At 52.6% G+C, this 134628-nt stretch overlaps 6 protein-coding genes and 1 pseudogene across 11 annotated transcripts; 4 read left to right on the plus strand and 3 right to left on the minus strand.

Annotated features, from left to right (window-relative positions):
- Nucleotides 1-13971: 13971 nt before the first annotated feature.
- On the plus strand, nucleotides 13972-19979 carry SP6 (Sp6 transcription factor). Its single transcript, XM_044248806.1, has 2 exons — nucleotides 13972-14140; nucleotides 16326-19979. Exon 2 carries the CDS (start codon nucleotides 16384-16386, stop codon nucleotides 17512-17514), a length of 1131 nt encoding a protein of 376 aa, XP_044104741.1. The 5' UTR covers nucleotides 13972-14140; nucleotides 16326-16383; the 3' UTR covers nucleotides 17515-19979.
- A 3902-nt stretch (nucleotides 19980-23881) lies between these two features.
- Nucleotides 23882-27451, plus strand: SCRN2 (secernin 2). 4 transcript variants are annotated; one of them, XM_044248808.1, is made up of 8 exons: nucleotides 23882-23931; nucleotides 24289-24462; nucleotides 24694-24875; nucleotides 25435-25634; nucleotides 26072-26287; nucleotides 26425-26590; nucleotides 26710-26890; nucleotides 27152-27451. In XM_044248808.1, the coding sequence occupies exons 2-8, from the start codon at nucleotides 24289-24291 to the stop codon at nucleotides 27308-27310; spliced, it is 1278 nt and encodes a 425-aa protein (XP_044104743.1). In that variant the 5' UTR covers nucleotides 23882-23931; the 3' UTR covers nucleotides 27311-27451. The 4 variants fall into 4 exon arrangements, with proteins under 4 accessions (XP_044104743.1, XP_044104744.1, XP_044104742.1 ...); XM_044248809.1 differs by having other exon boundaries at nucleotides 23901-23926; XM_044248807.1 differs by lacking the exon at nucleotides 23882-23931 and having other exon boundaries at nucleotides 24047-24462.
- Nucleotides 27452-27951: 500 nt separating this feature from the next.
- LRRC46 (leucine rich repeat containing 46) lies at nucleotides 27952-32825 on the minus strand. The gene is made up of 8 exons (XM_044248811.1): nucleotides 32526-32825; nucleotides 32322-32427; nucleotides 30893-31001; nucleotides 29857-29903; nucleotides 29463-29572; nucleotides 29206-29275; nucleotides 28723-28871; nucleotides 27952-28462 (listed from the first exon to the last, which is right to left on the minus strand). Exons 1-8 carry the CDS (start codon nucleotides 32536-32538, stop codon nucleotides 28095-28097), a joined length of 972 nt encoding a protein of 323 aa, XP_044104746.1. The 5' UTR covers nucleotides 32539-32825; the 3' UTR covers nucleotides 27952-28094.
- On the plus strand, nucleotides 31002-39123 carry MRPL10 (mitochondrial ribosomal protein L10). The gene is made up of 6 exons (XM_044248812.1): nucleotides 31002-31020; nucleotides 32988-33063; nucleotides 35382-35551; nucleotides 36395-36559; nucleotides 36810-36954; nucleotides 38181-39123. The coding sequence occupies exons 2-6, from the start codon at nucleotides 33012-33014 to the stop codon at nucleotides 38435-38437; spliced, it is 789 nt and encodes a 262-aa protein (XP_044104747.1). The 5' UTR covers nucleotides 31002-31020; nucleotides 32988-33011; the 3' UTR covers nucleotides 38438-39123.
- Nucleotides 39124-41308: 2185 nt separating this feature from the next.
- On the plus strand, nucleotides 41309-56163 carry OSBPL7 (oxysterol binding protein like 7). Of its 3 annotated transcripts, none has more exons than XM_044248813.1 (23): nucleotides 41309-41416; nucleotides 42759-42912; nucleotides 43037-43162; nucleotides 43344-43397; nucleotides 44008-44121; nucleotides 44462-44560; nucleotides 44671-44788; nucleotides 45412-45515; nucleotides 45863-45955; nucleotides 46040-46172; nucleotides 46258-46352; nucleotides 46531-46626; nucleotides 47284-47421; nucleotides 47986-48079; nucleotides 48767-49014; nucleotides 49161-49298; nucleotides 52646-52709; nucleotides 52822-52900; nucleotides 54047-54191; nucleotides 54304-54448; nucleotides 54541-54667; nucleotides 54865-54987; nucleotides 55138-56163. In XM_044248813.1, exons 2-23 carry the CDS (start codon nucleotides 42838-42840, stop codon nucleotides 55244-55246), a joined length of 2517 nt encoding a protein of 838 aa, XP_044104748.1. In that variant the 5' UTR covers nucleotides 41309-41416; nucleotides 42759-42837; the 3' UTR covers nucleotides 55247-56163. The 3 variants fall into 3 exon arrangements, 2 of the variants coding, with proteins under 2 accessions (XP_044104748.1, XP_044104749.1); XM_044248814.1 differs by having other exon boundaries at nucleotides 54556-54667; XR_006384580.1 differs by lacking the exon at nucleotides 55138-56163 and having other exon boundaries at nucleotides 54585-54667; nucleotides 54865-54953.
- Nucleotides 56164-62561: 6398 nt separating this feature from the next.
- Nucleotides 62562-62916, minus strand: LOC122907734 (annotated as a pseudogene).
- Nucleotides 62917-104777: 41861 nt separating this feature from the next.
- Nucleotides 104778-116205, minus strand: TBX21 (T-box transcription factor 21). Its single transcript, XM_044250543.1, has 6 exons — nucleotides 115715-116205; nucleotides 107920-108074; nucleotides 107453-107574; nucleotides 106727-106885; nucleotides 106528-106589; nucleotides 104778-106278 (listed from the first exon to the last, which is right to left on the minus strand). The coding sequence occupies exons 1-6, from the start codon at nucleotides 116203-116205 to the stop codon at nucleotides 105660-105662; spliced, it is 1608 nt and encodes a 535-aa protein (XP_044106478.1). The 3' UTR covers nucleotides 104778-105659.
- Between the last annotated feature and the right edge of the window lie 18423 nt (nucleotides 116206-134628).

The raw sequence follows: 134628 nt of genomic DNA on the forward strand, positions 1-134628 counted from the left end.
GAGAGAAGGTCCAACGGCTCCTCCAGTGGGTCTGACCGGAGGTTCCCTGGAAGAGTTTTCCAGAGCAAAGGCTTGCTGTGGGAGCCCGTTGTGGAGGGGAAACCCGCTCTGTCTGCCCATCGTCCCCTCTTTCTACTCGCCTAGCAGGAGGATTTGGATGCCGTGGACTGACTGGAGCAGTCCAGAGCCATCAGAAGTGCAAACAAAAGTCCCCAGGCAGCCTCCAGTCTTGGCCTGGAAGAGAACCCACTGGATTCTAATCCTGGATCTGCCATTAATTAATTTGCTGAGTGATCTCTGGCAAGTTCCTCAGCTTCTCTGGGCTTCCCCTTCCTGTCCCCGCCCCTCCACCCCGAGAACAGGTGCCTGAGGGAGGAGGCGGGGCCTCTTCCAGGCTGGCTCTGAGGCCCCAGGATGGATGGGGATGACCTCCCGGGTCCATTTCAGCCATGGTCCTGGGCCCTTTCTCTGGCCAATGGAGGACGTTGAGGAGGCGGATAGAGGGATGTTTCACTCCTGATGGGAACATTAATCTCTCCACATCTTCTTCCTACCCCTCCTCAGAGAGCCCCCCACCGAATCCCCTCCCATGCTCTGGGCCCCCTCCCCTGACACTCCCCATCTTCCTGCCCACCTGGGGGCCTTGCCTGGGAGCAGGAGCTAACTCTGGGGAGAGAGACTAGCCCAGCACTCCTGATGAGCAATAATTTGTTTTATGACAGAAAAGGAAATTGTCTTCAGTTTCACAAGAGCGAAACGAATTCGTTTGAAGTAGTTTGCCCCGCGGCAGCCCGAGAAGGTTTCTCTCCGAGCTTGCCTTCGCTCTCCTCTCCCCCTCTCTCCCTCTTCCCTTCTAATTACTGCAGCTTCCAAGCTGTTGGCCTGAGTCGATGCCAGCCTGTCAGATGCCAACTGCCCCAGGATCTCACCTCTTGGGTGTGGATGGGGGGGGATGGAGCCACAGGAACAAGGTGGGGTGGCTCTCGGTTCAGCCTCTGCCGTGCCCGAAGCCTCGCCTGGCACCATCACCGAGGGCGGGGGCGGGCTGGGGCAGAGGGCGGCTCGCCAGCACCCGGGAGAGCAGTCAGCTCCCAGGCCTTGGACGACCTCGACCTCGAGGGAGCACCTTGATTCCCCAGGGAAGGGGCCTGGTGGGCTTTCCCGCATGTGCTGCCCCTGTAATCCCACCAGCCCCCCTTCTTCATCCTTGGATTTCAGTCTAGAGGCAGAACTCCCCGACGGCATCCAAGTAAGAGAATGGATGGACCATGGCTACCTCCCAGTGTCAAGACTCAAAGATTCATGTGGGGGCAGCCAGGATGGGGGGAAAAGCATCCGTGTGCCATCAGTGCCTTCATGAAGAGTCCAGGGGACTGAAAAATCCCAGGATCCTACTGGACCCCTTCTAAGGGTTCCCTCCTGCGCACTTGCCCGTCTTTCACCTCTCCATCCTTCCTCCCATTCACCCACTCAACACACTTCCTAGAGTGTCAGGCACCCACTCAAGCCCTGGGAATGGTGGGACAGAAGCTCCCACTGCCCTGGAGCTTCCATTTGAGTTAGGGGTGTGTTAGAGACACAGGAAAAGGACTGTGCCCAGCACGTGCCTGGAACAGAGTAGGCGCTCGCAAATATTTGCTGAATGGGTGACTAAATGCCCAGGGCGAATCAGAGGTGACACTACAAAGAATTCAACTGTTGAGGAGAAAACAGAATCACTTGTCTAACCCTTCTGCCTCCACGCCCGGCCTCCCTGCTCCCACCTTCTCCAGGGAGCCCTCCCACCATGGGCCCCAGGGAGGGCTCAAAGGGGCCGTTGGCTGCACGGAGAGCAGGTAGCTGCCGGGTTCCGGGGCTGCCGACCTGGCACCGCTGCTTGGCGCGGGGTGCCTCTAAAACAACAAACTTCATGTCTCTAATTCGGCTCTTCCTGTTTGTCTTGATATTATCTCCTGTCCTTGAAGCCCACAGGCCCAATCAGAGACCGGGCAAAGGGCAGGAACTTTGGGGACTCAGAGACAGGGAGAGGCAAAGCTTCTCCCCTGTAGGTTTCTAGCCTGTGCCGTAGGGCAACTGGCCTCAGGTCTGAGGTCTCATTAATGCTCCCGGACATCAGTGGGGAGCACCCACGCTACAGGAAGTTCCTAGATCCTGGGTTCTGGCCATCACCGGTTCTTGGATCAATGACACTCTCCCTGCTCTAGGACTCTTGGCTTTCTGAACGCTTCAGTAGAGGGAGAATTCAGGGTGGAAATCATCAAGCTTCACTGCCTTCTCTTTCTCATTGACAGCGTAGCTGGAAAGTTCTTCCTCCTCCTCCTCCTCCTCCTCCTCCTCCTCCTCTTCTTCTTCTTCTTTAAGATTTTTATTTGTTGGGACACCTGGATGGCTCAGTGGTTTAAAGCCTTTGCCTTCGGCTCAGGTCATGATCTCAAGGTCCTGGGATTGAGCCCTGCATCGGGCTCTCTGCTCAGCAGGGAGCCTGCTTCCCCCCTCCCCCCACCACCCCACCTGCCTCTCTGCCTACTTGTGATCTCTGTCAAATAAATAAATAAAATCTTAAAAAAAAAAAAAGTCTCTGTCTTAGGCTCAGGTCATGATCCCAGGGTCGCATTGGGCTCTCTGCTCAGCAAGGAGCCTGCTTCCTCCTCTCTCTCTGCCTACTTGCGATCTCTGTCTAATAAATAAATAAATATTTTTTAAAAAATATTTTTATTTGTTTATTTGACACAGAGAGACAGTGAGAGAGGGAACAGAAGCAGGGGAAGTGGGCGAGGGAGAAGTAGACTCCCCGCCCAGCAGGGAGCCTGATACAGGGCTCCATCCCAGGACTCTGGGATCGAAGGCAGATGCTTAATGACTGAGCCACCCAGGTGCCCCAGGAAAGTTCTTCTTGATGTCTAACTTCAGTACCTTTCACTAGCCTTTGGGGAATAGCTCTGATTTGGAGTGAACTGTCTCAGGTTCCTGAATCAGTCCTGTAGGCGATTTACAGATGAACCTTCTTCCAGATTTTGAAGTCTCCCTGGGACCATCTGTCTCCCCAGTCAGCCCCTCACCTTGCATGTGTCCACTATGCTAGGCATCAGGATGGCTATCCTGTGGGTGGTAGGATCAGGGCAAATTCCAGACAGGCCCCCACCCCGGCCAGAGGGGCAGCCTCTGCCACCCCCAGAACTCCAGGTAATAACCTAGGGGCCACGCCAGGCTCGCCAGCACCTGAGCCACCGGCAGCAGATAATGATGGGGGAGCTGGGCGGGCAGAGCCAACCCCTCAATCAGGAAGCAAATTAAAAAGGGGAGGAATCTCCCAGACAGACCACAACAATGAGACCGGCCCCCTTTCCAGGGCACTGCCCGCCCTCCCCACTACCCGCCTGATTTTGCCTGCCAGGTCCTGATACCAAGCCCTCCCCTCAAATTCCCCTCTTATGGGATTCTGGTGGAGGTTCTCCCGGCGCCCTTGGTTGCAGGTTGGTGGCAGTGTTCAGTGGACCAGGACACAGGGTGCAGGACCTGGTAGTGCCTTGTTTGCCAGCCTGATCTTAGATTCCTAAAAGGGCATTCGGTACAATGGAGGGGAGGCAGTGAATAAGGAAGGTCAAGGCACACTTTTCGAACAGCCTCTTTTTAAAAAAATATATTTATTTATTTGAGGGAGAGAGAGTGAACGAGAGAGTGAGCAAACGAGAGAGCACAGAGGGAGAGTAAGAAGGAGAAGCAGACTCCCCACTGAGCAGGGAGCCAGATGAGCCAGGGAGCCAAGACCCTGGGATCATGACTGGATCAAGACCCTGGAATCATGAGCTGAAGGCAGACACTTAACCGACTGAGCCCCCAGGCGCCCCTCAAGCAGCATCTTGATGCCCACAAGGCAAACGATGGGTGGCTGTGACAAAGGAATTTATAGAGAAGCCACCAACTTCCTGCCTGGCAAGCCCCTTATCCTCTGCCAAGGAAGCATATCAGTCTAGCACATTTATTTACTCCGCTCCATACTGGTCCCTGTAGGAGATGCTGGGGCAGGGGTACAAGGATGACCACAGAATGACCAGAGAAAATTCCAGTCTCCCAAGGGGCTTACAGATTAACACACACACAACTACTCTATCACCCACCAATGTTAAGCCCTTTATACTTTCGGACTCTGGGAAACAGAAAACAGTAAGCTGGAATACTGCAAAAGGCTTCATAGAGGAGGGGACATACGAGCTGGGCTTCACGGCATCAGTAGGAGCTCCCAGGCAGAGAAAGGAGGAAGAGCATTTCAGACAAGGAACAGGATGTGTCGTAAAAATGTGTGGACAGGGGGACCTGCATGGCTCAGTCGATTAAGTAACCAACTCTTGATTTTGGCTCAGGTCACCATCTCGGGGTCATGAGATTGAGCCCTGGGTCGGACTCCGTACTCAACAGGGAGTCTGCCTGCAATTCTCTCTCTCCCTCTGCCCTTCCTCCCCTTCTAAAGTAAATAAATAGATCTCAAAAAAAAAAAAAAAAAGTGGACAACAAGGATAGAATAGAAGCCTCCTGTGGCCCGGACCTGGGGAGGGAGAGGGGTGAGGCTGGAAGGTGGGCTGAGATCAGATGGGGAATGAGGCTTCCATTTCAGGCTGAAGGAATGGACTTTCTCCTGTAGGTAATGGGAAGCTAGTGAATGTTTTTGAGCTAAAAAACATTCAGCTCTCACCCAAGCTCTGCAGGTCCCAGATATACTGCGGGGTCCTTCCATCACACAAGCAAGGGGCCAGGGTGTGTGCATGTGTGAGTGCGAGTGTGTGTGTGTGTGTGTGTGTCTGGGAAGCTGGGCTCACTTCCTTCATAGATCTTTGGGTTTCAAGGCCTCTGTTGTGTCTTTCCACCTATACCCCAGGCTTCCACCCTCACTGCTACCCTCCCAAACTGAGGAGCTTCAAGAAGTCTTGATTCCAGGGAAGCAATTTTCGAATTCACTGAGCCATGGCTTATCCACCTTTCTCAGAGACAGGTGCCAGGTGGTGTGCATGGCATGAGAAGGATTGCCCCTGGGGTGCCTGGGTGGCTCAGTGGGTTAAGCCTTTGCCTTCACATCTCAGGGACCTGGGATGGAGCCCCTCATCAGGCTGTCTGCTCAGCAGGGAGCCTGCTCCCCCCCACCCGCCCCGCGCTTCTCTGTTTGCTTGTGATCTCTCTCTCTCCCTGTCAAATAAATAAATAAAATCTTAAAAAAAAAAAAAAGAAAGAAAGAAAGAAAAGAAAAAGATTGCCCCTGCCCTCCAGGAGCCTACTGACCGGTGGGAAAGATAAGAAAACAACTCTGTGGAAAGGGGGCATGTGGCAATTAGCATTCGGGAAGTTCTGAGGAGCAAGCCAGGGATGTGCTAATAAGGGAAGACCTCATTAGAGAAAGCAGGCTTTGAGCCAGGAGCTGGAAGGCTGATCTGCTTTCCTGGGGCAGAGATAGGGCAGCGGGGGTGAAAAGAGTTGGAGCAAAAGTAGGAAGGCTGGACATGTTTGGTGGCTGGACATGCATGCGGTGCTGGGCTGCAGGGTTTGTACAAAGATCAATGGAAGTGGAGATTGCAAAAGGGACAGAAGCCAATGGGTGGGTGGGGGGGTGTCTTCCCAGGTAGTACTGGGAGCCACTGGAGTACTTTGAGTTGGAGAGGGCCAAGTCGGACTGGCATTTCAGCATGATTCATCTGTTACTAGTTTAAGGGACAAGTTAGGTGGCTGGGCCAGAAGTGGCAGAAATCCCATAGGAGATCTGAAAACTATTCCAGGAGAGAAGTAATTCCTGTTGCCAAGTTGACACTTCCCTGGAATTTTCACAGACAGTGCCCACTTCCAACCCCTTCCTTCTTTCCTTCCTTCCTTTCTCCCTTCCTTCTTTCCACACTTATTTATTAAGCAGTTACTAGGTATCAGAAGCCATTTTAGGCTCTTTCTTCTTTCTCCCCTCCGTCTTGCTGACTTTCTTTCTTTCTTTTTTAGATTTTATTTATTCATTTGACAGAGAGAGACCACAAGTAGGCAGAGAGGCAGGCAGAGAGGCAGGCAGAGAGAGAGGGAAGCAGGCTCCCTGCTGAGCAGAGAGCCTGATGCAGGGCTTGATCCCAGGACCCTGAGATCATGACCTGAGCCGAAGGCAGAGGCTTTAACCCACCGAGCCACTGAGGCGCCCCTCTTGCTGACTTTCTGATGAGAAGACAAAGCTAAACTGTCACTCAGGGCACCTGGGGAACCTCAGCCCAGACTCCTCATTTCTACTCAAACTAATCCGGTAGCTTTGGTCTTCAGAGCAGGTATATGGGGGGAAAATGAGAGAACCACACACGGTAAGGGTTTGTGGGTAGCGTGAGGTAGAAAAGCTTGAGGGCAGGAGGGTGAGCAGCTGGGGCAGAAAGCTGTTGGTGAATGGGAGGAGCAAAGCTGACCACGGAGTGTGGAGGAGATGGGCTGCCTGGGGGAGGGAGGCTGGGCAAGGAGGGGAAAGATGGAGGACTAGAAGGAGGCAGGCCTCTGGGTGAGGATGGGGGCCAGGAGGGAGGGAGGGAGGGACAAACCTGAGAGCTAGAGGAGGAAGTAGAGTCTTAGTCTCTTAGTCGCTGGAGGTGGGTGGAGATAGAGGTGGGTAAGGGTGGAGGTGGGGGCTGGGAGGCTAGGGCAGAGGAAATGGGCCCAGGCGCTGGAGACAAAAGTCTGGGAGTCTGAGCCTCTGCGGAGCCACCTGGAAGGTGTAGGCAGCGGCAACATCAAACTTGGGATCCAGGGTTGGCTCTGAGAATGACTGTAGTTGGGGGAGGGGGTGACAGGGGTGGGGGGGTGGCAACTGGGGAGTGGGGGGAGCCGAGAGCAGGAGAGGGGCCTGGATGGGCCATTAAGCCCCCTGGTCTTTGGACTCCTCCAGGGATCCTCCCCTTCCCTCTGAAGCCCAGAAGCGACTCCAAAGACCCCAACCCCAGCACAGAGCTCTAGGCCCCTGCTGTGCCCACCGCTGGCAGTCCTCTCCCCTCCACCCCTCATCGCTGGTGGGAAAACACTTTGTTGGGTTGTTCCAGAGGTGTGAATAGAAGGGGAAAAGGGGTCGCCTGCCAAATAGGGTCTGGGTCGCCTTCATAGCTCCTCTCTCAGCAAAGCAGTCAGGGTCTCCATACATCCTTTACTGATCCAAAGGCTGGGAGAAGGCGTGTGGGCCAGCAGGTCCAGGCCAAGGACTAAGTCTTTTCCTACCCCCCCTCCCAATCCCCCCACCCCAAGATTCTCCCATCTTTTGGACTGGACCTGCTACCTAAGCATATGGAACCGATTGAAAGAATTTGTATGCTCACCTTATAATTTATGCAAATCAACTCTGTAATTAACTATAATTTGGAGGCATCCTTTGGTATTTGAGACATTTATCCATGAGGAAATGCCCTAGTGATAATGCTCCCGTATTAACATTATTTACTCCACCTGTGTGGTCTCCCCAGCTTGTTTCCCCCCCTCACTCTGATTTTCTGGGCTGGAAGGTGGGGAGGGACAGGGAAGCCCCTCCCTGGAGCCCGCCACAGTCCTGACGCCTGGGTTCTCCCGGGGAGCTGCGTTGGCCCTGTCCTCCCAACTTGGCTTAGGATTGAAGGAAGGGGTGCCGCTCTGCCTCCGAAGTCCCCTGCCACGCTACTCTCCCCTGCCGGGTGGGTAGCTCTCTGCTGAGCTTTTGAGTGCTCTTCCGGGCTTCAGTGTTCTCATCTCTGAAATGGGGAGAGGAAGGACCTGTCAGGGCCTTTACAAGATAATTGCTGAAAAGCTAATGAAGGGACTGGGAATCCCCAGTCAGAGAGATTTCTGGGGGTGTAGGGGGAGGGGTAGGACAAGAGTTCAAGAGGAAGGCTTCCTGACTCACCCTGTGCTAGACTCGGTGGGGGAGGTGGCATGGAAGGCTTGGGTCACTGGGTTCTGGGCGGGTGCAGAGGGTGCACAGCAGCGCCCGTCCTCAGCACCAAGGGTGCTAGGCTATGGCTGAGCATGAGACGTGACCCCTGGAAAGGTCTCCAGGCCACTCTCCGATGTGGATCAGAATTGCTAGCTTCAGACAGCTGTGGGAAACCGGTCTTACTCTGTTTCATCTCCTTTCTCCTTCCTGGTCTGTTGTCCCCCTCCGCTCCAGGACATGCTCCTGTTAGCCAACACGCCTAAACTTATAACCAGCCTAAAATTAAGTTCATGTAAATAGTTGGGGATGTGGGGCCACCACCTAAATTCCCCTCCAGGCCCCATCTCCCTTCCCAGGCCATATTCCCAGCCTTGTCACTCTCCTGGAGTCCCAGGATTCCTGAACTATCTGTAAATGTCCTCGGCTGGGCTCTAACTCTGGTCTTAGGTGACCTTTTCTTGTCCAACGCAAGCTGCTCCACCCCATCCAAAGTCAGGGAGATGGTCTTCCCATTCCATTTCACAATGACAGATCCCAGATCCAAGGAGTGGATTGCCTTGGGTCCTGGGGGTTCCGAACTGGAAAATATCTGAAAAGGGAATGAAGAAAAGGAGAAGGAGAGGCTTCAGCAGAGGTGGGAGAGATGGCTTCAACAGGGACGGGGAGCTCTACAGGGAGGGATTGATCAGCTGGAAGGGTGAGTGTGTGTGTGTGTGTGTGTGTGTGTGTGTGTAAAGTCTTTAAAAGTGGTACTTCTTGGGCGCCTGGGTGGTTCAGTGGGTTAAGCCTCTATCTTTGACTCAGGTCATCATCTCAGGGACCTGGGATGAGCCCTGCATCAGGGCTCCCTGCTCAGCAGGAAGCCTGCTTCCTCCTCTCTCTCTGCCTGCTGTTCTGCCTGCTTGTGATCTCTCTCTCTGTCAAATAAATAAATAAAATCTTAAAAAAAAAAAAGTGGTACTTCTTTCTTTCCCACCAAATCCACAGAGAAAACCTCAGAAGGAGGGAGATGGAATGTGGAGAGTTCCAGCCATTGGAGATCTCTCAGCTGGATTCCGTAAGGTCCACTTTGTCCCTCTCCCACTGCCTGTCCAACCTCTGGGGAGGGAAGGAGGGAAGAAGTCCTGTTCTCCATCCCCCACCCCCAGCTGCCTCTTCTAGCTGAAATCCTCCTTTCCTGGCAGACCTCAGAGACTCAGATCTCATCCCCTACCACTCCCCCAGGAGAGCTGGGGGGCCACTGTTTCCTGGATTATCCTAAAAGCTTCCGAGAGAGGCCATGAGGACTTGGCAGCAACCCTGCCTGGGGCTCTCACCCGCCCCCCACTCTGGCTCTGGCTGTCGCCTCCCTTATAAAGCTTGGCTCTCACATCACCCCTACCTGCCCCTCACTGCTGCCGCCAGCTCTAGGCTCCATGGACCGGTAAGAGGGGATGTTCCCTGTCCAGCTCAGGGGGCAAGAGGATCTAGTCTCCTCTCTAGAGGGTCCATTGAGAAGGGTTTGAAAGGCTTGATTCTTTCTGAATCTGGGAGGAGGAAATAAGAGGGAGATCTTGGGGGGCTTTGTATGGAGACCCAAAGAGGATTCCTTTGGAGGTCTTTGCGCTGGGCCATGCTGAGACCTGGGGGAGAAATGGAGTGGTCATTAACCAGTTGCCAGGGGCTTCGTCCTGAGAAAAAAGATGGGCAGATATTAATAGACACACAGGGCACACACTCACCCCACAGAAGTTTGTGCATGCTAGGACACCTGCAGAAGTAAGGGAGAAACCTCTGTGCAAATCCCATGGGGAACTCCATGATGGAAGAGAAGGAACAGACACCCCACCTTCAAGCCCCTGGCACACACAGGCATGATGGGTACACACACACAAGTGTGGGCATACACACGTACCCCAGGATATGGATGCTCTAGACTCAGCTGGTTTCATCCTTTAGACTGAAGACAGATGTGGACACTAGTGATATTTGGCTTAAAATAGAATTAGGATCCGGTGTAGTGCCCGGTCCCAGGTAAACCCTCAGTAAGTGTTGGCTGAGTGAAAGAGAACCATTTTGGCCCCAGCTCTGGATTCTGTCCAGTTTCCTAGGAACATGGGAGGGCAGGGTGGGAAGAGGGAAGGAAAGGAGGAATGTGTTGGTGTCCAGGATCATTAATTTGCAGGTTTCCAGGTGCAGCCTGAAAGTGGGGGTGTGGAGTGGAGAAGAGTGAATAACCAGGAATTAGGAAACCAGGGTTCTTGTCCCTGCTTTGTTTCTAACTTTCCGATGACTTTGAGCTATTTGCGTCCCTGTTCTGGGGTTCAGTTTCCCTACCAATAAAAAGAGGACTTGCACTAGACCATTTTTATAGGCAGAAAAGCTTTGGTATTTTCCTAGTGCAGTTTCCACAGAAGGACAGCTGAGGTTTAGAAGGGACCACAGATAGAGCTGTGACTTGTCCCAGCAATCCAAGATGGGACCAGTGTGTCCTTTTAAAGGCACGGTCATGGATGGCTTTGATCTGGACATTAGCTGGAGAATGCTATTCCTCTCACCTTCAGCATTTAGGGGAGCTGGACTCCAGGGGCCAGCACTGCTGCCCTAGCAAGGTCGGAAGGGCAGCCAGAACTGGGCTTTGGAGCCTGACAGATCTGGACTCAGTTTCCTTCTCTGTCTCATTTAATAGCTCTGTAATCTTGGGCAGGTCATTGAATTTCTTTGATCCTTGGCAGAATTCCTCCTCTGTACAATGGGAATAATAATAACAAGTTTGCTGCATGCCCATGAGAGTTCAAGACATTTGTGGTTTGTTTTTTTTTTTTTAAAGATTTCATTTATCTATTTCAGACAGAGAGAGAGAGAGTGCATGAGCAGGGGGAGGAGCAGAGGGAAAGGGAGAAGCAGGCTCCTGGCTGAGCAGAGAGCCTGATGCAGGGCTCAATCCCAGGACCCTGGGATCGTGACCTGAGCCGAACGCAGACGCTTAATGACTGAGCCACCCAGGCGCCCCTGAAGATATTTGTGTAAAGTGCCTGGAACATAGTAGATGCTCAGTAAATACATGGTGGTCATGATGACCGTGAAGACTAACCTGGTCCAGGAGCAGAATGATTGCATGGTAGAAATGAGGTATGAGAAGAGGGGTAGCAGGATTGGACACTTGTGGCAAAATCTGTCTATCTACCCCTTTGGGGAAATGAGGGAGAAAGACCAGAAATGGCCTGAGTCTTGGGCAAAATCTATTTGTGTGGGAGATGTGGTGGGCTGCATTGTCTAATTTTGAGAAGACAAAAATAGTACTGGGCAGTGGTGATGTTGGCAGTCAAGTCGACATGAGACCAGGGGCACTGTTTAGTAGGAAGCCATCTGGCAAGGGGCTGGAGGGGACGGGAATCAGAAGAAGGCGAGTAGAGGGGGACCTGAAAGGAAGATAGGACTCTGAGTGAGAGGCAGAAAGCTAGGCAGGACAGGAAAGCAGGATGGCTGAGTTTTCTGAGATAACTGTATTAGGAGCCACAGGCAGATGGAGGATCTTTGCTCCTGGGAACCCTAGGCGGCTGTCGGTCAGGGTAGGATGGGGTTAAAGGGGGGTCTGGGAGGAAAGTGGGGTGGGAAGTCTACCATCCAGGGGCTAGACCCGTTTCCCTGTTGCTTTCCAGGGAGAGACAGAAGGAGACAGGAAGATAAAATAATCTGGTGCCTGGAAAAAAAGTGGGAGCAGGGTGGGGGGGACTCTGAGCAGATTCCTGCTCAGATCCCTTAAGAGCAGTAGCTTCTGTGGGCTGCAGGGAGGAAGGAGGCAGAGAATGCCTATGGGTCAAATCAGACTTAACACAGGAGCCTGAGTCACAGGCTCTGTTCTGGATGTGGTTGTGAGCAGAGTGAACAGAGATAAAACCACGTTGATAGAGAGCTGTCGATGTGGCAGTGGCCCCAAAGATCCTGAGCAGTTCTTGAGAATCAACATCATCACTGGCGTCTGAGTGTCCAGAAGACTACTGATCAGAAAGAATAATCCCTTGCATTCCAGCAACTTCTCCAGGCTTTCCAAGCGCCTGTCTTTTACCCTGCAGGGTAACTGCTCTAACTGCATTCTAACCCAGGGGAAACTGAGGCTCAGTGCAACCTGACCCACCAGATCAGCTTAACAAGTCCAGGGCAGGGGCGGGATTTTAGGTCCACCAAATTCCAGTCCCAAAATCTTGCGAATATTCCTCAATCCAATAAACGTTTGCTGGGAACCCACTTACTTAATAATTATAACAACATCTTCCCTTTGCTGTGAGCTTACCAGGGGAACCAGGGGCTAAGTATTTTCCGTACATCAATTCCTTTAAGCCCCAGAAGAGTCTTCCAACTTGAACTCAGGTGGCCCAGATGAGGAAATGGAATCTTAGAAAAGAGGGAGATGAACCCATGAATCAGACATTGACTCCGGATATAAGACCGTGTGTGTTTTGGGGGGGCGGGGGGAATCACGCAGGCAAAGGCTGATTTTCAAGGGGCTGTGGATTCAGTTTAGTTGTTCTGTAGTGGCACTTTGAGTATGTCCCCAACGGAAAATCGAACCGGGTCAAGCAATGGTGGTGGAACAGAGGATGTAGAGGTGAGATTGAATCATCCTAAATTCTGGTCCTGCTGTGCCTGATAGACTATCGAGACAAAAAACGAAATTTAAAAACCGATGGCAAAGCGCGTAGGGAAAACCAAACAGCGCAAAGAAAAAAAAAATATGGAAATCGATCAGAATTCCCCTGCAAGAAAAGAGTTGTTTCGGGAAGTCCGCGCAGCGGGTGGAGGAGGCACGGATAGGGAAGGGAACAGCGGACTACCCGGGTTCACAGGCCAGTGGGGCGAGGAGGAGGAGGAACGCCTCTAATCACCGGCGCTTGCTCCATATCTCGACGAAATGGGACCTGGAGAGAAGTTTTTCGGTGGGGGCCGTGAACGCCCTGAAATTTTTGCCAGAATGGTGCACTGTGTATGTGCATTTGTTTTCCTTAAAGGAAATCCCAGACTCTTTCCCAAACTTAGGACAAACTTAGGAACCTTGGGTTTAAACATTCAGGTGAGAATCGTGGCAAGGGGTCGATCAGTTCTTTCCAGAAGTGTCCCTTCCCAGGGCCATTAGGGCGCCTCCCCAACTTTCAGAGCCGGGCGCGCAGGGGGGCAAAGGTGGAGGGCACACGGAGGCTGAGCAGCTCCCGGACTGAGGGGAGTCGCGTATTTGAGAGATGGACTTAGGACGCGCCTGCGGCTGCTGCTTAAGGGGAAATGGGGAGTGAGAGCTGAGGGGGGCCTGGGAGACGAACAGGGGCAGGCAGGGGGGAATAAGGGCAAGTGGGGGAACAGGGGAATGGCAGAGGAGAGGAGGCCACCCAAAAAAGGCGAGTGGCCGGAGAGGGAGAGGAAGAAAGCCGGAGCCAAAAGGCCAGGGGTTGGTGGTGGTGGAGAGAAGCGGCGGGGGTAATGAGGTGAAGGAGGGCGGCAGCCCAAAGTTCTCACGGCCTAGGCCTGGGGTGGACCGGACACATCCTTGGCGCTCAGCCCTGTTTCCTTTTACTCTCAGTACCCCGGCCAGCGCCGCCCCGCCGGGCGAGTGGGTCGAGCGCGGAGGAAGCAAGCGGCGCCCGAGGGACGCTCCTAATCGCTCCGAGGACCCGCCCCCTTCTCCAGGCCCCCGGGGTCTGAGTCCCGCGTACCCCGCCAGACCCAGCCCGCTCCGGAGCAGTTTGGCTCCCGAGGGGCGGGTCTCAGAGCCTGGGAAACGCTCCGCCCAGGACCCCCGCGGGAGGAGCGGAGTGGCCGGGGAGGAGCCAGGGAGGGGCGGGAGGCGACCTAGTTAGCGAGCCCGCCCCCTCTCCTCCAGCCCCGCCGCGCGGGCCTCTCGTCCGGCCGAGCCCGCAAGGGTTAAAGGCGGCGGCAGGTGAGGTGGGCGGGGCCGCGGACTCGGGGAAAAAGGAGCGCGGGGCAGAGGATGAAGGCAGAGAGCGCGGGTGAGTCACGGGCGGAGCTGGGCTCGCTCGCTCGCTCGCTCGCTCCCTGGCTCCCGCCCGCCCTCCGCCCTCCCGCCGGCCCTCCGCCCCTCCTCCGCCGCCCGCTGCCGGCCGCCAGCCGCCCGCCGCCGGGTCTGGTCGCGGCCCCTGCTCGTCTTCGGCTCCTGTGCCTTGCCGTTGGAGAGCCCGCCGGCGCGCAGGGCCCATGAGCGCCCGTCCGTAGCGCGCAAGCCTGCCGTGCCCGGAGCCCGAGCGCAGCCTCGAGGTAGGAGCCAGGGTCGGGGCGGCGAGGGGTGCGCGCTCCGGGATCATCCCAGAAAGACGCGCCTCGAACTCGCCGCAGCCTCCGGTGGCCTTGGGGGAGGTGGTCCTAAAGAATCTGAGGGGCTTAGCGTGCCCGCCGAGCGACAGCTGGGCGGAAGGGCGAGACGAGGGACCGAGGAGGCTGAAAACCGGGGAAACTGGAGCGACTGGGACAACCGGAGGACTGGAACCTTGAGGACTGGGAGTGCGGAAGTCCTGACCACCTGAGCGCCGGCGATCGGGAGAGGGAGACTGCGGAGGGGGAAGAAGGGTGTTTCTACCCGGCTTCCTGCACTGGGGAGCGGGAAGCCGAGAGTGCGCGCTCTGCTGTCTCCCTTCCCGAAACTTTGCAGGCTGACCATTGCATCCCGGGGCTGGACTCCCTGGCTCTGCGTCGAGAGCGGCCACTCTGGAGCCTGGGTCGTTCACCTCCCCACCCCCTAATCCCTGGGGCAGTTCCCAGACGCCGAAAGCTATTAGGGTCCCAGGCCTCCCGGCTCCTGCCCAGCCCCTTCTGGGCTGCCCCACCTGGGCCCGAGGCTCTTTTCCTGCTGCTTCACCCTGTTCCTTTCTTGTGGTAAGGCAGCTAGAGGCTGAGTAGGCGCCCTGGTTCCCCTCTCTCCCCCTCTCCCAGACTACCAGGGCCATCTCTTTGGTCACAGAGGCCACAGGTAGCAGGGTCAGCCCTGCTGTAGGAAGAAGTCCCTGACCTAAACCACTGCACCTCCTCTCCCACCATCAGAGAAGACTGGGCGACCAAACTCCACACCTGAAGGGCTCCCAGGTGTTCGGGAGAGGTCTTGGGAGGAAGAGGACCTTCGAGTCACAGATGTGTGGTTAAGAACGGGGTGGATGTCTTTAGGTTGCCAACCCTTTAGGGAAAGGATAACAGGCGGGGAGTCCAGGCACCTGGTTCACAGAGGTACATACAGTGCATACTGGTTGATTGAACAAGTAAATGAGAGTCTGTTCAAGTCATTTCTCCAAATACTGCCTCGGTTTCCTCTTTTTTAAAATAAGGGGGCTGGCCTGAGGCAATGGTTCTCAACACTTAGCTGCATATGGGAGCCATCTGCAGAACTCCTAAAAATGACCCAGGTCTAGAATGCACCCCTCTCTATAATCTCTTGGGGTAATTCGTAATTTCTGTGATTCTGGTTTTTCTTGTTGTCCTTCGCTGTCCCCACTGTGACTCTGCATCTCTTAACGGGGTGACAGTTTTACCTCCTTGAGCTGGTTAGTCAGCTCTTCTCTCGCTGGCCCCCTTCTGGGGGAAGCTGACCCCTCCCAGCTTCACATCTGAGTCTCCCCTAGATTGGAGGAGGGCATGGATAGCAGCAGACTACTGGCTGGAGCCTGTGTGGGTCAGCACAGGAGAGGAGGAGGCTTACCTTTCTCTGGTGGGGAGATGTCCCCTGGGAACTAGCACTGTGGCTGCCCCCCCCCCCCGGGGGTGAAGTCCCTGCACGAGGGGAAGGGGTAGGGGCTAGGCATGGAAGTGAGTTTGGGGGGGGGTGGCAACCCAGGCAGGCAGAGAGCTGAGGCGAATGGTACAGAACAATGAAATGCTCTTCACCACTGAACATGCCTCAGGGATGGAATGAGGTCTCCCCCAGTATCTGAAAACCTGCGCTGGGCATGGAAAATCAGGTCACCTCAAGCTCTGAGTTTCAGAAACAGACCCCCACCGTCTCCTCATCTGTGTCCTGAGTTAGACTAGGGAAGTAGAGACGGGTCTAGGCCCTCCATTGGGGGTGGCGGCCGATCTGCAGGGGGTTAAATGCCACTAGCTCTCTGCGCTGGCCTGGGAACCCGGGGTCCGGATGGTCCTAGCATTTTACTGTAGGTGTTTCTGACTTACCAGCCTGGGACTAGCCCAGCTCTCAGAATGAGCTAGGTCCTGTAGGAGGGATCAGCATCAGCGAGGAGAAGGTTGACTTACCCCCTTGGCTGAGAACCTCATCCCCTCCAGCCTTCCTAGCTCTCCCCAATTCTGTTTACTGGTCTTTAGTCCCCTCAGAGGTGTGTCCCTCTTTTCACCTGCCAGGCAGCTACAGAGAGGAGCACTTTGCAGGGAGGGGATCTGGGTCAGGACTAAAAGTGAGTTGGTTACTTCCCTCATGTCACCTCTTCTTTGCCTCCTTTAGGTCCCACTTGAGGTACCCCTGACCGTCCCTGTTCCCCACCCCACCCCGGATCCCGGCAATGCTAACCGCTGTCTGCGGCTCTCTGGGCAGCCAGCACACGGACGCGCCTCACGCCTCCCCGCCGCGCCTCGACCTGCAGCCTCTCCAAACATACCAGGGCCACACGAGCCCGGAGGCTGGGGACTACCCCTCCCCGCTGCAGCCTGGAGAGCTGCAGAGCCTCCCGCTGGGCCCGGAGGTGGATTTCTCACAGGGCTATGAGCTGCCGGGGGCCTCCTCTCGGGTAACCTGCGAGGACCTGGAAAGCGACAGTCCCTTGGCCCCGGGACCCTTTTCCAAGCTCCTGCAGCCGGACATGTCACACCATTATGAATCATGGTTCCGGCCGACTCACCCAGGCACGGAGGATGGCTCGTGGTGGGACCTTCATCCGGGCACCAGCTGGATGGACCTCCCCCACACTCAGGGCGCGCTGACCTCGCCTGGCCACCCCGGGGCGCTTCAGGCTGGCTTGGGGGGCTACGTCGGAGACCACCAGCTTTGTGCCCCACCGCCCCACCCACACCCGCACCACCTTCTCCCGGCCGCCGGAGGGCAGCATCTCCTGGGGCCGCCCGATGGGGCTAAGGCCTTGGAAGCGGCCGCCCCGGAGTCCCAGGGTCTGGATTCCAGTCTGGACGGAGCAGCCCGGCCCAAAGGCTCCCGGCGGTCAGTGCCCCGCAGCTCGGGCCAGACCGTGTGCCGCTGCCCCAACTGCCTGGAGGCGGAGCGACTGGGGGCTCCGTGCGGGCCCGACGGGGGTAAGAAGAAGCATTTGCACAATTGCCACATCCCAGGTTGTGGGAAAGCCTACGCCAAGACGTCGCACCTGAAGGCGCACCTGCGCTGGCACAGCGGCGACCGTCCCTTCGTGTGCAACTGGCTCTTCTGCGGCAAGCGCTTCACGCGCTCTGACGAGCTGCAGCGCCACCTCCAGACCCACACGGGCACCAAGAAGTTCCCCTGTGCGGTCTGCAGCCGCGTCTTCATGCGCAGCGACCACCTGGCCAAACACATGAAAACCCACGAGGGCGCCAAAGAGGAGGCTGCCGGGGCGGCCACGGGCGAGAGCAAGGCCAGCGGAGCGGTGGAGCCCCCCGGGGGCAAAGGCAAGCGGGAGGCGGAGGGCGGCACGGCTCCCTCCAACTGAGCTGCTCTGGTACCGCCCCCCACGCTGGTCTCTCCTGGGGGCATCAGAAGAGCTTTCGGGGGGGCCCCCCTCCACTCCCCCCGCCCCGGCCTGATGCCCTTGGGGGTTGGGGGACTTGAGTCAGAGGATCAGGTGGTTATTTATTAAGGGGGAGGAAAAGTGGTGCGGGGTCAGGGGGACGGGACAGTAGGGGGTTTTTTAGTCTCTGGGGCTGGACGAGACGTGTTTGACTGGCTGGGCTGGGAGGGGCTGCGCATGCTGCTCTGTCCTCCCCTTCCCCACTACTTCGCTCCAGTGCCCGGGCTGGGGGGTTGGGGTGGGGTACCCCTACCGAGGCTGCAGGGCGGAGGGGACCTGCTGGAAGAGACGGCGCGTCCCGGGAGCAGAGAGGAGTGGGGCCGCCGCAGGCGCTGGGGGTAGCTGTCTGGACACGTCCTTAGTGCCTGGGAACCGGGACTTAAAAGCGCCTCCGGACTCGCCCTGCGGCCCAGGTCCCTTTCATCCCCCATATAGTGCTTCTGTCCCTATGTTTCCCGAGGGAGTGCTCATGTGGGGTAGGGGAGACAGGGGTACCCTCTAAGGAGGGGTCTCTATCTGGTTGGGAGTGTTGTTGCCCTAGAAATAACTCCTTTTATGTGCCTCCTGATAAACCCTTCCCAACCCATTCTGATGGAGCCCTGAAGGAAGAGGGGAAGAGGCCAGAATCTGGGACAGCTTCCCAGCCAGAGCAGTGGGGTGGAGGAGACAGCTAGACCAGGAGGGGGAGGGCAAAAAGTCCCCTTCTTAAAATGAGAGGAAGGGATTGGGTAGGGCAATGGAAGGAACTAACCCCTTATGCCTCTAACTCGGATTCAGTCCTTAACTCATGGTTTTCATGAAAAATAAAGTTCGGTGTAGTTCACATTCCCCATCCGTTACCTGATCTAGGTTTTCAAGGCCACCAGAAGCCCCAGCCCCCACCCTAGAATGATGTAGGGCCTCATCCTGGCTCCCTGTTCCCACCCCTCCCCCCATCATTTGCTTTCTCCTTAGGGATGGAAGGAAGAGGGTTGCCTGGGGAGTAGGTGGGGTGTCCCAGCAGAGGGACCTCCAGTGGTCCCCACTCAGGGTGGATGTCCAGCCATCTTCTACTCACTGGGAAGAGAAGGCCCACTCTTTCTTTTCTTTCCCATCCCCTTTCTCTGCTGCCTGCAAGCCTTAACCCCCCTCCTGTAGAGCATTAGGAGGCTCCCTTCTCCCCATCTCAATTCTGGGCAGGGGGACTTCCCTTCCATATGAAGGAGGTGTTCTCCCATTGGAAGGGGTCTGCCTTCTGAGGTGATGTCCAAGAAGCTGTCCCTGTCCCCTTCTTTAGATGCTAGAGATCCATCCTGATTGTGATCTTGGAGTGGAGCCTGGGGAAGGAGAGAGCCTGGCAGGGATGGAGCCAGGCAGAGGGAAGGAAGCTGATAGGGGGTAAGGGTCTGGAATTAGTACCCTTTCCCAAGCTAGAGGTAGAGGCCCTAAGATTCCCTCTGACCTCCCTGGACCCCTTGCCCCCTTTCTCCACCCAGAGCCCTATGCAAAGATTAGTTGTGTATTGATTTTTAAGTTATAAGCAAAAGGTATTTTATTTAATATTAGGGCATGTGTGTGTGCATGTTGTTTGTACGTGTGTGTGTGTGTGTGTGTGTTGTGTGTGTGTTTCTTTACTGAGCCTGGGGTCTCCAGCTAGAGAGACCCCACCTTGTTCACCCTGTCCAGAGCCCTAGGTCTTAGGCTTACAGCATCTCTTCCTCCCTTGGGGATGCTGAAGTCCAGTCTCAGGACTGGGAGCTAAATGGGAAATGGGTCTGGGGTCTGGATAGGAATATGCATTTGCATAGAAGGGAGCCCTTCTTAAAAGGGACAGGGTGACTCTCCCTGAGAGACTCATGGGCCTGGGGTAGTTTAAGAAGTAACGTTCTTTCTTTTTGCTCCCTCTTCCCCCTACCTCTTGCCACCCCAACCAGAGGTCCCTTTCCTCGCTGAGAGGGTTGGGGGCAGGAGAGAGCTCCCAGTGCCTGCGGGTTGCCTGGCCAGGCAGAGAAAGGGGGAGAGAGGGAGGGCACTGTGGGTGTGGGATGCCTTTCTCCTCCACCCATCGAAACCAGCCACCCCCTCCCTGTGCCACCAGGACAGCCTCCCCAGTGACCATTGTAAGGGGAACTCCCGAATGGGTGTTGGGGTGGCGGGGAAACATTGATGTTCCCCTCCGGAGGCCTTAAGTTCTAAGGGTGCTGGTGAGGGCTTCGGATGGGTTTTCTTCTGCTCCCCTCGTTTATAGATCTAGGTTGCTTGGCTGTCTACCCCCTTCTAGGCAGCCTCCTAGAGGAGAAATGTAGGATTTTTTTTTTTTCCTTTAACTGCTGTGAACCCACTTTGGGGGGGAGGAGGAGGAAGAAACAGCCTGTGTTTTTTATGCCGTAATAAAGTCATCAAGCACATCATTGCTTCATTTGTCTTCCAGCTCTGGTTTTCTTTTTGACTCAGTGTCCCTCAGCAGTGAGGACCAGGCCGGCTGCAGGGTGGGGTGGACACTTCCTTTGATCCAGCACCCCAGTCTGCAGCCTCTCCTCCCTTTGTTTGGGGCAGAGCCCAGCTGATGGAAGGGTCAGATCCTTTCCCAGGAGGTGGCTGGTGTGGGGAATGGGGAGGAGCTCCCTCAGGGTTGATAGCTGGGCTGACTGTCCCTCCGTGGGGCTGAGAAGGTTCTAGATATTTCCTTCCTCCTCCACATATAAGCCCCCTCTTTCTCCTCCCCTGCCAAGAACGCCAGTTCCCTGTCTTACCAGGGAGAGCCAGCCTCCCAGCCTGGTCACCCCGCCCCGTGGGGGTGTGATCAGTCCCTCTGGCTGTGAGCGAGGCGGGGGTGACTGACAGCGATTTCTTCACCCAGAATGATCCCTATCAGGGACAAGGCGATGAAAGGCAGCCAGGCTATCTGATGGGCTCCAGCCCAGCTGGAAAGTCAGAGGGAAGGATCCTACTGCAACTCCCAGCTAGAGGGCCCGCCACAGTTACACAAACACCACGCGCACCAATGCACCCTCACCCGACCCACTGGGCGGCCTGGGATGTGCAGAAACGCCCATCTGTACACACTCTCCTGGGCTGCCCAGTGCCTGCGATGCAGCCGGTGCCCAATTCAGGTGAAATGATTAAAAAACAAAAAACCCTCATGAGTCCAGAGGCCCAAAGCTAGGAAGGTTGACAGCTGAGAAGGTTCGGGGTCCAAAGGGGCAGGCTGGACTTTGTGTTCGTTCACCCTCCCCGCCTTCATTTTGGCCACAGTTGTCTTCCCTAGTGGGATTCCTGTTTCCCACACTCCACCCCTGACCCAGTTTCCTGGAGCCAACTCTGGTACCCACACTAGCTCATCCCATCACCTGTTTGGGAGAATCTGCAGTCACAGAGTTGAAGGTCACTTTGTGATAGGGGTTACAGATGGAAGCAGACTGGTTTTTAGGGGAGGAACTCTTTGCTTTCTCTTGCTCCTGGATTTAGAAGTCCTGGAGGAGGAGGGGCAGGCCTATGCCCCCCAACCCTTGCCGGCCCCACTCTGTGGGCACCTCTTTTGTCTTCCTGGTTCAGTGGGGGTTAGACCCCAGGACCCCGGGGAGCCCCTTCCTCCTGCAGCCCATCACTGCCCCCAGGGACAGGAGGGCAGCTGTGGGGCTGGCTGGGCCTGTCTGGGCAGGGCTGGGGCCACCCCTCCTCCCCTCACAGCTCCTCCTGCTGACCTGCATTCTTAGCGGGGGCCTTTGGTGGGGCTCTGATGTTTGCTCACTGGCCCGCATTGGCAGCAATGCTGCTCAGCTGGCCCGCCCCCTACCCCCCACCCCTGGAGCCCAAGGCCACCACTGACCCCTCAGATCTGACGCCCGCCCGCAGTGGGATGATCCTGGAGGGCCAGGGAGAAAGTAGGGAAATCAGGCCACGTGGGCTCACCCTTTGGACAACCTCTCTGAGCCGCCAACCTCCTCTCCTGGGAGGTGGGAGTACCGGCCCTGGAGGGTAGGTGAGTGAAAACAGGAATGGGAAAGTGACGGAGGAGCCGGCAGCCTGGGAACCGCAGCCTGGGGCAGCGCTGTGGCCCGCAGACACTCGCTTCTCCTCCGGCCCAATCCTGCCCCACCGCGGGCGGCTGGGGAAGTGAAGGAAGGGGCCCGCTGAGCCGCCCGCCGCTCTGGGTGCCCGCGTCTATCGGCACACAGCCTTGACTTTTGCTTCTGGAATGACCCCCGACGGCAACCTCACGACACCTCCCCGTGGACTGCACACCCTAAACAGTCTTCACTTTCCATTAATTCTGGTGAGCTCGACGGCTCAGCGTCCTATCAGTGTGGGTTTGAAAAGCATCTCAGGAACCCAACAGTCTGGCTGTCTCCACCCGGTACAGGGCGTAATAGAGACACCCAGGGAATTTCTGAAGCCATCCGGATTAACTCTCCAGCACTCCAAGTGATGTCCTTGGGGGCGTATTAGACCTGCGTTTCTCAAACTTTACACTGGGGATGTTGTTAACATGCAGCTTCTGATTCACTAGGTCTGAGGTGGGGTCCAAGATTCTGCATCTTTTTTAAAAAATTATTTATTTATTTGGAGAGGGGGCAGAAGGAGAGGGAGAGAAGCAGAGTCCTTGCTGAACTGGGAGCTCCATGAGGGACTCAATCTCAGGACAATGAGATCATGACCTGCACGGAAATCCAGAGTTCACGGTTTAAAAGACTGAGCCACCCAGGCGTCACAAGATTCTGCATTGTTAACAAGCTTCCAGGTGATGTTGATGCTGGCCGTCCACGGACAGAGGATGAAAATATTCTGTTGTACAGTGGAAGTTGTGTGGTTGAAAGCAAATTGCTCCCCTCCACTCCCCACCCGTGGTGGAGAATCACAGATCTAGTTCAATGCTGTCATTTTACTACCGGGGAAACTGAGGTCCTCAAGGAAGAAGTGACCTGCCCAAAGAGACACTCCAGGTCCACTGCAGAAGCAAGACAAGATGCCAGCATTCTGAGTTTCAGGTGATACTCTTCCCTGCTTCCTGCCCAGCTTCTAGATAATTCTTCTCTGCAAGTGGCAGTGCACCTTCTGAAAGTGAAGCCCATCTCCTTAGGGACAGCTTCCTTTTCAGAATCAGCCTTGGATACCTATAGGCAATTAAGAATTATCTCGGATTTCATATCCCCCAAACAGCCTTATCTGGTGCACCTGCCCATAGCCTGCCTCCTGGGGAAAACGTGGTCTTCATTTCCCTCCCAGGAATGACCCCAGGCTGCCACGCTGTCACCAAGGGCTCTGAGCAGCAGCCTTATTTGTTGGCAGGATGGATGTGGGAGAAGTAAAGAATCTGCAGTATCTCTCCTGTCCCCAATCCTGGAGGGCTCCACAGAGCAAAAGGAGTAGCATACATTTGCTTAAGTGCCGGTTACAGAGAGGGTTAATAGGGGAAAATGACCTGGAAAGCAGAACATTTGGGATCAGAGTCCACCCACACATCAATATGTGCCCCCTTGGCCAAGACTTCTTTGCTGGGGGCGCCTGGGTGGCTCAGTGGATTAAGCCACTGCCTTCAGCTCAGGTCATGGTCTCGGGGTCCTGAGATGGAGCCCCATGTTAGGCTCTCTGCTTGGCAGAGAGCCTGCTTCCCCCTCTCTCTCTGCCTGCCTCTCTGCCTACTTGTGATCTCTCTTTGTCAAATAAATAAATAAAATCTTAAAAAAAAAAAAAAAGACTTCTTTGCTGTTTCAGTTTCACTCTATTTAAAGGCACCAAATCTTTGGACTAGAAATTTTCAAATATCCTTTCAAAGCTATCTTTCTAGGAGTTCAAGCACTGTGGGGCAGAATCCACCTTTTGGGGTCAGGTGGGTTTTGAGAATATATGCGTTTTAAAAAATGCATTAACCCTACACCTTCAGCCCTGTGACAATCTGACAGATCTTGCGCCCTGGTGGGGACTGGGGTAGGTCGCACCTTTGTAATTCAAACCAGGACACGAGTAGCTGAGTTCTCTCCTCCAGATGCCCCAGCAATCTGCGCTCTCTAACAGATCTGGTTTTTATTTCCTCTCTTTTCACGTGGGCTTCTTTCCACCCCCAGCTCCTGCTCCCCATAGGGACCCCATTGGAAGTGCCCCCGGATTCGTCGCAGCCTTTTTCCAGCCTGAGAGCGGCGCCGGCAAGGACAGGTTGCCTAACACGGTTTCCGAGGCCGCTCCGCTCCAAGAACTAGTGCTGGCGCGCGCCCTGGTGGAAGACGGTAGAACTGCAAGCGCTTGGTTCTGGCTCCGCCTTCCGGGCCAAAGCCTTCCAGGTCACCTGGGAGCCTCCGCCCAATGACCCGAACCGGAGGCGGTGGCTGTCGGGACTAAGCTGGGGATCTTGGAGGGAGTAAGGTTAGGGGCAGACCGTATTGGGGAAGAGAGAAAGTGGGTATAGAATGGGGGCGTGGAGGGAGGGGTAGCGTGTTGAGGGAGGGGGTCCCGCGACTGCGCCGGAGAGCCGGGCTCCCGGTAGGGCAGGACCCTGGGAGCGTGCGTTCTGCGCCCGCCTGCGGAGCCGCGAGCCTGGAGCCCGGGCCGAGAGCTGGTGCCTCCGCCTGTGTACGGTGCTGAGCATCGCGAATCCAACGGCAGTGACCTCCGAGTGTCTCTTGACACGTGTTGGGATAGGGGCTCCCAGGGGTCTGAGCTCTGGCCAGGATGGTGGAGAGGTCGCCCGAAGAGGACCCATTCCTCCCCACCTCTCCCCAGATGGCTTCTTGGAACCCCGACGCCCCGCGTTCCTGCGATTGCTTTGTCTCGGTACCCCCGGCCTCGGCCATCCCCGCCGTGATCTTTGCCAAGAACTCTGACCGGCCCCGGGACGAAGTGCAGGAGGTGGTGTTTGTACCCGCAAGCACTCACCCCCCTGGAAGCCGGCTCCAGGTGGGTTAGGCCTTATGGAAGAGCTAGGAGCTGTGGCAGATCTGAGCCTCCGCCTCAGACGTGCCTCCTCCGCTCCTCAGGCCCCTGGAAAGCCACCACAGGTGCAGGAAAGAGCATGACCTTCTGGTCTACCAGCCTGGACCTAGCCTCTGACTTAGCCTGCTCCTGGGCTAGTGGGAATACTAAAACCCTTTATGAGTAGGCTCTCCCCTTCTCCCCTCTTACCTGCAGTGCACCTACATTGAGGTGGACCAGGTGTCAGAGACTCATGCGGTGATCCTGAGCCGACCTTCGTGGCTCTGGGGGGCAGAGATGGGCGCCAATGAACATGGTGTCTGCATTGGCAATGAGGCGGTGTGGACCAAGGAGCCAGTTGGCAAGGGGGAAGCCCTGCTGGGCATGGATCTGCTCAGGTGGGGACACTGCCCTCCCTTATCGTCTGGTGCTGGAAGTCTGAGAGCTGAGTGCCATTCCCCCCTCCCCTAAGCTCGGGTCACGGGGCCCCCTTCTTTTTGTCCCCCTTGCGAGCCCAGACAGGCTGCCCCCGCTCCTCCTCTCTTCTGGCCCCATCTCCAGTCTCGTAAGGAGCTCCCAAGTATGGCCCCTTCTGTGCCTCCCCTGGCCCAGAAATAGGGCAGTGGTTTCACATTTCTTTTTTCAGTAGAAGCGCTCCCCCCCCCCCGCCCCCCAATGGAGTCCCAATGTATGAAGCGAGTTAAAGCAGAGCCGCTCGGGTTGAAGAGAGGCTGGGGGGCGTGGTGTGCTTCTCTCTCCGAGACCAAGTTTCAGGCCTTTTCAGGGGACCCTCAGAGCCAAACTTGAAAACCCCTGGCCTAACTGCGCTCCACACAACCACTGTGGGCAGATTGTGTAACGCGGGCCTCCCCGGGCTGCGTCTGTCCACTGGGGCTTCTGTCACCCGCCGCCAGTACCTCACTGCCCTTCTGGTCCCGGCCCCTCTCCCCGTGCCAGGCTTGCCTTAGAACGGAGCCGCTCTGCCCTGGAGGCCTTGCACGTTATCACGGGCTTGCTGGAGCGCCATGGGCAAGGGGGCAGCTGCCGGGAGGACCCTGCCCCGTTCTGCTACCACAACACTTTCCTGCTGGCTGACCGGACTGAGGCGTGGGTGCTGGAGACGGCGGGGAGGCTGTGGGCCGCACAGAGGATCCGGGGTGAGGGCCCGGCACTGGGGCCTGCCTCCTGGAGGCGTCCCCTTCGGCCAGCCTTGGAAGGGGGTGGGATGAGGGCCGGGCAGGGCGGATCCAGGTGCAAACCTCAGGGTGGTCAGCGTACCTGGGGTGGTGGGAGATGAGCCCACTGAGGACCCTTTCCCCTTCGATTGCTTAAATCCTCTTTGTGCTCTAGCCTGCTGCTTCCTCTGGGGAGCCTTCCTGGACTCCCTGGTGGTTAGCCCCCCCGCCCCCCCACCCCCAGTATATGCAAGCAGGTGCTTCTTCCTTGCACTTGCCACAGCCTCAAGCTCACGTGTCTGTCTCCGTCTCCACGAGGGAAGGGCTGTTTTCTTCACTGCCCTGTTCTCAGCCCCTGGCACAGAGTAGGTGCTTCATGATAAAGGAGCCATTCCCTCCCCTTCCCGCCTCCTCCACAGAGGGGGCCCGCAACATCTCCAACCAGCTGAGCATTGGCACAGACATCTCCGCCGAACACTCAGAGCTGCGGACCCATGCCCTGGCCCAGGGCTGGTGGGGTGGGCAGAGCGCTTTCGACTTCGCTCAGGTCTTCTCCCTGACTCAGCAGCCTGTGCGCATGGAAGCTGCCAAAGCCCGCTTTCAGGCCGGGCGAGAGCTGCTGCAGCAGCAGCGAGGTCAGTGAGTGGACGGCAGCGGGCTGGGGGCCCGAGGGCCATGGCAGTGCCGGCCTCTCTCCCCTCCCACAGACTTTACCTGGGGCCAGAGGGTCCCCTTCTGCCCTGGGGGCCCCTCAGCCTGTCCTCCTTCGCAGGGGGCATCACGGCAGAGGTGATGATGGGCATTCTCAGGAACAAGGAGAGTGGCATCTGTATGGACTCGGGAGGCTTTCGCACCACGGCCAGCATGGTGTCCATCCTGCCCCGGGATCCCACACAGCCCTGTGTCCACTTCCTCACTGCCACACCAGACCCATCCAGGTGAGGGGAATGAGGGTGAGGAAGGCAGGGGAGAGCTTGCCAGGCGGGGTATGTGTGTGTGTGTGTGTGTGTCCGGGGGGATGTGATAGCCTTCATTCCTTCCATCTCTGTCCCATTAGGTCAGTGTTCAAACCTTTCATCTTTGGGGCGGGCGCGGCCCCGGCCCCCCAGGTGGTGTCCCCCACTTTTGGAGCACAGGATCCTGTTCGGACCCAGCCCCGATTCCAGACTCAGGTGGATCGCCGGCACAGCCTCTACCGTGGACACCAGGTGGCCCTGGGGCTGATGGAGAGTGGGCAGGTAAGCCCCGGGGATTAGGGGCTACTCTGGGGACATGACTCACTTCTCCCATGCCCAGTTGGGATTCTGGAAATATGAGTGGACCTGGGAGTGGAGGGGAGACTCCAGAGCTGCCAGGAGGAGTCTCTGCCTTCAAAGCTAGCTGCCCAGAGGAATGTCGGGGACCCTGTCCTTTCTCCTGCTTGTGGGAGATGGCAGGTATCTCCCAGTGATCTGGAGGGAAGCCTGTCCCAGGGACTCATCTCTGCCTTTCCTGGGCAGGATCGGGGACAGCAGCTCCGGCAGAAGCAGCGGGACCTGGAGCAGGAAGGCCTGGAGGCTGCACGGCGGCTGCTGGCCGGGGAGTGGGCCCCACCCCCACAGGAGCTGGGCGCCCTCTTCCAGTCCTTTGTGGAGAGGGAGAGCCAGGTATATGGCTGAGCGCCACAGCTGGTCCTGGCCTGGGGTGGGCACAGGACCTCTGGGACGGCAGGATCAGTACAAGCCCTTCACTCCCCTCAGTCTTGTTCTGGGTGGCCAGCTCAGACTTTGCCTTAATAAAGTACACTATTTCACTGTTCAGTGAACTTGATCCCGGCTCTAGTGGGGGTGGGAGAGCCGAGTGAGGGCAAAGGGCAGCCTTGGGCCTCTGGTTGTCTACTGGGCAGCACAGTCTTCTCTTGGGGGATGGGGACTCGATGGGGGAGGCTGTGGCAGGGGTCTGTGAGGAGAGGTGGTCTCCCCAGGTGTGTGTGCGGGTATGCCCAAGAGAATGTGCCTGGCACACTATGGGGCTACTGTTTAAGGAGAATGAGGACCACGGGTTTTTGGTCCTTGGCTTGAACCTTGGAGGGCACACCCCAAGGATGGCAGTGAGCTGTGCCCTCTGGAAAATGGCATCTTCCACACTGTGAGGCCTGCTCAGGGCCCAGGCAGCCAGGTGGGGACCTGAGGTGGGCCAGTCCTTTGGGTGGTTCCCAAAATGTCCAGAAACATGTTCAGTAGAGTTGGGTTCTGTATTTCTGTGACTCCTTCCCACTGCCTTGACTGCTTGATGTCCCCCAATGACATGAAAGACATACTCAGGGCTGGGTGACATTTTACTGGGGGAGCCTCCTGTCACAGGTGAGGGGTCTGAGGAGGAGGGGAGGCCCCACCCATGCCCATGCCCTTTTCTTCCCCCTTCCTTGTTCCTGTGGAATTGCTGGTAGGGACGGGCTGCCCTTCACTTCTTGATTCTTTTGGTCACAGTTTTGGTTGTGCTGGGGGCCCTTGACACAGAGGCCTTGGGGCCTGTGGCTGCTTTGGTCCCCTTCTTTGCCTGGACAGTGCTTTGCTGGCTGGAAACCAGAGGGCAGGGTTTCTTGGTGGCAGAGGTGGCTTGTGGCAAGGAGGCAGGCTTGGGGGGTGTCTCCTTCCCTTGGCTGGGGGTGACAGAGGGACTGCTGTCCTTAGCCACGGGTCCCCCAGGCAGCAGGGGGAGGTCAGTGAGGGCAGGCTTCATCTCCATCCTCTGAAGGTGCTCATTCAGGGCTGTCTGCTGTCTGCGCTCCTTGTGTCTGTCCATCTCCTGCTCCAGCTCCTGGAGGAAGCCTGGGAGGGACAAGACGGTAGGTGGTAGACGGAGCCCTGGGCGTGGCAGGAAGGCCTTTGGCAGGGAGGTCTCTGGATGACCCTTAGAGCAGACTAACCTGCTGCCATCCCTATGAGGAGGGGCCCAGGGTTGGGGTGGGGAGGACGCGTCACTTGCACCCCAGACTGACGCCTAGCCCTGGCAGGACTTAGCTGCCCCAGTGCCGCACAGGGCAGAGGAGAGTTCTAGAGAGGGTGCAAGCCTTGGAAGGCAGGACCACCTCGCTCTGTGCAGAACGGGCTGCTCAGCTCCGGGAACTCCTCCTCTTCATCGTCTGAGGCTTTCTCCTCCTCATCTGAGGCCCAGCGCTCTAACACAGGCTGCTTGTCCAGGTCCAGGAGCAACGGCAGGGCTTCTGTGACCAGCTCCCTGTAGGGCAGAAAGAGCAGAGGACCCCCCCACCCGGGGAGAGCACCCATGGGTGGGGAGCCTGGGAGGAAGTGCAGACACAAGCCACAGCAACCACACTGGGAGGGTTCGTGTTCACAGGCGGGGAGATGGGCCTGTGGTCAGTCCCGGAAAGCTAAGGGCTGGCTCCGTGTGGACCTCGGGGTGAGAGAGAAAAAGTGTCCCACTTGAGCCGGGGTGGAGGAGAAGGCGCTGTGGATAGTGACCAGTTTGCAAGCTGAGAGGGGGCCTGCGTGGAGGTAGGAGGAGGAGCTCGGCCACCCCCCATTTCTTCCTGCCCTCATGTCCTCCTCACCTGTATCCATCCTGTTTGGTGCAGCTGTTTCCGGTCAGGTTGAGGATGAGAAGGCTCTGAGGGAACTCATCTGCGTGCACCAGGGAGAAGGGAACAAGGGTGTCCTACCCCTCTCCCCGCCCAAAGCCTCTGTCTCTTTGTACAGCCTCCCCAGACCCCCAGAGGCCGTGCTGCCAACGCGAGCATGAGGAGATGGTAGCGGAGAAGGGGGTCCCACACAAGGCTTATCCCATGAGCTGGGGCCAGGGCCTTCCTACCCAGCTTCAGTGTTTCTATCAGGTTCTCAGAAAGGTCCAGAAACTGGAGATGTGGGAGGTCACGGAGGTTTTCCACCTGCTTGATTTGGTTTCCTGCCAGAGACAGGAAGCTGTTGGGGGGAAGGAAGGGGTGCAAAGACAGAGCTGCATCATGGAACCACGGGAGGAAGGAAGGAGGACACCAGGCGCCTGGGGGCCCTGGCTGAGCAGCCTGATGATGAGTGGGGACTTGTGGCCCCTTGGGTGGGGGAAGCAGAGCAGGGCTTGTTGGGTCCTCGGTGGACAAGACATTAGGCTTGGAGAAGTCTGGACCAGTTCTCTGGGGCATGGGTGGGTCTCCCCTTCTCCCCGCTCTCTCCCTCTCCCCCAGGCCTGAGCCCTATACACCACGTACCGCAAGGAGGGGACGCAGGCCAGGTTCTCAATCCGCTGGATCTTATTCTGCAGAAAGCAAACGAGTTGGGGAAACTGGGTAGAACCTGTCCCCTGTTGCCGCTGGCGAACTGGCGCTCTGGGAATGACCCCCTGCCCCCTGAACTGGTTCTCGCTACCTGGGGATGATTTGCTTTCTCTGGGTGGATGGTCAAGGGGGGATCAACTTGGGGGCTAGCTATGCTTCATTAAAGTATACGCTGCTCAGCCCACAACCACAGAGGGGCCTGGAAGTCAAGAAGGAGACCAAGGGGCCACGGGGCAGTAAGTGGAGGCCTGAGCGGTGGCTTAGGTACACACAGGGAGTAATGGGCACACGTGACTTTGATTTGTAAAGTTCCTGCGGGGAAAGACGAAAGGAGCGGGGTACAGTCAACCTGGAGGACCCTGAAACTCAGTCAGTCAACCACCACCACCACCACCACCTCCGACAACAAAACAGCCTTCAAGGTTCTGAAGGATGCAGTAGAATCTTCTGGCTCCCTCTTCCACTTCTATAAAACAGGAAATGGGCTCGAGCTATATATATATAACATGATAAGGTAGATACCAAAAAGAACTTTGAGGCCCAGAGAAGTTGTCTGACAAAAAAACCAGTGATTCAAGAGCATGCTTAGGATTTCTTCAGGGAGGATTGCTCTTCCAACTGAAGAGAATTCCTGATTCATCTGGGAACAGTTCCTTCCTTCTTTTCTTCCCCTTCCCTCTTTCCTTCCTTCCTCTTCTTCCTTCCTTCCTTTTCTTTCTTTTTTTCTTTCCTTCCTTTCTTCCAAGTAATCTCTACACCTAATGTGGGGCTTGAACTTACAATCCTGAGATCAAGAGTGCATGCTCTACAGATAAGCCAATCAGGCACCCATATAGGAACAGTTTCAATGAAGGTCTGCCTCCCTGAATGGCAGGGAATGGGCAAGGTGACCTGATTGGTTGTTTTTGGATTAAACAGACTTGGTCCACAGAGGGTGAAGGGGGAAGAAGGGCAGGAGGCAAGAAGTTACCGCTTGCAGATAAAGGCTGTGAAGGTTCTGGAGGCCCTCAAGATTCCCGATAGTGGTAATCCCCTCCCGGTCCAGGCGGACAGTCTGCAGTTCAGCCAGAGTGTGAAACCTGGAAGAACAGTCAGCAGGTATTGTAATGGAATGCCACTTCTATATTGTCTCAGCAGGGAAGATGGGAGGGGGAGGAAAGGGGTTTCAAGATAAGTGCCTTTGATGAGATGTCAGGAACTCATGAGGCGGTGTCCCCATCATGAAACCATGAAACTGGAGACCTGGATCTTGGTCAGAAGCACTGGGAAGGATCAGAGGGTGAGAGGAGTAGAAGGCCCTTGGACCAGGAAATGGGTGATAGCAGCTTATGGTTCCTGGAGAGACTCAGAGGCAAGGGAAGACTTCCTTGAACCAGCGTGGACGGTGGAAGCTGGGACCGGGGCAGAGATGAGACAACTTGGAAGGAGGATCCGTCCTTCCTTCCCTTTTGAGTGGTCCATGGAAGGACCTTTTTCCCATTCACTCATTCATTCATCCCACAATATTTACTGCATGCCCACTAGAGACAAATGAGAGTCCCTGCCCATCATTATTCGACAAGCCGGCCAAACATCTATGACAAGTGGATGACAGACACAAGTACAAGGGACCAAAGGAGTGCCTGAACTGTGCATGGACTCCTGAATTGGGGGACAGGGAATGCTTCCTGGAGGAGGTGATGTAAGTGGGAGTTGGCTGGGAAGGTGAGAAGGGGATGAGGAGAAGGCATGTCAAACAGAAGGAACAGTGTGTGCTAATCCAGGCTTTCTCCAACATTAAAGTTGGGGTCCATGAGTCCCTTGGAATTTTTGTTCAAATGCAGTTTCTGGTTAAGTAGGTCTGGGGTGGGCCTGAGAGTCATTACTAACAACCTCCCAGGTGATGTTGCTCAGCACCAATCTGAGAAGTAAGGCGCTAAGGTGTGAGAATGTCAGGTCTTAGAGGAATAGTGGAGAACGGCAAGAAATAAGGCTAAAAAGGCAGCAGAGCTCAACTCATGCTAAGGCATTTGGATTTTATTCTGGAAGTACTAGAGAGCCAAGGAAAGTTCCATCAAGGTGTGCCTGATCAGATTTATCATTTAAAAGGATCACTTTGGTAACAGTACAGGGATCCAGGCCCGGGGGCAGGGGAAACTAATTAGGAGTTTGTTGAGAGGTGATGGCCTAAGAGCCTTATTTAAGGCAGTTCAGTGGGCATGGTTTTAAAAGGAAAAAGAAAAGAAAAGGAATAGAATAATGTTTAAGGAGGCAAAATCAATTGGACATGACCACTGATTGAATGCATGGAGTAGGTAAAGAGAGGGATAAAGATGAGTTGACAAACCAGTACAGCTCAGGGGACTGGTCATCCTGTGTGTTTCAATCGTCCACCACCTCCTTCTACCCCTGGCACTCACATCTTCTCTGACAGATCCTCATCTTCAGGGAACGTCAAGTTCCGCTTGGTGATAAGGGCTTCAGTAATGCAGATGCCCCCTTCCTCTGGACTCTGGGCAAGCTTAGCTGTGAAAAGATGAGTCCAATTGTTACGTTTCTTATTCTTGGAAACCCGACCGTACCGTTATCCGAATCTTCTACTCACCACCCCATCCCCTACTCACCTCCGGGCATCATTTAAAGGCTACTGGCCTGGCATGGGCTTAGGACGAAGGGAAGCCGACCAACTTGGATAGCCCCGGGGGTGGCGGAACCCAGGATGGTGTGAGGAGGGAGAAGCTCGGAGACTCGAGGGATAAGGGAAAGTGGTTGATTCAGAGCTAATGCATGAGGTGCGGTAGAAGACAAAAGTAAATCTAGGCGGCGGCTCAGGAGTTTGACGAGTGAAACGGGGCTAGTAAAACTGGGAGATTGTGGGTAGAGAGTGGCGGGTGCGGATGGAAAGAAAAGAGCTGTGCCCCAGAGTCCAAGCGTCGTTGCTAGGAGACTGGACGCCCGGTTGGGCGTCAGTGGGGCGGGCTCCCAGCGGCTCAGCGCATGCGGATTAGTGCTCCAGCCGGCGGATTCGCGGGCTGTTTCCGGTCCCAGGACTTCCCACAATCCTTAGCTCCTTCTGTCCCTTCCAGCTCCCGACTGTGCTTCCGGTGGCGATGGCTGCGGCCGTGTCTGGGATGCTGCGAGGGGGTCTCCTGCCCCGGGCGGGTAAGGAGCGGCCTAGGTCCTCATGGCGCGTTCCGGACGGCGCTCTCTAGTTCTGTCTCCCCTCCTCCACTACTGACCCTCTCCCGCAATCTCTTAATCCAGACAGCTCCTGATGACCCCTGAACACAGCTAGATCGCTGGTCTCCTTCCTTCGTCTAATTCCCTGTGGCTGCAGACATTAGTAGTAACAGCAGCGCAGCAACAATGACAGCGACAACCACAGTGTTTCTTCCCTCCGCCCGAGGCCCCCTTCCTTCTCTGCGTTTCTGTAATCCACCACCCAGCTCCTGCTCGCCTCCACTTTCCTTTGCTTGTACCACTGCCCGCCCGGACCTTGGCGCTGTGCCATCTTTTCACGGTCTCGGCCTAAATGTCACCTGCTCAGGCCTGCCCTGGCCACCTTCTGCAAAGCAGGTTTTTGTTGTTAAAATGTGTATTTTGCAGCCTGTTTATGGACCCCTTTCACCCCTCAGTCTGTAATTTTGCATTTGTTTATGTGTTGTTTCCTGTTTTAGACTTCACATTCGGTAAAGGCAGAACCCTTATGTTCATTCAGCGTAGCCGGCAGGTGGCGTGGTGCCTGGCATTAAGCATGTAATAGACATTTGTTTAATGAATGATTTCACTCACATAATATAGGCCAGGCACAGTGGTAAATAAATGATTTACATGTATTATCTCATTTAAATCTTAAAGCATGTCACGGAGAAGTCATGATCATCTCCTCTTTACAGGTGAAGAATTTCAAGTTTAGAGCAGTTGAGTGGTCAAGGTCACAGCTAGTAAGTGACAGAAGAGATTAAAATCTTATTCCATCTAGGGGGGCACCTGGGGGGCTTAGTAGATTTAAGCATCCAACTCTTGGTTTTAGCTTGGATCCTGATCCCAGGGTGGTCAGATTGAGCCCATTTCAGGCTCAGTGCTGCTGAGCTTGGAGTCTGCTTGGCATTCTTGCTTTCCCTCTGAGCACCCCCCTACCTCTTTCTCTTAAAAAAAATCTGGTTCATCTGATCCAAAACCTGTGTTCTTAACTTGGGTTTTGTGGCTGCTGGCAATAAAACCTCTCACCCCAGTAAACCTCCATGCTCTCTATTAGAGCCACCTTCTAGCTGACCTTTTCCCTGAGACCCCATCCCAATCTTGGGAAGGGCTGAAAGTGGGAAGCTCTAGCCTGGGTCCTTTCATTGAAGATGAAGGGGTCAGTTAGGCTTACAGCTTTTAAGTGGCTCCCTTATCTTCTGAGGCGTGCTCTCCAGCGATGCCTGTAAACAAGAACAAGGGAATGGGAGGCTTGTTTGGGGTAGCTGTGAGGGCCGTGTAACTTCTTTTCCCTCTTGCTTCAATTCATGGGCGAAGGCTTCAGAGCAGTTCTAGAGCAATGGTTTTGGACTTCAGCATGCATCCGTAACACTTGAAGGCTTATTAGAGACCACTGTTTGCTGGGCTCCCCTCCAGTGTTTCTGATTCAAGAGGACCAGGACAGGCCGTGAGAACTTAGGTTTCTAACCAGTAACCAGGAGATGCTGATGTTGCTGGCTGAGTAAAGGGAGCACACCTTTAGAATGGTTGGCTTAAACCAGGGGTTGCCATATTGCGGCAGGACTGGTCACCATGTTTTATAAATAAAGTTTTATTAGAATACAGCCACTTCTGCTTGTTTCGTATTGTCTAGGGTTGTTTTCATGATACGATGGCAGGGTTGAGTAGTAGTTGCAGACTGTATGGTTCTTTAACTTTAAAGATTTACTATTTGGCTATTTAAGAAAAATTTGCAGGAGGCCTGGGTGGCTCAGTGGGTTAAGCATCTGCCTTCAGCTCAGGTCATGATCCCGGGGTCTTGGGATCGAGCCATGTGTCAGGCTGCCTGCTCAGCGGGGAGTCTGCTTCTCCTTCGCCCTCTGCCTCTCCACCCCTATTCTGTGTTCTCCATCACATTCTCTCAAAGAAAGAAATAAAATCTTAAAAAAAAAAATAGGAAAAAAATTTGCTCAATCCTCTCCCCCCTTTTTTAATGTGTTCAAATTTACTTTTTCCCTTGTTCTTATCTCCCCCCCCCCAACCCATTTCTGTACATATAGAAGAGCTGGAGAAATGGGAGCCTCAAAGGATCAAACATTTGACCTCAGGTCACTCATTAAAGAGAAGGGAAGTTTGGGGGATTTAGAATTCTTAGCAGACAATTCCTTTTCCCTCTCTTGTGTTGGGTCTAGCTCTGTGAGCCATGGTTGTCTTGCTCAGAGATGGGCTTTTTCTCCATCTGAGACTGACTAAGGACTCTCAGAAGCTGCATGTCACAGCGTTGCCATTTCCCCTCCTAGGTCGGCTGCCCACCCTCCAGACCATCCGCTGTGGCTCTAAGGCTGTTACCCGCCATCGTCGTGTGATGCATTTCCAGCGGCAGAAGCTGATGGCTGTGACTGAGTATATCCCTCCAAAACCTGCTATCAACCCAAGATGCCTACCGAGTCCTCCCAGTCCCCCACCAGAGGTAAGGAGGACACTGCCCGTCCTTGGTGCTGGGATGGTGGATTGATGTGACCTTGTCTCTGAAGCCATAATGAAGTAGCTCTCCAGGACCTACCCCTCCACATCACTACTTCCCATCTTTGACCCCGTGGGCCAGATGTTTTATAAAATGAAATGTGTGCTTGAACCTGCTTGGCATTTTGGGCACTATGGATTGGATGGGCCTCCTGGATTTCCTTCATTCTTTACTTGTCTCCCCCAAATTGTGTGAAAGTTATGCAAGCAGGTGGAGATAGGGGAGAGTATCTCTGTTGTCTTGAAAGGACTTGAAGCTTCTGTGTTTTCCTAGAGGAATGGGAGGAACTTTTTTGTCCTTTAAAAGAGCAGAAAGACCAGGGGAATTTGTACCTTTATGCTTGTTGTCAGGCCCACATGCTGTCAATTTTGAGAAACACTGTTTTCAGAAAATGAAGTCTTATCCTCGGTTCTGAATTAACACTGCAAAAGAATTATCTTATGTTTATAATTGGTGAATTGATTCAACATGAATACAGCATCAGAGAAAGTAATTTTGACCACATTATTGTCATATGTTGACTGGGTCAGACCAGTGACCAGGTCATGGGGATGAGCTTTGTCAGGTGTGACAACACTGCTCTAAAGATCGTGGTTATCCGACAAAAACGAAGGGCAGAATGGGAGGGGGAGCATGTCCTGCGAGGCAGGGCCCCAACCCTCCTCCTGAACACCGATACTTCCCCTGTTTGGGCATCCCTGCGGGTCCCAGCACCCGTTCCCCTGGGGAGAAAGGGGGACAAGGAGAAGGGCAGCTGATGTGCCCTGGGTCATCTCTTCCTGACTACAGGAAACAGGCCTCATCCGCCTCCTCCGTCGGGAGATAGACACGGTTTTCCGAGAGAACCGAATGATAGCTGTCTGCCAGAATGTGGCTCTGAGTGCAGAGGACAAGCTGCTCATACGGCACCGGCTGCGGAAGCACAAGATCCTGTTGAAGGTCTTCCCCAACCAGGTAGGGAGCAGCCCTCTGGTGCGGGCACCCCGCTCCCCTGCCTCCACCAATGCGGACTGCAGGGCCCCTTCCCAGATCAGGTGTGTTCAACCCCCCCGACCCCAAGCAACCCTCCAGTCTGGTGCCTGCACTGTGACTGGGGGTCGAGGAGACTGTCAGCTTGCACTCACAGCCTGACTTGGCCTGTGACTGGGGTGGGCAGCCTTTCCTCCCACTTGTCCCTAGGAAGCTGTTTATTCTGCTGTTCCAGGTTCTAAAGCCTTTCCTGGAGGATTCCAAGTACCAGAACCTGCTGCCCCTCTTTGTGGGGCACAACTTCCTGCTGGTCAGTGAGGAGCCCAAGGTCAAGGAGATGGTACGAGTCTTGAAGAGTGTGCCCTTCCTGCCACTGCTAGGTGAGCAAGCACCCTTGTGGGTTGAAGATGGGGATGAAGGGGAGTGGGTGCTATGCGGCCTGATGCCATCTGCTAAGTACACATGGGTAGAACTGTGGCCATCCTTGTGGGTGGCCATCACTCACAGATGGGGCCTGAGTCAGTAGCACCATTTGTTGAGGGCTACCTGTGTCCTTCCGGAACCTGTGTTGGCTCACTACTCTGCGTCTATCCATCCTTCCTCCCTCCCTCCCTCCCGCCATGTCTCCCTCCCTTCTTTCTTTCTTTTTTATATTTATTTATTTTAGGGAGAGAGAGAGTTCAGGCAGGGGGCGGGTGAGGGGCAGGGCCAGAGGGAGGTGGGGAGGTAGAGAAGCAGACTCCATGCTGAGCAGGGAGTCCCATGCAGGGCTGGATCTCACAAGCCTGAGAGCATAACCTGAGGCAAAACCAAGAGTCGGATCTTAACCACCTGAGCCACCCAGGCGCCCCCAGTCCGGCATCATTTCTGCCCTTGGGGAGAAGAGGAGGGAAAACAGAGAGGCCTCTGCAGGGAGAGGAAGTTCAGACACCTTGAGTCTAGCAGTGGGGTACAGAAAGCCACACAGACGGTGATACTTAAAACAAACCCCCCCAGGTAAGGGACACCAAAGGGCAGGGAGCAGTGTTTCCCGGACTCCTCTGATACTGGGGATCCCCAGAGATGGTTCTTTTATAGAGAAGACTGGTTTTATAGGTCTCCGTGGACCACCCCCTACCCCACTAATACACACCCTGTGGTTCTTTTTATTTTTCTTAAGATTTTATTTATTTGACAGAGAGAGATCACAAGTAGGCTGAGAGAGAGGGGAAGCAGGCTCCCCGTGGAGCAGAGAGCCCAATGCGGGGCTTGATCCCAGGACCCCGAGACCATGGCCTGAATTGAAGGCAGAGGCTTAATCCACTGAGCCACCCAGGCACCCCGCGCCCTGTGGTTCTTTAAGAAAGTTTAGGAAACCATGACTTAGTGGCAGTTGGGCCAGGTGGATGTCCTATGTCAGGGTTTTCTAGGGAAGAGTTAGGAAGGAAGGGAGGGGAGTAGTCCCCGACTGAGGGGGAATTGGGCAGGGCAGGCATGGGAACCAGATTCGGGGAGGGCTGGGAGGTGGAGAAGGGCAACAGAGCATGCGTTGGGATCTTGATCGTTGTTTTCAGAGGAGAGAGGAGAGAGGCGTTCGTGGCGCCCGGCTGACCCTGTGTTCTTCCAGGTGGCTGCATTGATGACACTATCCTCAGCAGACAAGGCTTCATCAACTACTCCCAGCTTCCCAGCCTGGCCCTGGTGCAGGGCGAGCTGGTAGGAGGGCTCACCTTCCGCATGGCCCAGACCCACCTCTTGCTTCAGCACCAGTCCTCCCAGCTGACGGCCCTGCTGGACCAGTACATCAGACAGCAACAGGCGGGGGACTCTGTGGCGCCGGCCGGCGAGCAGCCCACTTCTCCTGACCCTATTCCGAACTCCTAGTCAGCCTGTTGTACCCGGCCTGCCCATAAACACACTCTGCCCCTGTGGGCCGCACCCTCATCCATCAGAGATGTGGAAGCACTTCCACATCTGGGTGGGGAGTGGCGTTTGTGACCTGACTTTGCTGAGCCTGACTTCCCAGACACAGGGCCACATGGGGATGCAGAGACACCCCATTTCCGAGTAGAGGCTCTGAATCACTGTCTTTGTCTCCAGTATTCCCACCCTGGGACCTAACAGGAACAGGCTTTCGGCTCTCCGGGCCCTGGCAGAGAAGCTGAACAGACGAGGAAGTTGCACTCTGCCTCCATGTTACTGTCCCTTGCTGCAACATGTCTCCTGGCCTATCGCACCGCTGGATTGGTTCCCCCTCGGTGCTTGTGCTGAGAATCAGGCTCTGTGCTCACCGCTTGACACACCTCAGTTCTTCTCACTATGTCTCCATATCACACCCATTTCACAGAGAAGTTCAGTCGTCTGCCCAAGGTCATGCAGCTAATAAGAGGCCAAACAGGGACTTGAACTAGGCTTTCTCTCTGCTCAGAAGACTGTTCCCTGGATTTCTGCCCTCGAGCTTCCTCATTAGGGTCCGGGGTGTGCCTGAGTGTTAATTCTCCACCCTCGGGGTGTGTCACATTATGGAAAGGTTGGGAGCACTGGTTGATGATAAAATGAAATGCATTTTACTTCCTCTGTTTTGCTGTGTGTGAGCTGATATATCCTCCGTGTAGTCTTATTCTCATGGCCACCTCTGATTCTCACTTCCCCTCCTAGAATATCCTTCCTCTTTCCATGTCCAGGTCCCCTTCCTCCCTGGACCAATCCCACATGGCATCTCTTACTTGTTTGTCCTTTTGAAGGCGGCTGCCAGCTCTGCCCATTAGCCAGCATGATCCAGGTGATTCTGAACAACATCTGGGCCAAACGAGAATTCTGTATTAATGAGGGGGTCTGGAGGCTCTTGATGGAAGGCCTCACCCCAATCCTGGAGAACCAAAAGTTCCTAATGAATTAGTATGTTTAACTAGAAGACTGCCCTTGTCCTTGATTGGAGTAGGGAAGGTGGCTGTCGTGCTTTCCTCCCAGATCTGGGGCCGTGCCACAGCCGCTCTGGCTGTGTTCTGTGGCCCGGTCTGGGTCCGATTTCCCACGGTTCCCAGCTCGGTGTTGTATGCCCCAGGGATGCTTGATCAATCTGAAGTGAGTTAAAAGGCTCCGGAGGCTGGTGGATGTCAGAGCTGGTCTGGCCAATGCTGCCCAATATCCTCCCTGACTCCCAGACACCTGCTGGGTGCCAGCAACGCCCTCCTGGGGCAGCAGGAGCTGTGCTGAGGCTATGAATGGCTGAGAAAACAGGCATCTCCTGAGAAATGTGTAGGATCCTGTAGGGTAAACCGAGGCCTGGGGGAAGGAGGTGGCCCAAATTCCTTCTGGACCAAAGAACCCGCGCTGCATCCTTCACCTAATGCTGATGCCTGAGGCCCTGCCATTAAAAACTCACTTCCCAGAAAGCAGCCTCACTGCTTAAAGCTGTGAGTCCATTTTGCATTCATTTTAACCAGGTTTAGACTTTTTTTACAAAGACTTTATTAAGAGTGCATGTATGAGAGTGGGGGAAGGAACAGAGGGACAGAGAGAACCTCAAGCAGATTCTGTGCTGAGCTGAAGCCCTCCGCGGGGCTTGATTTCCAGACCCCAAGCAGAAGAGAGTCAGAGGACGCTTAACCGACTAGGTCATCCAGGTGTCCCAGGTTTCTTTTTTTTCTTTTTAAAGATTTTATTTATTTATTTGACAGAAATCACAAGTAGATGGAGAGGCAGGCAGGCTCCCTGCCGAGCAGAGAGCCCGATGCGGGACTCGATCCCAGGACCCTGAGATCATGACCTGAGCCGAAGGCAGCGGCTTAACCCACTGAGCCACCCAGGCGCCCCTGTCCCAGGTTTCTTAAGAGTTTATTTTTTTTTTTAATGATTTTATTTATTTATTTGACACAGATCAAAAGTAGGCAGAGAGGCAGGCAGAGAGAGAGGGGGAAGCAGGCTCCCTGCTGAGCAGAGAGCCCAACATGGGGCTCCATCCCAGGACCCTGAGATCGTGACCTGAGCCAAAGATAGAGGTTTAACCCACTGAGCCACCCAGGCGCCCCAAGAGTTGATTTTTAGTTAGAATCCAGTGCTGAGCTCGACACAGTACTCCAGCAGAACAGAGGTGCTCACAGAGGGAGGCTGGGGGTCCCTGAGCTGGCTCCAGTCAGCCCTTCCTAACAGCCACCTGGTCACTGCTGCAGGCCTGCTCCTGGTCCAAGGACTGCAAGTTGGGGATTTTGTGTTACGCGTATAGGTGCCTCCAGCCACAGTGGGTCCCGCCCCCCACCCCGGTGGCGGCCGCTGCCTGGCCCTCTGAGCCGTGGATGCGTGGCTGACTGTGCTGTTGGAACTGTCTACTGTGGTCCCCCAGGGGCATCTGTCCCTTCCCGTCAACCTGATACCTTTGCTGCCTCCAAATTTTGCAGTCTATTTTCAGATGTAAAAGGAGAGGGGGGTGGTTAATAAGGAAATGGCCTTGGGTACTAACTGGGGTCAAGGCCATCCTAGTCCAAGTAAACCCTTTACCAACGCTGGCCCGAGGCCAGCAGCTCCCTAGTCCTCCGTGATCTGTCTGGAACGGCGCCCAGTGGGGACTCTGCCCCCACTCCCAAGCTACCTTGGTGCTGGGGAGTCCGTTCAGTCCTGAGTCCTCCCGGGAGCAGGGGGGCAGAGCTGAGCGGCCGCCCGGAGCTTGGCGGAGGAGGGGCCGGGGAGGGGGAGGTGGGGAGATCCGGCTGGAGGGGAGGCTCCGACGTCTCCTTCCTTCCTGGTTCCTGCAGCAGCTGCTGCCACTGCTCAGCTCCGTGAGGAGGGAGCGGGCCACTCGGAGACGGTGACTCAGAGGCAGAGCGGTGCGCGGGCCAAGGAGCACTGGCGTCCATGGACCCTGGGGTAAGGGGGCCGCGCTGGCATCAGCTGACATCCCCTGGGCAGGCTTCCTCCCACCTGAAGCTGGCGGGTCTGCCCCTCCGGAGACGGGGGTGGGAATGGGAGTAGAAATGGGGCACCGACCTGGCTCACCTCGACCCCGCACCCTCTCGGGGCAGAGCCTCCGCCTCCACCCGCCTGCAGTGAGGGTTCGGGATCCTCCAGGGCCAGGAAAAGGGCACAGAGGTACCCAAACACTGGAAGAGTTTGGGAACTTTCAATGGCCAAAAGCAGGAGTTTTGCCCCCCAACCCCTCGGGTCAGCGTCTTGCACTCTGGACCCCTCCGTCCCGGCCTTCCGGCCACCACAACCCCACCGCGTCCCTGCCGCTTCCTGGTCTCAGCTCCTCAGGTGCTTGCTGGCTCCATTGGAAGATCTGAGCTGTTTGCCCAGCCTCGGGCCAGCCTCGCCCCTCCAGTCCCCTCCCTGTCTCACACACACGGAGCCTCATGCATTATTGATCTCCCCGTGGAGCCAGGACGGTCAGGGCTGGTGCCAAGGGCGCCTGTGGGCACTGCTGCGGGACCTGTGTGGACCTTGGCATATTCTCGGTCACCTCTTCTCCTGCACACGGTGCCTCCATGGGCCCAGTCCCCTGCTCTCTCCGGGTGGGTGGTACTTTTCAGGAGCCCCAAGGACTGGGAGGATAAAGGGAGGCTTTGTTGGGGGGGGTACTGAGGGTCTCAGGCAGGCATCCCAGGGTGAAGGCGCAGGGAACAATGGGGATGGGAGGTGTGGTCTCAGGCCTCAGTTTCCCCATGCAGAAGATAGAGGACCTGGAGACTGATTGGTAGGGAGTTGGGATGAAGGGGTTACGAGCGTTCTGCAGGGAGATCACCGCAGAGTGGTCTCCAGCTGACGGTGGCGGCAGCCAGGTGGAGCGATGTCCAGGGGTCCTGGAGGAAGTCCAGTCTCTGAGTTCCTCTGTCCTTTTTTAGAGCCTCTTTTTTCACTCCCATGCCCCATCTCTGATCACCCCCAGGGAATCCTCCAGAGAAATCACTGAGTGTTTCCTAGAGCCAGAGAGTGTGGGCCCAAGGTGGGGCTGGGCGGACTCTTGTGGTTTTCTCTTGGCACTGGCCCGCGAGCTTCGTGCTAGTTCAGCCCGTTCACCTCTCTGAGCAGTGGCCGCAGCCATGGGGTATGGGCAGGGAAACCAGCCCAGGGTGGGGAAGGGACAGACTCAGAGAGGCCTGGCCACTGAGCAGTCATCTGTGAGCTCTTATCTCAGACATTGCAGGATGGGGTGGAGGCGGAGAAGGTGATAGCAAGGCCTGTGCTCACGGGGTCTCTCTCTTGTTTCAAGGGTCCGCTCAGGACAAGGTGACATCCTTCTCCTTTCACCTGCTCCACCTTCTCGGCAGGGAGCAGCCGCTCCCTTCTCCATGGACTTCCAAGAGAGGGTCCCTAACTCGTTGGCCGAGAGCATTCAGTCTACAAAGTCGAGCAGTGCCCAGCAGGTCTGTGGGTGGGGAAGCAGGCAGTGGCGGTTGTGGGGGGGGCAGATAGAGCTTGGTCCAAAAGTGGGGGGCAGATTTGGTCACCTTTCCAGCCACTGTCCTTCCTCTCTGTCCTGGACTGCAGGCCTCCGAGCTGTGGGAGGTGGTCGAGGAGCCTCGGAGCAGGCTGGGAGCAGAGGGTGTCATGCCGGAGAGGAAGGAAGGCCACCTGCTCAAGAAAAGGAAGTGGCCTCTGAAGGGCTGGCACAAGGTGGGGTGGGCAGGGTGAAGGGAGGGGCCATATGCAGGGGCTGGGGGGGGCGGGGAGGCGGGTACATGGGGGAGGTTGTGTGTGCGCGTAGAGAAGAAAAGTCCACGTGTGTGGTTGCTCTCTCCCCAAACCCTTTTCTCTCGGCCTCCTGGATTCTCGTTCCTTCTGGGCCGCATCACAGAGATACTTTGTGCTCGAGGATGGGATCCTTCATTATGCAACCACGCGGCAAGACGTGAGTCAGGGCCTCTGCCGGGGGTCAGGGGATAATTGTGGCCCCAGAATGCTCCGAATAGGCAGGGGACTTCTGGAATCCACCAGAGCAGAGTCTGATTCCAGTTACATCATTTCTGGGTGTGGGGTCCTGGGCAAGTTCCTTCCCTGGGCCCCAACTCCCTCATCTCTGAGATGGAGAGAGTATGACCCCCTGTTTGTCGGGTTGTCCTCTTGGCGAAGGCCCTCGAAACACTGCCTGGCACAAAAATTAGCGTCCAGGAAGCAGGAGCTTTCTCATCTGTGCTCTCATCCCCTTCCTGTGCTGGGGACAGGAACCGAAGACCCACGTGCTCAGGTTCTCCCTCCGAGAGGGTGTTTGCCTTCTCCGCCTTGCAGATTCCTGAGAACAGTTTTCCTTGCTCCCTTACTCCCTGAAGTTCAGAATGGGACTTGACATAGTGGGGTGTTGTGTGCACGGGAGGATGACTGACAAGTCCCTGCCGATGCTGTGACTTGGGTACGAGGGTGAACCCACTGCCTGGCCCTTGAACCTCAAGAAGATGGTGGCTCTATGGTCCCCGGGGGCCTAAAAACAGTCCCATTTCCCCCCTGCCAACCCTCCACTCCAGATCACCAAGGGGAAGCTTCATGGCTCCATTGACGTCCGACTGTCTGTCATGTCCATCAACAAAAAGGCCCAGCGCATTGACCTTGACACTGAAGACAACATCTACCACCTCAAGGTGACATTCCTGGGAGCCAAGTAGTGGCTTGGGCCCCAGCCTAGCAGAGACACAAGGGCACTACTGGAGAGAGGAGTGGGGGTGAGGGGGGTCTGTCCCTGAGGTTGACAGCAAGGGAGTAACCGTCTATGCAATGGCCAATGGCAAACCACCTTCCTTCTTGGTTGTTGGGTAAACAACCAAGGGGGAAGCTGTGCCCTGCCTCCCTGCAGGAAGCCTTTGCCCAAGCTGGGGACCACAGGGGGAGACTGCTTGCCTGGGGATCAGAGCCCTGACTTCCTGCCCCGGTGAAGCAGTCCTTCCTTTCATGTTTCTGTCCCCGTCTCCACCCCCTCTGCAGATCAAATCCCAGGACCTGTTCCAGAGCTGGGTGGCGCAGCTTCGTGCCCACCGCCTGGCCATGCCCCGAGGCTCGCTGCCCGGCACCACTCACCGGAAGGTAAGAAGGGCCCTGTGCAGGGGCAGGTGACTGAGGGATGGTGGCTTCAGGGAACCATGAGACCAAGGGAGGCGGGAACCGTCCCGCCTCACCCTTGACTCACCCCACAGGTTCCTGGTGCCCAGCTTCCAGCAGCTGGCAGCGCCTCGACTCTACCTGGGGTTGGACCTCGGGAGAAGGTGTCTTCCTGGCTGAGGGACAGTGATGGGCTAGACCGCTGCTCTCATGGTGAGGGGCCTACGGCACTGCGCCTCTGTGGGCAGGGCCCGTGCTACTGGGTCTAGATGGCATCAGCAGTCACAAGAAGCAAGACTGTCCCCTGCCTCCGGGAACCTGGGCTGCTGGAGGAGACAGCCTTGGCCTCCAACCGACTGGGTCTATTTGGGCCTGCCCTGGGGAGCACCAGTCCTAGAAAGGAGGACAGGACTGGTGCCCCGGACACACTGATAGGACTCAGGGCCCAGACTCCCCAACAAGAAGATACAGAATGCCAATCCAGGGAGGGTTGGGGTGGGCCCTAGAGCTGGGTTCCTGGAGAGGTGCCTGTGATGCTGGTCCAGGAGAGGGAAGCGCCAGCAAGTGGGGACAGAAAGGGTCAGTCTGTGCAGAAGCAGCAGAGTTAAGGTATGTCATGGAGGCTGTGGGGGTTGGGGTGCCAGCCCTTTCAGGAATCCAACATGAGGCCTGGCCCCAGGGTAAGACGTGGCAGCTGCCCTGGGCTCTTGATCCGAGGGTCCGGGGTCTATGGCTGCTGGCTGAAGTGTTTGGAGGAGGACGGGAAGCGGAGGGACAGACTTTGGGGTACCTGGTCAGAGTTGGGAGTCAGTGTTCCTTATTCCTTCTTCACACAGAGCTCTCAGAGTGTCAGGGGAAGCTCCAGGAACTACACAGACTCCTCCAGAACCTGGAATCCCTGCACCGGATCCCCTCAGCCCCTGTTATCCCCACGCACCAGGTGAGGGCAGCGGGGTGAAGCCCAGGGGACTCCCACCGCTTCCTTGGAACAGAGCTCCAGGTCCCCTTACACGCTGCACTTCCCTGGAGACCCATGCGTGTGCCTGGCTGGCTCCCCTTCCATGTCCAGGCTGTCTCCGGGTCTCTCTCTGCCCCTTGGGGCTGAACCTTTCCTGCTGTACCAGTGCATCGCTAGGGAGTCTTTCTTCTTCCTCTGCAATGTCAGATGTTTCTGCCCCCCCACCCCGGGCCCGTCTGCCTCTTTCCTTGGCTTTTGTGGTTGCTGCCCTTCTCCCCACCTCGAGTGACACACCCCCCCCAACCTCCCCGCCGTCTTCCATGTGCCAGGCCTCAGGGACGACCGAGAGACCCAGGAAGGGGAAGCGGACCAGCCGCATGTGGTGTACACAGAGCTTTGCCAAGGATGACACAATCGGGCGGGTGAGGCAAGGCGTGGACCCCAAGCTGCCCGGTGGGAGGCCCTAAAAGAGGCTGTCACCTTTGACCCCTGCCCTTCACCTACAGGTTGGTCGTCTCCATGGCTCTGTTCCCAACCTGTCTCGCTACCTGGAGTCCCGGGACCCCTCAGGCCCCCGCGGGCTGCCGCCTCCCGACTATGCCCACCTGCAGCGGACTTTCTGGGCGCTGGCCCAGAAGGGTGAGTGTGTGGGGGCGGGGCAGCAGGGACCAGGCAGGTGGAGGGAGAGGAAGAGGAATCTGACGACTGCCCTCTGTCCCCACAGTGCACAACTCCCTCAGCAGTGTCCTGGCCGCCCTCACCGCCGAGTGGGATCACCTGAGGGACCTACACCAGGGTTCAGAGCTGTCACGGACAGGGGTGAGGCTCGGGGACCAGGGAGTCATGGGAGGAGAGGGCTGGAGGCCGAGGCCCGCAGGCCTGGGGCGAGAGCAGAGCTGGGTCCGGGGCGGAAGCGGTGACAGAGGCAGAGATCAGCGTGGTGGGTGGAGGAGGGCTCTGTCCTACTGGCCCCTGGCCCCTCACCCTCTCCCTGCAGGTCTCTGAGGCCTCCGCTGGCCCGAGACGCCTCCACTCGCTCTCCGTCTCCTCGGACACCACCGCAGACTCCTTCAGCTCCCTCAACCCCGAGGAGGTAGGAGCCAGGCTGAACTGTGGGGACCCTTTCTCCTGTACCTTCCTCCTCGGCAGAAGTGAAGGCACCCTTGGTCTTCAGACCCCAAACAGGGCCCAGGAGTCCTAACTCCAGCCCTTTCTTGTAACATTGGCAACAGCCTCATCGTGGTCATTCCTGCCCGGCCAGTGTGTGCAGAGTGATTTTACCATTAATTCGGAGTCCTGTGAGGCCATGGTCCTTACCCTCAAGTTCATGGTGGAGGAAACGGAGACTCAAAGAATCTGACCGATGGGGGCCCAGGCTCCCACAATTGCGGCTTGAGGGTTGGCTGAGCTGGGACTTGGGTGTTCTGAGCACAGACTCTGGGGCCAGGCTCCATGGTTTCCATCTGGCTCCATTGCACGCCTCCTTTGTGACCCTGAGCCTCAGTGTCCTGACCTGTAAAGTCGGGGGGGGTGTCCTAATTGCACCTGCCGCATAGGGGGAGTGTCGGGAGGGCTTGTGTTAATACTCACGGAAGCCCTGGAGCCGGGCTCAGAGTCGGCGCCCAGGCAGGGTGAGTGGCTGCAGGGAACCTGTGTCTCCTTGCTCCCAGTTCCTTCCATCACGCCTTCCTGTTCCACCATGTTCTCTCCCTACCCGGGGAGCCCAGCCTGACATCTGTCCTTCCCACAGCAAGAAGCTCTGTACATGAAGGGGCGGGAGCTGACCCCCCAGCTGTCCCAGAGCAGCATCCTGTCCCTCGCCGATTCCCACACAGAATTCTTTGATGCCTGTGAGGTTCTCCTCTCTGCCAGCTCTTCTGAGAATGAGGTAAGGTTGGGGGGGGACCCTGGGGAAATTGGGATGGGGTCTGTAGAGACTAGAATTTGTAGATTCCCAAATCCTTTCTAACGCCTTGACTGCTGTCTCTGGCAACACGTCCAGACCTGCTGGGTGTGTGTCCCTGCTCAGAAGTCTCTGCTGGGAACCGTTCCTCCAGTTCAATGTGCTTTACCCTGCCTTGGTTCTCCAGCAAGATGGCTGCCTCAGCCTCACCCCGCCATCTTCCTGCAAGCCCCTCAGCCCCAGCACTCCCCTGACCCCTGACCTCTGCCCCGGAGTCTGGATCTCAGCAATGCCCTGCTGCCCTGTCCCTGTGTGCCACCAAGTCCTTGAGCAGTGAGAGGGCCAGGCATCCCCCTCCCAAAGTGGCAGGGCACACTCCGTGAGGCCGGGCTTCAGGCTCAGACCGCCATTGCCCCCCTGCCCGGCCCAAATACACGTCTTCCCCTTCCCATCAACAGACGAGCTGGGCAGAGTCTTGCCAGGCCCTGGGTACTTCCCAGCTGTCCAGGGAGGCCCAGTCTGCCCAGCCTCTCATCTGTCCTGTCCCAGGGCTCAGAGGAGGAGGAGTCGTGCACCAGTGAAATCACCACCAGCCTGTCCGAGGAGGTGTTGGACCTCAGGGGAGCTGAGCGCCATCAGAAAGGTGCCCACTGGGTGTGTGGCCACGGAGGGGCTGGGGGAGGGGTAGAAATGGTGTTAGTCCACAGCCCAGGCCCCTGGGAGGCAGTCTCACAGGGTGGCTGGTGGACTGACAGCTTGGGATGCTGACTGCAGAAGTGACCCCAGGAGATGAGGAAGGCTAAGCTGTGAGCTACAGAGTGTTCCCAGAGTGGCTCCGGGGGTGGGCCAGGCTCAGGCCTAGGGGCTAGCGTCCGGTGCAGGCTTCTGAGAAGGTTCGCATAGGGCCTGATACAGAGGTGGAAGCTGCCACCTTGCCGCTCTTTAGCAGTGTGGCTTTGGACATGACATTTTACTTCTTGGAGTCTTATTTCCTCATCTGTAAAATGGGTTGAATATAACCTGAAATCGGTTTCTGTGTTTATGAAGGGGAACTGAAGATAAGGGTGGGGGCTTCCGGGGTGCAGGGTTTCCAGCGGTGGGGACCGCCCCCTCGGAGTGATTCTCACCCCACTGTCCCCCTAATCGCCCAGAAGCATATTTGCAATTGGCTCCCTACCTCCGCTGCCCTGAGTCCAGAGAGGGGCTTGGGAGTGAGTCTATCTAGGAACCCCTCTGTGGCGGGGGGGGCGCCACCTCGGGCCGGTCTGTGCACCAGCTGGGTCTGGATGCCGTGTCCAGAGGGGGAGTGACGTGGCCGGGTGGGCCCCAGGGGCGTCTGTTCCAGGGAGAGCTGCGGGCCCCCCGCGTCGCCGCTGTCTGCCGGCAGCCAGCGGGCCAGGAACCGATGTGAGCCTGTGGAACATACTACGGAACAACATCGGCAAGGACCTGTCCAAGGTGTCCATGCCCGTGCAGCTCAACGAGCCGCTCAACACCCTGCAGCGGCTGTGCGAGGAGCTTGAGTACAGCAGCCTCCTGGACCGGGCCAGCCGCACGGCCGACCCCTGCGAGCGCATGGTACCCCAACATTTCCCGGCCCGGCTACTCCTCGCTGCCGCCCTTCCACCTCAGCCCCGGGTCCTCGCCTGCAGTGGGGTGGCACCCCCTACTCCCTGATCCTCCGCCCCCGACCCAGCCGGCTCTCCCCGCCCTCCCCCCTGCAGGTGTACATCGCGGCCTTTGCCGTGTCTGCCTACTCGTCCACGTACCACCGAGCAGGCTGTAAGCCCTTCAACCCCGTCCTGGGGGAGACCTATGAGTGCGAGCGGCCCGACCGGGGCTTCCGCTTCATCAGTGAGCAGGTGTGGGCCTCGTGGGCTTTTAGGGCCGGGACCTGGGGGAGAGCAGGGGGGCAGCCGGCCTTCTCCAAGGAGCCCCCTGCTGAGTGCGGGGGACCTACTGGAAACGAAGGGTGGCTGTGCCAGGTTCCAGAGCTGGGACCCCGGAAGCTCACCGGCCACTAGTCAGTTCCACCTGGGAAGGCAGGCTCTGGGGGCTGATGTCAGGCTAAGCCTTGAGGGAGGAACCGACAGGCACCAGGAGTATGGGGTGGGCGGGGCGTGGAGAACAGGATGCTCCAGACCGCATGAAGGGACAGCGGGAGCCTGGTTAGGACGAGCAAGAGACGCAGCTGGAAGCCAGCCAGGGCCAAACCCTGAGCAGCCCTGTAGGTGAAGTGGTTGTTTCCATATCCTGAAGGCGAAGGCGGTGGGGGGTTTTAGGCAGTAGAGTGACAGGCTCAGAATTGCACTCTGTAAAGAACATTGGTGTGAGGACGGGTGAGAGAAGGCTGTTAGAAGGCCATTGCAGTCAGCCCTGTGAGAGCTGCTGAGGACCTGCCCTTGGCCGCCGGATCGCGTGGACGTTGGACTCGGCAGCTGTGTGTCTGTCTGTGTGTGTGTTGCTCCTCACAGGCCTCGGTGGTCAACAGAGTGTTGTTATGCCTAAGGGATAGGGGAGGTGGTCGACGGTCGGGAGAAGTTGGGGTGGCCTGGAATTTCTGGTTTGGGGGATTCGGCAGGTGTGTGGCCGTGCCAGTGAGCAGGATGGAAAGAGTGAGAGGAAGGTAACTGAATTAGGGAGACTCCTTGTCCACGTGGGCTTGACTTCCAGGGGGAGATGTCCCGGAGGCCCTGAGCCATGTGGGCACAGAGCTCCTCGAGCACAGGATGGGGCCGACAGACCCAGGAATGGCCCGCTTAGAGGACGGGTGACGTCACGGGCTGCTCCTCGGGAGGGTCTGGAGAGGAGGGTGGGCAGGGAAGGCAGAGGAGCTCTGAGGGGAAGGGGTGGGCAGATGGTCCACAGGACTTCCAGAAAGTGTCGTTGGTTTAACCAAGTGAGGGAGGTTTCAGAAGGCTGAGGGCCGAGCCGGGATTACAGTGGGTGTGTAGTAAAAAGAAGTAAAACAGAGAAAAATGCTACTTAAAATAGAATTAAATGGGTCATCTGGCTGGCTCAGTCAGTAAAGCATGTGACTCTTGATCTCAGGGTTGTGAGTTCAAGTCCCATGTTGGGAGTAGAGCTTACTTTAAAAAAATAAAATTAGGGGCACTTGGGTGGCTCAGTCAGTTAAGTGACTGACTCTTGATTTCAGCTCAGGTCATGATCTCAGGGTCATGAGATCGAGCCCTGTGTGGGGCTCTGTGCTAGGCAGGGAGACTGCTTGGGATTCTGTCCTTCCTCTGCCCCACCCCACTTGTGTGTGAGTTTAATCTCTCTCTCTCTCTCTCAAAATAAATTAAATTTAGATTAAATTAAAATAGAGAAAAATGCAGATTGTTTCCAAAAAATTTTTACCTGGAGGGAAAGAAGAGGGAGAGCAGGTTTCAGCCAGAGGTAGGGGTGAAGTGGAAGCAGTTTTTTTTGTTTGTTTAGATTTTAACTGTTCTTTTTTTTTTTTAAGATTTTATTTATTTATCTGACAGGCACAAGTAGGCAGAGAGGCAGGCAGAGAGAGAGGAGGAAGCAGGCTCCCCGCTGAGCAGAGAGCCCGATGTGGGGCTTGATCCTAGGACTCTGGGATCATGACCCGAGCCAAAGGCAGAGGCTTTAACCCACTGAGCCACTCAGGTGCCCCTGTTTTTGTTTTGTGTTTTAAATGAATTTATTTATTTATTTGAGACAGAAAAAGAGAGAGAGAGAGAGAGGACTAGCAGGGGGAAGAGCAGAGGGAGGGAGAAGCAGGCTCCCCACTGAGCAGGGAGCCCAACTCGGGGCTTGATCCCAGGACCTCAAGATCATGACCTGAGCTGATGGCAGACGCTTAACCGACTGAGCCACGCAGGCACCTTTAAGTGTTTTTGAAAACATAGTGAAAAGTTCACACAGTCCTAAAGTACGGTAGAAAATGATCCCTGGCTCACCCTTGTGAGGGAACCAGTGCTCCTAGTGTTGGTTTTGTGCATGTTTGGGCAAAGGTGTGTGTGTCCAGAAAAGAAAGATTTACTCTTTATTTTTTTTTAACTCTTTTTTTTTTAAAGATTTTATTTCTTTATTTTAAAGACAGAGAGAGTAAAGGGCAGGGGGGAGGAGTAGAGGGACAAGCAGAGTGCGCTGAGTGCAGAGCTGGCCGCGGGGCTCGATCTCAGAACCCCGAGATCATGACCTGAGCCGAAACTAAGAGGGGATGCTCTTAGTCAACTGAACCACCCAGGTGCTCCAAGGTGGAAGAAAAGGAAGATATTTCTGCTCAGAGAGAAAGAGAAATGGAGAGGGAGGGCTGCAGGGCAGGGGGGATGGGGAAGGGGGAGCCTGCAGGAAGCGGTAGGAGGTGCTGGGCCTGGCAGTGGGTTTCAGGGGAGTGGCCTCAGGGTGGGAGCCGTAAGTTGGTGGGAGGAGTTGCCCTCTCTGTTCTCCCTCTGATTTTGGGGGTTTGTGTGGTATGAAAGGGATGGTTTGGGGGTCGGTCCTCAAGTTCCCAGTGTGTTGTTCCCCGTGCTGTGTGTGCCTTGCACCCGGTGGCCGTGTCTGAAGAGCAGGGAGCCAGGGCTGGGCACGGAGGAGGCTGACTGATGCTAGGTGTTGCGATGGCTGGTGGTGGCGGGTTGTCCAGGGTGCTGGGTGACAGGGTGCAGGTGACAGAGCGAGCTCAGCCAGGGGGGAAGGAGGTGAAGCCAGGGCTGACGGGCCACTACGAACCAGAGCAGCCGGGCATTTTGGCAGGGGCCATGGGCCACAGGGAATGGGGAGAGAGACCAGGCTGTGGGCTGTGGGATACCCGAGTTCAAGTTCCAGATATGGAGCTGTTCCAAGGAGATCAAGGCCAGGTTTTTCCAGAGCTGTGGTGTGGAGGCTGAGGGAGAAGACAATGTGGGGAGAGAGGGTCCTCCGGAGGGCTGGCTTCCAGGCAGGGCACCGGAGGAGGCCCCAGCATCACTGCTAGAGGACCTTGTCAGCTGGAGCAGGGCTTCTGGGGCTCTCGGGGGAGTGAATGAGAAGGAGGAACGTGAAGCCCCATGGGAGAAGAGAGGACGACAGAATTTGGGTGGTGGCCGAAGACGACAGAGACAAGAGACCTGGAACTAACTGGTCTTCTGGGTTGAAGGGGAACTGGGAATGGGGGTCAGGGAGTTCAGGAAGCCGTGGGGTCACCAGTGGACCCCACGGTCCTCTGGATCAGTGTCCAAGAACTACTTTGCCCCCCAAGGTCTCCCACCACCCCCCCATCTCGGCATGCCATGCAGAGTCTGAGAACTTTGTCTTCTGGCAAGGTAAGGAGCGGGGGACATGGTGGGGTGGATGTGGGGGTGAAGGGCACATGGTGGGAGGGGGGTGCTGGAACTCTCTGGTCTCATTTCTCCCTCTCTCCCAACCCACCTCTAGACATGAAGTGGAAGAACAAGTTCTGGGGCAAATCCTTGGAGATTGTGCCTGTGGGGACAGTCAACGTCAGCCTGCCCAGGTGGGTGTTCATAAGTGCTCAGCAGCCCGGGCCCAGCCCACAGGCATCCTCTGGGCTGGCGTGACAAGGTGGTAGGGACAGGATAGAAAGGTCTGGCCTGAAGCTGCTTGAGCTGGGGCAGAGTCTACATTTTACACCTGCATTTACAGCGCTGTGCATGAAGAAAGGTGAAAAATCTTAGAAGAGTAGAGCTGGAAGGGCTCATCAGGGTTATCTGATGCAGCGGCTTTCACACTTTTTTGACCATGACTCACAGTAAGAAATGTATTTGAGACTTCAAGCCAATGCATGGACACACCCAGACACCCCCACCCCCGATATCTAAACTGACCTCAACACCAATCACAAACCACATTTGAAAAACCCTCATTAGCTTGTTTTATTTTATTTATTTTTTAAAAGGTTTTATTTATCACACACACACACACACACACACATACACACACAGTACAAGCAGGGGGAGCAGCAGAGGGAGAGAGGAAAGCAGGCTCCCCGCTGAGCAGGGAGCCCAATGTGGGGCTCGATCCCAGGACCCTTGGGATTGTGACCTGAGCTGAAGGAAGATGCTCAACCGACTGAGCCACCCAGGCGTCCCTCATGCCATTTTAGAAGTGGGGGCCACAGCCAGAGAAGAAAGGGGCTTAGCCTGTGTGGCCCAGGTGTTAGCTAGAGGCCAGTGCACAGGCGGGAAGCCCCTGACCTTCAGAGTCCAAAGTCCTGTCTGGGAGTCTTGGTTCTGCCACTTAATAATTAATGCAAGCAGCGAAGAGACTTGCCCCAGAGCCTCGAGTCTGCTCTTCTATAATGTAAGTGTAGTGGGCAGTACCCAGTGGCCGTGGGGAGTGGCCCGGGGATTATACGTGAACATCGCTACCTGGGTCCCTGGCTCCCAAGGGCAGGGACCCCGTCTATGTATTTATTCCCGTGACTTCAGCCCTCAGGTACTTTATCAAATGAGCCGGAGACATGTTGGCTCAAAATTTTCTGCGAAGGCTGCTCTGCTTGATAAATCCATCAATCCCTCACAGCGGAAGCCAAACCAGCACCCCACACTCTCTCCACAGACCTCCTGTGCCCCGCTCCCTGGCTCAGGGGGGCACTTGCACCAGGCCGGTCAGCTGCCCTCCCCCGCTCTGTCTCTCTCAGGTTCGGGGACCACTTTGAGTGGAACAAGGTGACGTCCTGCATTCACAACATCCTGAGCGGCCAACGCTGGATCGAGCACTATGGAGAGGTACTCATCAGGAACACACAGGACAGCTCCTGTCACTGCAAGATCACCTTCTGCAAGGTGGGCACGCCACCCCGGCCCTGCCTGCCTGCCTGCAATGGCTCCACTCCCCCCACCAAGGGAAGGGTCACGCCCCTGAGTGCCGGTCCCCACCCCCCCCACCCTACCCCAGGCCAAGTACTGGAGCTCCAACGTCCACGAGGTGCAGGGTGCCGTGTTCAGCCGGAGTGGCCGTGTCCTCCACCGACTCTCCGGGAAGTGGCACGAGGGGCTCTACCGGGGGACCCTGCCCGGCGGTCAGTGCATCTGGAAACCCAGTAAGTGGGGAGGTCAGGGAGGGCTGGGCGGGGGTGAGGGCGGCTCTGGCACCCTCCGCCAGCCCCAGCCCCTTGCCTTCCCCCTACCCCAGACTCGATGCCCCCAGACCATGAGCGAAACTTCGGCTTCACTCAGTTCGCCTTGGAGCTGAATGAGCTGACGGCAGAGCTGAAGCGGTCACTGCCTTCCACCGACACGCGGCTCCGGCCGGACCAGAGGTCAGTGTCCGCCCAGCCCCGCCCTAGAACCGCTGGGCTCCTCACTGCCCAATGTGGGTTTCCACCAGAGTGGGCCTGCCCTCCCCTCTTGGAGTTGCCTCAAGGAGATGGGTTCCTTGTGGGGGCAGAGCTGGGCACGGCATAGAGGGCTTGGGTCTGGAGGGGGCAGCTCCACTGACTGCCATCTGGAAGCTCAGGTACCTGGAGGAGGGGAACATACAGGCCGCTGAGGCCCAGAAGAGAAGGATCGAGCAGCTTCAGCGGGACAGGCGCAGAGTGATGGAGGAGAACAACATCGTCCACCAGGCTCGCTTCTTCAGGTAGCTCTGCCCTCTCTCAGGGTCTCTGCCCTCCAGGCCCCCCTCCGCCTCCCCTAGCGCCTTCTTGCTCTGAGCGGGGGCCGGCTGTGGGAGGCAGCATCTGGGAACCCCGGCCTTGATTCTGGCTGTTCCGCCCTCTCCTTCCCGCAGGCGGCAGACGGACAGCAGTGGGAAGGAGTGGTGGGTGACTAACAACACATACTGGAGGCTTCGGGCAGAGCCAGGCTATGGAAACCTGGACGGGGCTGTGCTCTGGTAGCCCCGGCCCTTGGGGGCAGGAGGCTCGGATTCCTCCCTCCTGCCTCTGCCCCCCATGGACACACGGGGCAGGCGAGGTTCCCCCGCTCACAGCCCCGGAGACCAAAGGGGCAGCTCCGGCTCTGGCTCCGTCCCTTCTGCCGGTCAGAGGGGCTGCATCTCAGCCCATTGCCCACCCTGTTTGGGCTGGGAAGCAGGATCTGTGCTTCCCCAGTCTCGTTGCCCTGGACAACCAGCATGTAAACCCCTTCTTGCTCCATCATTTCCCCTTCTGTCCCCCTTGGGGTCCTTGGGGGAGACTCCAGGCCCTCCAGGATCTGTTCCCCGTTTAGTGCCTTCCTAGGACACAGGGGACCCCTTGACGCTCCCCAGGCTTCCTATGCCCAGGGCTCTGGCCCCAGCTGTGCGGTTGGACTGAGTGAAGGAGAAGAGACGGTGTTTTCTTCCTCCCCCGTCCCCCCCATGCTGCTCTCCAGCATCTTCTGCCCCATGCCCTGGCCCGGTGGGGCTCCCTTTGCTTGGCCCTTGACAATCTCTCCTATCCTCCTGGATCCCCCTTCCCCCAAATTGCTAAATGCCTGTGGCTTCTAGCTCCTTCGGCCTTGTCTTCAAGCGGTTTCCTTCCGTCACAGCTCAGCAGGTCCCTCCCAGAGGAGAGGAGGCCTGTCCCAGAGGCAGGGAGCCCACGGAGCAGGCAGGGCGCCTGGCCTCAGAACCCCCGAGAGAGTGTGAGTTTGTGTGGGAGTGTGTGCATGTGTGCGTGTGTCCGCGTACTGCTTGCAGGCGAGCAGGGTCCCCCAAGCAGCCTGGACAGCCCGTGCCGGGCGTCCACCCCTCCTGCTGCTCATTTCCACACAGGCTGCTTCTGAGAAAGGTGAATCACAGTGACATTCCAGCTCCAATAAAGACTGTCCCAAAGTTTGGCCTGAGACCATTCATTTGAAAACGCATAACCTCGGGGTGCCTGGGCGGCTCTTTGGATTGAGTGACTGACTCGATTTCGGCTCAGGCCATGATCTCCGGGTCATGAGATTGAGCCCCATGTCGAGCTCACAATCTCCAGATCGTGAGTTCGAGCCCCACGTCGATCTCCACGCTGGGCATAGTGCCTATTTGGGATTCTCTCTCCCTCTTCCCCTGCCTCTGCCCCTCCCCTACCCACTAAATACATACATACATAATACATATATACACACACATATGCTTGAGCTCCGTGAAGGCCCACAGCTACCCACTTGCCTGGACTAAACATCCCATGTCCTCTCTCTTGCTTAGTCCTCACATCCTGTCCATTCTGTCTCAGATTTCTCAGCTCTGGCTCCTTCTCTGGATTGCCCCCGGTTTAGGCTGGGCCTTTAGCAGCTTGCCTGGATTATCGCCTTGAGGCCCCCTGGGGCACTTCTGTTCTGATGCTGACTTTTAGGGTGATATGTTAAAAGAGGAGGGAGGCTGTTTCAAATAACGTCCATCGCTTCCGAGTACCTAAAGGAAAACCTACACTCTTCAACCAGGCTGAAAACTGCACAGACCCCGTCCCCCTCTGGCGTAGAGGGCTGATCCCCACGCCCAGCGTCCGTGGTCAGGTCTCCTCCAACCCCAGACTGATGAGTGTCCAGGGAGAGGCAGGAGTAGGGCGCAGGGTTAGAAAGGACCAGAGAAGTTCTGCTCCCCACCCACCCACCCCCAAACCAAAGCTGAGTCCAAATCCCAGCTGTTGCCACAGCTGTGGGGTCTCAGTCACGTGTTTTCCCTTCAGTTCATTTGGCTTCTCTTAGGTCAGAGGAGCATGTATGGGAAGTGGCCCAAGCTCCCGATTTCATCAGCTGTCCCTTAGCCCCTCACCCTGTCCCGCTAAAACGACAGGCCCCCAGGCCCTGCTCTGGTCTGACGGATGTGCCCAGAGCACGTCACACTTTCTCTGGGTGGGGGTGTGTGGCAGGAACAGGGGGGACCCCTGAACTATGGCAGCCCTTCCAACCCTACTCCTTTTCTCCCCTCCCCCCATTTCCAGTTTATTTCTGGAGGGTGTGAAAGTTAAAACAAATACACTCATCCTGACACCACATACCAGAGAGAACCTCAACCCGTTCCCCAAAAAAAGCCAACGCAGGCACACATTGAGGCTTCTTAAATACACGGTCCGCTGCCCTCCTCCCCACCCTTTCCACTCTGGGCAACACAGCACCTGACCGGCCAGCGCACGTTCCACTTGCACGTATTTTAAGAACTAGAGTTTCCAACAGACCAAATTCCAGAGTTTTTCAGCTTCTTTGCCCGCAGAAATCGGGCCCTCTGTGGCCTGACCAGCATCCTCCCCTATCCCCGGGTGCCAACTCACTGGCAGGAGGATGGTCAGATTGGTTTTGCTCCTGGGAGGGCCTTCCCTGCCGAGGACTGTCGTCTTCTTAGAAACCCCCTCCCTCTGGCCCAGGTTTGGTAGGTCCCCACTGACAGGGCGCTCGGGCCAGACTGAGGGGAGTCTGAAGCTCGGCTGTGCTCCGTGGACAGTCTGTGCAGGGCCCACAGCAGCTGTGGGTACAGAGGACAGTGGCTGCCTTTCAGCCTCTGGGAAGACAGTTGTGGGGGTGCTCCGGTCTGGTCTGAGGAGGGAATGGTGGACCCCATTCTCAAGCGTATCTCAGTCTTGTCTGGTGACACATGGGAGCACGGCTCACCACTGGGCTTGGGGCAGCCCCCCACAGACCTGGACCCTCAGCCTTGGTTGGAGGATATGGTGGTCCTTAGGCAAAGGGGACGAGATGGTGCCGCATCTCAGCTTGGGAAAGGTGAGAGGCAGAATGTACCTGGTCTGTAAAGCCAGGGACCTACCTCCCGGGGGAAGTAAGGGTCCGAGCTTGAGAAGCAGGGAAACACTGGGGCCCAGCAAGGCGGCAGAGGGAGAGGGAGGCGGACAGGAGGCGTCAGTCCTCACCTCACCCATTTTGGGCCTTCTGACCCCAACCTCTCCATCCAGAGAGAGTTAAAAATGGTCTTTTTAAATTTAGCTATTGAAGAGCTGATGGTGACACCTGAATTGCCAGGGGCAAAAAGGCCAAGAACACTTATAACCTCCAAATTTCCCGGATCTTCTGAATAAAGGGTGGTGTGGGCATATGTGTTTATAAGAAACCAGAGAAGCGGAAGACTGCTGAGCCAGCCAGGGAGCTAGGTGTCAAAGATAAGCACATTAAAGGGGTGAAAACAGATTTTATTCCGTAACCACTGACAGTGGGGGGAAGAGCTGAGCTTCTTTCGACCTGCGCAGAGGTGACTGGGTTTTTCGAGGGAGGAGGGAGGGGCAAGCAGTGGGGCGGCGGGGGGTGGGGGTGGTGTGTCCAGTAGTCAGAGAAGTGCAAAATGAAAGGATTGGCCAGGGTAAATGCAATTAGGCCAGGGTTGCCTGCTAGCTGGCGATGATCAAAGTCCAGATTCTATCCTCTCACAGAGACCAGGAGCCAGGCCCTGTCCTTCCCGACGACGATCACATTTCAAAGGAATGGCTTTCAGATCCTTGAGAAAGACACTCCTGCATTGCAGGAGATACAGATATACCTCAAGGGGATAGAGGAAGGAGTCATAATTGTAAGCTCTTTTAGGGAAATGCTCTAAGAAAGGCAAATCAGGGGCCTATCAGCAGGTGTTTGCCAGAGCCAACACTGAATTCTTCGACAGGCACTTTAAAGAGGGGCTGGGGTCATCCTAGGGACATTTGAGGGATCCAGCCCTGTGCTTCTAGAAGCTCTGCTAGAGTTCGGTGCACGGGGCTCAATACATTTATTATATGCTGGGTTCTGCTGTTCTTATGAGCACCTCACATCCCCTCCTTGAGATCAGGGTGAGGGCCTGGTCCCTCTGAAGCTGGAGTGGGTGTTCACGGCGGCGGAAGGAAGCCAACAGGCCAGCACCTGCCTCCCTGCTTTGCCTGAGGGCATGTGTCTAAGACGGATGGCGTAGGGTCTCCCTCCCCCACACTGTGCAGCAGAAGAAAGGTAAGCCATGGGAGCAGTGGTGGGCACCCACAGCTCCTAACCAATGCCATGGTACAAAATCCTCAGTGTTGGGGCATCTGGGTGGCTCAGTTGTTAAGCGTCTGCCTTCAGCTCAGGTCATGATCCCAGGATCCTGGAATTGAGCCCCACATCGGGCTCCCTGCTCAGCGGGAAGCCCGCTTCTCCCTCTCCCACTCCCCTTGCCTGTGTTCCCTCTCTCACTGTGTCTCTCTCTGTCGAAAAAATCAATAAAATCTTTTTAAAAAATCCTCAGTGTACAGTGTACAGAAAGGACTCCCTCCTTACACAGTAGGGAGCTGGAAGCATCTTCAGCAACTGCAGGTAAGTCACAATCATTGTCACTTTGCCCCATGATACCAGGACCCTGAGGATGCTGGGTCCTCCTGGTTCCTAATAGGAGGGGCCTCTCAAAATGTTGGGTGGGTCGGGTCATGGGAAAGGTGTAGGTGGAAGAGGAAATCGGAAGATCAGGCAGGAGCAGGAAAGGGAGGGAATGGGACTGAGAGTTGACTTCTGTTAGCCCAGGACCAAGATGGTGAAATTCTTCAAGCATCCTCAAGAGGGCGCCTGGGTCTCTTGAAAGGACCAATTCAGGCACAACCTGAGCTCACCCCGCAGAAGGCTGTACCCACTGTCCGCTCAGAGCATAGCCCCCCCCCGAATCTGGCAGTGGCCAGCCGCACGGGTCAGCAGTGATAAATGACAGTGTAGACGCTGTCCTGCCCACATTCCCGCAGACTGCCGGTGCACTCGATCACTGGCCTCCTAGGCTTTTCAGAGAACACAGGGTCAGGAAACCCCTTCTTTAGGAGACCCAGGTGTCCCCAACCACTCCTAGCAACTGCCCAGGTGGGTTGGGGGGAGTGGTCAGGCCCCCTTTGCCTCCTCCCTGACAGGTAACTGCCGGCGGAGGACAGCTGGTGCAGGACCCCCCCCCCCCCCCGCAACACACACATAGCCATGAGAAGGAAACTTTCCTCTGGGTCTCCACTAACACCTGTCCTACTTCTGCAGCCCCCAGAACTATCACACACTGGAGCGGGAACCATGACTGTACTTCACGGGACTAGGATCCGAGGGGCTGAGGGAATGAGCTACGGACTCCTCACAGATAACATTCTGGGTACCTGGGACCCTGGAATTCCTAATCAGCTTCTAGATCTTTCCCAGGTACACCCTGTCAAGGATGGACTGTGTCCACCACTGCGTTTACCCCATTTTAATGCATGACAGATGTGGGGGTCAGCCATTAGCCAAGAGCCCGTTCTTCCTACACTGGCGAGGAGCTCAAGGGAGTGTGAGAATCCTAAATTCCAGCTAGCCTTTTCCGGTCGTAATGAAGTTATATTCTGTGAAGGCTGGAAGACAGAACATATTTTAAGCTGTTAGCTCTGCTTGTCATCTTTAAGTATTTAGTATACAATTTACGGGCCCATGTTCTACTCCCGTCCTGGGCCATACAAATGTTAAGGACAGACCTGTGTAGTGCTCCTGAAGGGTATGGCAGGGAGAGTCCTCTTGCCTCCTGGGAGGGATGAGATTTGGGATGAAATTGGGGACAAGAAGGAAGCTGGGCCAGGGCTAGCTTGTCTGGTGTGGGAAGGTGACTCACAAGGACCCCTGGGGAGAGCTAGCGAAGGCAGGAGGTGGGGAAGACAAGTATCATTGGTCCTGTCTCCCTTCTCTGTCCTTCAGCACAGCATTCAGGCACAGGGTAGGCTCTCTTCTCCTAGCTAGGCCACCAGAGGCCACCACACTTCCCTTCTGCCACCTGCCAGGCAGGGTGGGCAGGGAAGAGCACTGGACTAAGAGCCAGGAGACCTGAGATCAGGGACTGGCTCTGCAGTTTCTTCCCTTCCCGTTTCCCCTTTGCAGAGTGAGCATCATAACAACAGCCCAGCTCCTTCTTGGGTTTTTCTCTCCTTCGTCAAAGGAGACGTGGGACTCAGCGTTGTCCCAGCAGTGGAGCACCAGGCAACCATGGCTTGTGTCACCACTGGCTCTGGGGCCCCCACTCCCAGAGCCCCACCCCCACCCCCTTGCAATGGCAGATGCTCCCTGAGAGAAGGGAGCAGAGTTCAGAGTGGGGGTGCACGGACTCCAGTTGCTGCCCTAAGTTTCCCAATACTTTTGCCAAGAAAAGATGCAAAGCATCTCTCCAAATAGTGAGGGGGTTCACACATTGGTCAAGGGAGGGGGGCAACCCCCCAACTCTGTGGTGCCCTCACTGTCAGTCTCTAAGACGGAACGCAGCATCCTTTTGTCCGTGAGCTGACGGATCCCCTCCCCAGTTAGGGAGCCCCCGGGGCCGTGGGAACTGCTGTCCCCCCAACTCATACGACCCGGGAAACCTGCCCAAACCGGCCAGACAGTCCTCAAGGCCGGGAAGCCGGAGCGGACAAAGGGGAAGGTCGAGGTGCCCAGAAATGGGCAGGTGCTCCCGGGCATCCCCTTGAGCGCGTGCGCTGGCACGGACACCAGGTGGCCGCGGCCGGCGGGTGGCCGAGGCGCGTGCTGGCCGCCGGCGTCGCGGGAGCCCTGGGGAACCAGAGCCGCGCCGCCCAGGCCGGCGATTGGCTGCAGCCGGCTCGGCGGCCGCGGGATGGAGCCCGAGGACCGGAGACGCCCGAGCGCCTGGCCTCCGCCGCGGGGAAGGAGCGGGCGCGCCGCGTCCTGGGTCGCCTCTGGCCACAGCGCCGCAGGCGCCCCGGTTGCCCCAGAGCCGGGCTGCAGGGCTGCGGGGCTGCGGCGCTCGGGACCCGCGGAGTGGCGGGGAGGCCGTCCTCGGACCCCGTGGCCCGCGGCGGGGAAGCCTGACTGGGACGCTGGACGGAGGGCGCGGGGAGCCCCGACTCCCGGGCGGGACCGAGGAGGCCGGAGGCGCCGCGCACACTAAAGCGGGTCCCCTCCCCGACACGGGCACACGGGGACCGCGTCCCCCAGACGGCACGCCGGGCAGAGAGAGCTGGCACTGCAATCCTGGACGGCCTCCCCCGGCACAACACCCTCTACTCCTCGCCCCCTCCTCCATCTCAGTGGGTTTGGGGTGTGTCAGGGGGTGACTCTCTGAAGAAGAGTGTCCTGGCTCTGGGGAGGATGGACAAGGGAGGAACAAGGAGCCGAAGAGCTACAAGGGGTGAGAACAAGAGGCGTAGAGGCGGGATGTCTGAGGCAGATTAATTTAGGGCCCCGTATCTGGAAAGGAGGTGGTGACCAAGTTCTTTTTCTAGGTTGCCGGTTTCACTTTGTAGTTCTTTTCTCTTCTTTTCTTTTTTCTTTCCTTTCTCTTCTCTTTTTTCTTTTATTTTTCTTTTGACTATTAAAAAATTTATTTAAACAAAAACTTTCGGTAGAAAATGCACATGACCTGATTTTTATGTTGTAGTGAAACAGGTGTTATGGAGAGGGGACATGTGGAAGGAGTTGGTTTTTCGGCTGAATACACTCATGGTTTACGCTCCGTTCAAGGCTTCTAACATGATAAGACTATTTCTTTGTATTCCCACCATTCCAATATTATTCTGCTGCTCCCTAGCTCCCATCTCCCCACACTCATCTGGCACAGGATTCATAAAGGTATCAAACCCCCCACACCATTCAATGTCCATGATAATTTCTTGTCCATAAATGTTTTCAACTCAGGAGGGGGAGCTTGGTTCATGCTGTTTATTTGGGAGCCCTAAGATGTCGCCAAAGGGAATTCATGGCGTCCCTCATGGTCTCCTTGTATTTCTTAAAAGTACTGCATAGGGGTTCCTGGGTGGTGCCCAGTGGGTTAAGTATCTGACTCTTGATTTCCGTGTAGGTCATGATCTCAGGGAGCTGGGGCTGGTTTCGGAGGGAGGCTTCACCCTGAGCAGGGAATCTGCTTGAGATTCTCTCTCTCCCTCTGCCCCTCCCCCTCCCCCCATGTTATATATAGATAGGTAGATAAATAAATAAATAAAATCTTTTTAAAAACCACAAAACTCTGACAACATAGCACGAATTTTTTTGTTTTACCACTTCTCACCCTTGTTAAAAATAATGCATGTTCATTGTCAGACCATTAGAAAATAATGAAAAAGAGAAAAGCAAAAATACAAATAGTTCACCATCTCATATCCCAGGGACTATCTTTCTTTCTTTCTCTCTCTTTTTTTAAAAGATCTTATTTATTTATTTGACAGAGAGAGAGAGAGCGAGCATGCACAGCACAACCCGGGGGAGGAGCAGAGGGAGAAAGAGTAGCAGACTCCCCACTGAGCGGAAGCCCACTGTGTTGGCCCCATCCCAGGACCCCAGGATCATGATCCTAACCAAAGGCAGACCCTTAACCTACTGAACCACCCAAGCACCCTATCTTTTTCCTTTTTAAAGGTTTTAAATTTTTTTATTTTTTCTTTATTTTTTTAAAGATTTGTTTTTTAAGTACTCTCTATACCCAATGGGAGCTTGAACCCACAATCCTGATATCAAGAGCCGCGGACCTCACCAGCCAGCCAGGCGCCCCCAGGGACTTTGAGTCGTTCACATTTTCTGCTATAAATATTACACGATCACACCATGCATGGTTTTCCAACCTAGTCTTCAATACATGATTTTTAAAGTATGTGGAGTATTCCATTGGAGAATAAGAGGCTTGGGTTTATAATCTTTAAAATATATCATAATAATATGGTAATCAAAGTCCTTGAATCTTTGTCCTCGTCTGACTTTTTAGGCTAAATTACTAAAAATGGAATTATTAGATCTAATTCAGTGGTTTCAAGCTTGGCTACACATTCCATTCCTCTGGGGAGTTTTACAGAAGGCCATGGGTGGGGTCTGGGCCTTGTGTGGGGTTTTGTTTTGTTTTGTTTATTTTAATTTTTTTTTTAGTAAGGAAGCTTACCACCGGGAGATCAAGAGTCACATGCTCTCCTGACAGCCACCCAGGTGCCCCTGGGTCTTACTATTTTGAAAATGTTCCTTCCCCAGGAGATTCTTGTGTGCAGCCCCAGTTTGCAGAGTAGGGATTTACGGGTAGAAACATTTATCTTAGTTTACTTTTATCCTGAAAGAAATATGTACTTCTAGAAAGATATTCAAACAGAAAGGAAGGAATAAAAGGCCTCAGACATAATAACCTCAGACAAGATAACCAACCAACCCACTTTCTCTCCTACTCCTAGGGGATCCCCATTAGTTGTTTGGGGCTGGTGGCCCTGCCTTTTCATGCGCATGTGTATGTGTATGTGTATAAATATACGTATATGTTCGAAAACAAATATGTATATGATGGGTACACGGCAGATCAGGCAAATAACAGCACCCCCTTTAAACAAATAAATAAAATAATATCTACTCATTATTAAAAACAAATCAAACAATATAGTAGTATAATATAATAGTGTACTCCAAAAAAAAAAAAAATAGGTTCAGACAGCTGGCAACTTGAGTCCAGTACCACTGAAACTAAACCACAGTTCCCACCATTATCAGCATTGCATTTCGAACACTGGGTTTTGTGAAAAGATGGAATGAAGGGGACCCACAAATGTTTTGGGGAGAGTGGCAAAGAGCAAACTGTTCTGCTTCCTGCATAAGCTAGCACTCACTTAGCTAGTGCTATAAACCGAATGTTTGGGGTGCCTGGGTGGCTCAGTGGGTTAAAGCCTCTGCCTTCAGCTCGGGTCCTGATCCCAGGGTCCTGGGATTGGGCCCCACATCAGGCTCTCTGCTTAGCGCGGAGCCTGCTTCCCCCCTCTCTCTCTCTGCCTGCCTCTCTGCCTACTTGTGATCTCTCTCTCTCTCTGTTAAATAAATAAATAAAATCTTTTTATAAAATAAAATAAACTGAATGTTTGTGCCCCTCTCACCAAAATTCATATGTTGAAACCCAATCCCCAGTGAGATGGGATTAGGAAGTGGGGGGACGCCAGGCTGGTTCAGTTGGTGGAGAATGCAACTCTTGAGTTCAAGCCCCACATTGGGTGTAGAGATTACTTAAAAAAAAAAAAAAAAAAGCAAGTGTGGCCTTTGAAAGGTAATTAGGTCACGAGGGTAGAGTCCTCATAAATGGGATTAGTGCCCTTATAAAAGAAATCCCAAAGAGTTGGCTTCCCCATCCCCCAGTGAGAGCTCCCAGCAAGATGGCGGTCTATGAACCAGGAAGTGGGCTCTCACCAGACAGCAAGTCTGCTGCTGCCTTGATCCTGGACTTCGGAGCATCCAGAATGGGTGAGAATTAAACTTCTATGGTTGATAATACACCCAGTCTATGGTACTCTGTTATGGCACCTAAAGGACTGAGCGGAGGTGGTGGCACTGTCATCCTTATTCACCAAGCCCATCCACACCTGGTTCCCTCTCAGTTCCTAGACTCCACATTCACTGATCCGTCCAAGCCTCCCTCTAAAAACCTCTGCTTGCTAGTCCCTCTCTTTCCTGCTGCCCTCCAACCTTTGATCTTCCCACAGTCTGCTCCTGCACGTGGAGCATGAGTGCATGATAATTATATTTCAACTAATATTGTTGAAATAAATTCATTTGACAAAGAAAAAGTCTGGGTGTATATTCCATCTGTGGTCATTATCTGAAAACCACTCCATACACATTTAAAAAATAACTTTATAATTTCTTTTTTTTTTTTTTAAACATCTTATATATTTATTTGACAGAGAGAGAGAGAGAGAGTACAAGCAGCGGGAGAGGCAGAGGGAGAGGGAGAGGGAGAAACAGGCTCCCCACAGAGCAGGGGAAGCCGGATGCGGGGCTCGATCCCAGGACTCCAGGATCATGACCAGAGCCGAAGGCAGTGGTTCAACCAACTGAGTCACCCAGGCGCCCCAAAATGACTTTATAATTTCTATTGTTATTTATTTTTTCATTTGTTCTGTGGTTGTACACTAAGTTGTTGCTATTAAAACCAATACTGCAGGGGTACCTACATGCTCAGTGTGTTAAAGCCTCCGTCTTCAGCTCAGGTCATGATCCCAGCGTCCTGGGATAGAGCCCCGAATGGTCTCTCTGCTCAGCAGGAAGCCTGCTTCCCCCTCTGTCTCTCTGCCTGCCTCCCTGCCTACTTGTGATCTCTGTCTGTCAAATAAACAAATAAGATCTTTAAAAAAAAAAAAAAAACCAATACCGCAATAAATATTCCTTGTTTGTGTGTGTGGTTTTTTTTTAAGATTTTATTTATTTATTTGACAGAGAGATAGAGAGCTCAAGTAGGCAGAGCAGCCGGCAGAGGGAGAGAGAGAAGCAGGATTTCCACTGAGCCGGAGCCTGATGCAGGACTCGATCCCAGGACCCTGGGATCATGACCCAAGCCAAAGGTGGCTGCTTAACTGACTGAACCACCCAGGTGCCCTGGTTTGTGCTTTTATATGGGATGGTTTCAAGATCCAGGTGTCAGGGTCAAAGGGCACTTCTCTCTGTGAGTGAGTGAGTCCAGGGAGTGACGCTCTAAAGCCTGAGGGCCTGGGCAGGAGTGAGCGCTGCTCAAGACCACAGCAAAACTCTCCATTGTCACCCCTCACCCCGCACCCCCCCAACCCCCAGCCTTGTGAAAATCAAGCTGCTTCCCTATTGCCTGCCAGCCTTACCCTACTCAGGCTCAGACGCTTTAACAACGTTGACAATTAGTACCCCACAGCAATTAAAGTAACATTCATAAAGCTTTAGTAATGCCTGAAACTTCCTGTGGAATATAAAATTTTACATCAGTATGACCACAGCAAGGAAAAGGGAATGCACTAAATAGAAAGAAATTATCTTAGAAGGCAGCATTCGTCATGGTTTTCAGTGGCGGAAACATGAAGGATTATTTTTTCCTCTTTGCATTTCCACATTTTTCTGTGCATGAAGAGGACCAGGTTATTTTTAAATGGTATGGTATAAATGAAAAGTTGGTGGGCGTCTTTATAACGGAGGCTTCAGGTGATTACCAACCGGAGCCACAGATCAGTATTGGCATCACTAGGAAAGGAACAACCTGACAGTTATGTGCCTTCCGGGGACATGAGATGTGAAGTACTTAGCACCGCCACTGAGCACCCCTGAAAGGTCCAATAGGAAACTTAAACCTGAATCTAATCAAGACTTTAGACCTAACTTTGTGTTCACAGGAAATACTGAGGATAATGGAACAAGTTCAGTACCATCGCAAAGGCACAAAACAGACAAATCTGGAATAGAGGACGTTGTACAGGATAACTGGGCTGTTTTCTTCAACAAGGTAATAGTATGAAGAAGGGTGAGAACAAGAAATGCTCTAGATTAAGAGAGCGTGGACTTGGGGTGCCTGGCTGACTCACCAAAGGAAAACAAGATGCTTGATCTCAGGGTTGTGAGTTTGAGCCCCATGTTGGGTGTAGAGATTACTTAAATAAGTAAACAAATACATAAATAAATAAACTTTTAAAAAGGAATATCCAGGGGCGCCTGGGTGGCTCAGCGGGTTAAAGCCTCTGCCTTCGGCTCGGGTCATGATCCCAGAGTCCTGGGATCGAGCCCCACATCGGGCTCTCTGCTCAGCTGGGAGCCTGCTTCCCCCCTCTCTCTGCCTGTCTCTCTGCCTACTTGTGATCTCTGTCTGTCAAATACATAAATAAAATCTTAAAAAAAAAAAAAAAGGAATATCCAGGGGTGCCTGGGTAGCTCAGTCGTTAAAGCGCCTGTCTTCGGCTCAGGTCATGATCCCAGGGTCCTGGGATTGAGCCCTGAGTGGGGCTCCCTGCTCAGCAGGGTGTCTGCTTCGCCCTCTCCCTCTGCCCCTCTCGGTCCCCCACCCCATGCTCTCTGGTGCTCACTCTCTCTCAAAAAAAAAAAAAAAAAAAAGTGTGTGGACTTAACCAGATCCAGATTCAAATGAGGGAACTGTATAAAAAGACATTCTTGGAACACTTGGAAAATCTGGAAAGCCTTGGACTTTCCAGATTGGAAAAAAATGGACTAGATGTCAGACAACACCAAAGAATTATTATTATTATTATTATTATTATTTTAGGCATCATAATGGCAGTGTGGTGTTGAAAAAAAATTCCATATGTTAGAAATGTAGAGTTGAAGAGAGGTGAATTCTAGAGTTTCAAACACAAATAACAAGTAGAAATAACAAAAAGAATAGATTAGGCAAGTGTGCCAAAAGCTTGATAATTGCTAATTTTGAGGGACGGGAATATGGAGTTTCCTTGTATTTCCTCTCTACATTGTCCGTTTTATATTTTCATAGAAAAATTAATAATTTACATAGCAGGTGAAGGTCACAAATAGCTGGTGGGTTTCTGGGAGTGACATTTCCAGGGGGAGCATCTTGCATGATGCAAACAAATGGCTTGTTTTCAAGTAGCTCTGATGAAAGTCCTCAAAGGTCCCAGCAGTAAAAACAAGAATAACGATACCAAAGGAGCAATTTGGATCAAATAGATCAAATAGAGCGACAAAGCAGTATTTCTAAATTCTACGATTCATCGTATTATTCCATATAATGCCTTTTAATAGAAAAGTGTAGTAAAACTAGAGGTTATGAAAGAACTTTCAAAATTGCATAATGAGAGGCGCCTGGGTGGTTCAGTTGTTAAGCGCCTTGCCTTCAGCTCAGGTCATGATCCCAGGGTCCTGGGATGGAGCCCCACATCAGGCTCTCTGCTCAGTGGGAAGCCTGCTTCTCCCTCTCCCACTGCCCCCCTGCTTTTGTGTTCCCTCTCTCGCTGAGTCTCTGTCACATAAATAAATAAAATCTTTTAAAAAAATAAAAATAAAAAATAAATAAAATGCATATGGAATGTTTTCAGGTAGACTACCGAATGAGCTCGGGTACATACTTTTTCTCCCTGCCAAAGCACCAGTAAATAAAATGAAATACATTTAGTCGAAGTATAATTATCATCCAGTAAAGTTTACCCTTTATAGAATGCAGTTCTATTACTTTTGACAAATACATAGAACGGGGAGACCACCACCACAATCACCTCCCAGAATTTGCTTTGTGTTGCCAACTCCTGCCCCCACCCCCAGCCCTCCACAATCACAGATAGGTTTGCCAGTCCCCTAGTCCTGAATGGCCTACACGTGGGATGATACAATACTTAGCTTTTCAGTCTGGCTTCTTTCGCTTAACCATAATGCATTTGAGATTCTCGCGATTGTACGTATCCACAGTTCACTTCCTTGTGTCACTGGGGAGTTTCCCCATGTAAGGATGTACCGTAATTTATCTGTTCACCAGCTGAAGAACATTTGGCTTATTTCCAGTTCTTGGCAATTATGAATGAAGCCACAACAGACATCCTCGTACAGATTTTTTTGTGAACTTGAGTTTCCTCTTCACTTGGATAAATACCGAAGAGTGGAGGGGCGCCTGGGTGCTCTGTTGGTGGAAGCATCTGTCCCTCGATTTCATCTTGGAGTCATGAGATGGAGCCCTGCGTTGGCTCTGCCCTGAGCACGGCGCCTGCTTGAGATCGTCTCTTTCCCTCTCCCTCTGCCGCTCCCCACATCTCTCTCTTAAGAAATCAATTAAAAAGAAATTAAAAATAGAGCTTCCCTATGACCCTGCAATTGCACTCCTGGGTATTTACCCCAAAGATACAGATGTTGTGAAAAGAAGGGCCATCTGTACTCCAATGTTTATAGCAGCAATGGCCACAGTCGCCAAACTATGGAAAGAACCAAGATGCCCTTCAACGGATGAATGGATAAGGAAGATGTGGTCCATATACACTATGGAGTAGTATGCCTCCATCAGAAAGGATGAATACCCAACTTTTGTAGCAACATGGACGGGACTGGAAGAGATTATGCTGAGTGAAAAAAGTCAAGCAGAGAGAGTCAATTATCATATTGTCTCACTTATTTGTGGAGCATAACAAATAGCATGGAGGACAAGGGGCGTTAGAGAGGAGTAGGGAATTTGGGTAAATTGGAAGGGGAAGTGAACCATGAGAGACTATGGACTCTGAAAAACAATCTGAGGGGTTTGAAGTGGCGGGGGGGGTGGGAGGTTGGGGTACCAGGTGGTGGGTATTATAGAGGGCACGGCTTGCATGGAGCACTGGGTGTGGTGAAAAAATAATGAATAATGTTTTTCTGAAAATAAATAAATTGAACAAAAAAAACAAAAAAAGAAACAAAAAAACCCACAAAAGTGTACACAGTTTTACTAAATACTGCCTAATTCTTCTCTGTATAAAGTTGTACCTTTTTGCATTTCTATCAGCAATTTCCACAGTCTCGTCAACAAAATATATTACCAATTTTTTTTTTCAATTTTTGCCAATCCAAAAAGTGATCACCGGGAGTGAGTAGAGTTTAAATTTGTGTTTCTTTTTACGAGAGAGTATAAGCATCTTTATGTATAGCTAGGAAGCATTTGCATTTCTATTTTTGTACCCATTTTCTAGTACCGAACTTTGAGTTTCCTGTATTTTATGACCTATCTATGAATTTTTTGTAGAGACCATAAAGGACCTTCTGTTTTCTTAATAAATTTCAGTTGGCTTAAAAAAAAAAAAAAAAGAAAAAAGAAATCAATTAAAGGGGCGCCTGGGTGGCTCAACGGGTTAAAGCCTCTGCCTTTGGCTCAGGTCATGATCCCGGGGTCCTGGGATGGAGCTCTGCATCGGGCTCTCTGCTCGGCGGGGAGCCTGCTTCCTCATCTCTCCCTGCCTACTTGTGATCTCTGTCTGTCAAATAAATAAATAAGTAAATCTTTAAATAAATAAATAAATAAATGTATGTGTGTATATATATTCATATATATATATAGAGAGAGAAGTGAAATTGTTGAACCTCATCTAGGCGTACGCTTAACTTTACGAAAAAACTGTTAAGTGTATGTTTAACTTTATTAGAAACTGCCAAACCGTTTCCCGGAGTGGCTACCCCGTCTCTCATGGTGAGATCTGTAACTGCTCCACATCCTCATCCACCGTGGTCATAGTCGAGAATTTGGTTTTTATGTTTTTATCTATTTTTTTTTTTTGAGATTTCTATTTATTTGTCAGAGAGAGAAAGAGCATGGGAGGGGGTTGAGGGGGGAAGAGCAGAGGGAGATGCAGGCTGGGCTTTTGGCAATCCTTGCCTGGATTATCGCTTTAAAGTTCCCCTTAAAGCACTTCCGTTCTAATGCTGACTTTTAGGGAGATAATTTGTTTTATTTTTTCAAAGATTTCATTTATTTATTTGACAGAGAAAGCAGGAGCGAGCGGGAAGGAGGGGCAAAGGGAGAGGAAGAAGCAGGCATCCTATTTTTAGCTATTTTAATAGACCTTGTGGCTTTAATTTGCATTTCACTAAAGAGCAATATCTTAGGATTTTTTCATGTGCTTGTTTACCATGAATAAATCTCCTTTGGGGAAGAAGCTATTGGAGTCTTTTGCCCATTTATTATTATTATTTTTTCTTATTATTGAGTTTTAAGACTTCTTCATATATTCTAGGTCCAAATCCTTTATTGGATACATGTTTTGCAAATATTGTCTCCCAGACTATGGCTTGTCCTTTTCTTCTCTTGAGAGTGTTATCTGAACAGTGTAAGTTTTTTGGTTTTTTGTTTTTTAAGATTTTATTTATTCATTTCAAAGAGAGAGAGAGCACAAGCAGGGGGAGCCCTACAGGGCGAGGGAGAAGCAGGATCCCCACTGAGAAGGGAGCCCGATGTGGAGCTTGATCCCAGGACCTGGGGACAGTGATCTGAGCAGAAGACAGATGCTTAACCAACTGAGTCACCCAGGCACACCCAGTGTAACTTTTTAAGTTTGATGGAATCCAGTTTTTTCTCTGATGGATCATGATTTTGGTGTAGTGTTTAATAGATTTCTGCCTAACCTAAAGTCAAAAATATTGTCTCCTCTATTTTCTTCTAGACATTTTTATAGTTTAACGCTTAGGTCTGTGATCCATTTTGGACTAATCTTTATAGTAAATGTTATTTAGAAGGATTAAAAATTTAAAAAAATGAATCTTATTGTCATTTGAATTTTTATGATTTCCACCACACTTCATTTTTTTTAGGCGGAGCCAAATTTCTGTCTGTTTTTGACATCCACAGCATTGTTTTTAAAAGACATTTACAGGGGCTCCTGGGTGGCTCAGAGGGTTAAGCCTCTGCCTTTGGCCCAGGTCTTGATCTCAGGGTCTTGGGATGGAGCCCCACATGGCTCTCTGCTCAGCAGGGAGCCTGCTTCCTCCTCTCTCTCTGCCTGCCTCTCTGCCTATTTGTGATCTCTGTCTGTCAAATAAATAAATAAAATCTTTAAAAAAAAAAAGACATTTACAGACATTACCGACATTAAAGACGAGCATAGTGATTGAGATGGGAGACAGGATCCATGACATTTTGGAAGCTGAAAACCAACAGTGAGTGATAGCCAACCCAAGAAAGCTGCCTGTGGACCTGGCAGGGGGAAAAGCCTGGGGTGACCCTGATTTTTACATGGTTCCCCAAAGGCTCTGGCATGGAAGGTGCCAGGTACTTCTGGAAATGGGGTGAAAGAGAAGATTGGAAAAAATGGGGAGGGAGGATTATTTAAGAGAATATTTAAGAAACAGTTATATCCTCTGGGCGCCTGCGGGGCTCGGTCAGTTAAGCATCTGACTTCAGCTCAGGTCATAGTTCTAGGGTCCTGGGATGGAGCCCGGCATCAGGCTCCTGACTCAGCAGGGAGTCTGCTTCTCCCTCTGCCCCTTCCCTACTGCTTGTGTGCTTGCTCTCACTCTCTAGCAAAGATAAATGAAGTCATGGTTTTTTAATATTTTATTTATTTATTTGACAGAGATCACAAGTAGAGGGGGTGGAAGCAGGCTCACTGCCGAGCAAAGAGCCCGATGCAGGACTCGACCCCAGGACCCCAAGACCACAACCTGAGCCAAAGTCAGAGACTCAACCCACTGAGCCACCCAGACACCCCTAAATAAAATCTTAAAAAAAAAGAAAAGAAAAGAAACAGCTATATCCTCAGATTCTCTTCATACTCAACACGGCTTAACAACCTTCCCTTCCAATTCCCCAAAGAAAACTGGTAGCTTACTGTGTGGAGAGATTAGAATAAATGGTCTCTGAGCCGGCTGCTAGAGGCCAGATGTAGCAGAGGGCAGGACCTCCCTTCAAGAACCAGAAAGATAACCAGGACGCCTGGGTGGCTCAGTTGGTTGAGCGGCTGCCTCGACTTGGGTCATGATTCCAGCATCCTGGGATCGAGTCCCACATCCGGCTCTTTGCTCAGTGGGAAACCTGCTTCTCCCTCTGCCTCTGCCTGCCACTCTGTCTGCCTGTGCTCACTCTCTCCGACAAATAAAAAAATTAAAAAAAAAAAAAAGAACCAGAAGGATAAGTGATGTTTACATGTTAGATGTTGAGACCTTCTTCTCAAACCTCTTCTTTCATTTAGTGCCCAGGGTCTGGCCATGAGACTTCAGCTCCATGGGCGAAGGGTCAAAGGGTCCTTTTTAGAGACTCTGACTAGCTCATGAGGATAGACCCAAAAGGGTTCCCCACAAAAGATCCAGCCTGACCTCTACACAAGTCTGCTGTGGATAAACCCACTCATGAACTCAGTTCTTCCAATATGTGTTTAGTGCCCCATTCTCAAACAGAAGCAGACAAAAGGGTCACTCGGTCTGCAAACCTGGTGGCAAGACTTTTCCAAGCGTTAGCCCATCCCCAAATGTGGATTTTTGACCCTCATATGTTGGAGCTAACGGAAAGCTTTCAGAAGAGATTTCTTCAGCGAAGATAAAATAGATTCATATCAAAGCACATCATCACAAAACACACAGGCTAGTGATCCGGAGAAGAACCTACAAGCTTCCTGGGAGAGAGCAAAAGAGAGTTCACGGGTGAAAGATCAAAAATCAGAAAGGCTTTGGACCCCTCAAGAGTAACACTGGATGTTAGAAGGCAATGAACCATAACACCTGAGGGAAAGTTATTTCTTTGAATTTTGTACCCAGGAAAACTCGTAATTTCGTGTGAACTGAATGAAAAACTTTTGGGATGTGCAAATTCCGAAAATACTTACCTGCCACATAGGCCTTCTCAGGAAGCTCCTGGGGCATATACTCTACCAAAATGAGGGTGAAAACCAAGAAAGAAAAGACACGGGGCAGAGGAATCAGGACTCCAGCTCAAGAGAAAAGCAACAGGAATCGCTAGGGTGATGATGGGCAGCAGTGTGGACAGCAGTCAGCCCAGATCAGAGCAAGAGGGAAGATTTAGTTGAGGAAAGATACTTCCATCAGACGAAATGGATGAAAATTCTCGATGTCTCCAAGAGTATTGAGAAGAGATTTAGATAATTGGCAAAGTGTTTGGGATTGGAGTAGTGATATATTCATAGAACAGGAAAACAAAAGCAATTACTAACTTCAAAGGAAAAAAAGAAAAGCTGTTTCAGGGCACCTGGCTGGCTCAGTTGGTGGAACCTGTGACTATTGGTCTCCGGGTTGGGAGTTTGACCTTCACATTGGGCACAGAGATTACTTGTAAAAATTTGTTCAGGAAAGTAATTCTATGAGTTTCAGTTATGAACAGGGTTTTACATGGTCCCAATAATGTAAATATGGAATATTGATCTAGTGTATCACATTTCCAGCCATGTTTAGGATATAATTATATCGAGATTGTGTGGGGAAGCGAGCATGTTCATGAGATAAGGATTGGAGATGAGGACAGTAAATCCTTATCTTCCATACTGGGAAGTAAATAGATCCTGTCTCCAGGCACCTGGGTGGCTCAGCTAGTTAAGCATCTGCCTTCTGTTCAGGTCATGATCTTAGAGTCTTGGGATAGTGTCCTACATCTGGCTACCTGCTCAGCAGGGAGACGACTTCCCTCTTTCCCTCTGCCCCTCCCCACTGTCATTCTTTCTCTCTTTCAAATGAGTAAATAAAAACTTCAAAAAATAAATAGATACTGTCTCCAATGTTCATACTTATGTGAATAAGTAGCTATATAAACATGTTATTTTGAGCTAAAGGAATCAAGGGAGGTTGCCTTGAGAACAACAGAGCTTTTCACAAGCCTTCCAGAATAACTGAGTTCTTTAAACTACCGTATGATGAGAGTTAGAAAGAAAAAATAAATTTTATAAATTAAATGATGAAGAAGATTTATATTTAATGACCAGGAAGGAAGCATCTTTTTGATTGACTCTTGAATAAGAAAAGCCAATTTCATAGTAATGTCAACCATATAATCCCATATTCATTATTTTAAAGTGAAAAGAAAAAAATCATGACCCCATGTATATGTTTCCATGTTTCTAGAAGCAAAAAGAATGGTCTGTAAGGATAATACTAAACTCTAAACAATGGTTGTCAGGGGGATGGAATAGGGTGGGAATGAGAGAAATTATTATAATCATCTTTATGCCTTTTGCATTATTTGGCTTGTTATTACGAATATAGACATATATTACTTCTGTAACAAAAAAGTTTAATGGCATGCTCTTTACAACTTGACAACGTGATTCTAAATGTTACTGGTAGTCTAGAAGAATAAACACAGGAGACCACTTAAGAAAAAAAATTGAAACACAGCCCCCCCCCAACAATCAAATGTTTAATTTCCAGGACTTGTGCGTGTGTGTGTGATGTTATCTTGCATTCTGTTTCAGTTATTTCCTGCTGTTTAACCAACTGCCCCAAACTACGGCTTCAAACAACTATTTGCTCGTGGTTCTGTACCCTTGGCAGGCTCGGTGGGAGCTCTCTGGGTCTTGCCGTTGGCCCATATAGCTGTATTCAGCTGGCAGGTCAGTTGGGCGGGGTAGTGATCAGGGGGGATAGTCGGGCTTCTCTCTCTCCGTGTAGCCTGGGGGACTTTCTGTTCCATCTCACCAGTGGGGGTATCTGGACTTCTTAAATGGTGACTCAGGGCTGCCAAGAGCACAAACACAGAACACAAGATTGACACCCGGAGCTGGCACACTTCTGCCAAAGCGCACCGATTCAAGCAGGTCAGAGGCTAGCCCAGGGCCAGCGCGAAAGGGGGACTACCAAGGATGGGGACATCAGGAGCTCTGGTTCACTGGGGACTGCCCATGTGTCTCACTGCCAGTCAGCCTCCTGGAGGAACTAACTGTACTTCTCGACGCATCTCTTGTTTGCTCACTTAACTCTCAGGATGTGAGACCTTCCATTGGCAGCAAATGTGCTGCCAGGAGGGATGAGCTGGGAATTCGTCTTCTGCACACGAGGACATCTAGATCCTGCCTTTTCCATCATGGGGCTCACAGTCTGTTTCCACAGCTCTGCAGGTGGCACTCACGCGGGCCACTCAGCAGCAGTGATGGGGAGGGGGGGAAGGTGCTGCCTTCCCCCTCATCACTGCTGCTCCCGGCTCCAGAGGCAGCACTGCCAGCTACCCTGACTCACACTCCACCCAGAGCGGTCTTCTCCAAAAATGTGTGTAGTGAGCTGCTTCCTCAGGAAGGCTGATTTCCATATTTTAGAACTTCTTCAGCATTTCCAGTTTGCCAGGCACTATCTCTGCACCCCTGCCTCGCTCCCATCCTTCTCTGAGATTTGGTGTGAAAGGTGCAGATGTGTGCCTCGTCTACCCTGCCAATGCAACTCCAGTGCACATTTGCCACAACCTATGGGATCAGTTTCTTCCACAAAGCCCTGGCCATGGGTGCTCCTAGGACAGTCAGTTTCTCAGCCCTTCCTGGCCCAGTCTTGAATCCTGATCCCTCTTCCCACGTCCTCCACCACCACTGCCCCAACCTGCGAATCTGACAGACACGTCTAAGAGGGTGGTGATACTGAGCAGATTATAAACTATGGGGTGGGGGGGGGGGCAAGCAAGCAGCAAGTGCACTTCAGAAGACAATAGACTAGAAATGTTATCAGCCTGGACAGTCCTCCCTTCTGCTCCTAACTACGTGTCCCGGTCAAGTTTCCACTCCCTCTGGTGGTCAGGCAGGAATACCAGATCCCAGCTTCAACACAGTGCAATCCACGGAGGAAACAGGTCCCTTACGTCTAGTATCTTCTGTCGGATCCCCTCCCCAGTTAGGGAGCCCCACCCACCTCACACGCCCAGGGAAACCTGACCCAAACCCGCCAGACAGTCTTCAAGGCCAGGAAGCCTGGGCGGACAAAAGGGGAAGGTTGAGGGGGCAGAAATGGGCAGGTGCTCCCGGGCATCCCCTTGAGCACGTGCTCTGGCACGGACACCAGGTGGCCGCGGCTGGCGGGTGGTCCGGCGCGTGCGGGCCACCGGTGTCGCGAGAGCCCAGGGTGGGGGCGAAGGTACCAGAGCCGCGCCGTCCAGCCCGGCTATCGGCTGCAGCCCGCGCGGTGGCCGCGGGGCGGAGCCCGAGGACCGGAGACGCCCGAGTGCGGGGCCTCCGCGCGGAGGGAGCGGGCGCGCCGAGTCCTCGTTTGCCTCTGGCCGCAGCGGCGCGGGAGCCCCGATTGCCCTGGCGGTGGGCTGCGGGCTTGTGGGGCTGTGGGGCTGCGGGCCTGCGGCCCTCGGGACGCGCGGGAGGGCGGGGCGGCCGTCCTCGGACCTTGCGGCCCGCGACGGGGAAGCCCGGCTGCGACGCGGGACGGAAAGCGCAGGGAGCCCCGACTCCCGGGCGGGACCCCCGACTCCCGGGCGGGACCCAGGGGACCGGAGGCTCCGCGCACACGAAGGCACGTCCCCTCCCCCACACCGGCACACGGGGACCGCGCCCCACCCAGACGGCACCCCCGGCAGAGAGAGCTGCCCACCGCACCCCGGCCACTGAGAGTTACTGACGGGACGGAAAAGGCACCTCGGGTCCCACACATTAAAGGACTGAGGGTCGAGAGGCGGTTGGATTGGGGGAGGGGGCACTTTGGAAGAAAAAGGCTGTGTGCACGCGCGGGGTAGGCGGGGGGGGGCGGGGGGAGGTGTGGGAGGCACGAGCCATTGCCATCAGCATCTTATACCATTTATACAGGGTCTGTGGACCCTTTCTAGGCTGAAATGCTCTTCGCATGTATTTGATTAAGTCGCTGCTGGCTTCTTCCTTGCAGATAAAAGCGATGCAAATCGATTTCAGAAAATTTGTGACAAGATTCAGAAAATTATGAGCTGCTCCTAATCTTACCACCCAGAGACAGTCATTGGTAAGCAAATTGTATTTAAATCCCTTTCCTTCTTTCAAGCTGTAACATGATCTCAAGATCACTTTCCCATATCATCAAATAATCGGTGAAGGCATGATTTTTGAAGTTGTTCCCTATTTAGGTGGAAGGCTACGTGACCACTTGTTCAGCCGGAGTCTCTTTTTGCTAGCCGGTGAGGCTGTCAATCTCTAAATAGTGTCTCAGAGCCGGAGCCGCAGCCCAGCCGCAGCCATCCTCCTCCCACAGGGATCGGAGCCCACAGGGGAGCTTAGCCTTTTAGCATGAGAACTAAGAGTAGGATCATTGAGTGAATATACAAATGCTCTTTCTCAAATTTATTTGAATTCTAAAAGAAGTACCAGCTCCTTGGGAAATAAAAAAGCCAAAGAAAATACAAATTCCCCGTAGACAGCAACAACTCATCAAATAACATTAGGAAAGAAAGCAGAGTCAGAACTGAGAGCATCTTCCTGACTCACATTGTCCCCATATCTGCTTTCATGGTCATGGTGGTAAATCGAGGCCCACTCTCTGTGAGGGTCTAGAGGAAAGGGACCCTTGAACCTGGGGTCCTGGTGGGGAGACCCCAGAGTGGGTTAATGCAGGTTGGATGGAAGCTATGATGCCAGTGCCATTGGGACCCATGGTTCTAGAGGACAGAGCGCTGTGCTTTCAGTGTCAGTGGTGGTGGGGGGGTGGGTTTCAACAGGGAAGTCTGGGTTTCTCAGGTGCTCCGGGGTGTCGATCTGTGTCTGTGCAAGAAATGCCCATCCTCTCCCAACCCTCGTTGCATATAGGACAGGCCCTCCCGTAGCCCTTTCCCAGGGCCTGGCTTTGGACAGGTTCGGAGGTGAGCCTAGGAGGGTTCCCCGGATCTCACTCCTGGTGCCAGGACTGAGCCAGTGTCCTATGAAGCCCTCTCACCTGGCTCTGAGCACACCCTAACCTGTCCTTCTGGCCAGAAATCCTCTTAGATGCTTATGTTGTATCTCCTTATCCACCATGTTCTGGGTGCCCCTGCCTGGGCCTGGCTGTGTCCTGCCACTCAGGGCTTGTGTTCTGGTGAGGTGCCAAGGTAGATAATGATACTGAAAGATGTTGAGGGGTGTGGGGAGAATTTGGCCTTGCTTTTGTACTTTTTCTGTGTAAAATGGGGCAATAGTGTTCACCAAGTAGACTGGTACAAGGATTAGAAATAAAAAGGCATGTGAGGTACTTTGGCTCCTCCCAACTGTGTTCCTTCCCTTTCTGGAATGTCTTTCCACCTCCTACTTAAGGGACTTTGAGATGACGCCTATGACGGTGTTTGCAGAGATCTGAGTTTTTCACTCTGCCTGTTGACAGTGGCGGGTCTGATGTAGTGGGCTCCCTCCTGCTCCTTAGCTCTGAAGGCAGAGTTGACATCCCCCAGGGAACCCCCAACAAGGCAGGTGAAAGGGGAAGAGAGTACAAGTCTCAACTCAGCTAGTTCCTAATTAAGTTCTCAGGTGTTCATCATCACAACAATTACGTTCTTTCTTTCCTAATGTTATTTGATGAGTTGTTGCTGTCTACAGGGAATTTATATTTTTCTTACAATGATTAATTTAATTTCAAATAAATCTGACTTTTGGTTGTGTGATCTGCTGTTGCCCCATCATACACACATATACAGCTTAGGTGTGTCTCTCTCTCAGTGTCTACGGGACAATCTTGAACCCTCTCTACAAAAGCTTCAACAGTGAGTGGCACCCCAGAGCAGTTAGACAAAGAGGGAAGGGGTCGGTGTTCGGTGGTCTCTTTTGGACCCTTAGGATGGCTTTTATATTTCCCAAGGAGCTGGTACTTCTTTTAGAATTCAAATAAATTTGAGAACGAGCATTTGTATATTCACTCAATGATCCTACTCTTAGTTCTCATGCTAAAAGACTAAGCTCCCCCGTGGGCTCGGATCCCTGTGGGAGGACGTTGGCTGTGGCTCCGAGACACTATTTAGAGATTGACAGCCTCACCGGCCAGCAAATAGACTCCGGCTGAGCAAGTGGTCCTGTAGCCTTCCACGTAAATAGGGAACAACTTCAAAAATCATGACTTCACAGATTATTTGATGATATGGTAAAGTGATCTTGAGATCATGTTCCAGTTTGAAAGCAGGAAAGGGATTTAAATACAGTTTGCTTACCAATGACTGTCTCTGGGTGGTAAGATTAGGAGCAGCTCATAATTTTCTGAATCTTGTCACAAATTTTCTGCAATCGATTTGCATCGCTTTTATCTGCAAGGAAGAAGCCAGCAGCGACTTAATCAAATACATGCGAAGAGCATTTCAGCCTAGAAAGGGTCCACAGACCCTGTATAAATGGTATAAGATGCTGTTGGCAGTGGCTCGTGCCTCCCACACCTCCCCCCGCCCCCCCCCCGCCTACCCCGCGCGTGCACACAGCCTTTTTCTTCCAAAGTGCCCCCTCCCCCAATCCAACCGCCTCTCGACCCTCAGTCCTTTAATGTGTGGGACCCGAGGTGCCTTTTCCGTCCCGTCAGTAACTCTCAGTGGCCGGGGTGCGGTGGGCAGCTCTCTCTGCCGGGGGTGCCGTCTGGGTGGGGCGCGGTCCCCGTGTGCCGGTGTGGGGGAGGGGACGCGCCTTCGTGTGCGCGGAGCCTCCGGTCCCCTGGGTCCCGCCCGGGAGTCGGGGCTCCCTGCGCTCTCCGTCCCGCGTCGCAGCCGGGCTTCCCCGTCGCGGGCCACAGGGTCCGAGGACTGCCGCCCCGCCATCCCGCGCGTCCCGAGCGCCGCAGGCCCGCAGTCCCGCAGCCCCCAGCCCCGCAGCCACCGCCAGGGCAATCGGGGGCCCCCGCGCCTTTGCGGCCAGAGGCTACCGAGGACGCGGAGCGCCCGTTCCTCCGGTCCTCGGGCTCCGCCCCGCGGCCACCGTGCCGGCTGCAGCCGATCGCCGGGCTGGGCGGCGCGCCTCTGATCCCCCAGGGCTCTGGCGATGCCGGAGACCCGCACGGGCCCCAGCCACCGGGTGTCCATGCCAGCGCGCGCGCTCAAGGGGATGCCCGGGAGCACCTGCCCCCTCAACCTTCCTCGGGCTTCCTGGCCTTGAGGGCTGTCTGGCGGGTTTGGGCCAGGTTTCCCGGGGCGTGTGAGGTGGGGGGACAGCAGCTCCCACGGCCCAGGGGGGGCTCCCTAACTGGGGAAGGGATCCGTCAGCTCACGGACAGAAGGATGCTGCGTTCTGTCTCAGAGACTGACAGTGAGGGCACCACAGAGATGGGGGACCCCGCCATCGTTTGAGAGAGAACTTAAGTCTCCACTGTCTTCTCTGTTCCGCCCCCAACTAAACTGTTTTTTAAGGAACTATTTCTGAGTTCCACCTCTGGTTGGCAGGATTCCTGTTCCTCTCCTCCTTCTGAGAGGGATTCCATCTCCTGCAGGAACATCTCCTGCCGCTGCATTGCCTGAGCTGGGAGATGTTGTTATCCCTCCCCACTCCCCCACCCAGACTTAGGAGGAAGAGACAGGCTCAGGGAGGTGACAGTGGCCATGTGTGGAAGCTGGGTTTGTTCTAGAGCCCGGTGTCTTTTCCTCTGCCCCCCACTCCCTCTGTTCTGGGCAGCAGGGCTGCATCCTAGCCTTGCTGGCTGCTGGAAAGGTGGCCTTGGGCTGGATTGTGGGGAGGAAGGGAGAGGAGGAGAGAGTTTGGGCTAGACCTCCCTTCCCTAACCTCCACCTTCCCAACCCTTTGTGACCCAGGGGCAGTGATGTCTCTAGTCAGTCAGGAGTTCTGTACAGAATCAGGGCCTGGGCTTGTTCTCCCCACCTCAGCCATCACCCTCTCAGCGGGCAGACAGAACTCTCCATCTCACCACCTCTTCATCCCCCTCCTTACAGCTCTCTCTGAGAAACCATAGATGAGGACCAGAGCTGGATACAGCCTACCCAGCTCAGACTCTGGTCGGACTTGGGTAGCTAGGGGAGGGGTAGGAGAAGAATCCGTGATGGTGTGTTAGGACCATTTGAGGACCCAATGGGTGAGATAGCGGGCAGGTCTTACTCCCCCAGGGGAGGGGCATCAGAGTGAGGGGACAAGCATATCTAGGCATGGAAACACCTGATGCTCTTTTTTCCTGAATATCCAGTCAGTCCTCAGGAAAACAGGTTCAGGGACAGTGTCTAAGGTTGGGGATATCTAGGTCTCTGAGTAGTGAGTGTATTGGGGTGCACACAGCCTGAATTTGGAGGTTTCCATATGAGTTATTTCTCATGACTGGGTAGCACTGTCACCCATTGTCACCCACTTGTGGTCTGGGTCTGACTGACCTGCTTTGGAACAGATACTCCAGTAGAAGTCAATGAAGGCCCTAAGGCCCATGGGCTCTCCATTATGAAGTGGACTCTTTTGCCCAATTGGGTGCCCTCTTGTGGATACTTGAGAAATTTCACTCTCTTCCTTGCCCCCTCGCCCCCACGCCGCATAGTTCAGGGACCCTTTCTACCACCACCACCTCCACTACAGGCCTATCCAGGGGTCTCTTTATTAAAGGCAAAAAGTCTTCTGGTATCCCCAAATTGGATCTCCATGCATGAAATCCTAATATAGTCTGAACAAGCATTTGCATAGCACTTATTATGGACTTCACAAATAATAGCTCCTTTATTCCCTACAGCTAGCCTGTGAGGTAAGTAAGTACTGTTATCATCCTTACTTTACAGATGAGGAAATTGTGGCCCAGAGAAGTTAAGTGGCTTACCTGAGGGCACACAGCCACTCTGGATTCTAGACTGTCACCATGCTGCCTCTCACTGGTGTGGGAGGCCTCACAGAGCAATGCAGAGTCACACTCAGAAGACAGCTGTGTGTACAACAGAAAGAATTTCCCCAGCTCCCCAGGCTTCTTCTCTGACTCCCCCAGAGCTCACCCCACACACCCCAGGGAGGAGTCTGTCCTACCACGTGAATAAAGGATTGGGAGATTTACAAGAACCCCTCTTTTTGGACCTTTTTGGTTCTTTCTACCACTGCTGGGAGGTAGAACGTGAGGGAGGAAGCAGGGCTGCTCAAAATTCAGAATCTCAGGGAGCATCAGAGTTCCCTAAGACAATATGGTGCCATCACTAACTGAACCAGAAGCCAGTGTAGACACAGGCCAGTCAGGAGGCATCCACACTCTCTTTCCACTCTCCACCCTCTTGGCATGAAGCTGGTCCTGGTGAATGATCATAGGACTTGCCTCTCTTCTGAAACTTGAAACATGGGGGTGTGTGGGCTCAGAAGAACTCCATTTCTACCATGTACAGATCAGGAAATGAAGCCTCTTCCTAAGACCTCCACTCACTCACCACATGTTAGCTGACAACCCACTGTGGGTGTTGGGAGACGGGGACACAGAACAGGGTGAAGAGCAGCTCTCTGCCTTTGAGGAACTCTGTCTAGCAAGGGAGAGACAAATGAGGAAACCTGTCGGGAGCCACGCTGGCAGAACAAGAACAAGATGGCGCATGCGCTTTTGAGGAACTAGATGTGATTGGCTGACAGCTTATGTAAGAGGTGCATGAACACTGCGGGACCCTTAGGTGGTGGAAGGGAATGATCATGCGCATCCTGCATGTAAGGGCTGCTCATTGGCTGTTGCAAACTGTATATATATGTGTGAACTTCTGTGTAGGGGAGGAGCACGGGGGCCGGGGGAGCGGTGGACCAGCACGGGTTCCGGCGCTGCGGCGCGGTGCGCGCGGCAGAGACCCCCGGGGCCCCCGGATGGGGCTGCTTTGAGCGGGGCGTCCCAGGGACAGGGCTGCCCCCAGATCGCGGCGCAGGAGGAGAGGCTATGAAGAGAGTGCAATAAAGAAGCTTGCCACCCTGTGTGCCCCCGGGTCGTTCTTGATGACAAGAGGGACAGAAACCATAATTGCAGTCAGGGTGCTGGTGTACAGGAAGCTGACTGCTACAGCAAAGGAGACTGGACCCTGTTTAGGCGGGGGCAGGGAGGCTGTGAAGGAGGTACCCTTCACGATTAGTCTTAGAGGGTAGATTGGGCTTCATGGAGGGGAGGGAGAGTACTCCTGGTTGAGGCTCCTTCATACCGCAACGTTCTGGAACAACAAGGCAAGTGCACGCAGTAGTGAGCTTTACCTGGCTCCCACAGAGGCTGCCTAGGAAGAGGACAGGACATCGGCTGGCAGTTGGGGTCAGCTGGCAAAAGTCTCACTTGCCAGGCTGAAAAGTTCCATCTCAACACAGCAAGTGCAGGCAAGGGCCGGTATTGTCCTCTCCAAAGAGCCTGGCTGAAGGGGTGTCCCGCCATGCTCAGAGGGGGTGAGGGTCAGGGAGACAAGCACTGGGGACGGTTCGTCCAGTCAGGTTTTCATTAAACTGTTATGGAGTTCTCTATTAGAACTCTTTCCCTTACAAGTGTTAAAAACCCACTCAAAGCAATTTAAACAAAAAGGGAATTTGTTTGGTTCACATACCCGGGGGAGGTCCTGTGAGAGAAGGAGTGAGGGAAGGACCCCAGGAGCCAACGGAGCTGGAACTCAGGAGTCAAGGCCATCAGAACTCCTTCCCTGCCCATGTCTTTTCTCCGCTCATCTCTGCCTGGCTGTGTTCTGCAGAGACTCCTTTCATGCGGAGGCACTGTTGGCTAAGCGTCCGACTCTTGGTTTTGGCTCAGGTCGTGATCTCAGGGTCGTGAGATGCAGCCCCTTGTTGGGCTCCAGGTTCAACAGGGAGTCTGCTTGTCTCTCTTCCTCTCTCCCCCCCACCGCCCTTTCTCTCTCAAATTTATTTATTTATTTTAAGATTTTTTATTATTTATTTATTTGACAGAGAGAGAAAGATCACAAGTAGGCAGAGAGGCAGGCAGAGAGAGAGAGGGAAGCAGGCGCCCTGCCAAGCAGAGAGCCTGATGTGGGGCTTGATCCCAGGACCCTGAGATCATGACCCAAGCCAAAGGCAGAGGCTTAACCCATTGAGCCACCCAGGCACCCCTCTCTCTCTCAAATTTAAAAAAAAAGAAAATTAGCCAAGGGAAGATAGGAAGAAGGACGTTTAAAAAAAAAAAAAAGAGGACTATATAGAGGTATAGACCACACAGAAAAGGCAGGTTTCTGTCATGGGCAAAAGGGCAAAACGTTTCGTGGTTCCTCGAAAGACGGACGCAGAAGAATGTTCTGTTCAGTGAGAGGAAGTGGCAAGTTCAGATGGCACGTTTGGTGGGGAGTGGGGGGGCGGCCATGGGTCAGTCAGGTCAGTAGATGACTGGAGCTTTGGATCCAGAGGTTGAAGGAAAAGATGAAGCTGCGGAGACCATTCGGATTCATCCCAGTGGATGGCAGCCGGAGCCATGGGAGGAGGCGTCACCCAGCGAGAGAGGAGGCCTGCAGACGCACAGCTGGTGAACACCCACACGGGCTGAATGGGTGAACACAGAGGGCACAGGAAGGAAGACGTCTGCCAAAGGAACAAGTGCAGGTTAGTAACACATTGTGAGCAGATGCTCTGTCCTCCGCAGATGCACTTATCTCTCATTTGAAACCATCCAGGGGATGATTACAGATTATCTTCAAAGGAACAAAAATCAGATTGTCATCAGACATCTTATCAGCAACCTCAGTGCAAGAAGACAGTGGTACAAAGCCTGCAGACGGCAAAGGGAATGGCAAGACTACTACTTGTCCCCAGTCTCTGGTCCCCCAGAGGCAGGCCAACAGGAGGGCGGGTAGATGCTACAGCACGCGTGTAATTCTACTTCAGAAATACAACCTTGGGTTTTTAGCTGGCCACGTCGCCTTCCAGAACCAAGGGTACATTTCCAGCCTCCCTCGAAGCTAAGTGTGTCCATGTGACTAAGTTGTGGCTGTCCCTTTCCTTCTTTGGACCTTCTCCCATGCATCCTGCTACCTGGAAAGTTAATATGAGGCCATCGTCTTGGACCATGAGGACAAGGACCACAGCTTGCATGAGTCAGAGTAGAAAACTGGGAGACGCCTAGCCCCCAGAAGTCTTTTACATGAGAAAAAAATAAACTTCAGCTTGTTGGAGCCACCACTATTTTGGGTCTCTTATTTATAGATAATCCTAACGGATATTAGGGGGAAATTATACCCAGCCAAAATATCAGCCATATATGGGAATAAAATAAAGTTATTTTTACACAGGTAACAATCCAAAGAGAAGTTAGGAAATAGACATTTAAATATGTTATTTATAATATATATGTTATAATGTATATTGTCTGGGAAACAGACAAAGGTCTCACTTAATAACCTTTTATTTTTTTATTTGATGTTATAAAAATGAGCACTTGTTTTTTTGTTAAAAAAATTTAAACATATATGTTTATTTATACATGTACATGTATATAGGTATATTTAAGCATATATATAAAATTTAAACATATATATATTTATTTGACAGAGAGAGAGACAGCGAGAGAGGGAACACAAGCAGGGGAGTGGGAGAGGGAGAAGCAGGCTTCCAACTGAGCAGGGAGCCCGATGCAGGGCTTGATCCCAGGACCCTGGGGGTCATGACCTGCGAGGAAGGCAGACGCTTAACAACTGAGCCACCCAGGCACCCTAAACATATATATTTTTAAAGAGAATGAGGAAGGGAAAATAACAGAGGTTTACAGTCTAGAAAATACCACAAGCAGAAGGACAGGACCGGCAAGGACTTGCTTCCCTGGCAGTGAAATCAGGTGTCTCTTAGCAAGTCTGATTGCCCCTGATTTTGGCTGCTGTCTGGATTTATCTCATCCGTTGTCCTCCATGGCCAGTTTAAAGAGAATTCCCCTCTCGGGAGGTGTCCTGCTCAAGTGCCCCATTTCCTGCTGGCATAGTTAGAGTTGGAATTATCTCAGGGCTGAGCAATCAGAGGCCCCCATTTGCCAGGCTTGGGATTTCTCTAGTGATACAACTCCCTTAAATCCTAGTTGGCTGTCTGCCATTTCAATTCCTAGGGATGCCATGTGCAAGTAACCAATGCCAGAAATCTTGCCCAGTCATGAAACTTGATTCTGAGCCGGTCTCTCGTGGTTTGTCTCTTAGCAACAGGCTCTGACTATCCATCTAGGCCTTAAGTTAAGGTTCTTCCTTGGTGTATGGACTTCTGGGGTTTATAGCATCCAAGGATGTTTATAGCATCCCTTCTGGACTGAGATCTTGAATTTCCTTTGGGAACCATCTCTGCCCATCTCCATCCTTTTCCAAGAGATTTAATCTGGGATTGCTTTCTGCCCCCACATCTAGAGGTATGTCAATCAGTATGTTCCCATCGACCCGGCCGAAATGATCGTTCAGGGAGGGACACATGATCTACAGCAGCCCCAATCAGAATAAATCACAGGACTGACTTTTGCTGAAAATGCTGGGACTTTTCTTGCTCTTTCTTCATGATATTGAATAAGGAAGCTTGTAGCTGTAGGAGCTGCTGTCAGCCAAGAGGGCTGTGGAGACTGTGAGTTAAGTTACCCAAAGTGGCATAAGAGGTTTGAGGTAGGACAAAGATGGGGAAGATAGGGGAAAAAAAATAAACATATTATGATTACAATGGATTGTTTGCTCTCCCTCCTCCTAATTTTAGCATAGAAATAAAATTCAACTTTTGCAATTACATGTAGTACAGAATTATCTCTCGGTGGTCTTAGATCACTGATCACGAGGAAACTGATGATCTTTCTTAACAAAGCTAATTTTCCAATCTCCTCCAATCTCCTTAAACTGATGGTCCAGTTTAAAAAAAGGTTTTTGTCATCTTGCAGCACCATACTGAAGACTGCCAGTTGTATATCGCATTCAATATCTGTTATTTTTCTATCAAATCCCCAGTGACTTCAATACCACTGGGCAGTATCCACTTTATGAGAGCCCAACAGTACAGTAAAAACAGTAGCCTAAATCCCACACAGGTCAGCAAACACCGAGTGGGGAGTGTAGACTTCCAACCTTGCCAGGCTATAAAGAGGTGACTGACTCTTCCGTTCTTCAGCCCACTGGACTGGTGTCAAGGCAAGGCTAAATATAAAGTCAGAAATTTCATCCCCACTGAGGGCAATCCCCACCCCCAACATACACAGTGTCAACAGGAATGATGTACAGAACCTGGACATTGACCTCCACCTGAAAGTAAGGAAGGGATTCCACCTCTTTCTTTGCCTGAGCAGTGTCAGAGGAAGCCAGATAAAACAGAAAGATTAAATAAGATCCAGCATATCAGAACATAATACCCAAATGTAGAAATTTCAGTACAAAGTCACTTGTCCTATCAAGAACAAGGTAGTTGTCAAACTGAATGGAAAAAGAAAATCAGGGTGCCTGGGTGGCTCAGTGGGTTAGGCCTCTGCCTTTGGCTGAGGTCATGATCTCAGGGTCCTGGGATTGAGGCCCACTTCCGGCTCTCTGCTCGGTCGGGAGCCTGCTTCCCCCCTCCCCCGCCTGCCTCTCTGTCTACTTGTGATCTCTCTCTCTCTCTCTCTGATAAATAAATAAATAAAATATTTTTTAAAAAAAGAAAAAGAAAATCAATAGATGCCAACAGTGACTCTTAATCTCACGAAACAAACTGTGGGTTGCTGGGGGGAGGGGTGTTGGGAGAAGGGGGATATGGTTATGGACATTGGGGAGGGTATGTGCTTTTGGGTAAATTGGAAGGGGAGGTGATCCATGAGAGACTATGGACTCTGAAAAACAATCTGAGGGGTTTGAAGTGGCGGGGGGTGGGAGGTTGGGGTACCAGGTGGTGGGTATTATAGAAGGCAAGCTTGCATGGAGCACTGGGTATGGTGAAAAAATAATGAATACTGTTTTTCTGAAAATAAATAAATTGGAAAAAAATAGATGCCAACAGAGTTGACAGACATATTACTATCATCTGACAAAGATTTTAAAGCAGCCATGATAAAAAGAGCTCAACAAACACACTTGAGACAAATAAAAAAATAGATAAGTTCATGAAAGAAGTAGAAATGTTTATTTTCTCTTTTTTTTTATTTTTGAGAAAAAGAGGGAGGGAATGAGGGGCAGAGGGAGAGAGAGAAAATTTTAAGCAGGCTCTGCCCTCAGTGCTGAGCCTAATGTGGGGCTCAGCCTCACAGCCCTGAGATCCTGACCTAAGCTGAAATCAAGAGTCAGACACTCAACAAACTGAGCCACTTAGGCTCCCAAAGGAATAGTAAGTTTTAGCAAGAAATAGAAGATATTAAGAAGAACCCGATGGAAGTTTTAGAACTGAGAAGTATAATAACAGAAATTTTTAAAACTCAGTGAATGCAGGGCACCTGGATGGCTCAGTTGGTTAAGTGGCTGGTTACTGATTTCAGCTCAGGTCATGATCTCAGTGTCCTGGGATTGCGCCCCATGTGGGATTCTGCTTTTGATGGGGAGTCTGAGGATCCTTTCTCTCCTTTTGCTCCTCCTCCTGCTCACACATATTCTTTCTCTAAAATATATATAAATAAATCTTTTTTAAAAATAAGGAAAAATTAGGGGTATCTGGGTGGCCCAGTAGGTTAAGCATCAGCCTTTGGCTCAGGTCATGACCTCAGGGTCCTTGGACTGAGCCCTGCACTGGAGTCCCTGCTCAGAGGGGGGGTCTGCTTCTTCCTCTGCCTCTCCCTCTGGCTGTGAGATCTCTCTCTTTCACTTAATCTCTCTCTCAAATAAATTAATAAAATCATTTAAAAATAAGAAAATGTTAAAACAACAACAACAACCCACAACTGAATGGATGCATTCAATAGCAAACTAGAAGGGATAGAGGAAAAATCAGTGAACTGGAAGATAGAGAAATAGAAATTACCCAGCTGTACAACAGAAAGAAAATAGACTAAAAACAAAAAACAAACAGAACCTCAGAGACCTGTGGGATTGTAACAAAAGATCTAACACTCCTGTAATTGAAGTCTCACCAAAAGAGGAGTAAAAAGGCAGGGATAAAAAAGTACATCAAGAAATAATAACTGAGCCTGCGTGGCTCAGTTGGTTAAGCAGCTGCCTTCAGCTCAGGTCATGATCCCAGCATCCTGGGATCAAGTCCCACATCAGGCTCCTTGCTTGGCAGGGAGCCCGCTTCTCCCTCTGCCTCCATCTGCCAGTGCTCACGCTCTCTCTCTCTCTCTGACAAATAAATAAATAAAATTTTTAAAATAAAAAAAAAAGAAAGAATAACTGAAAATGTCCTAAATTTGGCAAAAGCCATACACCTGCAGATTCAAGAAGCTGAGGGAACTCCAAATAGGGAAACTCAAAGGAATCCACACCATGACACATCACAGTCAAACTTCTGAAAACCAGACAAAGAAAAAGTCTTGAAAGCAGTGAGAAAGAAATGACATCTTTCCTACAGGGGAAAAACAATTCAAATGGCAGTGGATTTCCCATCAGGAGCCATAAAGTCCAAAAGGAAATGTTACATTTTCCAAGTGCTGGAGAAAGATCTGTCAGCCCAGAAACTTATTAGTCAGCAAAAATATCCTATAAGAATAAAGAGGAACTGGGCACCTGGGTCGCTCAGTGGGTTAAAGCCTCTGCCGTCAGCTCAGGTCATGATCCCGGGGTCCTGGGATTGAGGCCCGCGTCGGGCTCTCTGCTCAGCAGGGAACCTGCTTCTTCCTCTCTCTCTGCCTGCCTCTCAACCTACTTGTGATATCTGTCTGTCAAGTAAATAAATAAATAAATCTTTAAAAAATAGAAGAAGAAGAAGAAAAAGGAGGAACTCAAAACATTCTCAGATTTAAAAAACTAAGAGAATTTGTTACCAGCAGACCTACCTAAAAAACAAAACAAAACAAACAAACAACAAAAAAAACCCACTAAGAGTTCTCTAAATAGAAAGAAAACTCTAAAAGAAGTAATTTTGGAACATCAAGAAGTAAGAAGATAATAAGGAAAAATTTGAATAAATTCAATAAGCTTTTCTTCTATGCTTGAGTTTTCTAAATTATGTTTGATTGTTGAAGCAAAAATTATAACACTATCTGATGTGGTTTTAAACACACATAAAGGAGGGACACCTGTTGGCTCATTTAGTTAAGCATTCAACTCTTTTACTACTGGTCATGAAGGCCAGTGCAGGGCTTAATCCCAGGACCCTGAGATCATGACCTGAGCCAAAACCAAGAGCTGGCCACTCAACTGACTGAGCCACCCAGGTGCCCCTAAGCACCCAAGCACCCCCTAAGCACTCTTGATCTCAGCTCAGTTCTTCATTTCAGGGTTGTGAATTTAAGCCCTGTGTTGGTCTCCATGCTGGGTGTGGAGCCTACTTCAAATAAACAAACAAGCAAACATAGAAGAAATGTTTATGACAGTTATACTAAAAATGGGGAGAGTAAAAGGACATAAGGGTAGATAATGTTTCTATATGTCATTCTAACTGGTAAAATAACACTGATTTTAAGACCATGAAAAGATAAACATAATGTGTGGACACCTGGGTGGCTCAGTAAGTTAAGCATCTGCCTTCAGATGAGGTCATGATCCCAGGGTCTTGCGACTGAGTACCACATCAGTCTTCTTGCTCAGCAGGGAGCCTGCTTCTCCCTCTGCCTGGCTCTCTCTCTGACAGATAAATAAATAAAATATTTTTTTAAAAAGATATACATAATGTATAATGTAATAATTAGAGCAACTACAAAAATAAACTATACAAACTGATATGCTTAAAAATACAATAGATGAGGTGGCTCAGTCAGTTAGATGTCTGCCTTTGACTCAGGTCATGATCTCTGGGTCCTGGGAATGAGCCCCACATCAGGCTTCCTGCTCGGTGGGGAGTCTGTTTCTCCCTCACCCTGTGCTCCTCTCCCTGCTCATTATCTCTCTCAAATGAGTAAGTAAAATCCTTAAAAAAAATAGCTTATTAATGGGATGCCTGGGTGGCTCAGTTGGTTAAGCTGCTGCCTTCAGCTCAGGTCATGATCCTGGGGTCCTGGGATCGAGTCCACATCGGGCTCCAAGCTTGGTAGGGAGCCTGCTTCTCTCTCCACCTCTGCCAGCCAATCTGCCTGCTTGCATGCTTGTTTTCTCTCTCTGACAAATAAATAAATAAATAAATAAAATCTTTTAAAAAAATAGTTTATTAAAAAACCACTATAGAGAAATCAAAATGGAATTTTTAAAAAAGATTTTGTTTATTTATTTGACAGACATAGATCACAAATAGGCAGAGAGAGGGGAGGGGAAGAAGCAGGCTCCCTGCTGAGCAGAGAGCCTGATGCAGGGCTCAATCCCAGGACCGTGGAATCATGACCTGAGCCTAAGGCAGAGGATTTAACCCACTGAGCCACCTAGGCATCCCTCAAAATGGAATTCTAAAAATATATTCAAGTAACCTCCAGGAAAGCAGAAAAAAGAAAATAGAAATGAAAAACAGAAAGAACAATCCTCCAACAAAAAATAAAATGGGAGATTTAATCCACAACATAGCAGTAATTATATTAAAAATAAATGGCATAAATACACCAATTTAAAGACAGAGATTGGCAGGGTGGATGAAAAAAATATGACCCAATTATATACTGTCTACAAGAAATTCACTTAAAATATATTATTATTGGCAGGTTGAAAATAAAAGGGTGGAAAAATATAAATCATGCGAACATGAGGGGCACCTGGGTGGCTCGGTTGGTTGGGCAACTGCCTTTGGCTCAGGTAGTGATCCGAGAGTCCCAGGATCAAGTCCAACATTGGGCTCCTGGCTCCACTGGAGTCTGCTTCTCCCTCTGACCTTCTCCCTTCTCATGCTCTCTCTTACTCACTCTCTCTCAAATAAATAAATAAATAAAATCTCTTTTAAAAGTCATGCGAACATGAAAAGAAATCAGAAGTGGCTACTTTAATATCTTAAAGTAGACTTCACTTTTAACCCACTGAGCCTAAAGGCATCTTTTTTTTTTTTAAGATTTTATTTATTTATTTATTTGACAGACAGAGATCACAAGGAGGCAGAGAGACAGGCAGAGAGAGAGGATAGACTTCATTTTTAAAAAAGATTTTATTTATTGGGGCGCCGGGGTGGTTCAGTGGGCACTCAGATCATAGTCTCAGGGTCCTGGGATCGAGCCCCACGTGGGGCTATCTGCTCGGCAGGGAGTCTGCCTCCCCCCCTCTCTCTGCCTGCCTCTCTACCTACTTGTGATCTGTCTGTCAAATAAATAAATAAATAAACTTAAAAAAAAAAGATTTTATTTATTTATTTGACAAAGAGAGCATGAGAACACAGTCAGGGGGAGTGGCAGAGGGAGAGGGAAAAGCAGGTCCCCTGCTGAGTGGGGATCTGGATGGGAGCTTGATCCTAGGATCCTGGGATCATGACCTGAGACGAAGGCAGATGCTCAACCAACTGAGTCATCCAGGTACCCCAGAACTGGTTCTTTGAAAAGATAAATAAAATTAACAAAACTCTAGCAAGAGGAAAAAAAAAAAACCCTCAAATTATCAATATTAGGAACAAAACAGAGGATACCACTGTAGACAATGCAGACATTAAAAGTATAATACAGAATACTATGAATAACTCTACACACATAAATTTGATAACATAGGTAAACTGGACCAATTCCTAAAAAAAAAAACTACAACTAGCCCCATATAAAATAGGAAATTTAAACTGACCTACAACAATTAAGTGATATGTATAAGATTAAAACGTCCAAAAGTCAAATCTCCAAGCCAGATCATTTCACTGGACAATTCTATCAAAAATTCAAAGAATAATATAAATTTCATACAATCTCTTCCAGAACATAGGAGGAAACATTTTTCAATTCATTTTAAGCAAATATATCAGTAATTACACTAAATTTAAATGGCCTACACACATCAATTAAAAGACAGAGATTACTAAAAGAGACTGAAAAAATATGATCCATTTATATGCTGTCTCCTAGAGATTCATGTTAGATATAAGGACAGAAAGAGGTTGACATGAAAGGATGGAAAAAAACATTCCATGCAAACGGTAAGCAAAAGAGAGCTATATTATTGTCAAAGTAGATTTTAAACTGTTTTATAAGTTTATAAGAGACAAAGAACATTATATACTGATAAAAGTTTCATTAATGATAATAAACATATACACACAGCGGTGCCTGGGTGGTGGCTCAGCCGTTAAATATCTGACTTTGGCTCAGATCATGATCCCAGGGTCCTGGGATGGAGCCCCGATTTAGACTCCCTGCTCAGCCGGAAGCCTGCTTCTCCCTCACCCACTCCCCTTGCTTGTGTTCCCTCTTCCACTGTCTCTCTCTCTCTCTGTCAAATAAGTAAAATATTTAAAAATAAATAAACATATGCACACCTAATAACAGAGCTCTCCAAATATATGAAGGAAAATTGACAGCAATAGTTCTCTGGGTAATGCTCAGGGGTTAAGGAGGTAGTGTATCTGGAAAGGAGTGAATAGGTCTATAAAAGTGCATCATGAGGTATCCTTGTGGTCATGGAAATGTTCTGTCATTTGAACTGCATTAATGTTGATATTCAAGCTGTAATATTGTATGATAGTTTTGCCAGTGTGCCAGTACAAGAACTGGGAGAAGAGTATATGAAATCTCTTTATGATTTCTTACAATGGCATATGAATCTATAATGATTTCAAGGTAAAGTATTTCCTTTTTAAAGTGTATTATTGGCATAGTAATAGGCAAATAGATGAACAAAAGGGAGAAAATATCTAGAAAGATACATATGTATACCTTGGAATTTAACATATGATGATGACATTCAAGTGGGGAACTAGTGGATTAGTTAGGTAAATGTGAATAGGGACTTAATATGGGAACATATTAGGAATTACTGTTGATTTTGTTAGGTTTGATAATGACACTGTAAGGTTTGATAATGACTATGTAAGGAAATGTCATTCTTTTTAAATATTTTATTTTTAAATAATCTCTAACTGAATGTGGGGCTCAAACTTACAACCCTGAGACCAAGAGTTGCATGTTCTACCAACTGAGCCAGACAGGTTCCCACACACACACAAAATTCTTATTTGTAAGAGATGTAGACCACAATTTTTGGAGATGAAATATCACGAAGTTCTTAATTAACTTTACAATACAGCTGGTGGTGGTCCTCACCGCCAAGCTAGAAGCTTCACTTTCTCTCATCTTTAACTCTCTGATCATGAATTGGCCATAAGAGATGCTTTACAAGCTTTTGCTACTCATAAGGAGCCTGCACTTTAATACTTCACTAAGACCTAGGAATGACAGGATCAACCTTCTCACAGATCAGAAAATAATTTCCACAGGGGCAAAAGGAGGATGTGGTCTCTGTCTCCCCACCCTAACCCACTTCCACATCCTTTCACCTTGTTTCCTAATCATCTGATATTACTTTGGGATGAGCTGGATGTACATCCTCCCACTATAGGAACTGAATGGGCAGCGTTTTCTTCATTCTCTTACTCACAATGATGTGATTCGCTTATTACGACTGGGATTGGATGTCGTAATCAAAGTTTCCTTAGCAGTCTCAGACTCCCACTCCAAACTAAAGGAAAACTGTTAACACGTGGTTGTGGCTCAGCCGACAAAGAGAGGAAGTTTAGTAGGAACTTAAGAGGAACTGGAACCAGGAAGTTCTTCCTCACTCTCACTCTCACTCTTGCTCTCACTCTCGCTCCCTCCCTCTCTTCTATTTTATTACTTTTTCTCTTGGCACATCTTTTGCTCCTGTCCCCACACACTCATTCTCTGCATCTTCATATATTTGGCTGCCCGGTTGCACCACAGTTTATACAACCCAAACTCAAGTGATATCCCAAACTAATGACTCTCTTTTTAAAGTTTCTTTTTAAAAATTTATTTATTTATTTATTAGAGAGAGGGCGGGTGGCACTACAAGATTCGAAAGAAAATTCCAGGTAATTATCATCATCAAAGAGATTTAAAAAAAAATAAAAGAAATCCTTAGGAGAGATACAAAAATATAGGCCAGGATGAAGGGGAGATAGAGGAGATAATGTGGGGTTGAAAAGAAAACTAAAATTCAGTAGAAGAATTTAAACTCTCAATGAAGGCTCTAAAGAAAACCAAGTCAGTGTAGCGAAAGACCATTCTGATCTGGTGTGTTTAGATATGATTCTGCCACATATCTATGCCACAATTCCTCTTTCATCACAGAAGGATACTTGCCATAGGGGGCACCTGGCTGGCTCAGTTGGAAAAGCATGTGACTCTTGGGATGCCTGGGTGGCTCAGTGGGTTAAAGCCTCTGCCTTCAGCTCAGGTCACGATCTCAGGGTCTGGGATTGAGTCCCACATCGGGCTCTCAGATCGGAGGGGAGCCTGCTTCCCTTCCTCTCTCTCTGCTTGCTTCTCTGCCTGCCTCTCTGCCTACTTGTGATCTCTGTCTGTCAAGTAAATAAATAAAAATCTTAAAAAAGAGAAAAGAAAAGAAAAGAAAAGCATGTGACTCTTAATCTCAGCATAGTGAGTTCAAGCCTCACATTGGGTGTAGAGATTACTTAAATAAACAAAACTTTAAAAAAAAGGATACTTGTCATATAAGGATATGAACATAGGCAGCTGTGTTTTCTTAGATATTTCCTGAAATAATTTTTGTGTCCCACTTTCCTACTTAGAAAAACCATTGGTAATTTAAGTAAAGTAACTCATACAAGCTGGATTTGGCTGAGTCTGAGAAAAGATTAAACTAGTGCTTAATCTAGTTTTACATCTTAACCCTAGTAGTTACTTTTAAACCCAACTATTTTTAAATCCTGTGATTATTAGTTCTTATAAAACAATATTTAAGACATAGTTATAACCATTGACACTCACAAGGCATTCATATAAATCATAAGTACAGGCATTTAAACTTCTGGATCACTGTCTCCTTAGAAATTAGTCTTCAGTCATCCCCAAGTTAATATTCCATTACTAAGATAAATTTGGAATTCTTTCTAGAACACAGAATATAATTTTTATATATATTTTTAAAAGATGAAAGGAAAGAAATAGAAAAAAAACAAAGGGTAGAGATCAAGCCATAGAATTACATATGTCCCTGAAAAATAAATACTAACTGGATAAGAGGTAATCAGAGGCAAAATTAAACAAAATTTTCCTAAAATGGGGAGGGAGGAAGGCCAACTTCTGAAGGCTGAAAAATTTACAAGCTTTCATTCAAAATCAATGAAGAGTATTTCATTTAAATTTTGTATATTGCTTGCAAACATAATAATATAGTGATTTTCTTAATATATGGAACCACAGAAAAAAAGAGGAAAAAAGAAGCAGACAACAGATTTCAACAAATTTTTGGACTATAGGAAGCAGATAGAGGAGTAGTATCTGATTAAGAAAGATGGAACAACAACTTAAAATGTACACCCAGAAATGCCTACAATCAGAACTAGCAATAGGTGATTTATCACCAATTAACTCATAAGAAGCTCAGGACTTGGGAGTGTCAGGCATAGTAGCAGGTGGAATCAAGGCATGGTGCTGAAAATTCGTGGGTTGGCTAAACATCTGAAATTATGGTACCCATGACCACTTCCTACCCTGAAGAAGCACATATGTCCTAAAAGAACAGTATTATTCTCTGAAGAAAATGAGAACAGACACGGGACTTGTGTATGGCAAAGACAGTGGCTAAGAAAGTGAGTCAAAGCTAAACACAGAAATTATGTAAAAGAAAAAATTGGAACCCCAATTTCTCTTTTCACATCTCATTCTTAGAATGCTATCAGCTGGGGCGCCTGGGCGGCTCAGTGGGTTAAAGCCTCTGCCTTCGGCTCAGGTCATGGTCCCAGGGTCCTGGGATCGAGCATCGGGCTCTCTGTTCAGCAGGGAGCTTGCTTCCTCCTCTCTCTCTGCCTGCCTCTCTGCCTGCTTGTGATCTCTGTCTGTCAAATAAATAAATAAAATCTTTAAAAAAAAAAAAAAGAATGCTATCAGCTGGGGGCATCTGGGTGGCTCAGTGGGTTAAGCCTCTGCCTTCAGCTCAGGTCATGACCTCAGGGTCCTGGGATTGAGCCCCACATCAGGCTCTCTGCTCAGCGGGGAGCCTGCTTCCTCCTTTCTCTCTGCCTGCCTCTCTGCCTAGTTGTGATCTCTCTCTCTGTCAAATAAATAAATAAAATATTAAAAAAAAAAAAGAATGCTATCAGCCAGGTTGATAAGTTGAAAGAGAATTTAGGAGATGTGAATAATATCTTAGGAGAAAAGACTTCTGTACAGCAGTCTTAGGCTTCATGGCAAGGGCCTCAACCTAATAAACCAGCTCCCAGTGTAGTGGCAATAAATGTTTAACAACCAGCAATCTGGGAGGAAGTGTGTGCCCTCACTTGTAGCATTTGCTAATGTGCATCAAAATGTCCATGGACACTGTCAATCTACCAATAAGATATCACTGAATGCAGAACTGGGAGACAGGTGCACATTTAGCTTTTGCAAGCTGGTGTTAGCCAGCTCCAGCCCACCATTGACAGTTCCCCCATCTCATCATCCTTTCATGTTATCTGAAGTGAAGCTCACTGTTGATTAATCCCTCCACCCTAGACACATACAAGAGTTTTCATGTAAGCTCTAGTGCCTTGTTCATTTTAATAATAATATATGATAATTATATTATTATATTATTTAATTTATTATATTTATAAATTTATAATTTATTTGATTTATTATATTTTATTATATATTTAATTAATTATATATTTCTTCTTCTTCTTCTTCTCCTTCTTCTTCTTCTTCTTACTATTATGTTTTTGTTCTGAAACATGAACAGTCATGTTCATGTTTCACCAAACATGATCACAGATCACCAAATATTTGAGCAAAACCTCCAATACGAAAGAATCTAAATAAGCAGAAAAATAATTTGGAAAACAGAGATACTGAAAGAAGCAAAAGAAAAACTCCCTTTTCCAATGAATATACTTTTAGATATGAGAAGATCTTTCATCCATGAACATTTGGAGAGGGGCGCCTGGGTGACTCAGTGGGTTAAAGCCTCTGCCTTCGGCTCAGGTCATGATCCCAGTGTTCTGGGATCGAGCCCCACATCAGGCTTTCTGCTCAGCAGGGAGCCTGCTTCCTCCTCTCTCTCTGCCTGCTTCTCTGCCTACTTGTGATCTCCGACTGTCAAAAAAAAAAAAAAAAGAAGAAGAAGAACATTTGGAGAACAAGAAAGAATTCTTGGAATTGAAAGCAAGATAAGAGAAATTTAAAAGTCGATAACAGAACCAAAAGAATCAGCAAAAGGTATCTGCCATGTGATTAAAAAGAGTTGCCTAGTTCAGTTGATAAAGCATGTGATTCTTGATCTCAGGGGCTTGAGTTCAAGCCCCACATTGGGCATGGAGTCTATTAAAAAAAAAAAAAAAAAAGACTTGAGGGAAAAAAGAATGAATGAATGAAAGGGAAACTTTCTATGAATGAAGAACAGAGTCTCTGAATTGATAGATCTCATTCAGTGCCCCAGAATAATAGATGGGGGAAAAGTATTTCAGACCAAGTCATATAATCAAAAATGTTCAAAATACTAGAGTTAAGGAGGGCGCCTGGGTGGCTCAGTGGGTTGAGCCTCTGCCTTCGGCTCGGGTCGTGATCTCGGGGTCCTGGGATCGAGTCCCGCATCGGGCTCTCTGCTTGGCAGGGACCCTGCTTCCTCCTCTATTTCTCGGCCTGCCCCTCTGCCTACTTGTGATCTCTCTCTGTCAAATAAATAAATAAAATCTTAAAAAAAAATACTAGAGTTAAGGAGAGGATCCAAAAATATAACACAAAGAAACATTAATCACCATGATATCAGACTTTTTAAGTGCAATACTGAAAACTAAAATGGGGAAATGGACAAAGGAGAAACGCCTTGAAAATTCCACCCACAAAAAAAAAAAAAAAAAGATTTCCAACCAAAGTTTTATACCCAGTCAAGCTATGAATCAAATGTAGGAGTGAAATATAGACATTTTCAGACACGTTAAAAACTCAGAAATTTTACCTCCTGTGTACCAAAAAGCTCCTTCAGAAAAATAAAAGAATAGGGCCATTTGGGTGGCTCAGTTGGTTAAGACTACCTTCTGCACAGGTCATGGTCCTGGAGTCCCAGGATGGAGTCCTGCATCAGGCTCCCTGCTCAGCACGGAATCTGCTTCTTCCTCTGACCTTCCCTTCTCATGCTCTCTCTCTCTCTCATTCTCTCTCTCTCTCAGATAAAGAAATAAAAAACTTTTTAAAAAATTAAGAAAATAAAAGAACAAACAAATAAAAAATATGTATTCCAGGATACAGGAGATACAACACAAGAGAGACATGAAGGGAATCCCCAGATTGATGGTGAAGGAAAAAATCCTAGGATAATGGCTAGGCAATACATCCCATGGCTATCATCTAGCAGAAAAATTATTTCCCCTCTTCTTGTATATGTGCTGGCTTTGACCAATAGAATGTGGTGAGAGTGATGCAGTTTCAGTTCCAGACCTACCCTTGGAGGCCTGGAAGCTTCACTCTCACTCTTTTGGAGCCCTGAGCCAAGAAGTTTGACTACAGTGCTAGAGGGGTAAGTCCAGTCATAATTTGGTGTTCTTCATCTGTTGAATTAGACAAAAGGAGGAAGTGGAAGAAAGTTTCCCCAAGTTAGTCTTACTAACGTAAAACTAACAACTTACTAACTTCAAACTAATTTCAAACTCAAACGTGACCCTAGAAAGACCACCAATTATGCAAGAAAACAAATCCACTATGAGTGATAGTCAGAAAAATCAACATATTAGAGAACACTCCTACCACACCCTCCACAAATACCCTTCATTATTATCTGGAATTGTCAAATACAAATACAAAATCATTGTGTAAAGAATTTTTACAGAAATAAAGAAAGCACTTATAAGGGAAAACATGCAACAGGAAATCATCAGGATCATAGAATTTGCAAAAATAGAACTCATAGAAATGTAAAGCATGGGGCACCTGGCTAACTCAGTCAGAAGAACATGCAACTCTTGATCTCAGGATTGTGAGTTTAAGACCCACATTGGATGTAGAGATTACTTAAAAATAATTTTAAAAATTAAAAACTAAAAAATAAGTGTGAAGCATAACATTAAAAAAAACTTAATGCAGATGTACAAAATAACGATGAGAAATACCTTGTAAACTATGAAAAAAAATTTCAAGTGAGTGGGCTAATCAGCATATTAGATACCATTGAAAGTAGAATTAAACTAAGAGATATATCTCAAGAATTTATTCAGGAGGCGCCTGGGTGTCTTAGCGGGTTAAAACCTCTGTCTTTGGCTCAGGTCATGACCCCAGAATTCTGGGATCGAGCCCCACATAGGGCTCTCTGCTCAGTGGGGAGCCTGCTTCCCCGCCGCCGCCTGCCTCTCTGCCTACTTGTGATCTCTGTCTGTTAAATGAATAAATAAGATCTTTAAAAAAATAAGAATTTATTCAGAATGCAGTGGAGAGGCAAGAAGAAAAAACCTAAGAGAGTTGTGAGACATGAATAATAAGAGAATGAGAATGTCTGACATCCATATGATTGGAGTCCCAAAAGGTTAAATTGGAGAGAATGGAAAGAAGTAATATTTAAAGATGGGGTGCCTGGGTGGGCTCAGTGGGTTAAGAGTCTGCCTTTGGGTGGGGTCATGGTCTCAGGGTCCTGGGATCAAGACCCGCATTAGGCTTTCTGCTCAGTGGGGAGCCTGCTTCCCCCTCTCTCTCTGCCTATCTCTCTGCCTACTCGTGATCTCTCTCTCTGTGTCAAATAAATAAAATCTTTAAAGAAAATAAAGAAATAATGATTGGGAAATTTCAGAATTAATGAAAACCATGAATACACAGATTCAGGAAGCAAACATATCCCAAATATGATCAAGAACAAATAAATTCATACCTTGTCACATCATAACAAATCTGTTGCACATCAAATATATCTAGAAGATCTGGAAAGCAGAAATAAAAAAACAGATGACGTACAAGAGAATGATAATTAGAGTAGCAGCAGATTTCACAACAACAGAAGCCAGAAAATGGTGGAATAGCTTCTATAAAATAAGACAAAATTACTATCCACTTAAAATTTTTTACTCAGCAAAATACTATCCAATAACAAAGGGAAAAATAATAATTTTTGTAAGAATCAAGCTTACAAGGAATTTACAAAGAGACCATCTCATAAAAAGTTACAAAATATTTAGTTTAAGATGTAGGAAAGTGATCCCAGAAAAAACAGAGGTAGAAATGCAAAAAGGAATAGTGAACAAAGAGAATGATGATATAAAGTTAAAGCCAAGCAACTACTAACTAAACAAAGTAATACAGGAGTATAACCTGTGGGGATTAAAGAAGAACTGAAGGGGTGCCCGACTCACTCAGTCAGTAGAGCATGCAGCTATTGATCTCAGGGTCATGAGTTTGAGTCCCGTGATGGACATAGAGTTTACTTTAAAAATATAGAGAGTGGTGCGCCTGGGTGGCTCAGTGGGTTGAGACTCTGCCTTCGGTTCAGGTCATGATCTCAGGGTCCTGGGATGGAGCCCCGTATCGGGGTCTCTGCTCAGTGGGGAGCCTGATTCCCCCTCTCTCTCTGCCTACCTATGCCTACTAGTGATCTCTGTTTGTCCAATAAATAAATAAAATCTTTTTAAATATATGTATATATATTTTAGTATTTTGTATTTTACCTTTTCAGTAAACGGTACATTGAATATTGGACAAGTAATAGTAATGAACCTTTATGAGTCAAATAACAAAGCATCAAAACATATGCCCCCACGCTTCTGGAAAAAGTGAGGTGTGTAAGGACAATTCCCTTTACTTATAGGTAATGAAGGGAACCAAAACCATTTAAAGACAGTGGGGAATGGGGTGCCAGGTGGGCTGGCTCAGTCGGAAGAGCACGGAACTCTTTTTTTTTTTTTAATTTAAGATTTTATTTATTTATTTGGCAGAGAGAGAGAGAGATCACAAGTAGGCAGAGAGAGAGGGAAGGGAAGCAGGCTCCCTGCTGAGCAGAGAGTCCAATGTGAGGCTCTATCCCAGGACCCCAGGATCATGACCTGAGCCGAAGGCAGTGGCTTTACCCACTGAGCCACCCAGGCACCCCAAGCATGGGATTCTTGATCTCAGGGTCAGACTCGAACTCATTCGAGCCCCACTTGGGTGTTGGGTATAGAGATGACTAAAGATAAGTAAATAAATAAACTTAAAAAATCAAAAATAAAACAGAAGGAGAGAGGAGTGCTGTGATTACAGACAACAGTTCCCAAGGTCTAATTTAAAACCAATACTTACAACCCTAGAGAGTGACCGCCAAAGGCCAAAGGCTTGGGGCTGGGAGGAATTACTGCATTCACAGAGCGCAGCCTAATAGAACTCCTAATATTTACAACATTATGAGCTTCCAAATCCAGGGAGGGTGGAACCAAATATGGCTTCCTATCTTTTCCTTCTTCTGACTTGAAAGTGATGAAAGTGGCCTCTGGAGAGAGACCAAGAAAGGAGGGGATGTGAACTGTGATAGAAATGAAGTTTTCCAAGCTCCAGCAGAAGTGAGAAAATACCCCAGGGCCCATGAGGACAAGCCCCCCCTTAGAATGGGGTATGCCCTGAACTGGCCCGAGGCAAAGGGAGTAATTCCAACCTCTCAAGAGGGGAGGGAGAGACAAACAAACAAAAAGCCCCAACTTATCTCTGAGTTCTGCTATCCCTTTGCTCACCTGAGAGTTTTTCATTATTTGACGGTTTGCTTGTTGAGGTTTTTATATTTGTATTATTCAATCCTGTAAACTAAAATTCAATAGTTTTCCTGAAGAAAAAGCATTTTCAGGGGCACCCAGCTGGCCCAGTCAGTGCAGCACGCAACTCTTGATTTTGGGGTTTGGAGTTCCAGCCCCACATTGGGTGTAGAGATTACTTAAAAATAAAATCTTAAAAAAAAAGTATTTTCCATATGGCCATATGATTCCAATGTTATAAAAACATATTTCTGTCTATCTATTTAACCCATTTAACATTTAGTGATAATTTTGGATGGGTGGTAAGATTTGGGAAAATTTATTGCTGTCTTTTTACTTTCCTGCCTGGCTTAACGTTCTTTAAGAGAAGCAGGGGTCACTTTAAAAACACAAGTTAGCAGCCGCATAAAAAGAGAGAAAAACAGAGCTAGAGAAGTACAGCAACAATCATGTACAGGCTGAGGGCTTACTGTTTACCAGGCGCTGTTCTAAACCCTTTACAGACATTAGTTTGAATCACGAAATTGTCAATATTAGGCTGTTCTTGATCGATGGAAATAGCAATTTCATGGGGTTCAACTTACATTTACTCCTCTAACTTTTGAACACCCCTAAGATGAAGATGGAAAACCAAAGCTGCTAGACATGTAGAGAGAAATCAAGGCTCTTCTTCCTCTCAGAATCCCCAGTTCCCTCACCCCCAGGGCCCGGTCTTCTGGTCTTGTCCTCCATTGCCTCCTCCACAGGTCAGGTGCTATCCAGACAGAGGGACTGCTCTCTGTCCCCACGATGCCTTACGAGGTAGAATCAGCCATCAGCCTGAGTGCCAAAGGTAGCACGTGTGGCCTTGCTTTGACTCTGTCTGTCCCCGGAATGAAGACACTCAGGATTTCTAGGCAGCTCCCCTTCTTGGAAACTTCTGCTGCAGCCGGGGGCGGATGGTGTCCTTGCAATTCCCAGTGGAGCCCCCAACCATGTCCCCTTTCAGGGCACTGAAGCAGGACACATTCTACAGTTTCACGTTTATTTTCAGAAAGTGATGAAAACAAAAGAAATAGATCCAGACACCACTCTCTGTACAATAAATAGCCTCCCCATTCAAAAAGAAAAAAAAAGAAAGAAAGAAAGCGCGCACGCAACCAATCCCCACCGCAAGACGTTGCTCCTTGAGGTGTGCACCAACCCCGCCCCCCTTTCCAGCCTCTTCCTTGGGACCCCACTGTCTCCGAGTGGATGGGGCCCAGGCCAGCTGCCCCAAAGTCATCTGAGTCCCCTCGCCGACCCTGGCTGGCTGGCTGTCATCAAATCCTCAGCGTCTTTATTTTCACACACCTGACCCCTCACCCACCCCACAGAAGCGAGGAAGCTCCTTTGTGTCCAAGACTTTCTTGTTCTGTTTTCTGTTCTCCAGCTGGGAACCCACAGCCAGAAGCAGCACCAGGTAAATGACTGTAGTTAGGGCAAAGGAGGGGGCAGGGAACACGCCTCTCAGGTTTCGCTTTGGGCCCAAAGCAGCAAGTGAACCCCAGAAGCCTTCTTGGCACCCCTCTTCCTCAACCAACTACAAAAGGAGAAGGGACAGAGGGAGCTGGGGGCCTCCCAGTCCTGAGTCACCTGTCTGCGGTATCCAACCTGATGACATTGTTCCTGTCATGTCATCTGTTCAATTGGGAAAGTAGCTATAAAACTGACCTTCGGTTTCCTTATCAAAAGGAGAAGGGGCCCCAGCAGGGGAGGAGCTGTCACCACTGGAAGGATAGGGGGACACACGCCTCCTCTTAGAGTCTCCTTCACCCAGTCCTGAGTCACTGGACTCTGGCCGGATGGGGGTGATCTCAGTCCACACCGAAGGGGAGCCCTGGTCCTCTGGCCCCCGTCCCTCAGAAGCTCCAGGACCAGGTTCCATGGGCAGAGTCCGCATGGGGCGGAACCAGCTGCCTGGGCCCATCTTGGGAGGGTACTGGGGGGCCATCGGCCAGCCAGCTCCAGGCGCCAGGACATCCTGGCCTCGGTAGTAGGACATGGTGGGTCCAGGGGCGGAGGGCAGGAAGGCAGGCTTCATGCTGACTGCTCGAAACTCGGCCTCATAGCTGTGGTCCCGGGGGGCCCCCAACCAGTACGGCTGGGAAGCCACATCCTTGGCCTGCCCAGGAAGGTCGGGGTAGAAGCGGCTAGGAACGGGATACTGGTTCGGTAGGAGAGGAGAGTAGTGGTCTCCCCCGAGCAATTGACAGTTGGGTCCGGGCGGGGAGGGCACACTCGTGTCAACAGATGCATACATGCTAAAAAAAAAAAAAGGCAAGAAAACAGGGGTCACAAACAGAACCCATCTCCTGTGAGCCTGCCTGCTGCCTGCCCCTCCCTGGACCTTCTTTCCCTGGCCTCACTGCCCTCCAAGCATCCGTCCCATCTCTTCCCACCCGCTCCCACCCGCAGGGGCAGAGAGGAGACAGGCTCTGCCCACGTCTGGAGTCAGGCCTCAGGAGGGACCAAGAGGAGGCCCTTGGTGAGCTGAACCCAGCAGCACTTACGACTCAAAGTTCTCCCGGAATCCTTTGGCAAAAGGGTTGTTATCAATTTTCAGCTGAGTAATCTAGAGAGAGGGGAAATAGAGGCACCTGAGTCCCGAGTCTGGGGCTAGGGAACTCCTAAATTTCCCGCCGAGGAAGACGGTGAGCCCCACTCTCCCCCTCCTGCCCCATGCAGCTCGGGCAGACCAAGGGCCCTCACCTCCGCATTCTGGTAGGCGGTCACGGCGATGAACTGGGTCTCTTGGAAGGTGAAGACGTGCGTGTTGGAAGCGCTGCAGGCTGCCTCCGGCTCCCCGTCGTTCACCTCGACGATGTGCAGCCGAGGTTGGTACTTATGGAGGGACTGGAGCACGATCATCTAAGAGAGAACTGGATGCTTGTGGGGGTCGACGGCTCCTCTACCCCCACCCTGGCTGACCCATGGCCAGGCTAGAAGGGACCCTGAGGCCATCATGTCCACTGCCCCGCCCTGCTACCATGCAACTTCCTCCAGGCGCTCTAGCTCCGGTCCCCAGCCTCTCTAGGGCATCAGTTCTGCTCTCTTACCCCCTGTCCTACCCCCCAGATGCACATTGCGACTGGGGTATTAGCACAAGCAGGGTTTTTCAGGGAGGGGGCTCTGTTAACCGTATTGCTCAACTCAGAGAGACTCTGCATCCATTGCCCGGGGCCACTGGCACCAAATCTATGCCCAGCATGGTGCACAGGTGATGGCAGCTTGGGGTTCAGTGAAGAAACCCCCAGGGCTGGTTTGGCACATGTCATCCTGGACGCGAGCCCACATCTGCCCATGAGAGTCAGTCGCCTCCCACCTCATCTTCCCCCCTGCCCAGGCGTGTGGAAAAGAACGAGTCAGAGAGGAAGGAAGGTGACTTTAACAGAACTGAATCAGCCAGGAGGGGTGGGGGTTGGCAAGGAGTCCCACCTGGGTCACATTGTTAGAGGCCCCTTTGTTGTTCGTGAGCTTTAGTTTCCCGAATGAAACTTCCTGGCGCATCCAGTGGGCCCCGGTATTGGGGGAGTCTGGGTGGACGTAGAGGCGGTTTCCTGTGGACAGTGAACCTCCTTGGCACGCAGCCCCCTGGGGACCAGACCCCGTAGTGATGTGGGGCTTCTTTGCCTGTTCTGAGGGGAATGTCAGAAAGGCTGCAGGGGGAAGGCCAGATGGGGCAGGGCAAGGGGAGGTGGGGGCAGAGGACTGAGCAGAAGACAGGCTAACGCAGAGCAGAGAAGGGAAGACAAACCTAACTGGAGTGAGAAGTGGGAGGGGATAAGGGTGGAACGGGGAGCTCAGGTATAGGGGGCAAGGGCTTGGGGGTTCCTCCTGGATCCACCAGGGGGCGCCCAGCCTCAGAGGAAAAGCATGCCCACCGCTCCGCAGGGCGCTCCTACCTGGCATGCTGCCCTCAGCCTTTCCACACTGCACCCACTTGCCGCTCTGATACCGCCAGTGGTGCTGGTCCACCAAGACCACGTCCACGAACATCCGGTAATGGCTGGTGGGCTCCAGTCCCGCCACAGTAAATGACAGGAATGGGAACATCCGCCTGGGGAGAACAGAGAGACCCGCCGACATCCGTCAGCCCCCCAACCTCGCAGACGGCCACCCCCATGCGGAGGCTTTCATTTCGGTGGTGTGCTGGCATCGGCTGGCATCCAGCGAGAGAGCCGACTGGAAATGACCAGGACGTGTGCCAGGCAATTGTTATGTACCGGCAATATTTTAAAATTAAATTATGTAAACTTATAATTAAGTATACTGCCTTATAAGCCAAGGTAATAACTACTCAAAAATCATCACTTCTCAGTTCGTTTACCATATTTCACTATTATCTCTGCTTTTGAAGCGACTTATAGCTCTTGTTCCTGCAAGATGGAAATACTAGACACCGCACGAATGCCCAGCTCTTCCTGACTTTGCATTCAGTGACTCCGTGTGCACAGCTCAAAATCAGGCACCACAGGAGTCTTCACACCATGGAAATCAGCAAACACTATGAATCAGGGCTTTTTCAGTGTTTTTCGTCCCGAAGATCAGTTTCTAGACATTAGCTACAAGGCACTGTCTCTAATCTTGGTTTGCTTCCTAGTGGTGAGCAAAGCCACAAGCCAGCCCCCCACAGGCACTTCCCAGTAGTTCCTCATGCTCCCCAAGCCCTGGGGTGGTCTCAGGCCCTGACCCATCCTCTCCACTGCAGCCCTCACGGTGATCACACATTCCCGGCCCCACAGTGCCCAGGCTTTCCCTGCCCCATCCTCCTGGGCCTGATGTCTATGGTATGGCCTGTCCCAGGGCTGAGCCTCAGAGAAGTACCTAATATCCCAGCTGAAACTTTCCATCCACCTGAAAAAGAACTCTATTAAGCACAATTCTCATGCTCAAAGTCTTGCTTCCAGGGGAAAGCGGAGGAAGTCAAGGTTGGGATGCTGCATTATCCTCCCTTGTGCCAGAGTAATAGATCAAGAGAAAGAAATACTTCCCTACCCAACCATCTCTGCCACTTCCACCATCACCACTCCCACCTGTACCATCACTACAACCACCAGTGCACCGACACCCCCATCACCACCATCACTACAACCACTACCTCCACCATCACTGCTCCCATCACCAAACCGTCAAACCGTCACCTCCATTATCACCATCACTACAATGGTCCCCTCCACCATTACTGCCCCTACTACAACCACCACCTCTACCAGCACCAGGCTAATGGCCTAGCTTTTCTTTCTTAACCCAAACAGGAAGAGCAGAATTTGCAGGATGGCAGAATCAAACTCTCATCAGAATGACTTTGCATTCCCACATATCTCTCCCCTCCTCCTCCAAGAAGTCATACCAGATGGGAAGAAAGACTCCAGTCCATGTGTCAGGAAACCTGGAGAAGGGAGAGTTCTAGAGGACTCGAACACTTTTGGGTGCACCCTAGGCCCCAGAAGATCCCAGAGCAACACCCTCGATAACCTTGGGAAGGTGTCTCCACCATCCTGTCTTCTCCAGACTCTCCCATGCTGAGAAAAAAAATGAGAGACTTACTGGCCCCATCCCCTTACTGGCCTGGAGTAAGTTAAATCCCAAACCAAACCTCAGTTTCTTCACCCATAAATGGGAGTAATAACTCCTAACCATTTTTCCTCTAAGAGCTGCGAGAAAGTTTGAAAGATGTGAAACTGAGCTCATCCGGTCCCTCCCCCACTATACCCTCTCCCTGGCCCAGAGCTATCAAAGCCTGCTAGGTCTGCGGAAGGACCCCTGGCCAGGGTCCTGAGCTCTAGCCTTAGGCTCCAGGTCCCAGGAGCTCAGGGGGCAGCTGACTTGAAAAATCAAAGGTTAGGGAGGAGACCTTAAATATTTAAGGCTGAAACAATATTTTCAACACGTCTCTACCAACATCTCATCGTATGACAGCAGTTGGGCTGTCCACATTTTCTGTATTATAACCAGTTGTTGCCTAAACCTGCAGGTTTAAAGGAAGGGAAGGACTATATTCATTGTGTCTCTACTGAGAAGCATCCAGTTCGCCCGAAATGTAACACAGTATTTCCGATTTTATACTTGAAGGAACCAAGGAGCAGAGAGCCGAGCGGACAGCTCCCTGGTGAGAGGGCAGAGGCAGGGTCTCCCCGGCTGTGCGTCCATCTCTCCACCCCGCTCATCTCTGCTGGAGGGACATGAAGGAGATGCCGGAAGAGGATGGGGGAACGGGAGAGGAGTAAGGAGGTCTCATTTCACCCTAAAAGTCTAGAATCACCACCAGCTGGAATCCCAAAATAGCCCCTGATTTACATGACACTTTGCTGGGAAGCAACAGGGTCTGGTGCCAACCTCAACTCTCTCCAAAAAGACCATCCTGCCCTCAGAGGACAGGGCCCAAGACCCTAAATTCCTCCACTGCCCCATAGGACTAGCCCATCTCGAAATGATCTGCAGGGTCATCATACCCTCCAACCTCGAACACCTTTTTTTTTTTTTAAGATTTTATTTATTTATTTATTTGACAGAGAGAGACACAGCAAGAGATGGAACACAAACAGGGGATGTGGGCGAGAGAGAAGCAGGCTTCCCGCTGAGCAGGGAGCCCAATGCAAGTCTCTATCCCAGGACCCCCGGAATCATGACCTGAGCCGAAGGCAGACACTTAGAAACTGAGCCACCCAGGTGCCCCTGAACACTTCTGATAGGCTCCAACTCACCACCGTGACAAACAAATTACAAGGAGGTAGTTTTGGGTCTGTCGTGTTGGCAAGATGTTTTAAAATTAATCTCTAGGGGCGCCTGGGTGGCTCAGTGGGTTGAGGACTCTGCCTTCAGCTCAGGTCATGATCTCAGGTCCTAGGATCGAGCCCTGCATTGAGCTCTCTGCCCAGCGGGGATCCTGCTTCTCTCTCTCTCTCTCTCTCTCTGCCTACTTGTGATCTCTGTCTGTCAAATAAATTTAAAAATCTTAAAAATAAATAAATAAATAAAATTAATCTCTAATGCTGATGAGTCTGTGAGGAAATGGGTCCTCTTATATTTTATTCGTTATTTGTGGGGGTATTAATTAGCAGTACCTTTTAGAACATTCCAGCAGTGCCTTGGGCCCATGGAAACGCAAATGGTACTCAGGCATCAAAGATCTCCTCCACCCACCAACCTCAGACCCAGCTTCGTGGAAATCGAACAGCCACTAGCAAATGGGCCAACAAAAAGTAAAGCTGTTTTCACCTGTCCTGAGAGAAATGAAGCCAGTGAGTCCAAATTCGAGTGCCCCCTGCCCCACAACAAAAGAAAAAAATAAAAGAAAATTGTTTTAAAGATCTACAAAGTTTGGGATGCCTGGGTGGCTCGGTTGAGCAGCTGCCTTCGGAATCAGGTCATGATCCCAACCTCCTGGGATCTAGTACCGCTTGGGGCTCCTTGCTCAGCAGGGAGCCTGCTTCTCCCTCTGCCTCTGCCTGCCACTCTATCTGCCTGTGCTCACTCTCTGTCAAATAAATAAATAAATAAAATCTTTAAAAAAATAAAATAAAATAAAATAAAGATCTACAAAGTTCTAGGAGTCAGGATTGTAGGGAAGGCCAGAATGGCTGTGAGGCCAGTGATCCAAGATCTAGCGGCACTGAAATTGTTTCCTCCAATGCTAAATTCACACACACACACGTACACACGCAAATTGAGCTACTTAACAACAGAACTACCCAAAGTTATCTTAATTATAATAATCAACTAATCACACCCAGAAAAGTGGGGATTGCCAGCCACGAATGCACTCCCACACACCCACACACGCAGACACCCGCCTCTCCCTTCCTCTGCTGAGAATGTCTACCATCAGCTAGTCAATGCCCACCAACACATTCACAGTACACACACAGTGCCACCCAGAAATACAGCGCAAGTCCGCGGTGGGCATCCCGAATTTCCACAAACGCGCCAACTTTGAACTCCAACCTCTCCAGTTGGCAAGTCCAACATTTTACCTCACTTTCCCCTCCCCGCCCCACCTGAGTTGCCGGGATCAGTTGCTGGCGCTGGTAATGGCCACCCCACCCCCCACCCCGCCGCGCCCCACCCTGTTGCTGCCCGTGGAGGAGGGAGTGACTGTGTGACTTGTCCATACTGAGGGATGGGTCTAGGGTGGGTGGGAGAGGAAGGATCTGGGAGAGAGTGAGTCAGCCCAAGGCAAAAGGCCGTGGGGCTGTGGGTGGGCCTGGCTTGGGAGGATTTTTTCAAAAAGGAAGAAGGCCGTGGGTGATGTGGTGGTGACGGGCAGGCCACTGGAACCCACGGAGGGACGGGCCAGCCCTCCACACAGGAGAGAAAGGGTGCTGTTCTCTGAGCCCAAGCCGTGCTCTTCAGAAGCCAGTAGCGTAAGGAAATGGCCGCCAAGTTCCCAGATCACTGGAGCCTGAGCTCAGTGCCCAGTGATGAGGGCTGGTAGGACTGAATGGGGGACAGTGTGTTTTCTGTCCCCTCTACCCCACCATGGGGATCCTGAGGTCTGATTCAAGAGAAGGCATCAAAGAAAATGGTGAGGGGCTACTGCACCCTTCCAACGGGGACCCCATGGTGTCTAAAGCAGTTCCTCAGGATGGATGGAAAGCCTGAGGATTATCACCCACTCACGTGCGTGCACATGCGATTACAAAGTGGTCTAGGAAATTTTTATGATATTTATGAATTTTTCCTCAGGTTTGTTAATGATATTGTGTTTACTTATCAAAAGCCATTTTTAGGGACACCTGGTGGCTCAGTCAGTTGAGCGTCCAACTCTTGATTTTGGCTCAGATCATGATCTTAGAGTCGTAAGATTGAGTCCCGTGTCAAACTCTGTGCTGGGCATGGAGCCTGCTTAGGATTCTCTCTCCCCCCAACCCCCAGTAAATAAATACATAAACAAATAAATGAATAATTTTGAAAATCATTTTTAGGGACACCTGGGTGGCTCAGTGGGTTAAGCCTCTGCCTTTGGCTCAGGTCATGATCTCAGGATCCTAGGATAGAGCCCCGCATGGGGCTCTCTGCTCAGCAGGGGCCTGCTTCTCCTTCTCCTTCTGTCTGCCTCTTTGCCTACTTGTGATCTCTCTCTCTCTCTCTCTCTGTCAAATAAATGAATAAATAATTTTAAAAAAGCTTTTAGACGTGCATGGAGAAATTTTCAGGATGCAAGAATATAGTGCCTAGGATTTACTTACTACATACTTGCCGCCGTCACTAATATAACTGCAGACTAGGGGGTGGGAGGCAGAAGCAAGGTGAGTGAGGATATGAAGAAACGAGATTGGAACGAGCTGTAACAACTGTTGAAACTGGGTGATGGGTAGGTGGAGATTTTTCCTGTACTTTTGTATATATTGGAATTTTCATATTAAAAGAAAGTAGTTTGGGGTGCCTGGGTGGCTCAGTGGGTTAAGCCTCTGCCTTTGGCTCAAGTCATGATCTCAGGGTCCTGGGATCGAGCCCCACATCGGGCTCTCTACTCAGCGGGGAGCCTGCTTCCCCCTCTCTCTCTGCCTGCCTCTCTGCCTGCTTGTGATCTCTCTCTCTGTCAAATAAATAAATAAAATCTTTAAAAAAAAAAAAAGGAAAGTAGTTTTATGGATCTGAAAGGGAGACAGCAAGACTTGTCAAGAGAGAATTATTCAGCAAGAATCTAAAGGAAGAAGGAAGCCACAGGGGTAGTGACGGCGACCTCACTGAGAGGCATGCCCGCATCCCCCTGAGACACCCACCCAACCAGGTTGCAGGCGGCCCACAGCCAGCCCCGCACCCACCACCGGATCTCCAAAGTGCTGGCCAAGGCTCTGGGCAGGCCGCCCCTCAAGACTGAAAGGGCAGAGGCCTGGCAGCAGGTGGAAGGGAGACCTGGGCCAGTCCCCCGGGTGGGAGAGCTTCCTGAGCACCTGAGAGCAGAGGTCTGGGTTCAGGTCAGTTGTGCGACTAAGGACAAGCCACCAGCCGTCCTGTGCTACGGTGCCACTAGCTGTGAATGGGGAGATCTCTTGGCCTACGTAGTAGCACACAGTGGAAGAATGGAAGTGAAAGCACTCTGAACCCATCAAGGCCTTTGGACAGTGTAGGTGGTTCTTCTCACTCCCAGCCCTGACGGGCTGGAGAAAGAAGCCCAGGCAGATACCATCTGGGTTCAGGTGCCCGTTCTGCCTGCAACAGGTGGGCTGTGAAACCTCAGAGAGTCTCCTTCTGTCACTGAGCCCATTTCCCTGTCTGTGCAGGAAGGGGCCTGGAAAGGATCTTCTGGGTCACCTCCAATTCAGACGTGATAGGGCTGGAGGCCTGGGCTGTGTCTGGGAGCACTCAGAGGGGACTGGGTTTGGGGGACACAGAGAGGAATTCTCAGAAGGCTTAAGGGATAAAGGCCACACCTTAAAAAAAAATGCCAACTTTCCTGGGTCCATCCCAGAGGAAGAGGTACAACTCAGCAACTTGAAGCTATTCATTGTTGGTGGACAGGTCCCTCAATCCCATGCTACCCCACAGAAATCCCTGGAAAGGAAGAATGTCCTAGCTATCCCTAGACTGAATGCCAGCACCCCTGGGGCCAGCATGGCCTCCCCCACCCCCACCCCTGCTCCCTCCCCAAGCCGCACCCTGGGTGTCTGCCCTTTGACATCTCCTGGATGTGCTGATGACAGAGCCTCACAGAGGTCCTCCCTGGTCCCCAGCCGGCCCCCACAGGGAAGGGTGGGTGCACACTCTCCCAGGCCAGACCCAGGCAGGGCCCACTCAGCATTGCTTACTAAACAAATACCAGTGGCAAGTTTCTCTTCCTTTCCCCACGCATGAGGCTCTCCCCGGAAGCAGCACCCTTGGCCCCAAACCCTACCCCGCATGCACTGGGCTTCAGGGTCCCCAGACGCATAGAAGCCATGGGTTCCCCAGGCTGGATCTTACACTGGAAAGTATCTGGCCAAGGGTGAGGCAGACTTTCGGGAGACAGAGGCGGGAAGGAGCAGAGTGGGACTGGCTGCCCGCTGGGACTCATAAGTTAGCTTCACCTGCTCAGGCCCACGGGCATGTGGGCTCTCTGCTAGGGCCTATGCCTGGAAGCGATCTGAGCCCCCCACACACTTTACCACTCACCCTAAAACACACTCACAGGAGACATACGATCTCAAAGTACTACCGGAAAGGAAACTTGGCGACAGCTTCTCCATGTCACCAAATCCCAGGCTTACCCACCTCCCAAAACTGACCTGTGCACAACAGCAGCAAAGAGTCTTGGAGAGGTGGGCGGTGGGAAGGTAGAGGTAGGAGAAGTTGGGGGGTGGGTTGTTGTGCTGGGTTGTTGTCTGGGGTACCAAGACCCTGCCTTCTCCTCCATTTCTCCGCATAGGGGCTAAGAGGGGTCCTGCCCTGTTAAATCCAAAACGCAGTCCCTCTCTGCCCAGAGATCCCCATGGAGGCAGACAGTGAGATAAGGGCACACCCCTAAACCACGATAGCTTCTCATCGCACCCACTCTCTTCCCTCTCCCTTCTGAGTTCTGCCTGTTGGTGTAATGTCCTGGGAGAAAACAACCCCCAGAACTTTTCTGTCCTCGCTACAACTCCCTCCCCGCTTCCCCCAAAGCCTAAGCCAAACGGTGAGGGGCGCCGTCTAGACAGGAGAAAAAAAAAAAAAAAAAAAAAAACCACGTCCTTGTTCCGGGCCCGCTCGCCTCGCCCGGGCGCGCGTCTCACTCACCGTCCCTGCTTGGTGATGATCATCTCCGTTTGGTGCTGATTAAACTTGGACCACAACAGGTGGTTGTTGAGCGCTACTCTCAGCTTCCCGGACACTTCCAGCCCCGCGGGCAGCGCGTAGTCCTCGCGCGGCCCTGGGTACAGTCCCGAGCGCGGGTCCGGGGCCGCGTAGCCGTCCCCAGGCTGGTAGCCCTCGGCGCTTGCCGTCGGCGGGAAGGGCTCGCCCACCCCAGGGAAGCCGGTCGCCTGGGGCCGGGGCGGGTAGGCGTAGGCTCCGAGGAAGCGGCCTGGCGGAGCGGGCACCAGGGCGCCCCCTGCGTAGGGCGCCCCCAGGGTGGCGCCCCCGCGACGGTCGGCTGCGTCCTGGGCGCCGGGATCCGGGTAGAAGTAGCGGTTCTGCGGGTCGGCGCCAGGCGCCCGGCCCTCGTCGCTCGCCGGCATCGGCTCGGTACCCGTCAGCATGTCTCCGCAGCCCCGCGCCACGATGCCCATCCGGGGCGGGCTGGCACCTGCCCGCTGCCGTCGGGGACCGGCCCCTCTCCGCGCGGGGGGCAGGCGCGGGGGGTCGCGAGGGGCGGGGCCCCGGGGGCGGGAACGCGGGTTGGGGGGCCCCACCCGAGCCCGGCCTTGGACGCCTGGGTCCTGCGCCCGCGTTTGGCGGGCGCGCGGCAGCTCCTGGGCTCCCTCTCCAGCGGGCCGCTGTCACTAGCGCCGCGGCGCCTTTGCTGTGGCTTTATGAAGCTCTCCGGGCTCCCCCCACCCCACCACCTCGGCGCCGCCCCGCTTCACCCCGCCCCCTCGTGGCTAATACTCTGCAAATTCTATGCAGTCGCCGAGTACTGGAGGCCCCCACGGTGTGGCGAGTCCCCAGGCGCCACGAAATTCGCGCTTCAAGACTACCTTCTGGAAGAGTCCATCCGTCCACCTGAAAACGCCAGCCTGTTTCTCTCCTCTGGACCCTCGTGGAAATTCCACCCATCCTTCAGGGTTCAGCTCTAAGGTCCCCTCCTACAGGAAGCCCTCGGTGATGGCGTTGGCCCGGATGGGACTCACAGAGCCTTCTGGCAGCACTCTCGGAGCAACTAGCAGGGTCTGCACTCAGTCTGAGCTGCTTAGACAGGAAACATTCAACAGATCCACTGGTGCCCACTGTGCGCCCAGGCTCTGTGCTAAGTGACTTTGCCTGAAGTGTCTGTGTTCTTCCTCCAGGCCAGAGACCCAGGTGGGCTGTGTCCTATGCATCTTGTTCCTCCAGCCCCAAGGCAGACCTGGCAGCAGATGGGCAGCGGGCAGAGATCCCGGAAGGGGACTGCATCACTCCAGCCGAAGATTTGCAGGGCCCTGGGCGTCCTGGGGATTAGCGAAGGCTCTGGAAGCAGCACTGACATGTCTCTCTTCTGGGTCTTGGCACTGACTCTGCCTGTCGCTCAGGTACGTGTGACCTGGACAAGACACTTCCCTTGCCTGAAAGTCAGCCTCACGTGCCTCCTGGGTAGAATGGGGAAAACTCACTGATCCACTTTTCCGAGGGGCTGTGCGTCTCACCTGGGAGGTGGAAGTGTGCAGGGCTTTACCCCTTTACCCCTGCTGACCGGAACGGATTCAGAGCTGGCTGACAGGAAGGACACCCACCTGTTCTGGGGGACTGCCTGCACGAGGGGAGGACCACACCAGAGCTTTTCTTCTCTATTTTCCTTTTCTGTTAACTAAGACAGTCTTCTTATGATGAAAACAGTCCCCCTCCCCCAGTTGAAAATAGCACCTTCGGAAGTTTTCCTGCATACAAAGGTAAAATACACTCAGAAAAAAATTTAAGCAGTAAAAGTAAAAATGGGACTATATAAACCACCCCAAATTCCACTCCCCACCAGAGGCAAACTGGATTGACATTTTGGTGAATACCCCTCCAGACATTACCCCTCCAGACATCACTCCTTGCACACAGCCTTTCTGTCTTTTGTGTGCGTGCCCACACACACACACACACACACACACACAATTTTATATAAACACCACATGTGCTGCTTTGTAATGTGTATTTTTTTTTTCACTCAACAAGGTGTCATGGAATTTTTTACATGTCAATATATAGATAAAGATTTACATTTTTAAGAGTGTTTTGAAAAATACTTTCAATTTTCATCCTGGTAAAGGTTAACATCTCCTCTCACAGCACCCTCCCAGACCTCCTCACTTCTCCCCTGGGGGCTGGCCCCATCTCCCGTCTCTGTCCCAGCACAACAGGGCTTCACCCTTAGGGGTCCGTGGGGACTCTCTGTTCCCAAGTAGAGCTGAACCAAGAGGCAGGTTGGCAGGAGAAGGCGAAGCTGGGGACCCCAGGAGGCGGGCATGACCCAGGAAGGGTAGGGGAAGAGAGAATCAGTACATCCCCCAGTGGAGACCAGATGCGGGACAACACCAGAATTGGGAACAGCCCCTCCCACCCCTTTACCCACCATTTCTCCCCCCCCCACTCCCCTCACCCCCCCCCATGCCTTAGGGAGGTGGGAAGTTTCTGCCTGCTGTTCCAAGTGAGGCAGCCTTGCCTGAAAGAGATGGGACCTTGGGATCCTTGGCTACTTTTTGAGAAACACGAGAGATTTCGGTATGACTCCCCTGAATGACTAATTTCCCCAAGAGACTTGAGTGCTGACATCTCTTCTGGGGGACATTTTTGCTAAGTATTTGGCTGTGGAAAGCCAAGTGGAGTCTTGTTCCTCCCTCTCGCGCCCTCCTCTTTTCCGCATTAATCCTCAGGTCTAGAGATGGAGACATTATCCCCCTGCCTCTGAACAGGATGACCAGAGCTCCCACCCAGGTTTCCAGGGGAGGAGGGATTTTGAATCACCGACTCAGGTGGACCTGGAGACATGTCCCCGGAGGAACAGGGTGCCTGGGGGCAGTCCCTCTCTAATCCGATGGCCTGTCAGGGGACCATCAACTCCAGATTCCTCACCCCCTCGGTCCAATTTCTTCCACCCAAAAAAGAAAGTGCTTGTGAAAAGCGGGGGCTGAGTGGCCCTAATGTCACCACTGCCAGTCCCGCCCCTCCGCCAGCTCGGGTGAGAAGAAGAACCTTGGCAGTGACACCTCCTCCTTCTGTTGCTGCATCACCCTCTTCCCAGGCCCCAGGGCTGGAGGGGTGGGAAAGGAGGAGCAGGAGACCAGGCCCCCTGGGATCCCCTCACTTCTCCATCACTGCCCCTCCCGGCCCCTCTCCCATCCCATCCGCCTGCCGAGCGTCCAGAAGGCTGTTCCACCAGGAGAAGCTACACAGGGTGTGAGTCCGGGATTTGAGAGGCACTGTCTCCTACACATATCACATGTGATGACACAAGCTGGATGGTGACCCCGGGAAACCCAGTGACCTGCCAAACTCACAACCCCACTCGTGGCCAAGCCAGGGCTGGAACCCTGGTCTCCGGACTCCTGATCCAGTGTTCTCGAGACTGTCTGCCTTCCCATTTCAAGTCAGAACAATAATAATAAATGAAAAGTCATGTAATCCCGTTGGAAGAGGTTTGGAAAACAGAAGAGAAAATTGCCCCTAACCCACCAGCTTGGACCCTGGTTTTCTTCACCCTGGGGTCCCACGCATGTTTTCAATGCTCCTTTTTCAAGCTGTTCCAAGACTCAAAATGTGGGAGGCCTCCCTGATGGCACTCAACCCCTGCCACACCTGGGGGTCACAGACTGTGCCAGAAGGCTCTGACAGTGTGCATTCCTGGGACCTGCTTCTGGAGATTCTGATTCCCAGGCCTGTGGCAGGTTCCCAGAATCTGTGTGTTCCAGGAGGACGCCAGGTGACACTGGGCTCCTGGGAGTCCGCACAGCCCCCTCCCGCCTCCCCTCCCCCTCAACTCTTCCAGCCCCAAGCCCAGTACCATAGAAGGACATTCTGTGTGCCTGCTCCAGCTTGCGTGTGCCTCCCTGTGGTGGATGGAAGGGCTTCAATGCCGGAGGATGGCTGTCCCCAGCATAAAGGCTTCCTTATCAGCTTCAGGACCACATAATTCCTTCCTCACCACAGAATCCAACAGCCACCCTGGACCCTCTCCTTAAAATGTGTGGAGTGACAGGGCACCTGGGTGGCTCAGTCAGTCAAGCATCTGCCTTCAGCTCTGGTTGTGATCTCAAGGTCCTGGGATCAAGGCCCGCCTTGGGCTCCCCGCTTAGCAAGAAGTCTGCTTCTCCCCCTCTCTCTGCCCCTGGACTGTCCCCATGTTCTCTCTCACCCTTTCTCTCTCTAAATAAATTTTTAAAAAATGTGTGGACTGTTGAGCTCCCCCAGGACCCAGAAGGCTCCTGAATGGGCTCACACTGCAGGTGCAGGGAGGGTGGGGCAGCCAGCTGGGGCCTGGGGCAGGTGGGGGTAGGGGGGAACGGGAGCGGGGTTGGGGGGGGACTGTGGAGACTCAGAGGTACCAGGACCCAGGATGACTCCCCTCCACCCTGCTGGACCCAACCTGAGAGGGTAGCTGGGCGAAAGAGAGGGGATCAGCATGTTGGGGATGAGGCAGGAAAGGAAGGAGAGCCACTGTGAGACTTGGGCTGTTCTGCAAAAACCATTGAGAGATGGAGAGGGGCAGCGGCCTCAGTGAGGAAGTCTCAAGTTGGGTAACAGGGGGTGTGGGGGCACCTGGGTGTCTCAGTGAGTTGCAGGGTCCTGGGATGGAGCCCTACATGATCGGACTTCTTGCTCAGTGGGGAGCCTGCTTCTCCCTCTCCTACTGCTGCTCCCCCTGCTTGTGTTCCCTCTCTGTGTCCATCCAATAAATAAATAAAATCTTTTTAAAAAACGAGGGGGTACAAGACAGAAGAGAGGGAGACAGAATAAGGAGAGGGTGAGGGAGATCTTCAGAGGCAGAGCAGCCTTGAGAGCTAAGGATAGGGCAGAGGGAGATGGGTAGGCTTGGAGCCCCAGTTCCAACTCTCGCTGGCTGTGTGACCTGTTCCAGTAGCTTAACTTCTCTGGTTTCCTAGTCAGCAAAAAGAGCCGGTAGACCTTCTGCAAGGACAAACTGGGTGAACTGGATCCCCAGGGAGCTGTGAGGTCCTGTAAAGGGGAGGGGTTTGGCCCCAAGACAGGCATGGATCAGAAATGCCTCTTCTTCCCTCTCTTCTGAGCCGTCCACATCCTACTCACCTCCCTCCAGTGTCTGTGGGTCCCTCACTCAGGGTCCTTGAGGCCAGCCCTCAGCCTTTCACTAAGGGCCCTGGGCCTAATGAGAGCTTCTCTGTAAGACTCCACCTCAGAAAGGACAGGCTTCCCCTCCTGAGATGCCCATCCACCATTCCCTAGAGGATCTTGTCGCTGAGATGGGCCAGCCGTCCCCACCCCTGGGACTCTGGGGTCACAGAGATCAATCTCAGTCCCAGCTTCTGCCCCTAAATAGCTCCTAGCAGACTGAGGCCAGGGCCAGAGCTCTTGAGTCCCTCGGCACCCTTGTCCCCGGAAACCCACCAGCCTGCGAGTGTCTGTGACCCACGTCTGTGCACATACAACCCACAGAGCTCCACTGGACAAACCTGCGAGCTGTCCCCATGGCCGCACCCCTTCTCTCATCCTACATCCAGCCTCAGCCTCCCCGGGGCTCTTGGGCATCTGCCTCAGCTCACCCCTCCCCCGCCCTCACTGCCCTACCCCCTGGGGCCCAGATTGCCAGGCCTTCAGAAGAGCAGGCCCGGAACCACGGGATTAACAGCCAGGGAGGGAAGGAGGGGAGCGACAAGCACCTGTAGGATCCCCTCCCCCCATGACAGCTGCAGGAGTTCCATGTCCCCAGCAGACCGGTGGTCAGTATGGGCTCATCTCAAGGTCAAAGGCTCTGGGTTCTCACCCCTTGGCTGGCTCAGTGTTCCTCACTCCACACCCCTCAAGGTTGGATAGCCCTTACCCTTTGGCTCCAGGCCATGCCTGGGTCTGTCTGCATTTCGGTCCTTCACTCTCTGTGGGCACCTATCAGGGACCATCTCTTCTCTTGGTCGCTAACTCTTCTCACCCCCGCCCCAGCTCTTCACACAAGACCCACACCCCACACACCCCACATGCAACCACACAGCACCCCGCCCCCAGGCCAGGGTGCCCGTGCCCTCCTGAAGGGACCCTAAGATGTTGGGGCCGATCTGAGATCCTGGGGGCATGCCAGGTTGTGGATGGGCAAGCCCGAGCTTCAGGGAAGAGAGGCAGTGTGCGCCCCGCCCCCCTTCCTGGGGAATCTCAGCAGACAGGCCCTTAATCTCAGGCAGGAAACAGGGTCCGGTTACCAGGAGGTGAGGGGAATACCCTGGGCTTTGGTAAAGGGAGCTTGTGGGGGGGGTGCATTGAGGGGAGATGAGGGAAGAAAAGAAGGGTGAGTGGGGTCTAATCAAGTTAACCCCTTCACAGCCAGGTTTCTGTGCTCTTGGAGACGGTGTGACTCCTGGTCACAGTGAGGCTTGGCCAGCTTGGAGGGGCTCTCTGGGCCGCTGGCCACAGGACAGCAGACTCCCTGCTCAGCTGCCATCTCTCCAAGGCCGGCTTCTGGCTTCCCGGGAGCCCGGAGGCACCCCTGCTTGTCCGGTGCCTCTATTAGCCTCTAAAGCTTCCAAGTCTCTGGTGCTCTGCTGTGGTTGTCTGCTGTTTGGCCTCTCAGGTTCCTGTGTCTCTGCCAGCCTGGTCGTGTGTCTTCTTTACATCCAGCTGTCTCTGGGATCTGTGTGCTGGGCCCGAGAGCAGGCTCCGTACCAACCGCATCTCCTCCCTCTGGGCCTCCGTGTCTGCTTGTCTCTACATCTCTACATCTCTCTTTATCAATCTCTTGAGGTCTATCTCCATCTCGGTGTGGCTGCTGTCTGGCTGTCAGGCTGTCTGTCTGGGACAGGGGCCTCCGTCGTCGGTGAGTCTGCCCTGGGCCCGTTGTCTCTGGCCTGAGGCACTTTGGCTTGGCCCTCCGGTTAATGTTGTGGGGTAGAGATGAGATGGGGCGGGCTTATGGGCTAGACCAGGGATGGCTGAAGGAGGGAGGGAAAAGGGGGACATGGGCAGGAAGGGGGTAGGGGGAGGCGGTGGAGTGGGATGGGATGCGGGAGATGAAGGGGCAAATCTCATTCCTAACCGGTGCCTAAAGCAAGCCGCGAGAGGAGTGCCAGATAAAACTCCGTGGGCCAAGGGAGTGCACAAGGGAGAGAGGGACAGGGCAAGGAGTACCCCTGGCTGGGGCCGGGAGTGGAACTGCACAGAAATTGAAACAGACATCAATGGGGAGGACCGGGAAGCAAATAGACAGGCGGGGAGCTCTGGGTTCTGATCCTGACTCCACCAGGGGTCCCTAATAACCCTCTCTGTGCAGGGAGTGTGGGGAAGGGGGGCAGAAGCCTTCCCCAAACCCAGGACAGGAGACTGCTTGGCCCCTTCTGTCCCTCAAGGGGTATCCCAAAGTCCCATCCAGTCCCAATGTCCTCTGTGTCTGTGACTGGGCCAGGGGGCAGGTCAGAGAGAAGAATGGAGGTTAGATAGCAGGAAGGACTTCCTGCCATGCAGCAGGAGGGTGAGGAGGCCCAGCTTCTCCCCGCCTGCCCCCAGCGGTCCTGGGCCCCTCCATTGGGGCTGGGGCTGGGGCTCAGCAGCTGGGTAATTAGCCCTCGCTCTCAGGCCCTGGGGGAGGGGCTGGCTGGACTGAGAAACCAACGCAAAGTGACAGGGGCAGTTTTGACACGCCGTGGAGCTGACGGGCCCAGGGGGCCGGGGCTTTGGTTTGGGGGGGTGAAATCCCATCAGATGATTAAAAAATAGGTCAGAGGGAAGAAGCGCAGCCGGCACTGGGTCCGTGGTGAGAACGTCATGTAGCTTCCCTGGGGGCTTTGGGCCAAAATGGGGCAGGGAAGCTGGGGAGCATTGGCAGCGGCGGGGGAGCTAGCAGTGAGGACAGGAAGGCTTCGGGGCCCAGAAGCTGGCCCTCTGTCTCCCTCAGCCCTGTCTCACGGGGACACTTTGAAATCCTATCTGCAATCCACCTTCTGGCCTTTCTGGGGTACCCGCTTCCTTCTCAAAGGCAGGAAGGTGCTGCTCTTCCTCTGTCCAGCCCTACCCTGCCAGATCGGTTGCCCCCCCCCTCTGCAAGACCTTCTTACCTTCTCGCCCCAGACCTCCTGCTGCAAAGGCAGCCCTTTGACTTCCCCAGCATTTCTCGACCAGCTAAAAAATTCACCCACCCCCACACCCTCTTCATCACCTTGACGACTCTACGTCCTGCTTGGGGGTCTACTTGGCCCTCCAGCTTTTTCTCAGAGCTTCCATTTCCCTCTTTCCCTCCTACTTCTCCTTCTCAACTCTTGCCATAAAACAAAACAGGGACCTGGGAAATGCATACGACAAAGAAAGGGCAAGGAGGAGCCAGGGCGGGGGCCCTGGAATCTGGCCCAGGACGCTGATCTCCACGCACTTCATAGATAGAAGTGACTGTCTGGGTTGTACAGACCTCGGAGACACCTGGGAGTGTCCTGTCCCTTGAAGCAGCATAGAGCCACCTCCCACTTCATCTACCTAAGGTTGGGAAGTTCTTTCCATTGTCTTCCCACAGCCCCTCATGCTGCAGCTGTGATCCCCAGAGCCTATGCAGACGGAAGCACCTGCTCAGTGTTCGGGGAATGGCAGCTGGACAGCCGGTGCCCTGTTCCTCATCAATCCCAGGTGCACACAGAAGGCGGGCAGGCAACAGTGTCTGAGCAGCGGGACAAACCAGGCATGAGCCACTTCATCTTCAGCGAGGGGGGCACCATGGTCCCTCTCACAGCAGTGGAGGACACCCAAGGCCATTTTGGCATGAAAATGGATTTGGCTGGGTCTGACCTTGAGTTTAACCCCACTTACCAACCTAGACATAGATCCACTCTGACACGCAAGTCTAAGATTTCCCCGGGAGCCTGTCTTCGGCTGCCCACCCCACTCAGTCACCCACAAAGCGTCACGAGGCGTCCTGTCCACCTCCTTCCACCAGGGCCACAGGCAGGCGGCACTCCCCGCAGGATCCTGAGATAAACCCTGGACCCATGGCTCCAGCCACAGGGGCCATGAAGCTGGTGTGGCTGCCCAACACTGCCCCCCTCCCATTGCCTGCTTCCATTTCTTTTCAATCATTGGACCAGAACCTGATGAGTCCGGTGGGTTGGGAAGTGATGGCTGTGGTCAGGAAAATCCTTTGCCTTGGGACGAGTGGCTGCAAATCAAGGTACTGAGCCCATGGTCTTCACGCCTCTGCACCCCTCCCCGAGCACCCTGACCTGAGGCTACCACCAAGGCTCAGAGCCCCCTGAATGGGCTGTGCACCAGGGGTTCCAAGCTCCCACTACCCCAGACACACGGCTGCTGAGTCTAACTTGTATTTTGTCTCATCCCTGGACTCCCAGCGAGCTTGGAAATTGAAAAAACCCAAATCCTCTCTGATTACCCCATTCTTCTCACTGCTGCTTGGGGCGGGGAGGAGGAGACAAGAGAGCACCCCAAGCCACTCATACCCTTGACTTCACTAGATGCCCCAGGGCTGTGAGGTCAGCTAGGTAGGGGTCATGGTCCTCGTTCTGCAGACAGGGAAACTGAGGTAGAAGTTAAGTACCTGGTTAAGGTCACAGAGTTAGAGACCCAATGCCAAGCCCTGCACTTTCCCATGATAGCAGCTGCAAAGAAGAAATTATTGTTCTTCCCATTTTGCAGATGAGGAATCTGATGCTTAAATTTCCCCAGGCTCTCTGTTGTTTTGATCCCCTCTCCTTCTCTCCTCCCAAGGTAGCCTGCCCAACCCAATTCTGGCTCAGAGTCCTTCCCCTTCCTTTGGAGAAGGGCAAGACCCTGAGGTCTCCCCAGTCACCCTACTGAGCGCCCCCCTGTACTTTGGGAAGTCATTCCTTATGTCCTTTTCCATCTGATGAGCCTAGAGAACTGAACCCCATTATGCAGCAAATCCCATCCCACTTAGAGTCAGGAGGGGTGGGATGTAGGACTTAGGAACTGGAAGGGATAGGGAGAGGCTCAGATGCACGGCCACCGTTGGATGGGGCATGGCAGCAGTGGAGGAAAGCAGGACCCAAAGAATCCGGGAGTCCTGGTATCCAAGTGCAGGGGTGGGGGGCAGGGGCATTCCTCACTTCTCTGAACTCCCTACCCCTTGAGACTGGGCTCCCTTCCAGACATCCAAGCTGTTAGGTGCTTGTCTGTGTCGGGAGGGGACCTGGGCAGCTCTTAGAAATGGGAGGAGGACGCCACTGGTCACGCTGCCTGTCGTTCCTGCTCTCTGTCCACTCCGAGTTTCATCACACCTTCAGCTCTGCCCTTCTGCTAACAGAACCCGCACTCACTCTCCCTTCCGCTCTCACCTTGGGACCTGTGAGCCAGTGGCCAAGAGGGGGGCAGTAGAGCCAGCTGGAGAAGCCAGCTGCCCCCTCCCCTCCCCTGCCAACCCGATGGTCTATGAGCCTAGGGAGCCCTGTCTGCCCCAGGCTCAGCCTCCGAGGTGGCTCTGAAGACAGCAAGCGGGACATGAGAACTCCTGATCTAGGCTGAAAGTGAGGAGGGGGCTTTCTTTGACTACTTATGCGGGGAACTCGAGGGTCCCATCCTCTGGCCCCAGATCATCTCAGGATCTAAAACCACCTGAAGCTGCATTCTTCTTTCACAAACCCAGGGAAGATTTCCAAAAGGATAGTCTGAGGCAGAGTCCCATCCTTGCCTGGGCTGTAAGTTCTTCTTCGAGTCTAACCTTGGTCCCTTGCAGAGGGGTGGAAGGGGGCAGAGATGAATCGCAGTTTCTTATAAACCTGGTGGCTTCTTGTTCCCCGATGACAATATAGCGGAGGAGCTCTGTGGTTCTGGCTCTGAGTCAGGCCCCCTCGCCTGGGCGTCCCCAGTGCCATCTCTCTCCGCCCCGCCCCAGACTGGAAAATCAGGCTCATGCCTCTGCCCGAGTCAGTGCTTCCCCTGCTTCCCCTCACGAATCTCGCTTTCCCCTAAAGGGAGGTATTTCCTCGAAGCTGGGAAAAGTTAAGGGGGCAGAGGACTTGCCAGCTATGGGGAGATGGGGAGATGGGGAGGCGGATGGTGGGCATGGGGCATGGGGCAGGGGTGGGGCTACGCTGCCTTCCCTGTCCTCCCCCTCCCCCACTGTGCCCAGCTCCCCAGTCCAGCTCTTCTAGCTCAGGATGTGTGCACCAGAGCGCAGAGCTTGGTGTGTGTGTGTTCACACACTTAACACACATATAATGTTGGTATTGGGGGTCGGCTCCCCCAGCCCCCAACAGTGAGGAGGGGAAGGAGGCTGGGACGTGTCATGCTTCTGGTATGCCTGTGAATGGTCCATATTTTTCCTAAATGCATGTTCTTTATATGTTCTGTGTCCACACGTGCTCTGCTTCCCTCCCAGAATCATTAAGTCTGGTCAGTACCCACCTCCCTACCTTACAGCCTGGGTCAGTAAAAGGATTCCCTCCCCCTCCTTAAATGAGAAGAAGCCCCCTGGCTTGGCCCGCCCCAGAAGTTGGGGGACTCGGGGATCAAAGAGGAGGTAGGCATTTCCCTTCTCAGAAAACCGACTCTTCCTCTGCCTACGGACCAGGGGACCCCCAGCCCTCAGCTGCTGGGGGCTGTTCACAGAGACGGGGTCCGTGTGCAGACCCGCCAACTTCCCACCTGCACGAAGGCTCAAAGGGACAAGAATCCCATCCTTGTGGGTCCCAGACCCCAGGTGAGGGGAGTTTGGGGAAAGCGAATCCTGGGGAGAGTGTGGTTAGATGGCCTGAGTCAGCAATCTAGAACTCACGTGTGCCCACCTCCAGCCTGGGGCACGCAGGGGTAATGCGGGCACCGAAACAGAAAGGAAGATGGGGAGACAGAATGAGAACAGGAGAGAGAGAAACCGAGACAATGGCCAGTCAGAAAGAGAGTAAGGGGCCGAACGGGGACGGGCTTGAGCCTGGGCACTGGGGGCTTCGAGAACACAAGTGATGAGGGAGCCGGCAGGAGGGTCAAGGGTCCCTTTGCCCTTCTCTTTCTTTGCTAGCAGCGCTGAGCCACCGAAGGTCAGCACTGGGAGAATCCAAGAATCCAAGTCTTTCATCTCAAGAAGGGGAAATGAGGCTTAATGATAAAGTCATCAAAAGGGAAAACCGGGCAGGGGTAGGACCCACCCTGTGCCCCAAAGGGAATCGGGAGGACCAGGCAGGGGGAATGTTTGGTCTCAGCCTTCTGGATAGGTGATGCTGGGGGTGGGGGTTGGGAGAGAACTGGAGACTTGTCTTGACTCGTACTTGCTTGCCAAGTGCACTTCTTCCTTTGAGACGTTACAGATCAATAAAAATAGCTAAACTTTTTAAAGGATGCTTTAACCCCACTTTACATAACATTGAGATGAAGGGAGGCGACCTCCTCCCTTGCGGATGCCCAGGAAGGAGGAGGGAGGAAAAGGGGCCCAGAGTGTTTGATCCAAAAGAAAAACAAAAACAAAAACAGTCCCTCTCTTACCCGGCCCACCTCCACCCGGAACTCAGGATCACCTGGGTTCTCTCTTCCTGACTCAGGTAAGGATGGAGAGGTAGACTCTGTCAGCTCTAGAACTATCTGTTTAAATCACACGGACTGCGGGCCTGGGGCTGGGCATTCCCATTCACAGCCTGGCTTCTCCCATCCCCCGCCCACCCTCCCCCACCCGAAAGACCACCAGCAGAACTTGGCCCGGATGGCAGAGGGGACCTGTCTCCAGGTCACATGGCCACCAGGTGTGGGGGAGAGGAGGGGAATTCCCAGCAAGCACTCTGGTCCCAGGCCCAGGCACCAGCTGGGCTGCCAAGCTGATACCCAGGCCTGCCCAGGGGACCTGCCAGTGCCCAGTCCGGCCCTCAGCAGCAGGCAGCTTGCCTCCTGGCTCCCTGGAGACTGGGAGCTGGAAAAGGCAGATTGAGAGGAGACCCTCTGGGGGACCTGAGTGTCCTCATCCTCGGCCCCTCCCTGTTCCAAACTGTTGGATAAGGACAGTCCAGGAATGATGTTACCCTCCACCTTGGTGACCTCCCCGCCAAGCCCCCGGGAGCCCACAGACACAGTGCCTGCCGCCCAACATGTGGGAGCTCAGATCCCATCCAAAGCAAACTACTTTTCCATCTCTGCCTCTGACTCCTCCGAAAATTTGGGGGGCTATTAAGGGGGGCTTCCAACCCCTTTAGTCATCCTAAGAAGCCGAGCTGAATACTCACCTAACCACAAGCCAATTCTGTGGTTTGAGTTGTTTTCAGGGGAGCAGCAATGCACCAGCAGAAGGCCCAGGGCAGGGGAGGTGTCTCCTGGACCCCTGCCCTTGCCCTTGCCCTTGCCCTTGCGCAGGGCCCCACACCCACCTCCCAGATGCACAGAGAAGGCTCTGAAACCACCAGGAAACCCTCGCTCTCCCCTCTTGCCTCCATGTCCGCCTGGCACCATGACTGGTTAGGGGAGCTGCTTTCTACATCCACGACACACATTTTTCATCTCTTCTTTTCATTTCATTTCATCCATGGTTTTCCCCCTTTGCTTTCATTTCCTTTCCTTTTCCTTTCTTCCCTCCCTCCCTCCCTTCCTTCCTTCTTCCCTCTCTGCCCCCTTTCCTACCCTCTTTCCTCTTACATATTTGTGGCAGAAATAATTGAGGAGCTGTAGTGAAGACAGCAGAAGCTGCTGGAAGGCCCCCAGATGTATATGGCCTGCCAGGCCCCAAAACCAAACCTACAGATACCCAGGCCCAGTCTCCATCTCTTTCAGCTGTGGTACCCGCTGCCCCCCAGTCACGGAGCACATCTGTTCACCTCCCTCACAGGCTGGGAAAAGATCAGGATTAGCAACAAGGGATACTCGCCACAGAACAGATTTTAGAAGACTTTCCGAAATATAGAATGCCAAAATGTCAGAGCCAAGAAGGAAATTAAAACCACCTGGTCCAGAACCTTCTTTTTTTTTTTTTTTCTCTCAAATTGAGAAGCGGAAGCTCTGAGAAGTGATGCAATGTTCCCAAAGCATGGTTAGGACCAGAGGTCCTCATTCTCAGAACGTACTCTATTCAGGCACAAGGAGGCAGAGAGGCTTATACTTTTTCCAGAAACACACAGCATCCCTCTCCTTGTCCTCTTCCTCCGGGAAGTCTGCCTGGATTAGCTATGGGCCTGTCACCCTCCACACATGGAGGGAGAGAAGGAGGGAGCAAGGCTGAGAGAGATGGGCCTGAGTGCCAAACCCAGCTCAAAGCCCTGAGGGATAGGGAAGGAGGAGAAGTGAGAGGGGCCAGAAGTGGGATCTGGACAGGAGGCGCAGTGGGGAGAGAAGGTAGGGAAAGGAGCCACCCCCAGGGGAGAGAAGCGGCCCAAATGAGTCACGGCTGGTCAGGTGCAGCTCTCCTGGGGGTGCCCATTTTTGGTTAAACTTCATCATGTGATTTCTAGGAGTGGTGGGCTGGAGCTGGCTCCCACCAGCTTGAAAGAGCAGATTATGTCCCCCTCTTCCCAGGGCTCCGTGCCATCATCACGGCAGCTGAAACTGGAGAGCCCGTTGTTAGACACTGACCAGCCCAGCACTGGGTAATGGGGGCGACTTCCAAGCCAGGAGCCCGTGCATCGGTGTGCGTGTTGGCCTTCATGCACCATTCCCAGGGTCCCCATGGGGTCCTATATGAGTGCGAGATAGTGCACTGTGACACCTGGGCTAGACCCGTGTGGCACTGTGTTCCCAGTGGTGTGAGACTCCGTGTGTGTGTGGGAGGAGTGCGGCTTCTTGGGAGCCTGGAATGTGAGGAAGGGTATGATGTGTGTGTGTGTGTGTGTGTGTGTGTGTGTGTAACCGGGACTGTCGTGTGCCTTGTGTATCTGGGGCTAAGTGTGACAGGGTGAGTCTGTTGGACGGTGGGGAAGAGACCCGCATGTGCCCACTGTTGGGGATTAGGACAGTGCCTGGGACCAGAGACCCATAAATCCCAGAGCTCTGAGGACTCAGAGTGGGTGGTGGCTGAGGGCCCATCTGTGAAGTCCCACTCAGGCCTCTGTCCCTGTTGGTCCTGGAGGGAATCGGATGCCAAGGCAGGATCTCCCTGACCCCGGCAAGGATCTTTCTGATCCCAGGGGGAGACAGTCTTCTTCCGTGCCCCTCATCTACGTTTCGGAGTGAACCATCCCCTTCACACCATCTCCAGATCTTCCCTGTCACCTCCCGTCCACACTTGGCTTTTGTCGGGGGAGAAGGACAGCTCGGGGCCTGCAATACCCACAAGGCCAAGGATGAACGTGATGGGCACGCAATCAGCCCCGCCCACTTACCTCCCTGTGCACTGGAAAACTGGGCCGGATGTCCCTCCAGAGCAGGGGGTACTGGCTGGAATGATGTGGGCTCCCTGCATCGTCCCTTTGCTGAGCACCTCCACCCAATCCCTCTGCCTCAGGGAATTTGAGTCCCACTACCTGAGAACCCCTGCAAGGGGTCCTGCCAGCCTTCCACTCAGGCACCGGGGGAGGGTGCCAGGCTCCTTCACCACAGCCGCTCTCCCTGCCCCTGTCCCTCCCTGGTCCGAGGTTGGAAGAAAAGCAAAACAGGAGAGTGGGAAGGGGACTGAGAGGAGAGACAGCGTTCCCACTTGTGGCTTCGACCCAAATCCCACACCGCAGTCCGGCTTGGGGCCATAGGTCTTCTGCCTCACCGTCCTCCCTCCCCCTCCTCCCTGGAGCCTTCAGACCCCCATCACCTGAAGTGGGTGATGGCTCAGCTCCTGCCTCTGGTCAGCACCCGCCCCTGGCAGCCCAGACTCCTGGCCTTAGACGGGGGGAGCTGTCTACTGTGGAAAACAGCCAAGGAACCAGAGCCGTCCATTCATCCGGGCAACGCGCCCAAGTGTCTTCACCAGAAATTCTTCCTAAAGTCAACCCTAACATTCCCTCTATGTGCCCTGCATCAACTGGCTCCAAGCCGGACTTCCTTCCCAGTTCATCCAACCCTGCTCCTTCTGCTGAAGCGGGACTATCAGGCAGAGCAAGAGCCCAGTTCCAAAAAGGAAAACAAAAGTCTCTGCTCCTTCCCAGCGCTCACCTTCTCTGTGCACCGTGTCCACCCCCGGCCACCACAGAAACCCACAGGGCATTGGAGCCTTCATCCCAAAATGAGTCAAGGCCCCTCAGAGGGGGTTGAACCAGGGTACAGGAATTTCCCTTCATGTCAAGCAAGGGCTTTACTTGACACCAACTTCTGTCCAGCCTTCTTGGCCCTTGGAGCCAAGATTGGCTTCCCCGCTCAGAGGGGCCAGAGCTCCTGTGGGCAAACCCAGTTGTCCCCTTCCTCCCTGACCTCTGTTAACACCTAACTCACTCCCTAAGTTCGATGTTAAGCGGGGGGACCCTAAGTCCTGGCTTGGGGGCGAGAAGCGCTCAGGCCTGCTGAGCTGTACTGCGCACCCGCCTCACGTTGTGTCCCACAGTACTCTCCACATCTTCTGTCCAGGGAAACAATGGAAATAGAAGCTTCTCCCTAGGTCTGAGGCCTCAGGGGGCTCTCAAATGGGGTGTCAAGAGGCCAGTTGCAAATCTCCTAGCTCATTCTTTTCCCCCTTGTGCTCAAGAGAGCAAGAAGATTTTCTTCCAGCAAGGAGGGAAGCGCTTGGAGGTGGGGAGAGGCTCCAGGGCCAGTAGGGATGGCTGGCAGGAGAAGTGGAGGCAGGGGGCCATCCAGCTGACCCCCAGGGGAGCTGGCATACCCCCCCACACCCTGCCCCCTGCACTGCATATATTCTCTCCCTCCAAAATAGCATCTCTGGAGAGGGGAAGGGGGGGGTTCTCAGCTCACTGTTCGCTCCTTCCCACATTGTGTTCACAGCTCTCTGGGCTGTCTCTCGCGACCTGGTTTCCCTGCCAGGCCCTTCTGCTGTGCCTCCGCCCTCACCACTTGGCTCTTCCAGGTCCCAGACCCCTCTGGCCAAGAGGGCGCTCCTTCTCCTAGCTCGGCCCGTCTCTGTCCTGCAAGCTGTGCCTGCCACAGCATCCCCTTTTCTCTTTGAGACAGAAGTGAATTCAGTGCACATAAATGGGCACCAAATGCATTTTGGAGGGTCTGTGTGGTCGTCACGGGGCAGGGAGGAAATAGGGCACAGTCCTGGCTCTGTTCTCCACGGAGCTCACAAAGGAGAGGTCTGGCCGCTTCCAAGTAAAGGTGGGCCATAGGCCTCTCCCAGAGCTGGGAGGCCCTCCTCCCGCTCACCCCATAGCCCTCAGGCCAGGGTCGCATACTGGATCCTTGTGCACCTCACACCACTTCCAGAATCTCCTCACAAGCTCCCCTACTAGTGTCTGGACTATTTCTCATGCCGAATGTTCCTTTGCACAGCTCCCAGGTGGGACCTGCCCTAGGAAATGCCCAATCTGACAGAGCAGCAGGACCCAGACTGAAGAGAACAAGGTAGGCAGAGCTGGGGCATGAGAGCCGCGAGAGGGTCCCCAAGGAGAGAGTTTCCAGGGGAGGAAAGGCTGAGGGGACACTGCTCCGGAGAAGGACTGCGGCAGGGCTGGGCGTCTGGGGTGCCTGGGCCAAAGGAAGTGGGAGGTCGGGATGGGGTGTCCGCCCGGTCTGAGGAAGGAGGAGCCTGGGGCCAGCTGTGGGTCTGGAAAAGGCCTGACCTCCTGCCTCCCTCCCCGCACAGTGACGGGGTGGGGGGTTGGAGGCAAGGAAAGAGAACCTCCAAGAGCCCCCCAGGGAACCACCTCACCCCCCTTGTTATTTCTGGCTCCATTTTCTTGGTCAAGAAGGGTGTCAGTGGTAATGCAAATTAGGAGGTGTTGGCCAACACCCATCCTGTCCCCACTCCCAGCCTCTCCCTCCCTCCCCCCATGCCCACGCTCACACAGCCAACTGGAACATCTGTGAGGCATGCCTGGTGCCCTTGACCTTGGCTCAGTTGGTTTGGAGGGTGAGTGAAGCGGTGGGTTCTCTGGCGCACCAGCCCCTGCCCCAAGGACAGGACAGCCGTCTGATACCCAGGTCCTCCCCCTCACCGTGGCCCCCTCCGGCCCTTGACCTGGCCAGGCCTCCCTGGGTTATTACCATCCGCAGAGACAGCCAATGCCCAGACCAAAGCCTTCTCTCCAGGCGGCCATGGGAGCAGCAGAGACTGCAGCACCGTCCCCAGCACTCCCTGGCCCTACAGTTTTGATTAGATCTCAAAGGCACTTGGGCAACCCCGGGGCACAGTCCTGAGAACCCCTAGTTTCTCTGGAATCAATATAGAGAGACTGGAGGAAGGGCAGGAAGAGAGCAGGGCTCTGGGAGGATCTCTCACACTCTCCCCCAGGAGCTGGCCTCTGCCCCAGACACCTTGTCCCCCTCCTTCCCAGTTAGAATCCACCTTGTCCTTGATGGTTCATCCATGTGTCTGACCTCAGTTCTTCCTGGGGAAGCCAAAGTGGCTCTGTTCTTGTTCTTGCTGAGGAAGAAGTGGGACCGGGGGAGCGGCCCTGCTCCCCCCACCCTATATAAAGATGTCACCCCCTCTGTTCTTGTTCATTAGTCCTAATCAGCGGGGTGAGTTGTTTCTCATTAGCACGGCTGACTCACCCACACACCCCTCCTCTTTGTTAGCGATCAGCTTCTCCCCTGATACACACACACACACACACACACACACATACACGACGCGTGTGTGCTCACGCACGTGAGCACACGCACACACCAAATTCTAGAAGGAGCTGACAGCCTGTACAGGGACCCAGAAGAGGGGCAGGGGTCTCCCAGAGAAGGGCAGCAGTGTAGGGTCCCCAGAGATGAGGCAGCTTGTGGTGAAGGAGAGACCGAAGGCAGAGGGACCACAGCCGGAGAGAACGTTACTGGGTACCGGCCCTTCACGGAGCCCTTGGAGATAGACCTGTGCCGGCTTTGGTCCCTGTGCATCTCCCCGA

This window comes from Neovison vison, chromosome 5 (genome assembly GCF_020171115.1).
Source record: "Neovison vison isolate M4711 chromosome 5, ASM_NN_V1, whole genome shotgun sequence".
Lineage (NCBI taxonomy): Eukaryota > Metazoa > Chordata > Mammalia > Carnivora > Mustelidae > Neogale > Neogale vison.

What these genes read in the sequence shown, in the direction of transcription:
- SP6 (XM_044248806.1), top strand. Translation starts at nt 16,384, where the DNA reads ATGCTAACCGCTGTCTGCGGCTCTCTGGGCAGCCAGCACACGGACGCG.
- SCRN2 (XM_044248807.1), top strand. Translation starts at nt 24,238, where the DNA reads ATGGTGGAGAGGTCGCCCGAAGAGGACCCATTCCTCCCCACCTCTCCC. An exon ending in CTGGGCATGGATCTGCTCAG is followed by an intron (nt 24,876 to 25,434) that starts GTGGGGACACTG and finishes TCCCCGTGCCAG; the next exon opens with GCTTGCCTTAGAACGGAGCC. An exon ending in GGCCGCACAGAGGATCCGGG is followed by an intron (nt 25,635 to 26,071) that starts GTGAGGGCCCGG and finishes CCTCCTCCACAG; the next exon opens with AGGGGGCCCGCAACATCTCC.
- LRRC46 (XM_044248811.1), bottom strand. An exon ending in GCCTGCGTCCCCTCCTTGCG is followed by an intron (nt 29,573 to 29,856) that starts GTACGTGGTGTA and finishes TCCCCCCAACAG; the next exon opens with CTTCCTGTCTCTGGCAGGAA. An exon ending in ACCAAACAGGATGGATACAG is followed by an intron (nt 28,872 to 29,205) that starts GTGAGGAGGACA and finishes TCTGCCCTACAG; the next exon opens with GGAGCTGGTCACAGAAGCCC.
- MRPL10 (XM_044248812.1), top strand. Translation starts at nt 33,012, where the DNA reads ATGGCTGCGGCCGTGTCTGGGATGCTGCGAGGGGGTCTCCTGCCCCGG. An exon ending in GGGTCTCCTGCCCCGGGCGG is followed by an intron (nt 33,064 to 35,381) that starts GTAAGGAGCGGC and finishes TTCCCCTCCTAG; the next exon opens with GTCGGCTGCCCACCCTCCAG. An exon ending in GCCCTTCCTGCCACTGCTAG is followed by an intron (nt 36,955 to 38,180) that starts GTGAGCAAGCAC and finishes GTGTTCTTCCAG; the next exon opens with GTGGCTGCATTGATGACACT.
- OSBPL7 (XM_044248813.1), top strand. Translation starts at nt 42,838, where the DNA reads ATGGACTTCCAAGAGAGGGTCCCTAACTCGTTGGCCGAGAGCATTCAG. An exon ending in CTGTTATCCCCACGCACCAG is followed by an intron (nt 45,516 to 45,862) that starts GTGAGGGCAGCG and finishes TCCATGTGCCAG; the next exon opens with GCCTCAGGGACGACCGAGAG. An exon ending in CCGACCCCTGCGAGCGCATG is followed by an intron (nt 49,015 to 49,160) that starts GTACCCCAACAT and finishes TCCCCCCTGCAG; the next exon opens with GTGTACATCGCGGCCTTTGC.
- TBX21 (XM_044250543.1), bottom strand. Translation starts at nt 116,205, where the DNA reads ATGGGCATCGTGGCGCGGGGCTGCGGAGACATGCTGACGGGTACCGAG. An exon ending in GGCTGAGGGCAGCATGCCAG is followed by an intron (nt 107,575 to 107,919) that starts GTAGGAGCGCCC and finishes CACTGTCCACAG; the next exon opens with GAAACCGCCTCTACGTCCAC. An exon ending in TTCCGGGAGAACTTTGAGTC is followed by an intron (nt 106,279 to 106,527) that starts GTAAGTGCTGCT and finishes TTTTTTTTTTAG; the next exon opens with CATGTATGCATCTGTTGACA.